This window comes from Talpa europaea, assembly GCF_964194135.1.
Source record: "Talpa europaea genome assembly, chromosome: 13".
NCBI classification, from domain to species: domain Eukaryota; kingdom Metazoa; phylum Chordata; class Mammalia; order Eulipotyphla; family Talpidae; genus Talpa; species Talpa europaea.
Window position 1 is genome coordinate 82,443,492 of NC_140080.1, and position 144,179 is coordinate 82,587,670.

General features: G+C 39.9%; 2 protein-coding genes across 2 annotated transcripts; both read left to right on the forward strand.

The window, feature by feature from the left end:
• Window positions 1-44,928: 44,928 nt before the first annotated feature.
• Window positions 44,929-80,339, forward strand: ME2 (malic enzyme 2; the record flags this gene model as incomplete). The annotated part of the gene is made up of 15 exons (XM_084252899.1): window positions 44,929-45,039; window positions 50,711-50,844; window positions 55,256-55,405; window positions 57,832-57,907; window positions 59,015-59,176; window positions 59,487-59,590; window positions 61,704-61,813; window positions 61,910-62,007; window positions 62,662-62,775; window positions 64,694-64,808; window positions 66,537-66,679; window positions 72,187-72,289; window positions 76,001-76,071; window positions 77,560-77,658; window positions 80,172-80,339. 15 exons carry the CDS (start codon window positions 44,929-44,931, stop codon window positions 80,337-80,339), a joined length of 1,758 nt encoding a protein of 585 aa, XP_084109025.1.
• Window positions 80,340-101,425: 21,086 nt separating this feature from the next.
• On the forward strand, window positions 101,426-108,842 carry ELAC1 (elaC ribonuclease Z 1; the record flags this gene model as incomplete). Its single annotated transcript, XM_084251855.1, has 3 exons — window positions 101,426-101,586; window positions 106,123-106,586; window positions 108,376-108,842. 3 exons carry the CDS (start codon window positions 101,426-101,428, stop codon window positions 108,840-108,842), a joined length of 1,092 nt encoding a protein of 363 aa, XP_084107981.1.
• Between the last annotated feature and the right edge of the window lie 35,337 nt (window positions 108,843-144,179).

A 144,179-nucleotide genomic window follows, 5' to 3' on the forward strand; every position in this document is an offset into this window, starting at 1 on the left:
AAAGCCACCTTTGTATTTTCACTCCTCAAAAGAAATGAAATGGCTGCCTCCCAGCCACACTTTGGGAATGAACGCAGACCTCTCACCCACTCAGCACCCAGTGTCTATGGAAATCTTACTTGGGAGAGCAGACTGCTCGACACCCGGCTGTGCCCTCCAGGAGAACGACCAGTCCTTCCTCAAAGGACTGTGAGAGCTCAGCTGGATGACCCCCAAGGAGCTAGGTAACCTCATGACCCCCAAACACTTATGTCTTTTTTAGAAAAAAAAGATTTATTTATGCATACAAGAACTGGGGTGTAAGCCAGAGATGCAGGGGTGTGTGTGTGTGAAAGGATTCACCAGAGAGAGTGGACCAGGCAGATCTACAGAAATACACTGCTGAGGGGAGCAGCGGGTAAGGCAGGAAGGGTCTACTGTGCCATGTGGGTTGCTCCCTGTCTGGCTGGGGATCGAATTCATGTTGCAGTGGCTAGTGATAGCTTGATAGCACTGTCTTTAACCCCTGTGCCACCAGGGAGGCCCCCAAACACTTATGTCTTAATATAAGAGGAATGGTTATTTTGTCTCAAATCTTTGAATAAAGCTGATGCTGCAGAAAGAAGCACCAGGTTTCTCCCTTGACTTCAACTACCCTCTGGCACAGGGAAGCAGGAGCCTTTTGTGGTCTCAGTCTCTGATGCCCGTGTGAGGAATGGGTCAGAGGTGCTCCAGTTCTGCACACTCCATGAACAGAAAGCTGCTATCCACCAGGTCCTTGTCTGTGACTCCATCTTGTATTAATCAAAATGACTCCATCTTGCACTGACGCCAACCTGGACCATGGCCTGTGATTACCCCATCCTGGGGGGCTAGCCAGTTTCTTCCTTGTTTTTCTCATGTGTATCTACCTGCACTCATAACCTACATGCAGCTCTATTAATCTAGTAGAACAAAACACCCATGACATGTCCCCCAGACACCTGTGTCATTGTCTCACACAGAGATCACTCATAATAAGCCAGGTATAAGAAGACCCTTTGGGGCTGGGGGTTCTTGCCTCAAACTGAAGATCAATACACCAGCTCTTGTGTTGATGACCTCTGTACATTGCCCTGAATAAACAGTGATTAATGAAGGTGCCCACTACTTCAGACTCAAATTGCCTTCTCAGTTTGAGAGAACTTAATTCATTCCACAGTCACACACTTGTCCAAACCACCACCTTGCTGCCCTGCCTTCTATTTTCCTGACTTTATTACTTGACAATCATCTTTAGTACCACAAGGCAAAAATAATTTCAAGGGCTTGCAATAAGTAACCTGAGACTCTCTGAAAATGGCTTGCTACTCCCTTGACCCAGAAAACCCCACAAAATCATGCAAATCAAGAGGATCAGATCTCCACATGCACTTTGAGAACGTCTATGAGACTGTACAGTCAAATGTTTGCATCTGTGCAAACATCTCTGAAAGCTGCCACTTTTCAGGAGCACGTGCCACTCCATCATCACAGTGCTGGGGTGCCCAGCCCAAACTGTGGAGCTAGACACAGATGGGTGACCCCAAAAGAGTGCTGAGTTCTTCCTGCGCATGCTTAAACAGGCAAAGTCGTGCTGAAGTTTAAACAAGTTAAGATGTACGTTCAAGATGTACATCCTCCAGTCATTGAGCACGTCCAGATGAACAGAGCCCCCAAGATGAGCTCAGGACCTGCAGAGCCCAAGGCCAGATGAACCTCCATGTGGAGATGGTCCTTCCTGAGAAGGAGCAGCTCATTCCCAAAACATAAGTGAGGTTGCATAGAAGAAAGAAATACACAGGAGAAACTGGCAAATCAAAAACACATAGCCTGAGAATAAATTCAGCAAATTAGTTTTGAAAAAAGGAAGTTCAAACTTAAATGTCTTTCCTCTGAGACACATCACCAACGCCCCTGATTCTAAAAAATAATTGTAAACTTATATAAACATTTTGCCCAGTGGGTTAAATCTGATAACAATGAATTGTGTTGAACTGCAATTTTTAAAAGAATCAGTTAAATCCAGAAAATGCTCTGTGCCTCTTACCTGAGCTAGGCAGTAGGGAAGGCGGCTCGACTGCCTTCTGCCCTGGAATACATCCTGAGGAGAGGCAGATGTAACTAATCCTGGGAACGCTGCAGTCCTTTAAACCATCTGGCAGCTGATGGTAAACTGCATTTTGTCCTTGAAGATGACACATAGAATAGAATTTTATCAGGAGAGGGAAATACATAATAAGGCCTTTTTAGGCAAGCTCTCCCTGAGCTTCTAGAGATATGTGACAGGCGATGCAATTTTGCAAATTTTGAAGCTTCTCGTGTGAGTTTCCTATTGCTGTAAGGGCCGGGTGAAAGAGCTGCGTGTACTCTATGGTCAAAGAGAATTAGAGCGAAAGACAGCAGCCCCAAAGATATGATTGTATGTCATTTGGTCCCTGTTTTTTTAACATCCCAAAGCCTCCTTATTTGTCATTTTGTCCTCCCCAGCCTAGGGGTGGGGCATGGGGGATCATTCTCATGTTTTGACAAGTAAGGAAACTTGAGCGGCAGCAATCATGGGGAATAGGTCTAAAGTCTCAAAGCTAGCTCAAAGTCTGAACCTGCTGGGTTTCCTCTCCTGCTTTCACCAGTCAGGATCCTTCCATGGATTCTGTCACCTCCGAGGCTACCTCATTCTCTATGAGCTTCCACTTTTCCACCTCTTTGACCTTTTCTCAGCAACTTTCTTCTCCCCTTCTCTCCCTCGCCTTCCTTATCTTGATTAAAATGTCCTTTCTCTTCAACTCACCATAGTTTCAGGACTGCATTTGCTTTTCCTTCCATTTTACATTCACAGTAGACTCCCAAAGAATGACAAGTGTGTGGGCATTTTATGGCAGTGAGAGCAATGTCAGGCTTCATTTGACCAGTGCAATGGTACACCCATGACCCAAATGCTTCACAGAGTGTGCTGCTGTCTTTAAATTTCCAGTCTATTCCTGGGACTTTCGACTCCTTGAGGGACTGGAGAAGATGATAGTAGTTGGGTATTTGTTATACAGCCCACAACAGTGGGCAGTTCACCAACCTCACAACTCCAGCCCCACCCCAACCCCCTCACAGCACCCCTGTGCTTCTCAATATTCTTCATTTAGGTTTCCTAGAAAATAACAAAGGAAGATTATTTTCTCAACTCCTACATGTTCAGGGGTCAACTCTGAATGTTTCAGGCGCTCTGGGCCTGGTGCAGCTTCTCTCTCCTACTTTTCTCTGTTCATTCAAGGACCAGAAAAGAAAGGGAAATAGGTTGCAAGCTAATCACTCAATTTTACGCATGGGAAATTTTCTTCATGACTTTTAATTGTTCCTATTCTCATTCTTTCTTATCACATCAGGTAAATGAAGATTAAGCACAGCTTCAAACAAACACCATGTTAAGTTTTAGAGTTTTTTTTTTTTTTAAAGATTTATTTATTTATATATATAAGAGCTGGAGTACAGGCCAGAGATGCAGGGGGTGACACGATCCACCAGAGACAGAGCGGGGAACAGAACAGGCAGAAAGACTGAAATGCAGTGCTGAGGGGAGCAGCAGGAGAGACAGGAGAGGTCTGCCTCGCCATGTGGGTTTCTCTCTGGCCGGCTGGGATTTGAACTTGTGCTGCAGAGGTGTGAACCACTTCACAGTGCGGTGCTTAACACCTTGCGCCACCAGGGAGGCCCAAGTTTTAGAGTTTAGAAACACCCACTTGCTCTGTCAGAACTGATTATTGGTACAACCATTTTGGAGTGAAAGTTGATAATATCTATCAAAAGTCTGTGTGAATATTTACTCAATCGTTCTGTTAATGGTCGCTTACTTGGGGCCATGGTGATTTTGCACACATTAGAAAAAGGAACCCCTTCTTTAAGATGTTTCATGTCTGCCTCATAGAAAATTAAACCATGGAATGTATTTAAAGTTATGCTATCTACAAAGTGACTGGAGCCCATAAAGGGGGGGCATTTTCTGCAGTGTGCAACCTAGGGCAACTGTATGTATGGCCCAGTTACCTTAAGAATACTTATGAAGGACAATGTCAAGATGTATGTGCAAAGGTGTTTGTTGAAACTTCTTTATAATAGCAAAAAAATTATTGTAAATGTCCATCAACAGGGGACAATTTGAATAAATAGGGTGTCTTTATTCAATGATATACCAGGGGGGCATAATATGGAGAACACAGTTGATGTAGTGATGCCAAAAGATATTCAGGGTATGTTATTAAGTTAAAAAAAGGCACAGAGGAGAATATATTATAATTCAGTATATGTAAAAAATTTTAAAAGAAATATGCCAATGGAGCCAATTTTTTTTTTTTTTCCTGAAAAGACACTCAAGAACTCATTAACAGGAGTCTCCTAGGAGGACAATAATTGGGTGAGGAAGGAAGCTATTAATTCAAATGTATATTTTTTCTGTATTTGAACTTTCTTACCAAAAACAATTATTACTTTCAATTAAAAAAATCAATAGGGATTATCAGAATAGAAAGTTACAACTTCCCCCCCTTACACTTTGAAGCATAAAAAAGAAATCTAAGAAATATCTTTAATTGCTGTGCATGTCTCCCAGCAGCATACATTAAAAAATGAGTGGCAGGACTTTGGTTTTTTAATAGCAATGAAGCTGGGGAGGGGAAGGAGGAAGAAAGATCGGCTTGAAGCAGGAAGGCAGAGCCCTCTCTCTACCTCTGTTCTCTATCCTCGCTTCTAAAAACAAATTCTAAATTCATTTATCTATTAGACAGCTAATATATTTAATCAGAGAACAAAAGTGCCATTAATTTCACTTTCCTATATTGCTTCTGTTCTAGTTGAGTGTGAACTCAGTCTTCCAGAATTGTCCTCATTTTAGGGCCCAGCGACCAGTTAGGAAGCTGCTAATCTGTGCAGACTTCATCTTACAGGGCAGAGTGGGAGAGGAAGAATAAGAGTAACCGTCTTTCTCTCTTTGGTTTTGATCCCTGGAGAAAAGAGAATTCCAGCTTTCTATTAGTTCCTGCAATGTAAACCCCTGTGAGAATAAAAGCAAAGCAGACTTCATTATTGCAAATTTTATGCTAGGAATTCCCTCCCTCTAGTGAATGTTTATTTAGGCTGCACATGCATTATTCCCCTCCAAAAAAAGACGAAAAGAAGGAGTTGTCATTGATGAGCAGAAATGACATTTAATGTAATTAAGTAACATAGCAACCCGAATCATACAATAGAATGACATTTATCTTTCCAAAAAAAAAAAGAACTACTTGTATTTCTTTTAAAAATTCCCTTCAGGGACGGATGTAGGAGGAGAGCACTCTGAGTGTTATAAATTTTACAGAACATTTTCAACTTTTGCAGTTTTGCATTTTGAAACATGCCTTTGTTCCAATGGCAAGGGCACTAGGCCTTGATTTTGATTACAAGTTCACACATTTTGCTTATAAGTCACACACATTCCATTCTTCTAACACATTAGAAAATAGGTTTTAAATACTGAGCTCATTCCAAGCCCAGGTCTTCTCTCCACACATCGATGCAATAAGTACTCTTTCATACCATGCTGAACTTCTATTTGGAGGCTGATTATTTAGAGTCTGTACTTGTTTGCTTACCACCTTTGTTTGGGTTGCCCTGTCTGTGTCATTAAACAAATATTTATTCATTCGATGAACATTTATTGAGTGTCCTCAGTGCCAGGTTCTCTGACCAACACCAGGGCACTGGGGATATAAAGATAATATAGAGATCAAAATACATAGTCCCTGCCTCAAAAAGGTCACAAGCTGGCAGACCATGCACTCCTCCGTCCAATGTCCACTAAGATGTGTGCTCTTAGTGACCAAGGTAAGGCAGGAGAGACACCTGGAACAAAAGTTTAGAAAAACTCTCTCAAGTATGTGCAAATGCAGGTGGGCACCTGAATGTGAGGGTCTCAATAGATTGTGAGTTCCAGGAATCCTGGTCTCCTTGCCCTGCCTTGCTGCAGGAGGCCTTGATGCCCCAGCCAGATAAGACACTGGCAAGCAGCGAAGGTAAAGGGCCTCACACTGTGGGGCTGAAGATTCCTTGTGCCTCACACCGTGGGGCTGAAGATCTAACATTCCTTCATTTTTTGTTCTTGGTCATAAAGAGAGACGAAATTTCCCAAAAAGTACATTAGGCTATAAATTATATGTATTAGCAGACCGCAAGCAATTGGCACAGAAAATTACCTGTTTAGAAATTAGTTATTACACAATTCGGCCCAATTAACAATGGGAGACAATTTATTGTATATATCTGACAAGCAATCCAGCATAACAATTATAGTAAATCCTTCTTTTGTTTTTTTAGAAGTTTCCTTTTTATTTAGAAGTGTCTTAGGAAAGTTTTTAAATGAAGTTAACTGTGTTAAGAAGTTTGTAGGTAGAAAAAGTTCTGGTAGCTGAGTAGCAGCCGGTCTCTGACTGAAGGCCATGTGAATAGAATAGTCTTTTGATGCTTAGGCTTTAGCTGATAGGGATGCACTGGTGGCTATCCACTGTCTTAGATAATTGTCTAGCTGAAAAAATAAGTTTTAGTGTTAGGTCTGGTTTTTTATCTAATAACCTTGAAGGCTACCGTCTAGCTGGGACCCGGAGGAGCCAGTAGTCCATGGGAATAAAATACACTAATTGTTTCTGCTTTACACATGACAATGCATTTTTTTTTCCTGCTTACTGAAAATGAATAAATAAAGACCTGCTGAGTCTCTCGGCAGAAGATCCTTGCACCTCATCCAAGTGTTAGTGTCTCCTCACTACCTCATCCCCTTCCCTTCAGCCCTTAAGTTTCAGCCCCTTACAGGTCGCTGAGGCCGTCTCATCCTTTCAGGAACCCCTGACACGACATTTTGCCGGAGGCTGGTCTCCAGGCAAGTGGCGCCTGGAGCAGGGACTTGAAAGGTAAGATTTCTTTCGGCTAGGATCTGCTCCATAGGGTAGGGCGCATACCCTCCTGGAGAGAAAGCAGGTTTGAGGGGAGCAGTAAGTCAGAACTGTAAGAAGGCTAGTGAGTGTCTTATTACGTGATAAGGCGAGTGAATGTCTTATCCTTGAGAAGCCGTTGGGCCATATTGAGTCTAGGGAAAGAGGACTCTTTATTGATATAAGTATACTTGTTAAGAGAGGCCTTAAAACATCTCATGCGCAATTGGCTAGTTTCCAAAATTTTGTTGTAATGTGTTGTCCTTGGTTTCCAAGGGACGGTACTCTGGATGTAAGATCCTGGGCCAGAGTAGGAGAGAAAATAACAACCTGTTATACTTTCCATGGACCCGAGAAGGTCCCCATAGATGCCTTTTCACTGTGGGGTCTGCTACAGGATATGCTAGATCAAGGGTCTGAATTAGAGAAAATAAATAAAAAACTCAGAAAATTATGGCTGACTGTATCCCTAGAGAACATCAAAGAGGACTCAGCTGACAGCCCCGTATCAACAAAACAATTGCCTGAACAGATAGGTCGTAGGTAAAAGAAAAAATAGCTTGCAGTATTAGAGAAAGTGATCAGGATTCTTGGGATAATGAAATTGTTTTTCAAAAGCCAAAAGTTGATTCTAGATCCAATGCTGACCTCTTTGTAGAGGCATCGGCTCCCAATTATGAGACCATTCCAAAATCCAGCCCAAATTTCCAGCCCGGACTTGGCTAAAATTGTTGAGATAAAAATAAAAACTCAAAAACAAGTAAGAGATAATGTGACATGATCTTAAATGCTTCAATCTTTTCCTGTTAATATTTGGGGAGGAGGTTAGGTTCCCCCCAGTGGAGTTTTGTCATTTGTTTCTTTTAAAATAAATAAATAAATAAGGCATTTTTAAATAAGAGTATTCAAAGTTCATTCACAATTGGTAAAGTGATAAAAAAATGGTTAAATATGAGTGTATGAGACTATATGACTATAATATGACTAAAAGGTTTTTATTAAAATAGTATAAACCCACTGCAGTGGGCTGGTGGGGGCTGCCCTTGGTCTCAACAAGCAGCTGCCTGGACTTTTTCTCCAGTGTTGAGATCACTGGCAGGTCTCTACTGCCTTCCTGCTGTGGGGGACTGAACTTTTCTATTGTCCACCTTAAAAAACTATTTTGGTTCATTCTACAAAAAAAGTTCTATTTCCCTGTGTTTCAATGATTTTAAAGTCTAAATTGTCTTAGGCAAAAACTGTTGAGTTACTTTTGACTTGCTAACAAGCTATACAGAATACTTATTAGTTGAATAAAAGCTTTTAAATTTACTTATTGGACCTATAAGGTTAAGTTTCTTGTTAAAACTAACTAACCTGGTAAAATATAAAGTGATAATACAGACATTTTTAAGCAAAATTCTAAACCTCAGTATCTTCTCACATATTGGTAAAATAACTATGTCTTAAATATATACACATGGCCAAAATTTTAAATGTATATCAAGAGATCTCTGTGTCTCTGCGCTTTGTTTTGATTTTTACCTCCGGAGGACTAATCATAAACAGCGCCTATGTAAGTTCTCATAAAAACAAATTTTGAGATCATGATCCAAAATTTTTGATATACAAAAACTAGTTCAAATTTTATAATTCAAAGCATATATGCATAAAAAGTTATGTTAAATATTAATAATTTACTGTTTAAATGTATCTTTAAAGTATTTTTCTTTTCTTGACTAAAAAAGTGTGTGCGCATGTGTGTGTATATATATATATATATATATATACTTATATATGTAAATTTTTTGTCATATTAACTTTACCAAGTGGAACTAAGCTATACTGTTTTTAAGTCAATTTTAAAAACTACAATGTTTAAAGTAGCATTTTGGGGTGGCGAACACACAAAGCCCCTCCTTGTGTTCTGAATTACTGAAAAGAAACCACTATCATAATATGTTAAAAGTTTTAGTGATGTCTATAGAAAATAAACAATTGAGGGATTGTTAGAGACTGGTGCTGATGTTCCTTGCATAGCAGGGCATAATTAGCCTAACACCTGGCTCACAAAAGCCATGCCCTCTACTTTGGTCGGACTGGGGTCAGCACAAAATGTGGCAAAAAGTTGTCAAATTTTTAATTAAAATAATGGACAGGTGTCCGGGACTTCTCAACCTTATGTTATTCCTTCCCTTTCTATGACATTATTGGGAAGAGCTGTGTTATCGCAAATAAAAACATTAATTTTCAGCCCTAATGATATAGTTACATCACAAATGTTGCAAATGGGCTTTCACCCTGACCAAGGGTGAAGATTCCTTGTGCCTCACACTGTGGGGCTGAATATCTAACATTCCTTCATTTTTTTGTTCTTGGTCATAAAGAGAGATGAAATTTCCCAAAAAGTACATTAGGCTATAAATTATATGTATCAGCAGACTGCAAGCAATTGGCATGGAAAATTACCTGTTTAGAAATTAATTACTACACAATTCGGCCCAATTAACAATGGGAGACAATTTATTGTATATATCTGACAAGCAATCCAGCATAACAATTATAGTAAATCCTTCTTTTGTTTTTTTAGAAGTTTCCTTTTTATTTAGAAGTGTCTTAGGAAAGTTTTTAAATGAAGTTAACTGTGTTAAGAAGTTTGTAGGTAGAAAAAGTTCTGGTAGCTGAGTAGCAGCCGGTCTCTGACTGAAGGCCATGTGAATAAAATAGTCTTTTGATGCTTAGGCTTTAGCTGATAGGGATGCACTGGCGGCTATTCACTGTCTTAGATAATTGTCTAGCTGAAAAAATAAGTTTTAGTTTTAGGTCTGGTTTTTTATCTAATAACCTTGAAGGCTACCGTCTAGCTGGGACCCGGAGGAGCCAGTAGTCCATGGGAATAAAATACACTAATTGTTTCTGCTTTACACATGACAATGCATTTTTTTTTCCTGCTTACTGAAAATGAATAAATAAAGACCTGCTGAGTCTCTCGGCAGAAGATACTTGCACTTCATCCAAGTGTTCGTGTCTCCTCACTACCTCATCCCCTTCCCTTCAGCCCTTAAGTTTCAGCCCCTTACAGGTCGCCGAGGCCGTCTCATCCTTTCAGGAACCCCTGACACGACATTTTGCCGGAGGCTGGTCCCCGGCACTGCCTGGCCCTGAACAGATTGATTTTCCTTGGCATGAAAGCAAGATCATTCAATATTATTTTACATGTGACAAAACAGAGACGTGAATAGAATTACACAGATATTAGGTGACCAACACAGACCCTTAACCTAAGACGGTGGCTTCTAGCTTCCTTAGTGATGGTAGATGTGATAGTCAAGATTCTCCAGAAAAGCACAACAGTGTGTGTGTGTGGGTGTGTGTGTGGGTGTGGGTGGGGGGGGGAGAGAGAGAGAGAGAGAGGGGGGGGGAGAGATTAATTTTTTTTTTTTAAGAAAGTGGTTTATACAATTATAGAGGCTGGCAAATCCAAAATCTCATGGGGTAGCCCAGCAGGTTAGAGCCCCAGGGAAATGTGAAGACCAAAGGCAACCTTCTGGCAGAATTCCTTCTTGCACAGGGAAAGTCAATCTTTACACTATTAAGCTCTTCAACTGATTAGAAAAGGTAACCTGCCTTTCTCAAAGTCCACCTATTTAAAGGTAAAACTTATTGAACAAACAGCTCTACCAAAACATCTAGAATGATGTTTGACCAAATGTCTGGTCACTGTGGCCACGTTGACAGATAAAATGGAAATTAACCATCACAATACGCATGTGTGTTTGAAGACAGTGTTCTTCACTGTTCATTTTTGCAGGTCAACATAAACGTTTCCTCTTTTATCATGATTTGTTTCTGTTCCCCTGCCAAACTCTGCTCCAATTTAGGCCTATCTAAGATCCCTGCAGAAGTGTCTTAATTGACCTCTCCATCTCTTTTTCCAAGCCTCCCAAAATGTAACATGTGCTGGGGTAACCTTTTGTGAATGCCAAGTCCATTCACCACCTTGATGGCCAGGTCCTCACTTCCACCTCTAAGTTGAAAGTACTTACTCTCAGAGTATGCAAGTACATAGCAGGCACCCAACAGTGAGGACCTCAGGCAATTTTGAGCCCCCAGTTTTACCCTACTCTTGGCCTAATCTGGCTGTAAACTGCCTGACATTCCCTCTCCCCTAACTCCCCCAGACAATCTTCTCTTCTCTTCTGCTGTCTTCCCTATTCACAGGCATACTCACTCATCACAGTTCCTTTTATGCTCCGTGTCTTATTTTTCACGCTGACCATGCTATCAGCACCCTCATTGAGCTACTCTTTCCAGGCCTTGTCCAAACCAGACCGAAGTAAAAGATCTGCCAGATCAAATAGCCTGGTGAGTTTCTCCCCTTGAACTCTGCACTCCTAAGATAACCTTTATCACTAACAAATTCATATTCGATTATAAAGGAACTTCGTCGCTCTCTGACCCTGGTTGTGAGCCCATGGAAAACAAGGCCTGTGTTCTGTCTTTATTGGACTTCACTCCATACCTGTGACCTCCACTCTCACCCCCAGCACAGGGTGGTTTGTCTTAGTCCATTCTGGCTGCTCTAACAAATTATCATGACTGGGTAGCTTAGCAACAAAGACTTACTACTTGCAGCTCAGGAAGCTGGGAAACCCAAGATCAAGGTGCAAGCAGATGTGGTGTCTGGTGAGAGCCAGATTCCTGGTTTGCAGCTGGTCACTTTCTCACTGTGTCCTCACATGCCTGACAGTAGAGGGAGGAAGCAAGCTCTCAAATCTCTTCCTGTAAGGGCTTAATCCCAGTTGTGAGGGTTCCACCCGCATGCTGCAATCACCTCCCAAAGGCCCCATCTCCTAATAATTCACATTGGGGATTAAATGTCAACATACAGATTTCAGGGAGAAACAAATATTCAGTCCATAGAGTGGACTTTTAGAAAATGAATCCTCCATTTTCTGAATTTTTCCAATCATCAGCACATTTTTAGTGTTTCTTTTTACTTTAACAGAAGTAAGCATTGGTTTGTGTCTTTCACAACACTTGAATTTAATGTTACAGAAGCAAAATGGGAATCACAATGAGCCAGCTTGCTAAAGCAATACATTTTCTTATTTCCCAGCAGCTCATTAAATGCAAAACAGCTTAAGTAAATGGATATCTTGTTAAGCACCAATTTCACTTGTGTGTGTGAACAGAGGGGGAGGGGGTAAATTGTTTATGACAATAGACTTTCTCCTCATTGTATAAGAAATAGTCACTCAGGGTAACACCACCAGGAAATGACTTCTAATAAATAATTAGATGGGTGACTCTTTTCAGCTTGGGGAACTCTAATAATAGCAGGATATTTTCTTCACTGTTGCTGATAATGTGGCAGGGGACAGCACTAGGTGCAGCCACTGTTGAAGCAGCCTCCCTCTCTGTGACTATGGCACCTACATCATCAGTACAGGCAATTGAAATGCTTTCCCCAGCTTCCCACCTCCTGCCTTCTACACACACACACACACACACACACACACCACAATTTGCCTAAGTGTACAGTTAGGATACTTCTTGAGAGGTTGTCCTGGAGGACTTAGTGGCCTGGGATACTTAGATGATTTTATAATGGCATTTGCTCTATACAAGCCCACAAAAGGAACTGATGCATCACACCAGTCCAGTGTTAACCTCACTCTCAGCAATTGTGAAACTCACCCTGCAATGAACTGAATGGCCAAAGCTTGAATCTGCCCAGTCATTGGGCCCAGAAACAAGCCATTCTTCTTCTTCTCTTCCTTGCTGTTTCCTGGCAAGGACCTGCTGTCTAGGGTGGTTGTCTTCATGGTGTGACTTCACAATACAACTCAGAGTTATAGCAATTTGGCTAAAATATTTTAGACAAGCAAAGTCAAAATACTGAGTCGAAAATCTTATCTTCCAGGAAGATCTTAGAGGAAGTCTTTTGTGATATGTTTTTCCTCATTCCTCTCTTCACACCCAGGCATCATTCTTCTTCTACCTAACATATGTAAAAATTAAAATCAAGTGAGCACCACATGTCAAAACAGAACAGAGGTTTTTTCCAGCCTATGGTGTCTGTACTGCTATAATCAAAATAAGCATTGGCAGCAGGAAAAGTTCCAAAGTTGGAGGACCTAGAGCCCACTCAGGTGAGATGACTCGAAATATAGTGAGGTCCAGGTCAGAAATAAGAGAAACTCACACTCCAGTAAATATGACTCTGGCAAGGTGTGTGAAGACCAAAAGATCAAAATGCAAATGAATAAAACTTTAAAATTAGTTCATTGAGAGTTGGTTGTTTCAAAGGAAATATGAATGAAAAATCATTGATTCTATGTACTTCCAAGTTTTGACACTGGAACTTTCTGAAAGGATGGAGTTCCCCCTTATTTCTCCTCAATAAGTTAACTACTCAGTAATTTTCCCTATTAATAACTTTCCAGCCAATTTGTACCGTTATCATCATACAACATTTACAAAGCACCTATGTTGTCCCTTACCTGGGAATAAAAGGATCGACAAGCAACAATTTTTGTCTACATGGAGTTTATAATATGAAGAGAGATCTACAAGCAGCAATATATGAGGACTAGGATGTCATAAGTGTTGTGGGAGAAAATATAAAGGTGGAGGAGAGAGAGCGACAGGAGAGGTCGGTCTTAATGAGACATAGTCAAAGATCCAGGCATCTGAGCGTTTTCATCGAAGAACTTCTCCAGAACCAGCATTTTCTGGATTGACTGTACTTTCAGGGTACTTGTTTTGATGGGTTTTCCCTTATTTAATAACTGCAAGTATTATGAACTCTTAAATTAGAGACTTTGCTTTTCCAATGGCCGGCTCGCCCATTGTCAGCTGTCATGATGATCTCTAGCTATCATGAAGATAGGCAAAGGGGAAAAGTTGATTTTCTAGTTTCCTTCAGGGTCACTCACTGATTTTGGGCTCCACTGACATACAATTGTACATGAGACTAGGAAGTAAGTAGCTATCAACTTGTGATTGCCAGCCTCTGGATTCACTCCCTCAAAGTTTTAGATAAATGAAGACAAAATTAGAAATTCAGTAATTTCACATTTCAACTAGTGGTCATGATTAAGATTGTGATTAAGAGATTGTGAAATCAATTCAGTGGGATTTAACCAACTTTTGTTTTTTAAAGAAATAGAATAGAAAATATTAGAATGACTTCATCTAGTGAGATAAAATTGTTTGGTGAAGTGTTTGAAGACATGTGTGTGTGTTTAATCACAACAAAAAATGTATGACTTACTATGTCACAGTCAGAAAATTAAGTCACTGAATGAGACTTCAATCCCCATGAAGGGACTTATTAGCCAGTTAGCAAATATTTGCTGAATTGAACTGATTTGTAGGTGTGTTTGTGGATTTACTCAATAAATACACGTTAAGTCTGTCTACACAGCATTGACCACTGTCACCCCTCATCCAATTATACTCTTTTTTAAAAAGATTTTTTTATTTATACAAGCACTGGGTACAGTCAGAAGTGTGGGAGGGTGAGAGAATTCACCAGAGACAGAGCGGGGAACAGAACAGGCAGACTGACGAAATACACTGCTGAAGGGAGCAGCAGGCAAGGCAGGAGAGGTCTGCGTGCCATGTGGGACCCTCACCAGCGGCTGGGGGATCGAACTGACACTGCAGAGGTTGCAGGCAGCTTCTCAGCCCAGTGCTCAACCGCAGCGCCACTGGGGAGGCCCCAATTATACTATTTTGTTTCAACCATCAAAATAAAATAAATATTCCTAAGATTGTTCCAATCTCTCCGTATATCCCATAGCTATCCCAACCATGTGATTTCTCTGCTAGATATTTACTTCTACCCCAGTTTATCAGCATATTGCAGACTTCTATTTAAGACCTACTGATGACCCCTCAGTAGCAGTCACAAAGCGCCCTACTTGGAGTAATGAGCTATCCAAGAGAAATCATTCTCTTGTTTATCCACACACTTACGGTTTAGCTCATAACATAAATGCCAACAGAGGAACATGCTATCAATTGTTTAGAAATGCTTCAACAATATGCCTATCAATTTGCTTTATTTACATTATTTATAAAGGACAATGTGAAGGGTGAAGATTAATTTTGTCATCAGTTATGTGGTCCTTGGGTGGAAAAATAAAATAAAACAAAAAGAGGGGGGATTTCCTTTCTAGTTATGTGTGTCCCTAAGTTGCTGGCTACTTTGGGCTTTTAATTACTTCAAGCACAACCCTCAGCTGCCTGCTTCAAATATCTAAATTTCAAACATTACCACTGAGCAGTCTGAAAACTGCTACCAGGTATACTATTATTATAATAAAATAAGTAAGATTATCCTGGAATGGTGAGATTTCCCTTAAATGAAAGCATTTTAAGAGCCAAGGAGAATGCTATTCAGAGGTCAGACTGGAAGGGTAGGTGCTAGTAAAAGTGAAAGCAGGATCATTTCAAGCAGGCTAATTTTTTTTTTGCAGAACTTAAGTAGAAATTTTTGCGGAACTTAATTACTAGATTTAGGGGCCTGAAATATTGTTTTAATATATTGTTTTTCCTCTCTTTAACTATATTTGAGACACACCAAGAATTACATAGTAAACTAAGAATTACCTGTAGTTCGAAGGCTAAATATAACCCAGTTACCAGGGTCAAATACCTACCAATGAGATACGTTGAGAGCTGTACTCTGGCTTGACTTTGTGATAATGTTAGGGGGAAATGATGTCCTGAGATAATCCCATACAGGCTTTGTGGACCCCACCCCCACTCCAGACTAAAGCCATCAAGACTCTGGGAAAGACAAATAAGTCCTTTTAAGCGCGGGGCTGAGGACCCACAGTCAGGCACCCCGTTTTGTATCGGGATTGCTCTACAACAATAAGAGAATATTCCAGGCCTAAAATCTGGGAGCAGGTGGACCCTATACTTCTACATTCAAAACAGCATGGCAAAACATGTTGTGATAGTCCTGTTGCAGCTCAGGCCCCCCTGCTTGACAGGTCAGTCCAGCTCTTCAGGTCCAAGAATAGAACCAGAATGTGAACCAGCCTTGGTCTAGACAAAGACAAGGATGCCACAAAGGTACCTGCCTCTCCCCCCGGCCAAAACCAGTGCACACCTGGTCTATTCCTGACACAGGAAGTCAAAAAAGATAATCCAAGACATTCACATGCAGATTGTTGTTCTGCCTCTCTATCTAGCATTATGCAGTAATGAAGAAGTCACCATTCATGACATTGGTTGGCTTTCAGATGAACTCACTACAATTTAGAATCCTGATTCATATCAACAAGGAGAAGCAAGAAATACTAGGACCCAAATAGCTTCTTCTACTTCACTTAGGGTGGTTTCCTTCTCCTCCCCTCGCTTTGTTTAATACCATCCTCAATTTCTCAGTCACTTAAAATTCCAAAACTTGGAGCATCATTGACTCACTCTTTTTCTTTTTCTTCCTTGTCCATTGGTTTTGAATGTCTTGGCATTATTTCCTTGAAAAGTTTCATGTCCTTCCTTCTGTTCTCTGCCAGGGCAGGCCTTTTGTCACCACAGGCTGATTATCACAAATCATACTCCAGGCTCTTCTCCATCCCATCCCCTTGGAATGTCTTTGTGAGATATCCCTGAAATGCCATCTTCATGGGGTCATTTCTCAGCTCAGAAACATCAGATGGCAGCCCCCTGGCACCTTCAACATCAATCTCTACTCCACCGGCAGGTTTTCAAAGTCCTTCATCATCGAGAATTTTACTGGACTACAAAATCTTGAAACTAAATGCTCAAATCAATAAATGTGCTGATTTAAGATGCAGAGGAAGGGTGTTTTTGGTTTTTTTTTTTTTTTTGCTTTCGTAATAAAATGTTAGAACTAGGTTTTCCACTAGGTTTTTACCTCTTGGATGGCAAGGCAGGTTTTGCAGGTCTCTTGTTATAAGCAACACAGTTTGTAACATGGGGTAGGCAGAGAGTAAATTCCAGTCAAATGAACACCCAAGCGTGGCTACCATGGAGTAGGTCATATCACCCCGTTGACTGTAGTTATTGGAGCCGAGTAGTTAACAAACATGGTGAATGTTTTGCTTTTGTACAGGTGAGAATGCATTATTATTTTTCTTTTTAAAAGTATCTTTATTGAGGTAACATTGATTTACAATAGTGTATGTGTTTCAGGGGCATAGATTCATACCTCTGCAAATGTATGTTTTCACACTCTGGGGAGTGGGGTCAGGAGAGGGAAGTGAGGGTATTTTGACGAATAGATGTTTTGCCTGAACTTGCAGGCTCCTGAGAGCCTCCCTGAGTGCAGAACAATGAAACACAATTATTTCCCGAGTACTTAAAAACAGTAGCATAGACTCAAGAGGAATTGCTGTCAAAAATGTCTTCAGATTTACTATACACAATTTGAAGTTATGGTAAATATCGTATGTGATTACCTTGTTGATTTTTTTTTTTTTGGTGCTCATATTTGCTTCCACACAAATCAGAAAAACTATAAATAAGGCCACTTGGAAATATAAAAATAAAAGGACAAGTGACTGGATAAGGCACTTGACATTTGTGGGCCTCAGATGCCCCATCTGTAAAAGGAGGACTAGACGATCTGTGTTCCCTTAAGTACTGACATTTTATTACAAAAGCAAAAAAATCCTTCCTCTGCATCTTACATTTATTGATTTGAGCATTTAGTTTCAAGATTTTGTGGCCCAGTAAAATTCCCTTATCTCCTTATCTTCCTAGGTTAGGCGCCTTTTATTAACAAGGAAATAGCTTTCTGTTTTTAGTGCCAACCAAGTTTCGATCTTTACCATCTTGCATTTCAACAAGTCATTCTAACACCATAAATTTAACTTCTGGATAAAAGATAATCCTTGTATTTAATACATTGTTTAAAAATAAACATTTTTTTATTGCTTTCCACCACAAATGAGTGAGAACTTTCTCACAGACTGCTATCTGTTGTCAACCTGACTCATCAATTCTTTCCTTGTTGTTACCCAGCATGTAGGGAGTTTCTACAACTGCAACATAGGACCCAAATAGCTTCTTCTACTTCACTTAGGGTGGTTTCCCTAAGTGAGTACCCACCACTTCATCAGCCAAAACTATTATAAAATCTAAAGCACCAGCACTGGAAGGCATAGTAAATAGACATAAAGGCAATTAGGCCCAACCACCCTCCTGGGAGATGTTTGCATTCTTGCAACTCTACCACCGTGAAACAGTTACCCACACTGACAGCTGACACCTGGACAGTTCTCTGATTCTGATGCTGGGGGTGGAATCATAACAACTGTCTATGCTTATTTACCATCAGTTTCCCTTTTACCAGTCCTGTATCAGTGACTTATGCACTCTGGTATTAAACTGGGAAAAGTGAATATGGTTAAGTATATACACTTAATGTAACAAAAATAAAATGCCCCATTTCCACATGCTTACATAGTCTCCATTTTCAAAGGCTCAGTGCAAATGGCCCTTCCTCCAGGAAGCCTACCTCACCTCTCCAGTCAGGAACAATCTGCCATCTTTTGAACTTCCTCAGTATTGTTAGTTTTGTTTGACCCCATCTATGGCACTTTCCAATTGCTTCTACCTCTGTGTTATAATAAGTAAAATATGTAAAAAATCGTATTCTTTGGTATCAGGAACTATCTTTGGTCATCAGGTGTGGACAGACACATTTAGCAGAGTGTCCTGCAGGAAACGGATTCTCAATAACTTGAGGGAAACACAAAACAAGGGAAGAAAAAAGAAGCCTGTTACATAAAGGACAGATATTCTATCTGGAGAAATACTATAAGGGAGAATTCAAGAGAAAGTGAGAAAGCAAACGTGAAAAATAAGCTGGGTTAAAAGCCAACTGATTAACGAAAGGGATCGTGTTTAAACAAATGAGCAGGTAGATAGGGAGAGGATCGGCTGGGACGTGTTATCTTTCTGGGTGATAATTTGCTCTATAGTCTGACTTCCCTTCCTTGTCACGTGTTGCTTTTCAAGTCCCCTTGATGGGTTTACTTGCTATCCTTAAAGAGTTCAGTTAGGCATATGGTACAACCACAGGCAGACTTGAACTCTGAGAGAGCAAATTAATTCCTTTCCTGAATGTACATGCTCTCTTTCTAACAGTGCAACAGGGACTGACTTGGTTAGAAACTTTTCCACACTGCAAATGGCGGATTCATTCCTACAAATAAATCACTGGAACATCTTGTTCAACCAAATCATTTCTTCTTTACACTTGATCTTAGCCAAAAGGCCGAGAAGCGATTCATTTCTTCTTTAAAGAAACATATGCCTCGGGCCTCCACTGGTGGCGCAGCGGTTGAGAGCTGGGCTGCGAAGCTACCTGCAACCTCTGCAGCGCCGGTTCGATCCCTGGCCGCCAGTGAGAGTCCCACATGGCGCACACCCGCTGTCCTGCCACACCCGCTGCTCCCCTCAGCAGGGTATTTCGTCAGTCTGCCTGTTCTGTTCCCCGCTCTGGATCTGGTGAATTCTCTCACCCTCCCACACTTCTGACTGTACCCAGTGCTTGTATAAATAAATAAATAAATTTAAAAAAAAATTAAAAATAAAATTATTAAAAAAAAAGAAAGAAACATAAATGCCTCTGCTCATTATGCCAGGCTGTGCCTCCCTGACCCAGGACAGCAACTTGGCCTATCAACTTAGCCTGTGTCAGCAGGGGCATTGGGCAGAATCTTCTGTCTCTGATTGGAGAAGTCATATCACCTACATGTTGCCTATTAGATCATCTCTACCTTAGATCTTATTTCATATGATGCTACTTCTTTTCAACCATTAAACATAGTGCAGGTCTGTCCCTCTCCCCCATGACAAGACTGTCTGCATAGAACCAGCACTTCAAACTCAAGGTGTCCAGAATGCAACCCTCTGCTTCACACACCAATGGTGTGTTTCTTCTAGTTTCTCAACCCTTGTTAAATGCATCTACCTCCCAGGCCAGGAAGCCTCATTGATTCTTCTACTACCCAGTCCCTAAGGCTTGCTCTTTCCTGGCCCAATTTAGAAGCCAGGATCTGTTTCCATTTTCATTGCAAACTCCAGAGATGAAGCTAGAGTTCCCTCCTCATTCAAAGGTTGCCACCAAAGTCAGAATAAGTCCAATAAAACAATTACGTTTCCTAGAAAAGGTTTTATAGTCATTTTCATGGTATAAGAAACATTAGTTCATTATGAATAAACAACACATTGTTTATAGAGTCCAAAATGTGGTAGTCTGAGGGGGCTTCCAGCCTGTTTCCAGCGACAAAGCTCACCAAAGTGACCACACCCTTTGTTTCAAGCCTGACCTTCAGCCCAGAGGCATGCACCACTCTCAGAAGAGCTGAGCTGCCATCTATTAAGCAGATGGTTTACAATTCTAAGACTCTCCCATTTCTGGGACTCCACCTGGCCTAGGAATGGTCACTTTCCATTTTCTTAGATTCTTCTTTAAAACCAACTAATCTTAAAACTTTAGAATAACTTCTCCCTCTTCCTTTCAAAACTGCAAAGCTCTATCCTCTGTCCCTTCTTTCCCATTCCTATTGCTATTGCCCTGGCTTAGGCCCTCTTAACAGTTTAACTTGTCTATGCTAATGCTCTGCCTTCCTAACTAGACACCTAACTTCTGCTATCACTCCAGAATGATACTTTTAAAGTACATTTTGACCATGTCACTACTGTCAGCCCCTTTCCCACCTTCCTCCTGCCCCCATTCTTTCAGTAACTCTCCACTGCTTACAAAAGAAGCACATGATTACCTAGTAAGGTCCTCAAGGCTTCCATGTTGGAACGCCCACCTGCCAGTCTAGTTTTACATTATAATTCTCTGAATTCCTAATTTCACATCCACCTCTCTGGAATGCATTTCTACCTATCAAAACCCTACCTATCATCCACAAAAACCTGTACATCAATGTTTATGCCAACTTGCTCATAATTGCCAAAACTTGGAAGCAACCAAGATGTCCTTCAGTTGGTAAATGGGGAAATATCCAGACACCGGAATGGTAATTGGTCCTGAAAAGAAATGAGTTATCCAGCCATGAAAAAATGAAAGTAGTTGATCTGAAAAGGCTACCTACTGTATGAATTCAACTATATGACATTCTGAAAAAGACAAACTACAGAAACCAAAGGGAAAAAAAAGAAATCAATTGATTTCCAGGTGTTAGGGGGAAGGAGGGATGAATAGGCAAAGCACAGAGGATTTTCAGCAAAATCACTCTGTCTGATACCATAATGGTGCACATATTTTATTACATTTGTTCCAACCCATAGAAAGTACATCAAGACCAAGCCTAGCATTATCAATGGACTTGGGGTGATAAGGATGTCAGTGTAGGTTCATTGATTATAACAAATGTACCCCTCTGGTGAGGGGTGTTAACAATGGGGGAGGCTGCAAGTGTGGAGCACAGTACATGGTAAATCTCGGTATCTTTCAAATTTGCTGTGAACCAAAAACTGCTTTAAAAAATAAAGTCTATTCAGGGCTTCCCCTGGTGGCGCAGCAGTTGAGTGCTGGGCCGGTTCGATCCCCGGCCCCTGGGCGAGGGTCCCACATGGTGCGCAGACCTCTCCTGCCGCCCGCTGCTCCCCTCAGCAGTGTACTTCGGTACTTCTGCCTGCTCTGCTCCCCGCTCTGGCTCTGGTGAATTCTCTCACCCTCCCGCGCTTCTGACTGTACCCAGTGCTTGTATAAATAAATAAATAAATCTTTTTTAAAAAAAAAAAGTCTATTCAAAAAAGGACCCCAGATCCTAGCTATCCTTCAAGGCTCAGATAAAATGGCAGCTGCCATACATGCCTTGCTTGATTTCAACAACCTGAAATGCTTCTTACCTCTGAATATGCTCAGGGAATTGCCTTTACCCTGCCCCCACCTCCCAAGCACATCACCTCTTACTTTGTATTACAGTAACTCACGTACATATCCTGCTTCCTCTTAAGCCACAAAGTTCATAAGGTCAAGGAAGGTTATTTTTGAGTTTTATATTCATCTCAAAGCCATGCACATTCCCTTACATAAAATTACTTGATAAATTATTTGTCAGGTCCATGAATACACTAGTGGTGAGTTTAGTCAACAACTTTTATTTATAGGTAAATAGTTTGAACTACCACCTACAACCTTTTTGAATTTGGGTTTGTTTTGCCAGGAAATTATGTTAATCATTTCTCATATAATCATCCTTAGTCCAGAGGTTAATCTATATAGGGATGAACTTTAAGTTCTAGTCCAGATAACCGTGCAGTGCCTACCTGGCCCTTGCCATAAGAACCAACTCTCTGTGATTCAAGGGTGGAAAGAAAACCATATGAGTAAGGAAATCACAGACGAGGTCCCAGCAACCAGGGCAGAGATTATATTTAGAGCACTTCAAGGTTGAGGGAAATGTTTGCACTGAGATTCCTGGGTTGTGTGAGAGGCTGATGCGTCATCCACCAAGACGCTGACTAATCAACAGGGAGATCCGGCCCCCATGTCATGCATGACATTGAAGAAAGGCATTTTGTGGACAGGTGATTGCCCTGCCAGTGAGGTTGTGGAAGTGTGAGCTCTGGCCCACCAGGAGGTCAGGAAGGCTGGATTTAACTGGCCCTCCCCACTGTGGGTGCTGAAGGTATTCATTCACTCACCTGTCTGAGCCTCAATGCCCCTTCAGAGGATGAGGTTGACAGGTAAGGTCCTTTCTAGCTCTAAAGCTGCATTCTGGAGGAATCCTTCCTGCAGTCAGTAGCCATCGGAGTGAGTGCCTCTGTTGCCCCTCTGGGACGTATGTCAGAGCCTGGAATCATATTGAAGGGGGCAAAACCAACACACCTAACAACAACAAAAAAGAACTAAATGGGAAATAGAGTAGGGAAGAAATAAAATCAGGCCAACTTGTGTAGAGTCCATAAAATATGAACTTGATATCGGAGAGGGATAAGGAGCAGGGAAGCGGGCAGAGAACACTGGACTTCAGACTTTTTATAAAACCTTCCTTATCTGTCCAAGCCTCGCAGTCCCCAAGAGCTGGGTGAGATGGAGGGACAGTGAGCAGCTTTATCTGCAGGTGAATGTGTTGAGGACAACCGTACTGTGCTGGCTACAAACCTGATGGGGCTTGGGTTGCAGCCCCCTACTGGCCCATCAGGCTGTTGTACTTTGCACTGGCGTCTTGCTGCTGCTGACTTGGTCCCAGACTCCAAGATGAGAAATAAGAGAAATAAAATGTTCGCCAGATTTCTGACTTGCAGTTGGCTGCTTGTTTCCAAAAACAATATGGTTTTTGAAAGATAAATTTAGGAGTCATGTTTAAGATGGATGAGCACTGAAAGAGGAGGGAGACAGAAGTGGGATCCATTTGGTGAGGGAATACGAAGAGCAGAAACCAGGTCTCATCGTAGGTGGTGAAAGTGTAACAGGGTGGTCCCCAGGAAAGGGGGCGGTTCCCTGCCCCACCCAAGGGAGGGTGGAGCTGAGCAGGAAGAGGAGAAGCTGAAGAAGAAAAGGAAGATCATATGTTATCTACTGAGCATTTATTACACTTCTGTTTATGCACTTGGGGGCATTCATGTGCCCATTTAATTTGCACTTCAGAACAAAGACAAGCTTTATAAGAAGTGATGAGTGAAGCGCTGTGGTTCACGGCTAGGAAATGGCGGAACAGAATTAGAATGCAGCTGTCCTCGTCCCCAGTCCCGTGTGTGTTCTCATCGTGACGTTGTGATTCTGGAAAAGTGGCATTTACAGAAGTGGCACCTTTGGGTCCCTCTCGCATTATCCCCTAAATCATAGAGAAGGCCTTGAGTCCTGCTGGATGCTCTCTCTATCACACCCTATGTAAATGTGCCCATATCCTCTCTCCTCCATTCTGCTTCTTCTCCCACAACAGAATCAGCCCTTCTTTCTGCCCGAGGCCCTTTCTCTTGGCTCCCCCAGGACCCTGATACTTCATAGTGGTCCTCCCAACCACTAGTGAGCTAAAGTTCTTCTCCTGGCTCCTTCAGCTGCTAAGCAAGGACAAGCCTCTCCTCTGTGACCTGCCCTGACCCCGCAGGCCCCTTGTCAAACTTCTCCAAAGAGACTCCTTCTCTGCCTCTTCCACCCACTCTCGCCTGCCCCCAGCCCACTGCAGTCTGACTTTGACGGCCAGTGAGTGCATGAAACTATGTTCCTACAATCTGGAATCCCTCCTAATTGGCAAGCAAGACTTTTATCTGCCTGCAACTCACCACTAAATATACATTTTTAACTTTACTTGTGGAAAAAAAAATAGCTAAAAAATATGGTCTTCACTATGTTGAGTTCAGTAGTGCTCAGAATATTCACAGCTGCCCAGCAGCCATTCAGAACTGAAACTTTGTACTGGCTCTCTGTGTTGGTGAGTTTGACCACTCGAGATACTCTATATGAGTGGAATTAAATAGTATTTGTCTTTTTTTTTTTTTTTTTTTTTGACCCGGAGCTCTGAGGGAGATACCGCAGCTGGTGCTTGGACTGGACAAAGAAACTTGAGGCTGGAGCTATGTCCATCTTCTGTGACTGAGTGACAATGACAGCATATTAGAAGCATGAAGAAAGTCCATCTTGCCGTCTTTCTGCCCACATATCTTTCGTGGCTCTACACAGCCTTTCATGGCTCTCGTTGACAGAAGCCAGCAGAAATCCAGCTGGTGAGAGACTGGGCAGAGCAGTTTGGAAACCCCCGTCCGGGCCTTGCAGCAGCTCAGCCACCACAGTCTACACAGTGACCAGGAGCTGAGGTACAGGTGACCAGCCACTCTATCCTGCAGCCCCCATTCTCACTAACCACACTGTGTAGGGTGGTCTCCATTTCCCAGGGGTAAGCTTCATGGGTCCAACCATTATGATGTGCTAACTCCACATCCAGTGTGCACCCCACTGAACTTCACCTGCATTCCTGGCCTCCACATGCGTTGTATTTCTCTTCAGTTGCCTGCTAGAAATCTCCGTTCCAGAGGCCCATGAGTAAAACAAGCTACAAAGCGAACTTATCATCTTTCTTTCTCTACTTGCTTCTCATGATTTGTGGTCTGTCTTAGCTGCTGGCGTCACCTATGACAAAGAGCTAATCCAGAGCCTGGGGCATCCCCTTACTTCATTGTTTACCAAATATCTCTCCAGCCCTTCCTTTCCCTCCAGCCCCTCTGCTCCATCACTGACCCGTCTCAGTTCAGACCTTCATTCAGTGCTCCCCTCTGGGCATTTTATAACCTCCAGGATGTTCTGTTGGGATTTTTTTCTTGCCCCCTTAAATATTTGATCCCTTCAAAATAAAAAAAAAAAAATGGCTATGTCTCTCCCATGCTGGAAACCACTTTCTATTTTCAGAAACAGCTTCATTAGCTCGCTACCTCCTTCCCTCACCTGCCCCTTCCTCCTCTCCAGCATCAACTCTTGCCCATCCTGTTCCCTGCTCCAGCAACTCTGATCTGCTTGAACTATGCTAGTTCTCATTTCATTCTTCTTTGAAAACCTTTCCTCCTCCATACTCCCTCTGAGTTAACCTTACTTGCCCTTTAAAACTCAGGTCAGATGCCTCCCCCCACCCCCCAAATTTCCCTTAACACTCAGATAAAAGATACTTGAGTCATAAGGTGTGACAAGCAGTGAGGGAATTATCTCCAAGTCCCCAGCTGCCGGTCCCCAGCTGTGCCACTGCCATGAACACAGGTGCAGTCACCTCTGGACTTGCAACGGCCCAGACCTGCCGCTTGACCACACATCACTCGCCTCCCGGTCTCCCAGCCCCTCCCAGCCCCTCTAGACCAATACTCCTCTACCTTCTTGTGAAAGCAGTTCCTCCTATGAGTTTTTCCATCCACATCTAACTACCACCATCCAAACGCCAGGCCCTGTATTCCTTCTCCCATACAGCCTCCAATCTGTCCGCTTAATCCCATCGTTCTTGTTCCCCAAGAGCAAATCTTCCTTAGCTTTCATCTAGAACAATAGCCTCTCTCCTCATTGGCTTCTGCCCCGTCCCAATCTTTTATCCTCCTTTAACCAGACTGATGTTTTCTGAATGGAAATTTGACTTTGTCAGCTATCTGTTCAATACTTGTAGGATGGCTGGCTTGTTTGTTTGTGATAAGAACTAAATGATCTAACTACAAGACCATGCAAACCCTTTCCCCTCTCACCTCACCATCTCAATGGCAAACAACAGTCCTTTGTCAAGTTCTCCTTCCTTGGAGGCAGTTACCCCTACTACTCTTTTCTCACTAGACCTAACCCATTTCTTTTCAACTAGCAGGCCTCAGCTTAAATGTCATTTTATTAGCAAAGCCTTGACTGATTCCTAGGCCAACTTGGCTCTCCTTAATAAACACTCTGGGGCATTTTGGTGAACTTCTTTGTGTTAGAATCATGAAAGATATGACTCATTCAATGTGTTCTCCCCCTTAGTGGACTGTAAGCTCCAGGAAGTCAAGGGCCAGGCTTATTGTGATTACTCTTATCGGCTAAGTGCCTGGCTTGATAACTGGCATAGAGTAGGTCTTTGCTAAAGTTTGTTGAATGAATGTTTTTTTTTTTTTATAAAGGCATGTTTTATTTATTTATTTGTTTGTTTGTTTTTTTTGTTTACACATGTACTGGGTACAGTCAGAAGAGCGGGAGGGTGAGAGAATTCACCAGAGCCAGAGCGGGGAGCAGAGCAGGCAGAAGGACCGAAGCACACTGCTGAGGGGAGCAGTGGGCGGCAGGAGAGGTCTGCGAGCCATGTGGGACCCTCCTCTGGTGGCCGGGGAGCAGCCGGGGATCGAACCGGCGCCGCAGAGGCTGCGGGCAGCTTTGCAACCCAGAGCTCAACCGCTGTGCCACCGGGGAGGCCCTGTTGAATGAATGTTGATTAAGGTTTGTTGAATTCAAATCAATAAATCTTGCCTCTCCCAATCCCAGATGGATTAGGAGCTTCATCTCCATGTACCCATTACACAGTGTAATATCCATTTGGATTAATTTGGTGGCACAACAAGCTGTTCATGTGCCTGCCTCCTACCTCTCTTCATTCTTCAGCCTTCACCTGCCACCCTCTCTACCCCTTGAGATATTTTGAGTATAGAGACAATCAGATATTTCTTTGAGACCAAGTAGGCCCCCAAATACTGTTTTCTGAGCCTTGATGGTGGGTGTGGTGTGGTGACATGCACCTGAAGGGTGTGATTCGACACCTCTAAATCATATACAGTGTTGTAAACCAATGTTACCTCAATTAAAAAAAATATTTACTGGGCCTCCCTGGTGGTGCAAGGGGTTAAACACAGCACTGTATAGCTCTCCTCAGCCTCTGCAGCCAGGGAGCTACCCACGTGGCACGGCAGACCTCTCCTGTCTCGCCTGCTGCTCCCCTCAGTTGCCCACTGCTCCCCTCAGTAGTGTATTTCAGTCAGTCTGCCCGTTCTTTTCCCCACTCTGTCTCTGGTGAATCCTCTCACCCCCCACAACTCTGGCCTGTACCCCGGTTCTTGTATGCATAAACAAATAAATCTTAAAAATAAATATATTTACCGAATAGAATGGTGTCTCATGGGCAGAGGCAGGGAGTGTCAGGGGAGGAAAGAACAGGCTCAAAGATGACTACTCACAGTGGGAGACTAGATTTATGAGTCATCTCAGTAGATTCTGTTTAGGATTGAACCTCAGGACCCACCTTTCATCAGGAGGCAGGAGGAAGCAGACATAACAAAGGAGAGGCAAGAGAGCCAAAGAATATTGTGCAGGGAAGACAAAGGACATGTTTCAAGAAGGAAGAGAAAGTCAGTTGAGTCAAATTTTGCTAAAAGAAAAAGGAAGTTGAGAAAAGTTTTGAATTCTACTAATTCTACCAAAAAATGAGGAAGTTTTACAGTTTTAATAAAGATGTGGAGATGGAAGCCAGATTGCCTGAAATGAAGAAAAGGAGAACGGTGGGCTATTTATCAAAAAGGCTTGGAAACAAGGAGACAAGTCAAGCTCCCCATCTTGGATAGAGTAAAATTATTTCCAGAATGTTCCTCTTCCCCATTTTCTTCTCACTATTCCTTCCTACTAATGGAATGGGTTGAGAGCCATGGGATCTGTAACAGAATAGTTTGATTTCTCTTTACTCACTGTTGGCATATTTTTTAAAAATATTATTCTCACAACTGGCAAGAAATAAAATTCTATTCCTTCTCCAAATGTACACAAGGATTAATGTTGCTTTTCACGTCTATTCAGAGAATATGAATTCAATGTGAATTCAGAGAATGTAATACAAAAATTTAAATAAGCCATTTTCGTTACAAAAGCAGCTAAAGCAGTTTTCTACCAAGAAAAATTTGTTAAATATTTTTTTAAAAAAATCCTCACATTAGACTTCAAAGTAGAGCTACTACTCCAAGAGTAATGATGTCAGGGCCTCCCTGGTGGCACAAGGGGTTAAGTATCATCTCTATCACTGGTCTGAATTTGACCCTTGGCCAGGGAGCTGACCCACATGGTGCAGCAGACCTCTCCTTCCTCACCCACTGCTCCCCTCAGCAGTGTGTTTCAGGAGATCCACCTGTTCTGCTCCCCACTTTGTCTCTGGTGAATCCTCTCACCCCCCGCACCTCTGGCCTACACCCCAGTTTTTGTATGCATTAATAAATAAAAATAAATCTTAAAAGAGTAAGGATGCCAGCAATAAATTACTTCCTTAACATGTCTAACAAGATGTGCCCCTGGCACAAGAGGAGATGAGCAAGTTCTGCATAACAAGGAACAGAAGATGACTAAGAGAAGTTTCCTAAATTATAATTCTTAGAGGCTGAAAAATTTGGCCAGTTCTCAAACTGAAAGCAGATTCTGCAATACTCCTCAGGTAAGCTGGCATTTGTACCATAAAGCAGATTCTGCAGGCTACAGGAAAGCATTCCTGGAACACTGTCCCAAGAAAAACTCAAGAAATTGAAATAGAGTAAAATTTACTGAAAGTCACAAAAGATCTGTTGACAGACAATGTCTCTATATAACTTTGAAACTGGAAGTCTGACCAAAAATAAATTGCTACAGGAAACTATTTTCTGGTATGGCAAGATGAACTCATAAATCACTGGTAGGTAAATTGAGTTTCTTAGCTGAACTTAGATAAAACAAATAACCTGGGACAGTGGGTTCTTAATCACTGGTAATATGTGAACTTGGTCTGAGAAAAATAAAATAAATTTTGTTAAGTCTCTGGAAATTTAACCTTTTCTTCAATTGTGGATGTAGCAACAAACTACTAGGATAAACTGTAGAATTAATCCTAGTAGGATTTACTGCTGATTTTTTAAATCTCACTATATGGTTGCTGTATAAATTACGTATCATTTTCACTCATTACTATTTAGTAGACCCACAAGTAGATTTTTATGTAATGATTTATAGAGTAGAACATGTAATACTGTGCCAGAAATTTGAAGTTTTAAAAATAATTTGATAACTTTATTTTAATGCACTTGGATTCTTCAGTTATTCTATGTATTTTGCTTTTTGCATTCACAAAACTATTCTGAGGAATGTGTAGGTTTTACCAGACTGTCCGTGGTGTCCATTGTACAAAAATAAATCAGACACAAAACTATGAACCACAGATTCTATTTGTACAATTTTATGCTCTTAATTAGTTGGAATCCAGATGTAATTTTTTGCAAGGCTATATTGTTTAGGAATAATAATTTATTCCAAGTTCTTCTGTGCAACTTAATTTTAGTTCAAGTGTAAGGAGGGATATCTGTTCTACTTCCCTTTAAAATAGAATGCTTCTAATTAATTGTGGAAACTGGTGCAGCACCCAAGATGGCCAAGTCCCAAGGTGAACCATCAGAATTGATGGTCCTGTGTCCCCTAGGCATTCCTGAGGTAACCAATAGCCATGGAATGAACATCTGGAAGGATTCCCAGCCCAGGAGAGCAGCTTGATGTGGGAGGTGATTCACTATGGGAAGCATTTCAGAATGCTACAAAGTCAAAGTCAAACGGTGTTATATGGGAAGGCACACCTGGGAGAGTTCATTTGTGAATGGTTAGACTATATCTTGTTGCGGTAAGATATGAAATATTCAACTTCACTATGTCAAAGCTGTTTGTAGAGTTGCGATATCCCTTACAACAGAGAACCTACCATTTACTGCTTAGTAGAAAACAGATAATGAAAACCAATTTATCAATTAAAGTTCGCTTACTCTCTCTAGTAACATATCTACTGTAACTGCTCCTTGGTCAGAAAAATCTTGAAAATTTTATATAAAAATGTCTCTGTACTGCCCCCAAGAGAAAGAATCTTAGCAGTAGCTTTTCATCCCACGTCATCGCCTGAGAACAATGAAGTCTGCAGAGTAAGGACAGGATACAAAGCTTTGCTCAAGACACCAGGAACGCTATTTGGATGGTGAAGGCAAACCTTCCCGGAATGTTTTCCCAGACATTAGCCAGGGACTTTGCATCCATTCTACTTGGTGGAAACATTCAACTTCTGGGTAGTTCATAACTACCCATCTGGTGAATAAACAAAAGGACTGTACTGTTCATGGCTTCCGCATAACATGTCCTCAGTGTGGGAAGGAAAGAACAACTATCTGCCCTGACACAGGAATTTTTTAAAGGAAAAGAAAGTATCATGGGCTCCTTATTACCCCACATCTAGAAATAAAAATCCATTCACCACAGCACAGGGTTGATAGAATCTAGAACTTCAGAGGTCCTCTGTGCCTCTCAAATGCTAATGTGCATGGAACCACCTGGGCCCACTGGATTCTGATGCAGTAGGTCTAGGATGGGGAATCCAGATTTTATTTTTCTTGAGTTCCCAGGTGATGCCAGTGTTGCTGTTCTTCAGTGTTGCTGTCCTCTTTTAAGGGCTTACAGTAAGGACAGTGTCAGGACTAAGATTTAGATTTACCACTAAGTAACACCAAGCAGCCTCTGGATCAGGAAGATTTTAGAAATAGCCTTGGCAAATTGAATCACTTTCATATAAAGCAGGTATTTCCACAATGATGTGATGCTAGAAATATTTGTGTTACTCTTTCCAGATTACCTAGTAAGTCCCAGAGAAAAATTAAGTGTGGTATGATAGTATCCATAAATACTGAAGTGCTATTTTTCCTTAAGGAAATAGAGTTCCTTCCATTAGTAAGTCTATAATATTAAACTTTTTCTTCACAAAAATTTCTACAACTTTCCTTAAAATATTTTGGTAATGGAGACACTGCTTATTATGGTATATTTGCTTTTTTAGTAAGCTTGAAAAATTATATTTATTTTTAATTATATAAAGAATTGTTAGCACTTTGGGGGGAGGTAATTAACCACCATTAGCACTTCATTGTATTTTGGAAATGGGAAAAGATTATTGTTTCTTAATGATAGCACTTACCTACACCCAATGCCTTTATGTCTCACTTCCAGACTAGGTTGACAGGTTTGTTTCTGGGAAGTATCTGCTCAAACACCTCTAGATACACTGTTCACTTTTTTTTATATTTTTAAAGACTTTGTGTATTAATGACCCTAATTTATTGGAGAATGATTCCCGGTGGTACAGTCATTATTAGTGTTTTCTATTCTAAGGGCGTTGGAGCTGTGTAAATCTAAACATGTGATTAGCACCTTCTATTGAGAAAACACACCATGATGTTTGGTTGAAATAAAGGTGCTCAATTTTCATAGTAATTGATGCAAAAGTTTTTCCAGGACCCTTCCTTCGAGAAAGGTGATGGGGAAACTTGGTGTCCATACTGAGATAACTGGCACACATTCAACTTTACACTCCAAAATCAAAGAATTTTACACAGTCAAGTATGGTCAGCTATGCTGGGCAACCTGCCCTTTAAAGCTCCACCCACCTCGCAGGTGAACCAGCCAAATCCAAGACTAAGCCGAAGATAACAACTTCAACCCCCAACTGCACAGGACTCACAAAACCTGAACCACACCAACAGCCCTCTCTAATTATTTAGTGACCCAGCCCCAAACCTATTTCTTCTCCAAGTTTCCTGTTGACTTGGGCCTTGGTCCCTTGTTTTACTTGATTCCCTCCCTTGGAATCCATCCGTCCAAGGAGAGCTAATGTCTTCTTTCTGGGCCTTCATTGTATGTATTGTCTTCCTGAGCGCTTTGGACCAGACTATAACGCCTAGTGAGTTGCAGTCTGGACAGCCACTGAAAGTCTGCTCCCTGCTCCTTAGCGGGTTCAGAGGTGACCATCAGGGAGGAAATTCATAAGGAAGACACAGAGCATTTTCTGAGCATTTACTCAGAAAGAAACAGCAATGGACACTGCAAATGGTTCATCTTTTATATTTAATGGAGTTGATATAAAATTCATGCTGTGAGGTATGTGAAGTACATAGATTTAAGTTTGATGTAGTCTTACGTATGTGCACCACTATGCAGCCATCACTGAGACGAAGATACAGAATGTTCTTCTCTGCTTGCCCCCCCAAAGTGAACCACTTTATTGACTTCTATGGAATTTTTTTCCTTGAATACTAAGTTCCTATAACCCATTTCACAAGGCATTCTTGTGCTGACAGCACCAATAAAATATCATAATGAATGTTTCTCATTCACAATAAATTTAATTTTTCAGTATTATAATGAGTAATATTTAAGTAACAAATTATCTGCTGCGCCATATGGGTTGCTCCCTGGCTGGCCGGGAATTGAACTCGTGCTGCAGTGGCTGCGGATAGCTTCACAGGCTGCATCTTAACCCTTGCGCCACCAGGAAGGCCCCCCACATCAGAAGATTCTTATTTAACTGGTACATGAAGGCAATGATTTCTTATTAAAGCTCCCAAGGAATTCCAATGTGTATTATCTGTTATTGAATATAGCAGGCCAAGGACATGCAAAACCCAATTGGTATTACTATTATCATTACTACTACTACCTCTATTCTAGATTTGACTTAATGGGAGTTATGAGCTAGTCTATAGAAAGATATATAAATTAAGATATTATGAGAAGGGGGCCTCCCCAGTGGTGCAGCGGTTGAGCGCTGGGTTGCGAAGCTGCCCACAGCCTCTGCAGCGCCGTTCTATCCCCGGCTGCTCCCTGTCCACCAGAGGAGGGTCCCACATGGCGCTCAGACCTCTCTTGCTGCCTGCTGCTCCCCTCAACAGTGTACTTCGGTCCTTCTGCCTGCTCTGCTCCCGGCTCTGGCTCTGGTGAATTCTCTCACCCTCCCATGCTTCTGACTGTTCCCAGTGCTTGAATGAATGAATGCATAAATAAATAAATAAATACATCTTGGAAAAAAAAAAAAGATATTATGAGAAGGAACGTTTTTAAAGTAAATGTTAGAAATGTCTTTTAGCCCCCAAAAGCCCTATTTGTGTTGACGCATAAGAGGCTTATTTCACAAAACAGGAAACATGATGGGGAGAGAAACCAAAGCTGAAGGTGGCTCAATATCATGGAGCCAGGTTCTTCTATTCTGCCAATACTGTTAGAGTACAGGCTGCATCCTCTTGCTTGTGATCATCTAATGACCCAGTGGTGGTGCCATGCCTGCAAATATTTCTGGCAAGAAGTGGCATGAAGCAAAAAAGCCAAAAGCACATGCCAGTGGATTCTGTTCTTTCAATAAAGTTTTTCCATAAGACCCACCCAGCAGCTTCCATATATACACTCGAACAGGGTCCTTCTCAACCAGCACTGTACAATTGAAATAAAATGCAAGCCACAGACGGAAGCTAAATATGTCATTTAAATTTTCTAGTAATCACAAAGAAGAGGGAATTACTTTTAATAATTTATTTCCTTTAACCCAAAATATGATTTCAACATGTGATCAATGTTTTAAAAATTGAGAGATTTCACATTCTTTTTTGGCACTGTTTTCAAAGTCAACTTAGACTAACCACATTTCAAGCGAACAACAGCTATACATCGCTGCAGTGAGGACTGGTCTCAGATCCATCACAAAGTGACCAAGGAGAAGTGAATTAGGGTGGACTAACCAAACTACAGTGTCTGTCTCTTAGCCATGAACAGATACTTCATTTACTAGGGAATGAACTGACCTCAATTTAACCAAAATAAGTCCTATCTGCAATAGCTCTTCTAAAATCCTTCAATCTGAGATTATTCAAATGTAGGGTAAACTGTCTTTCAAAGACAACAGAATTTTACCTCTACTAATAAAACATTTAGACAATGGCACTTTTTTGAAGTGTTCCCCTCATTTAGCTGGCTGCATTTTGACAATTTCTGGCTAGTCGGGTTATTTTAGGTCATGCTTATAGTCCCTCTTTTACGTGGCGGTTACTATAGCAGCCATGCCTATCATTTATCATCTAACTACAGTGTTTTCAAACATGCCCCACCCTGCAAGTCTCAGGAATGCCTCCAGATTTTACATACTTGTCAGAGTTTTGGGGAGGACAATTCACTTTTCTCTACTGCTGCTCAAATTTCTTTGACATTTCCATCCCTTTCAGTTTTCTTATCCCATCTGCCTTGGCTCTTTAGCCTTTACACTTTTATTTTAAAATCAGCATTACCACACTTTTAAGAGTACACAAACTCGACTGCAATGAAGAATTTTTGGTGACATTTTCTAAAATTAGAGTGAGGAAATATCCTCCAATATCATAAGCCTGGGTGAGTATTGGTGTATTAGGAAATAGTGTCTGCTGTTTTCAAAATGCCAATTTAGGGCCTCCCTGGCGGCGCAAGGGGTCAAGCACCGCACTATGAAGCAATACTCAGCCTCACGAGTTCGATCCCCAGTCGGCCAAGGAGCAAGCCACACGTTGCAGGAGACTTCTCCTGTCTCGCTCGCTGCTCCCCTCAGCAGTGTATTTCAGTCAGTCTGCCTGTTCTGCTCCCCACTCTGTCTCTGGTGAATCCTCTCACCCCCTGCATCTCTGGCCTGTACCCCAGCTCTCGTATGCATAAATAAATCAATCTTAAAAAGCAAAACAAAATGCCAATTTAGTGTTCCAGTGCTTTTTGTGAGGGAGAACACTGAACATCTATTTCTGGTGATTGTGACAGTAGGGCTAATTAGTAAATTCCTTGTGGGCCAAAAACGGTGCCACCAGGCGTGGAGAGCGGCAAAGAATTTTGCAGAAGACAGAGTTTTGGCACCCCAAAATAGCCCCCACACAAAAAGCGTCCTTAAAGTGCGGAGGCCTGCAATTTCCTGGCTCCTCCGTCTTCTGTTGTCCCGTCTCCAGTCAGCCCCCAAGCGCTCCTCCATCCTCTCCCGGCGTCCACCTGCCGTCCAGGAAGGAGCCGAGCTCCCCGCCCCCGCGAGCCCCGGGGCCGGAGACTGGTACCCGGACACCCCCGGCGGCGCCCGCGCCTGCGCAGAGCCTCTTCTCGCGCGAGCGCGCTGCCACCGCCCGACCACCCCGCCCGCGCCGGGGATGCGAGGTCCGCGGCGGGGCCGCCTCCGCCCCGGGCGCCGCGGGCCCTCTGGACCCCTCCTCCTCCACGCGGCTCCTCTCCCTTTCCGTGGGGGCGCGTCCACGCGGGCGCGGGCCCGGCCTCGAAACCGTCACCCCCAGGACCCGGGCGGACGCCGGGCCCGGCGGGGCAGGAACCCGGGCGCGCGGGCCGCCGAGCCGGGCGGAGCCCCGCCCCCCGGGGCGGCCTCCTGCCTCCGCATTGGCCGCGGCGCCCGTCAGTCTCCGCCCATGGGGCTGCCCGGCCGGCCTGCGGGCGCCTTCTCCTCACTCCGCCGCTCCCTGGCCGCGGCGACCGGTGTCCGGCTGCCCACCCCTGTCCGAGCCTGAGCCGCGCGGGCCCCGCGGAGCCGGGGGAGCGGAGCGCGGGGCCGAGCGGGCGCGGAGCATCGCCGAGGCGGGCGGAAGGGCCGCGGCCTCCGCGCGGGCGACGCCACCTGTCGCGGGGCGAGACGTCGGGTGAGGCTGCGCGCGGCGCGCCGCTGCGGGCGGCCTGGTGGGGGGGCCGGGGGGGCCGGGGGGGCCGGGAGGGGGGCCGGGGCGGGGGCCGGGGCGGGGGCCGGGGAGCCCAGCGCGGCCCCGCGGCCGGCGAGGTGCTCGCTGAGGGAACCGAGTGCGGGGTGAGGAGCGGAGGCTCGCGAGTCGGGGCTCCGGAATGGGGGAGCGGCGTGGTCGCGGCCACCCCGGGCCGCCCGCCTCTTGTTCCCCGGAGCGCGGTTTTGGGGCGTAACTTCCCGGTGGGTCGACACGCCGGCCCGGGGTCGCGCTGCCTCTCGCCCCAGATGAGGCCCTGTGGCCTCCCCAACTAGCATCTCCCCTTGGCTCTCGGCCGCTCCCCTTAACCATCGGCTTGGTGGCTCCATCCCCCTGCATCAAATTAATCTCGCTTTTGGAGGCTTGAGTTCGTGATGGGAGTTAGGCTGTGCATGCATGCGTGTGCGTGTGTGTGTGTGTGTGTGTGTGTGTGTTGTCCTCGCGTTCAAGGAAGTTTGTTGTAAGCTCGAAAGTTCTAAGGTTGGAACGGTTTTGTCCATTCGTGTGACATGGCATCTGTGGACCAGGGTGGTGGGTGTCTCTCTCCAGCGGGTGATAACCATCCCAGCTGGCGGGGGTCACATTTACCGACCTGGCTTTGACGTTCTTTTCTGATTCTGAAGATAATCGTAGAAAATTATGTTGCCTCTGGGTGAGAAGTGTGATCAGAATAACAGATCTAATAGAAGGGCTTCGTTATAAAACGTGATCTGTCATATCTGTTTGACTTCTTGATGCTTGGGGCAGTCACTTAAGTAAAGCATTAAGAGCATTGTTGTTATTTTCGTGTCAGTAGTTATGGGCCTGGCACTGCTCTGTCTACATGATTTGTCTCTGAAGAGCGCTTTGAGGTTGGTACTGTTATCACCTCCAGTTTATAATGAGGAAACTAAGGCTTGGGAAGGTTAAGCAACTTGCCCAAGATCACAGGTTTTATGTGGCAAAGCCTGGATTCAAACGCAAGGAATCTAACTTAAAAGCTTTGAGTCCCCTCTTAACCTTGAATGCGCCTTAAGCATTGCTCATGTTTTTAAACTAATTGCAATTTTGTGCTCTTAAGTTTTGATCTTTAATGTCTACACTTGCTGGAAGTTAAAGTCATTCCCTTCACATACATATACATAAACACCTATACAATATAGAAGTTAAACAAAACATTATATATCAAGAGTTTAATGTTACTGTATACATGGTTTAATGGTTATATATAGGAAAAAAGTTCACCTCCCTCATCTAGTGTTTTTTTTTTTTTAATTTTTTTTTTTTTTTATAGAGGCATGCTTTATTTATTTGTTTGCTGGTTTGTTTGTTTGTTTTGTTTATACATGCACTGGGCACAGTCAGAAGCGCGGGAGGGTGAGAGAATTCACCAGAGCCAGAGCGGGGAGCAGAGCAGGCAGAAGGACCGAAGTACACTGCTGAGGGGAGCAGCGGGCGGCAGGAGAGGTCTGCACGCCATGTGGGACCCTCCTCCGGTGGCCGGGGAGCAGCCGGGGATCGAACCGGCGCCGCAGAGGCCGCGCGCAGTTTCGCAACCCAGCGCCCAACCGCTGCGCCATCGGGGAGGCCCTAGTGTTTTAATAATCAACTTTGAGCACTGATTTGTAATCTGTACTTCACACTTATTCTAAAAGTTGTAAAGATTTAAAACTTAGGCATAGAGGGTGAAGTGCTGGTATACCCTTTACCATATATTAAAAGGAAATAGTGGGCTATGCTTTTGTAGAAGTTCTTCATTCTTTTAAAAATTAAAATGCATTCTTGCTCAATAGCTGTTCCTGGAAAAAAAAAAAAAACTGCTTATATGTTTCATCCCTAAAAGGTATTCATGTATTATAATGCTTTTGTCTTTTAATGTCTGCTATGAAAACTCATCAAAAAATTCATAAAGGAGAAACAGTTAACTTTTCAAAATTTCTTTGTCCATTAGTTCCTGTTAAAATGTTGTTCATGTATAACCTGCATTTAATTTCATGTAAAATATGCTATTCCAGAATACATTAAATTTTATATTTAATTTAATTTATGTTGCTGAATTTTAAGCAAACTTAACAGTCCTATTTGTAGCATAAATGACATTAAAATTTACAGTTGTTTGCTGAGAACCAAAGTTAAATGACAAAATTTAGACTAAGTATCAAATCACTCTACATTTGGTTTAGAAAAGTAAGTTATTTTATTTGAAAGTCATCAGTTTATAACTGCATATTATGCTTTCTTTGATCAATATCTACAAATTTCAAAGGAAATGAAAATTATGGATTCTGTACGTGTTTAGAATGACATTGGAGTTACCTGTACCTGTATGCCATTCAAATTCTTATTCTTGATGTTACTCTCAACCTTGATGTTACATATTTATTCAAAGTTAGAAGCCTCACCTTCCTTTATTTCCTGATTTTACTTCACCCATTCTCACAGTTCTCCTTCCATCATATCTGTTAGAACATGTAGATGCAGAAACTAAGAGGTATTTGGAAGGCACCTTCTGACTACCTGGTCTGTTACTACTAATAAAAAAAAAGGCTTAGGTAACTAACATTTAGAGGGCATTGTGATAAGCACTTTTCCATGAGTTATCTACTTTAAATCTTAAAACAGCCTACTTAGTAGTCCTGTGTTTATCATGCCCATTGGAGTGATGAGAAAACTGCAACTCAGACAGAATGTGACTTCCTCTCTCTTACCCAGGGTCACAGAGCTAGCAGTGGCACAGGCAGGGTTAAAATCTTGCAATCTGATTCCGAAGTTTGCCTTTGCTCACTCTGCTAGACTGCTTGGATCAACCTTCTAGGTTAAGCAGTTAACCTCTTTATGACAATGATAACACTCTGAGGATGTGATACTTTATATATGTATATCATCATCATTATTACACAGGATAGTTTCTCCTCCCCTATTTTATTGATAAGAAAAGTAAGACTTCTGAGTCAGTGGTTCTCAGACTTTTGGACTTTAAGAGCAAGTGAAAAAAAAAGTACATATATGAGAAGGACACTTAGTACCAGACTTTTAATTCTGTCAAGGTTAAGGCCCTTTTAAAACTACTACACCTTCCATCCCCATCCCTTCAGGAAAGAAAGGACATGTTTACTACCCAAAAGGTAGGACCATCATAATTACAGCTCAGAAGCAAAGATAATATATTTATTATTATGAACAACTACTATTAACATTGTCCTAGTTTCTCTCACTTAGTCATGGACAAGTGAAAAACATGCACAAGACAACATCAATTCAGAGACGACTTGGGACTGCCTGCAAGATAAAATTGATTCCAAGCTGGTAATTAGCTGAGTTCAACTGCCTACCCTGATTCAAACTCAAGTCTGTTTGACTGTGAAGCTTTTGCTCCTTACACTCAGTCACAACCTCGCTCTAATTTTGGTCTCTAATTATTGTGGTGACCTTCTCCTCTCTACCCCAGGTAGGGGGCCAAGGCGAGTAGTATCCAGGCAGTGACCTAGCAGTTTCAGTCTCAGTCCACTACTAACTAGGCCGAAGCAGTGTGAATAACTCCACCAGGGAAGAAACCCAGGCATATCTCAGTATTCAGGAAACTCTCAACCTTGATGTTACATATTTATTCAAAGTTAGAAGCCTCACCTTCCTTTGTTTCCTGATTTTACTTCACTCATTCTCACAGTTCTCCTTCCATCATATCCCTATAACATATGGAGTTAGGTGTAGTTTTGTTCCCATTTTATCTTCTTGCCTCCAGCTGTATTAATCCTACCTGTCTGTCTCTTTTAGTCTTTGGTTATAATTTGGGCAGAGATTGGTTTTTCCCTTATACCTACTTCTTAAATGACACTATTAAAATTACTTTTTTTTTTTTTACTCTATCACCTAGTAATAAGGTAATTGAGTAATGTGTCACTACTCTTTAATTCTTTAATAAAATAACACTCATTTGCATGTATGCTCCCATTTGGTCATCACAATTATCTGTGAGGTAGGTTTTGCAGGTAATGATGGGAACTGAGTCGTCAGGCCCTGTTAGGAACCAAAAGTAGGGCACACTGTGTGAGGCTGAGGCCTGGGAAAGCACTGTCCTCTCCATAAAGGGACTGGGAAATCTGTATCCTGCCTGGGGTTGAAACTAGAGTTAAGCCACCCACTGCATAATATATAGGCAGAGTTCTTAGCTTGCAACTCAGTTGAATTTGGGTAAATTCTATTCCTGAACTGGCTTTAGGCTGTAAACACTGTAGATATATAGAGACAAACTTAAAGCTGCCTTCCAGGTTGGTTTCCATTAACATACAACATGTATGGGACCCTCATCAAAGATTGTTCCTGCATAGTTTTTTTTAAATAATGGTATACATAAAAATATGCTATGAAAGTGTCTAAAATTTTATATATAAAGGTATTAGAATAATCTGAAAGGATCTTGAAAGGGTCTTTAAGTATTTAATGAGATAAGAATATTAAATTATGACACTAAACAGGTAAATATGAAAAAAATTAAAATGTAGACATAAAGCAACCACGGTAAAAAAAAAATGACATATCAGAAGTGTCTAAAGAACTATGAGAATTTATGTATTGGAGAAATTGTTTAATTAGGAAAATAAAATTTTACCTTGAAGAATGGAATTTATAAGGGAAAAGGACAGACTACATTGAAGAAGCAAGGAACAACATAACCAAAGGTTCAGGAACTGAAAAATTTGGAACAAGACAGGGAATCTATATTAGAACACTGAACTGCTAACCAAGTGATATTGTACATGTCAGTCTGTCTCTGAGCATTAGTATCCTCATTTAAATTGATGCATTTAAAGTAGGTGATGTCTCAGACTCACTCAAGTGTCACAATTAGATTTGTGATTTGGGAAAATATTTAAGAATATAAGTATACTAGTTAGGATAAAGCACAGTTTATTTTGAGGTTTATGTACTTGGTAATGTGAAATACTCTTCTATTTTAGGTAGAAAGTTCTATAAAGGTTATCAAGGTCATAATTATGTGTTATTAGGTAATTTTGTTGATTAGTGTTTCTGTTGGCAGTAGATCCATTAATTTAAGGGGGAAAAAGTTTCCTTAAGCCCAGCCTAGAGCAAAAAATTGGTTACATTATTTACTTCCAGAGAAGAGAACTAGTTACCTCGAGGGAGGTTGGAAGGAAAACTTTCTGCTATTTCCTTTACTTGGGTATCTTCAGTTTTCAGCATGTGAAAATGAATGATAAGAAACATCACACCCGTGGTACACATGATCCCAATAACCTGTGGTTTTGTTCCTCTGAGGCACTATCAGAATTTGTAAGAATTTGCTGTCTCCCCAGAAGATGGTTGGTTGCCTGGAGTAGTAGAGATCTAGATAGGGAAAGTAATTTTCTTGTGTTTGACTCAAAAGATGGTTTGAGTAGCCTCATCTACTGGTTTCTTACTGTATTTTGAGCTGCCCGGAGATTTTGAGGTTTTCTGTTAATAGAGCATATTTAGAAGTGCTGTCATTTTGGAGCACTTAAATTTATAAAGATTTCCAGCTGCAGGTTTTCCTCAGTCATTTTTTTGTCTTCCTCTTTTCTGCATTCTCTGTCAGTGTATTTTCAATGCCCTCAGTTCTTTTTTCCTGTAACATATGATGAAACCGGCACTAGTGTCTTAGTTTGGTGACCTTGTACAATGCTTTTCTCTTTGTCAAAGATCAGAATATCTTTCTTTCACATCGTTTCACACTCTTCCATTTATTTCCCTATATACATTGAGTAATTAAAACTTAATGCATCCGTGAGTAAAACATTGTAGACATTAGAGACAGACTCCCAGCATTGCATCACATTTAATATTGGGATCACCATTTACACCCTTATTCTTTGGTGACACCCTAAGCCTCATCTAAATGGCCTTGAAACATTAAGTTACATCTTATTTCAGAGGTTGGTGTATGAGAGACAGAAAATAACTTCCACAGCTACCTGTAAAACTACTGATAGTGTTTCAGCATCTAGGAATAAGTAATCATCAATACTTACATCTTTATTTGAAGTCTTCCTTGACTTCTGAATTGAAAGCTCTGTAGAACCAAACCAGATATAATGCTGCCACCCTTCAAATGTGTGTGTGTGAATGTTTTAGACTTGGTGGGCCACATACACATCTGTCATTCACTTTTTTTTATGTTTAATATATTTTATTTTATATAATTCTTACATCATTTTTCATTTTTGCACAATGTATGCATTTTCATTTCGGTTATATTCCCCATACAATTGCACCCCCCTTATTTTGACCCTAATCCCTCCTCTCCTCCCCCCACCCCCTTTGTCATTCACTGGTTTTTTATGTCCATATAAAAAAATGTAAAAACTATTCCTAGTTCAAGGACCTTACAAAAACAGGCCATAGCCTGCTGCCTTTTAGAAAAGCAAGCCCAATTTTGAGTTTGAAACTACACTACCATAAGACAGTATTGTTGCCTATAAAACAATATATTCTTGACACACATTAGTGGCTTGTCTAATGCGCACATTTAAATTGTGGAGGGCATTGCCCCCCTGGAGAAGTCTTGTTGTTTCAACATTAAAAAAAGAAACTTGTTCCAAAAATCAGGAAAATTGAAACTGGGTGAGGGGTTTGTGGAAACTCTTTACTGTCTTGGAACTTTTGTGTAAACCTAAAATTATTAGAAAATAAGAGCTTGTTTTTAAAATCATATCTTAAAAGATAGCCCTTTTCTCCCTTATTTTTTAGTCAAGGTTTTTGTTTTGTTTTAATAAAGAAATACACTTTACCTGTCTATACACTTGAAATGGATGATTTTTTTTTTTTAGATTTATTTATTTATACAAGCACTGGATACAGTCAGAAGCGTGGGAGGGTGAGAGAATTCACCAGAGCCAGAGCGGAGAATAGAACAGGCAGACTGATGGAATACACTGCTGAGGGGAGCAACGGGCTTGGCAGGAGAGGTCTGTCACGCCATGTGGGATCCTCGTCGGGTGGCCGGGGATCGAACCGGCGCTGCAGAGGCTGCAGGCAGCTTCACAGCCCAACGGTCAACCACTGCGCCACCAGGGGAGGCCCGAAATAGATGATATTCTAAGATACGGTTTGGTGACTTAATTTTCTTCTCATTTGAAAAGGCTCCTCCTCTTTGTTCCATGAAAAGGGAAGGGCAGCCAAGAGCCTTTTCTTAGGAACATCTGTAGGTACATAGTTAAAAGTCACACCTTCTAACCCCTAATTTAATGCCATTTCAGTCTTCACTGAGGTCTTATACAATTAGAATGCTACTGGCATTTGTTAGCGTGGTTGATACAACTGTTTCAATTTGTCTCTTTAAAGTTTATTTTGAGGGCCTCCCCGGTGGCACAGCGGTTGAGCGCTGGGTTGCGATGCTGCCCGCGGCCTCTGCGGCGCCAGTTCGATCCCCGGCTGCTCCCCGGCCACCGGAGGAGGGTCCCACATGGCGCGCAGACCCCTCCTGCCGCCCGCTGCTCCCCTCAGCAGTGTACTTCGGTCCTTCTGCCTGCTCTGCTCCCTGCTCTGGCTCTGGTGAATTCTCTCACCCTCCCGCGCTTCTGACTGTACCCAGTGCATGTATAAACAAAAACCAACCAAACAAACAAATAAATAAATAAATAACATGCCTTAAAAAAAATAAATAAATAAAAAATAAAGTTTATTTTGAAATAATTTCAAATGCTTGTTTGCATGCATCATAACTTCTTAACCCTTTAATACATCATTGTGTATTTAAAGGTCAAGACTAGTTCTTACGTATTGTTATCAAATTCAGAAAATTTTAAATTATAAAATGTGTTTATGTGAGGTACACTGTGTCTTCCAGCTTTGTAATGGTACCACTAGTGTCCTTTTAAACATTTATTAATATGCAGTCTACACCTAGATAGGCTTTGCATTTAATTGTCATATGTTTTGTCTTAATTACATTCCAGTATTACCTAACTTTGTCTTTATGACATTGACATTTTTAAAGAGAATTGATCAGTTATTTTGTGATGTTTATTATATAGATTTCTTCGTTTTGTGACCATATTTAGGCACTACATTTATATGGAATATCTAGAATAGGTAAATCCATGAAGATGGAAATCAGATTGGTAATTGCAGGCTCTGGGAGAGGAAGGAAGAGGGGTTAACTGCTTAGTGGGTACAGTGTTTTCTTCTGGGATGATGAAAATGTTTTGGAACTAGATAAGGCTAGCGATTGTATATTATGGATTTTGTAAATCCCTCTGAATTGTTTAAAGTGATTAGTTTATGTTTTGTGAATTTTACCACCATAGAAATTAATATTAAAAATACCAATGTAAATGGTTCCCCATATGTACATCATGAATTTCCAGCTAGTAGAAATTCCATTTAAAAGCATATTGTATCATAATTGCAATGATCTACTATGACTGAAGATATAAATGAGTATTGTAAATTGACTTTTAATGAGAGAATTGTTACATAAAGAAACTTACATTCTAGTCAGTAAATATTTAAGAGTTCTCCATTTTGAAAATTTTCTGTATGGTGGTGATGGACAAAAAAACATGTTTTCTAGCCAGTTTTCAAGATGTTTCAAATATTAAATAACAAGCTTTCTAGAAACAAAGAAATTTAGTACATTAAATTTAAACATTGCATATAGTATATTAAAATTTTAAGTCATGAATAATAATCTGACTAGTTCTCTTCCTTTGAATGTGTATATTCAAGTCTACTTGTTACTTACTTTTCCTCCTTTAAACTCCCAATCTCATTTAAGTGGAACTCACTTGGTTGTTTACTAGATGTTAACTTCTTAACCTCTCAATTTCATTCTCTCTTAAGTGGGAGACAACTTTAAAGTGTTGTCAGGAAAAGTACGTCTTTGCCTTCACTTTATTGTTATCTTTGACAACCATTAGCAATCTATAGAACCATAAATGCATTTTGAAAAAGCTTTGTCATGTGTGCAAAGTTAAGCTTCTTTTGAAAACTGTTAAATGATATACATGGAGTTCTATCACAAGTGTCTTATCAGTGTTTTATTTGGTTTGTTTTTTCCCAGGAAAAAGAAAAGATGTTGTCCAGGTTAAGAATAGCTGCTTCCCCATGCACGCAGGCATGCCGCCGTCACTTGACCACAAAAGAGAAAGGCAAGCCACTTATGTTGAACCCCAGAACAAACAAGGTGCGTAATACGTGTACTCCGTACATTTTCTCTCTTCCTGGTAGAGATTTATTTGTATGTTTTAGACTGGTAAAGCATGAAATTGTTGGCATTTTGTATATTCCAAAATTTTTCAGAAGTATTGGCTTTTTCTGCATGAACCTTTCACTTTCCTCCATGTGACAAGGATCATGAATGCATTATACCTACCAACTTCACCCTTCACTTCTACCACTAGAAGAGGATTGACTTTATTCCCTAGTTCTAGAGCCACCCTGCCCCCCCCCCCAAAAAAAAAAAAGCAGAATAGCAGTCTTACCAGGACTCTTGCCAAGATTTGGGATATTTAGATTTACCCAGCTCAAATAACTACTCATCCTGGACCCATCAGTTGGGCCTTTGCAATATGGGGTCAGAATTATAAAATAAAATCCTCTCTCCCCCTAGCGTTTTTGGACACAATCATTACACACAAGTAATTTTGCTCATTATTTGTACTATTGCTTTAAAGGAAAGAGACCTCTGACTCTTTTTATACTCTTAGGTGCAGAAATGACGGGCAGTATTGAAATCTAGTCATTCCTTATCCAAGCTGGGTTCAGTGAGCAAGTCCCTCTCTATTTTTTAGTGGCAATAATAAATAGTAATTAAACATAATTCTATAAAGAGATTTTTTTTTGAAAGATTTATTTATTTATTTGTTTATTTGTTTATACAAGCACTGGGTACAGTCAGAAGCGTGGGAGGGTGAGAGAATTCACCAGAGCCAGAGCGGGGAGCAGAACAGGCAGACTGACGAAATACACTGCTGAGTGGAGCAACGGGTGCAGCAGGAGAGGTCTGTGCGCCATGTGGGACCCTTGCTGGCCGGCTGAGTATCGAACCGGTGCTGCAGGGGCTGGGGGCAGCTTCGCAGCCCAGTGCTCAACCGCTGTGCCACCAGGGGAGGTCCTATAAAGAGATATTTTTATGAGAATTTTGTATATAGATATATTGGTCTTATATAAAATGTACCTTTTGGGAAAGATGCATTCAAATTAGATGTGATTGATTTCAAAGCACTTATAAATTGTTTCCCAAATGGGAAATAATTATATGCTAGGATATGTTTTTAGGGGTTTCAGGCCTACTAAGGGGTATTTGATCATGGGTCACACAGGCCTCCTTTTCTTTGCTTATTTGTTAACTGGCACAGAATGAGAAGCAGTTTAGTGAACAGTTAGTGAATTAAACAAGGCTCAACAAGGGATATTCTAGCCCTTTCTTACTTTTGCCTCCCCTCCCCAAATCTTGCTTGCTCTTCAAGTTGTAACTCAGTTAAAATCCAGTTTTCCCAGAATCTTTTCACACCACTGTGGGCTGGAATAATCATTCCTTTCTCTAAAACCTTGTCTTCCCATTCCTCTGGCAGATAATCAATAGACATTGCTTTGTGGTTCTTTTCGTGTCTTAAGCTGTCATTGTAATAATGGTTAGCATTTATGTTTTTATGAATTTATATATCTTTACTTTATTTCAGGTTCCTTTTGGGCAGGGACCATTTAAAGATTCTTTGTATCTTTTACAGTGCTATGGGTATAATAGACATTTGATAGATGTTGGGTTTGTTTTATTTTTTTCCTTATAAAAGCCATTTAAACCCTACTTTCAGGCAGGTTATAAGAAATTTATAAAGTACAGTAAGTGGCAAATGAATTTTAAGGAGCATAGTCTAAAATGTATTACAGTAGCAAATGTCTAGAAAAAAACCTAAGTGCCTAATGGCAGAGGATTAAATAAAGATGTGGTGTATATACACCATGGAACACTACTCACCTAGGGGAAGAAAAATGATGAAATCTTACCATTTGTAACAACATGGATGGAACTGGAGGAGGTTTTGCTGAGTGAAATAAGTCAGAAGGACAAAGCCACATACCAGATGATTTCACTCATATGGAATTTAAAGAAACAACAAAGGTCTAGACAAAACTAAACCAAATAAACCATAGAATTCTGACTGTAAAATTGAGACTGCCAGAGGTGGAGTGTGGGGTGAGGAGCAAAAAGGAAGAGGGGGGACCAGTGAATCACAGTAGAGGATTATGGATGTTTTGATGATAGGTGTGGTGTGTAGCACCATACCTGAAGAGGTTAAACCTATATTTCTGAATCACGTACGGTGTTGTAAATGACTATTACCTCAATAAAAAAATACAATAAAATATTTGGTTGAAACTCTAATGAGTTTATGTAAATCCCTTTATGCTTCTCTGACATACAGATTATATCTTTGTATATGACCATCAACACAGATTTCTAATTCTCACTTTAAGAAGTTACCTTTTAAATCAGGTAGAAGAAAAAAAAAGATCTCCAAACAAAAAATACATTTATACTGCCTTGTATTTATCTGTGTCATCTTACCCATGTTTTATTTCTTTGTATAGATTTGAGGTACTCTCCAGTGTCTTTTCATATCAGCCTAAGGGGGACGCCCTTCGGCGTTTCTTGTAGGACAGGACTCCTAACAATGACTTCTCTGTTTTTGTTTATCTGGGAATGTCTGATTTTTCCTTCTTTTTTGGAGGATACTTTTATAGGATTTAGAAATTCTTGGTTGGCAGGTTTATTTTTTTTCTTTTGGCACATTCAATCTGTTATTCTGCTACCTTCTGTCCTCCATGGTTTCTTATAAGAAATTTGTTCTTAATCTTTTTGAGGCTTCTCTGTACATGATTAGTCACTTCTCTCTGCTTTCCAATTTCTCCTTTAGCCTGGCTTTTACCAGATTGGATATGATATATCTCTTTCAGTTTAGCCTTGTTGGAGTTTTTGAACCCCCTGGATATGTGTATTTTTTCTTAACAAATTAACAAGTCGTTATTTTTTCAAATTCTTTTTTTCCTTTCCTCTCTTTGTCTGGGACTTTGTGCATATATTGGCACTCTTAATCGTGTCCCATAGATTTCTGTGACTCGATCCCTATTGTTTTTTCTTTTTGGTTTCTCAGATTGGTTAATATCAATTGACCTATCTTTTAAGTTTGCTGATTCTTCCAACTGCTCAAATATGTTGTGCCCTATAATGAATTTTTTATTTCAGTTTATTGTACTTTATATAATCCCAGAATTTCTATTTGGTTCCTTCTTATAATTTGTCTCTCTGTTGATAATCTCCAGTTAGTGGGATACCACAGCCATACTTCCCTCTAGTTCTTTAGACATGGTGTTCTTTGAATATATTTGAAATAATTTAAAGTCTTTGTCTAGTAAGTACAATGTTTGGGCTTCCTCAGAAACCATTTCCATTAACTATCCTTTGTTCCTGGGTATGAACCAGACATTTTTTGCATGCCTCGTACTTTTTTGTTTAAAAACCAGACAGCCATTTACTCATTTCTCCCAGGATTTGTTGTGTTGCTGTTGTTTATTTAGCAACTGAATTAATTCCTAAACTAATTCTTTAAACTCTTTATTCTTGTTGTAAATGCTCACTGAAGGCTCTGCTTTTTTAGCTTAGTGGTCAGCTAGTGGTTAGACAGAGACTTAACTACCTAGAGCCAGTAAGTTCTCCCATTCTTTGCCAAGGGGCATTATATATGTTTGGGGGCTCACCTTCAATATTCAGCCAGGCATTTCACCACTGTGCAACAGCCTTCACTTCCTGCTTACACAGAGCTTCAAGGTTAGCCAGATGTAGGAGATTAGGGCCTTCTCAGGTCTTTCCTGAACATGTCTACAGCTTATGTGTGTGACCTAGATCTCAGGAATATACCCAAGTTTTTCAAAATCTTTCCATGGATATCTTAGTGCCTCACCTATTTCTTTTCAGCTTTTGGTTAGCCTAATCTTTGTCTCAGCTGTTACTCATAGCCTTAGGGAGCTGCCATGTTAAGTTAATTGCCTCTGATTATTTTTAGCAAGCTCTTCTGGAGGAAAGACCTGTTTACATGGGGTGAGTTCCTAGTAAGGTCAAATAATGACAATTCCCAGGGCATAGGGCTTTAGAAGAATCCCTCATGGGGATTCTTCAGTGGCTGCCAGACTCAATGGTTTTTCACAGGATTATTTCACAATGATTGTTCTTTTTAATGCTGTTGTGAAGCTGGGAAGGGGAGAATAAGCATGAGTTCAGTTGAAATGCCACAAAGCTTGCTGTTCTTACTGAAATTCAGCTGTTTTTCTTTAATAAATGCTCCCTGATTTCTGAAACTTTTTGCTTAATTTCCAGAATTCTGAAAAAAAAAAAAAAGAGACGATTCTATTCTAATCAGTGTGCTTGTTGCTTTTATAGAGGAAAAGATTTTTGGAAGTCTTTATTCTGATATTTTCACTGATGTGTCACCATGGTATAAAGGATTTAACCCATATCTGAATACAAGAAATTGAAAAAATATTTTTCTTAAGACACAGTGGGGCCTCCCTGGTGGTGCCATGGTTGAGCGCTGGGTTGTGAAGCTGCCCGCAGCCTCTGCAGCACAAGTTTGATCCCCAGCCTCTGGGCGAGGGTCCCACATGGTGCGCAGACCTCTCCTGCCGTGCCCGCTGCTCCCCTCAGCAGTGTACTTGGTCAGTCTGCCTGTTCTGCTCCCCGCTCTGGCTCTGGTGAATTCTCTCACCCTCCCGTGCTTCTGACTGTACCCAGTGCTTATATAAATAAATAAATAAATCTTAAAAAAAAAAAAAAAAGACACAGGCTATTTTTTTTAATTTGCAATATTTTATTTACCTTACCATCTATTGCTTAGACATGCTATGTATTTTCATATTTTTAAATAATTTTTTTGTGGTAACATTATGTAAGTTTCAAGTGTGCAGCATTATATTCAATATGTAACATGTCACACACATCGTGATCATCACCAGCATCTAGTTCCCATCCATTACCAGGCAGTTGACCCTGTTTGGCCATTTCACCTGATCTCTTAGCCTCTTTCCCTTCTGGTAACCACCTGTCTGTCCTCTGTATCAAAATGCTTGTTTTTGTTTTGCTTATTCCTTTGTTTTATGTCTTTATGTCCCACATATAAGTGAAATCACACCATGTTTTGGCCTACTCTACCTGACCTTGTTTAATTTTTTTCTTAAGTGTCTTTGTTTTCTTTCCCCTTCATCTAGTCAGCCTCACTCCTTGCTAGCAGGGGTAGCCTCTGTTACCATTTTGGTTTATGTTCCTTCAAACGATATTCTGTTGATTTCATTTCTAATATATACGTGTATGATTTGTACTCTGTAGGGTTTTATAAAATAACAGTTAACAGTGAAATGTTTTTTGATTTGCAACTTTATATTAACTTTTGGGGAGACCTTCCTAATACAAGCTTAGAGATGTATGTAGGTTCCTTAACTATTCCATTGGTGACTTTTTAGTAAGTTTATAGCCAAGAAAACTAGAAACAGTGTGTCAACTAATCTCTTTATGTATGAATATTTCTCTAGGATAGCTGTGTAGAAGTAGGATTGCTTTATTGAGTTGTTGCTCAAAAAGCCTACACCAAGCTACATTCCAAACAGTGTTATTTATGAGTAACTCTTACCATACATATCCTCACCAATACTAGATATGATCAATCCTATAAATTTTTGATAGTCTAGACAAAAATGTTATGTTAATTTTTTAATTGGCATTTAAATTACATCTTGTAGTACAGCATGAATGCCACCTCACTAAGTAACAGTTTTTTATTTCTCCTTTTGTTTTGTTTTTTTAGGGAATGGCATTTACATTACAGGAACGACAAATGCTTGGTCTTCAAGGACTTCTACCTCCCAAAATAGAGACACAAGATATTCAAGCCTTACGATTCCATAGAAATGTGAAAAAATTGAATGGCCCTTTGGAAAAGTAAGAGTTGACTAGATGTTTAGTTTTTTTTTTTTTTTTTTAAGATTTATTTATTTATTTATACAAGCACTGGGTACAGTCAGAAGCGCGGGAGAGTGAGAGAATTCACCAGAGCCAGAGCAAGGAACAGAACAGGCAAAAGGACAGAAGTACACTGCTGAGGGGAGCAGCGGGCGGCAGGAGAAGTCTTTGTGCCATGTGGGACCCTCGCCCGGTGACTGAGGATCGAACCTGTGCTGCAGAGGCTGCGGACAGCTTCGCAACCCAGCGCTCAACCGCTGCGCCACCGGGGAGGCCCTGGATGTTTAGTTTTTACTAGTGCTCCAATCAGAAAATTTGGGCACATTGTGATTATTATGGTATGAAAAAAATACAGTATCATAATGGAGTTTATGCTTTAGTTAGTTAATTTATTTTTATGCTTATGCTTCCTTCACTTTAGTCAACACTTCACTTGGCTCACTATTAAAAACTTAGCAAAATTTGACTGTTTATCCTTAAAATTACAGAGCATTTCAGCTTTGAATTGAATGCTTGAAGCAAAGGCTGACAACTAATTTGCAGTCATTCTGTTGAGCAACTATTATTGATCATCTACTTTGTGTGTGCTACCTATATTAGCCACTGAAGATATAAAATTGGTAATGGATTTAATGTCTACCTATCTAATCTGGAACTGAAACTGTAACTGAAACTATGCCAGGCAAGCTAGAATGTATGGCCCCCCATTAACACTGCCTTCTAGGAGCTCATCAACAGATAGTTATATATTATGACTGTCACTGTACCACTCTGTACCACCCAATGCAGAACAGCGAGGAAAAGGTATATGCAGAGCATATTCTGAAGGCATGAAGAGGGACACCTATCTCAACTTGGGGAATCAATTAAAACTTCTGGGAGGAGGTGCTGACTGAGCTAAATTTCAAACAGTATGTTGTAAGTAGCAGGCAAAATGAGAAAGAAGGGCAAGGGATGCTGGATAAAGAGATCAGTTTTAATACAGGATTAAAATTCCCTAAGGTTTGTTAGGTATAGGAGATTGTTATTAGGGATTGGTGACAGTAATATCTTTGATGGGGCAAAAGGGAGAATACAATAGATTGAGAAATAAATGGGAGGGGAGGAAATGTAAACACTGTAAGTTCAGGTAAGAGGTGAGAGAACAGTGAGTAAAGCAGAACAGGGGGGTAAGAGGGTGTATTTCAGGCTAGAAGGTGAAAACACTTATAGTTGTGAGGCATGAGCTTAGGACATGAGTAATTGATAGACCAAGATCCTAGAGAGGAAGAAAGTGTAGAGTCAAGTGCAGTGGTAGAAAAGCTGGACTTGAACAAGAGAAAAGAACGGCTTACTTTCTCAGCTAATATACTTAGGCCTAAATTATGTAGGTTATGGAGCAGAGATGGAAAGACCTCATCATACCTGCTGTGATGTAGAATATGAATACTATGGCTAAGATTCACAAGGGTCAGGTTTGAATAGAATTGGTGAAGAGAGTGATATGTTTGAAAAAGCCACTTAACCAGGAGGTGAAACTGAGCAGGACCTGTTAAAGGGATGAGAGTAAGCCCTAAAGGCCTAGAGTCCTGTCATGCTGTATTAAGGCCATCTCTGCCCAACCATGTTACTTTTCAACGGAAAAGGTGAAATGTAACATTGATTCAACTTTGAAATTTGCTGGAGTTACAAAGATGCTACATTAAGTCCTTCAGTTAGTAAGCATTCAGGGCCTTCTGTGTCAGGCAGTATTCAAATCTCTGGAACTGCAAAAGTGAACAAGTCCAGCCCTTGCTACAGTTCACAGGTGGAAAAGGCAGACTGGGGAAGGGTAGTGCAGTGGTGAAGATATTAGGAGGGTTCTTAAATGGTAACAATGAGAAGTTTATTCAGAGCCAGAGACTTGATCCTGGGATCCAGAGTAGAGAAAAAAAGAGGAGCCAGAAGGGAGCCAACAAAGTGGAAGAAAATGAAGCCATCAAGGAGTGAAAGATCCCTCTAGACCTATCAAGCAAGGGCACTATGGAGCTCACCAAAGAGTGGTGGGTTGTGATCAGAGCATGACATGAACGTGAAAGTGCTATCACGGAGCCCAGGGATTTGCACAACTTCCTGCTGTCACAGGCCTGATGGTTTGTCTGTTCTTCTCTAAACATTGCTGCTTGTTTCACAAAGCTGTTCTGCCTTATAGCCCAGTTGTTAGTTTTCTTCCCAATATTAAGAAGAAATCACCCTCCATTCATTTATTTATTTATTTATTTAAGGTTTATTTATTTATTTATACAAGCACTGGGTACAGTCAGAAGCGCAGGAGGGTGAGAGAATTCACTAGAGCCAGAGTGGGGAACAGAACAGGCAGACAGACGAAATACACTGCTGAGGGGAGCAGCGGGCGGCAGGAGAGGTCTGTGCGTCATGCGGGACCATCCTCCGGTGGCCTGGGAGCAGCCAGGGATTGAACCAGCGCTGCAGAGGCTGCGGGCAGCTTCATAGCCCAGCGCTCAACCACTGCGCCACCAGGGGAGGCCCACCTTCCTTTTATTTATTTATTAAAGATTTACTTATTCATACAAGAACTTGGGTGCAGGCCCGAGGCGAGGGAGGGTGAGAGAATTCACCAGAGACAGATCGGGGATCAGAACAGACAAACAGACCGAAATATACTGCTGAGGGGAGCTAGTGGGTGAGACAGGAGAGGTCTGCCATGCCATGTGGGTTTCTCCCTGGCCAGCCAGGAATCGAACCAGTGCTGCTAAAGCTGCGGACAGCACCACAGGGCTGAGCTCAACCCGCTGCGCCACTGGGGAGGCCCAAAATCACCTTCCTCTTAATTTCTCCCTATTAATATTATTTTCTGGCCATAGTAGCTATATAAAAAATATTATTCCTCTTATGAATGAAATTATATTTATTCACAAAATATTTACATTCCAGCTAGAGTCCATTTTTTTTTTTTTTTTTTTGCTAGTTCCTGGAAATATAGAAGTATATAAGGCCATAGTCCTTACCTGTGATACCCTCTAGGCTGGAGGGGAGACAAAAAGTGAAGAAGTAGAGTGAGAGTGACAAAAGAGGGAGTAGGGTGTTATGGGATCTGGAAACAGGAAAATCTGATGTGTAGATGTATGTGTGGTAGGGGAGGGCAATAGTCAGAAATGGACCCCCAGAGAGTGGGTACCATCTGGGCTACATTCAGGGAGTGCATGAGTGTTAGACTGGCAGAATAGAGACTGTTCCAGGCAGAGGGTGCATCGTGGGCAGGGATGCCAAAGTAAGAGAATTCAAGTAAGTTCAGTATGAAAGAGATGAAACTAGAAAGTAGGCTGAGGTCTTATTAGCTATTTTAAGAACTTAACCTCATTTTACTGGGATTTGGAAACCATTTAAAGAGAATAGAAATGATCGGAGTTTAAGTTTTTAAATTAATTGAACAGTTTAGCAAAATTGTGTGTATAAAGGCTGGACAGTTCTTGAGGTAATCCATGTGAGCAATGGTGGTGGCTTGGACTGAGTGCAGGTAGAGGGAAGAACTATCAATATATGTTTGAAAGATATTTAGCAGGTAGATTCTGAAGGACTTGGTGATTTTTATTTAATTTTTTTATTAGAATAGCCTTTATTCTTAGACCAATACAAGAAGTATAAAACAATCAACTATTTGTGAGCATTAAAGCAAAAAATCTAAATATTAATAACTAAATCCAACAATTAATTTCTAAAATGTCTTCAAGGACTTGGTGATTTCAGATTGGTGTTAGAAGTAGGTAGGAGAGGAAGAAATCGGAAACAGATCAGTGATTCCCATTTGGTCAGATGATGATAACAGGAAGAGAAACAAGCTTGGGGAAAGCTGAGTCAGTTTTAGACATTTAATTCAAGTGATTACTGGTTTTTCAAGCCAGCATTTCCCTGTTTTACAAACTTCATTCTTTAAAAGCCATTATGCATATATTTATTTGAATTGATCATTTGTGCCCTGGATAGTTCTTAGTCTACCTGCAAGCTTAAGGATAGATCCCTTGAGTTCATACCTTGAGTGACTGACTCATAGTAATTTCTAAGTACTTAATTTTATCTTACTTATTTAAATGTCTGTCTTCATGAACATCAGTTCCTTAAGAGTAGACCCTCGTGGGCCCTGGTACAGAGCCTGACTCACAGTAAGGGCTCAGCTAGTATTCTAGCTGTTGTTCTGTTGTTCTTTTCATCTTCATCATCATCTATTAGACAAGTAAATTTTAATTTTTTTTTGAGTTTTTAGTCCTGAGTGTTAAATAGTGATAATTTAAGGTCTTGTTTTTCTGGAGCGGGGAGTTCTCAACTGTAGATGGTTAGCTATAACTGTTCAAAGGCCAAAATTTCAGGTGTAATGCTGCCTGATATAGACATTATGTACTGTGCTTAATTCCAGGTACATCTATATAATGGGAGTACAAGAACGAAATGAGAAATTGTTTTATAGAATTCTACAAGATGATATCGAAAGTTTAATGCCCATTGTGTATACGCCAACAGTTGGGCTTGCTTGCTCCCAGTATGGCCACATCTTTAGAAGACCTAGGTAAGTCTTATTTTTAAAAATACATTTGTAAGTGATTATTATGTAAGAAAAATACCACACCATAGCACTGACTCCATTTCTTTTTATGTGTTGTCGTCTTAATCTCATTTCCCATCTCACAAAAGCCTAATTTGGACAAAAAGCAATCAATAAAAATGCAGTATGTTCATATCTTTTATTTTTTAGAAATAGCATTATTCATTCCTTTCTTTATGTTATTATGACTAGTAGAGTTATGATGCATTTTTTACCACAAAAAAAAAAAAAAATAGGTGCTCTTAATTCTGGTGGCAGATTCTCCAGAATTATCGTTGACATTTTTGGCAGTCTGGCCAAGTTTAAGAGATTGAAGAGATTGATTCTCATTTTTGGTCAGGTTTGATTTTTGTTATTTATTCCTTTTTATGAACTTGCACAAATTTTAATTTACAATAGGTCTAACCCCTCCAAATATTTTAAGTGGAAAGAGTCCTGGAGTGGGCATTGACTCAAGTCCTTGCATAAGTGACTTTATCCCTCTGAGTCTGTTTTATAATTGTAGAATTGGGTGCCAGTCCCTCTCACAGTGTGCTGAGGTCAGATGAGGAAACTGATGTGATGGTTCTTTGTAAATTTATAACCATTTTATAAAGGCTGTTTTCACTTTTGCATTTTCTTATTCCTCTAATCTATTATCATTTTATTCAATCACTACATCTTTCTCATGCCCTGCTTACATATTTTCATAAATGTAGGAATTTGGATAATGTATGATAGCTTTTATCTTTAATCTCCCCTCAGAGTCTAGTGACTTTCAAACTTTCATGTGCATACAAAACACCTGTGGGACTTATTTAAAATGTTAATCCCTGTCCTTCCCATTCCCAAGAATCTGATGGAAAAAAGACAGGTCTGGAGATCAAGATTTTAATGAACACTATTAGTGTTAGTGTTGCAGGTATTCCCTGGAAGATACTTCCAATACCGTTTTATCCTATGTGTAGCCGTCAATTAATGCATCTAAAACATTTCTGTGGGGCCTCCCTGGTGGCACAGGGGTTAAAGACACAGCACTATCAAGCTTTCAGCAGCCCCTGCAACATGAGTTCAATCCCCAGCCAGGGAGAAACCCACATGGCACAGCAGACCTCTCCTGTCTCACCTGCTGCTCCCCTCAGCAGTGTATTTCAGTAGATCCCTCTGTTCTGCTCCCCACTCTGTCTCTGGTGAATTCTCTCACCCCCTGCACCTCTGGCCTACACCACAGTTCTTGTATGCATAAATAAATAAATCTTAAAACCTAAAAAAAAATAAAATATTTCTATGATATAACCCAGCTGTTCAGCTCTTCTGTAATTTCTCTTTCAATTAGAACTGTGGTTTTCAGTCTAAATTAAAGGACAGAGGGAAATAAAACATACTCATGTCTGGGTATATAGCCCATATTGATGCTGATTCACTTAGCCCAAAGCTGGACTCAGGTGCTGGTGTTTCATGGAAGCTCCCACTGTCGTTCTGATGTGCACCCCGATTTGAGAACTGCTGAAGAGCATGACTTTTGGGTGAGGGCACATACTGTGTATCATTCATGCAGTATGCTCTAGTAGCATTTTGTTTGCTTTGTTTTTTTGCATAGAAGACAGTCTTTAAATCTTGGGTGATTAATTGATCTAAACTATAGGTCTGTTAAATCAGAATCTCTGGGAATGGGACCGTGGCATTTTAAAAAAATTAGTCAGATGATTCTGTTAGGCACTGATTGTTGAGAAACTGTTTAAACTGATTTGAGCTAGGATGGTACTGCCAAAGTTTCGATACCAATGAGAAATTGAATGAATCTTGAAGCCATTGGGAACCTGTTGGCTCTTTCCCTGACCTATTTTCTAAAATCTATGATTGTCCCTTCCTCTTCCTCTCCTGCCTTCTTTCCTTTGAAATCTGGATCTATTATCTCAATTGGCTAGCAATACAATGTGTTCCAAATAACTTTTGTTTTTTTTTCCTAATGCATCAAGGGTTTCATATTTTGTGTGAAATTACTAAAGATTTCTTCTTTCCCTGCTCCTTCAGATTTCAAATTTTCAGTCTCACCGAATTTAAACAGCAGTTTACTTAACCTTATACTGTCCTGCATTAGTGGTTTACCTTTGTATCACTTTTTACTGAAGGTGTATTGAGTTTATTTGAACAGGAGATGTGGGTACATTTGTCTTAGGTAAAATGATCATATCATTTAGTAACCTTTGTTCAGCTACTATGTCACAAATGCACCTACTGTTTGAGGTACTTGAAATGTTTGAAAAATAAACCAGTATCACTTAGCTAAATCTGCTTGGAAATTATACTGTGTCGTGATGTTTTATTAAAATATCAAAATATTCCAATTGTGAAGAAAACTTAGAAAAAAAATTGTTGTGAAATGCAAAGGTGTTTTTGTTCTGTTGCAGGGGATTATTTATTTCAATCTCAGACAGAGGTCATGTTAGATCAATTGTGGATAACTGGCCAGAAAATCATGTTAAGGTACTAATAGCACAACCTTCCTTTTCACAATGTTTTTTCTTTCCTTGTAAGTTACCTCTAAACTACCAAGCGTAGTTTATTATTATTATTATTATTGTTACTCTGATTAATTTTGCACATACAGATTTAATGCTCTGAGGAGATCACGGGAGTAATTACAAAATGGGTTTACTGGTACAGAGTTTGACTCTGGGGAAGAAATTGGAGCAAGTACAGAAGGTGAACCTGCTTACTGTCCACTACCTCTCAGAGGTGTCTCCTGACTTCTGTGTTATTCCTTTTCTACTTCAGTTAATGTTATTCTAGGCAGAAAAAATACATTAAGATGCCATAACAACTTTTATTCTGGTGGGTGGTAGAGAGGATTCGTTATGCCTTTTTTCTTATGAATATGAGCTAGATTAGATCCTTAAGCAAACTTAGCAGATAAAAACCTTGGTAATCTGGCTGTCTTTCATAAAATTACATGTAATGACTTACTTAAAATCTTCTGATAGGGTTTAGTGTTTATTATAGGCAGTAATCTCACTCGCCTTTATTATGTATGTCTTCTTCACCAAAATAATCTTTGATGACTACTCATTTAGTTACAATAAACTGAAAAAAATTGATGAAATAATTAAGCTCTCAGTGTCATCTTAAAACCTGGTAGGTAGGTATATTTTTTTATACTAGATCTTTTTTTCTTTCACCATTGCTAAGGGTTTTCTTGTTTCCCTTAGGTTATCATGTTGGATTAGCATGTTCTTTATTCCTAAAGTCTTGTTTTTCTTGTGGTAATCTCATAAACAGAAGTTCATTCACCTCTCCCCTGTTTAGTCTTTCTGAGGATATTTAAGTTGATCCTGTAGTCAGAAGCATTTTATCCTAAACACCAAAGACATCAGGAAATAAAATCTAGTTAATTCTCTTTTTTTTAAACATTCTAGATTCTAGAAAGAATTTTAAGAGTGCTTGTTTGGTTTACTTAGGAAATTAGTCAAGAAGTAATTTTATTTTTTAAAGTGAGAGTGAAAATACATGAAGAAAATCCTTTCTAAAAATGTTTTCTTCTCTGGTGTTCCATTTTTGACAACTTCTAATTTATATATTTTTTTTGTGATTAAGGCTGTTGTGGTGACTGATGGAGAGAGAATTCTGGGTCTTGGAGATCTGGGTGTCTATGGAATGGGAATTCCAGTAGGAAAACTTTGTTTGTACACAGCTTGTGCAGGAATACGACCTGATAGATGCCTGCCTGTTTGTATTGATGTAGGAACTGATAATCCAGTGAGTAAAATTGTTTACCCCCTTTCATCCTCTCCCATATTGAAACACACACACACACATTTTTATTAATCCACTTTTGAAGATAATATGAGGGAAAAATTTATTATGTTGTCTTTGTCTTAAACGCCAAACTCCAATTTTAATATTTATACAAATAATAGTAAATTAAGCCTACTAAAAGTTTCTTGATAAGTACAGTGAGCTTAAAATTCTCTTAATAATTTTTTAATTTTTCCTTTTTTGTTTCATAGTTATGTTTAAACTGGTTATATAAAAATACTTAATTTTTTACATTTGCTCTATTTTATAGGCACTCTTGAAAGATCCATTTTACATGGGCTTATATCAGAAAAGAGATCGCTCACAACGTTATGATGATCTAATTGATGAGTTTATGAAAGCCATTACTGACAGGTATTTAACAAAAATTTGAGACCATGAAGGCATCTTTAAAATAAAAGAGGAGCCACCATTATGTTTTGTTTTCCTTTATCTCATGTGAAGATAGGTAGGGGGAGATGAAATACTTGAGAATGTGGGTTCTTTCCTGCTTGATTAGATATACTTACCCATGGTGATCCCCTGCATACTGTACCTTGCTTTCCTGAGTTACCTGGTATCTCAAGGGGAGTTAGCACCCATCACTCCTGTCGGGCACTCACTGTCCAGTTTTTTTCAGCCATTGACATTCAGGCTCACTCCCACCATTCCAGTCAAAGTCTTGTGCAACTTTCATGTTTTCTCTTGACTTTTCGTCTTTGTCCCTTTTTCTTATTTTTTTGCCATTTTCAGTGATTCTTCTTACCCTTTTATATTAAATGGGGATGAGTATATAGTTCTCTTTTGAGTCATGTAAGCTTTGACCTTTATACATGTGCTCCTAAGTCCATGAAAACCCAGTTACATGGTTCCAGCTGTCTCTGAGGTTTACATTTCTAGTAACTGGAATCTTCTATCTAAACATTCCATTGCTACTTCATATTCATGTCCAAGACAACTCCTTTTCTTCCCAAACAGCCTGTGTTCAATATATCCAACCTCTAATGATGGCAGTAACATTCAGCCTGTTGCCAAGCCTTTCATCTTGCTACTAACTTTGACCCTCTGCCCCTGTGCAGTCACTCCTTAAATCAAGTTGCTACTATCACTTAATTACCTCAGAAATATATCTCCTTTTTTCCATTGTCACAACCTTTCTACAGATGCTCATCTCTCTTCTGGATCCTTCTAAACCTTCTTCCAATTTCTCTTCCTTCTAGTTCATCTCCACCTTACTACTAGATTAATTTTTTAAAAATATGCACTTCATTGTGTCATTCTTTTCCTTCACATCTTTCAGTGTTTTCCTATTGCCATAACATAAAGTTCAAACTACCTTTATCATCTAGGTCTGTCCTCCCTTTTAAATTACTGATGACATAGAAGATACTAAAAATTTGTTCCTTTTCAGAATCAATGTTTATGTAAAACAGGACCTTTCATCTTCCCAGAAATTGCCATCTCCCCACCTTCTCTTCACTTTCCTGCCATGGACAGTCAAATAGTTACCTTAGTTATCTAGGTTGCCTTGGCATTTATTTTAACACCTTTTTCTTCTTTCCCATTTTTCCTTGTTATCAAGGTCTGTTTGTTCATTCTCATGACTCTTAATTATTCCTTTCACTTCCTGTGGCTTTTACTTCAGATCTTTTTGTCCTCATATCATAGTAGCCTCCAAACTCCCTATCTTTCTCATCTCTCCCCACATCAGCATGTGCTACACATCACTGGCCTGCTTATCCTCCCTAAAGGGAGTTTTATGTGAATTCTTCCTTCTCTGAAGCTTTCTACATCAGATGCAAAATAGAGTCTCCATCCCTTGGTTTGAATTAATTCCCTATTCTTCCTTACTGAATCCAGTGTACCTTAACCAATATCTCCCTTGTCCTTTCTTATAAACCCTAAAATATATAGACATACTATTGAAAATGCAGGTTCAACAAAATAATGTCTTGCTTTTCTTTGACTACCTCATTATTTTTTGTTCCCTTTTTGGGCCCAATAAAGCCCCACCTCCTTTTTAAGCCTTCCCTTTTATCCCAGCTCACTTTTCTGACTGCTAATGAACTCATTTTATTTTTTACTCTCTTATTTAATATATACTTTCTTGTGTGGCTGCCTTAGCTGCTAATGTAATGAGAATATCCATATCTAATATATACTTTTTGATATCTATAGACTAATCCTCTACCTTCAAGGAAGTTGTTTAGTGCTTTTATGTATTGGGCACCCTCATGGGTACTTGGAAATAGTTTATAGAGATTGATAGTCTGTCAGCCTATCATAGTACTGCATACATTTTAAATACCCCATAAATTTTTTTGAGTAGTAATAGATATCTACATTTTGAGTCCAATCTTTTAGTCTCTGAAATTGCCAGATAGCTTTAAATGAACTAATAGATACAGTAAAGGCTATCAGGAATGTCAGGAAAACTGTTTAATAGCAGTATTTTCAATGTAATCATTATGGGTTTTACTATTTTTAGATATGGACAGAACACCCTTATTCAGTTTGAAGATTTTGGAAATCATAATGCATTCAGGTTCTTAAGAAAATATCGAGAAAAATATTGTACCTTCAATGATGATATTCAAGGTAAAGCAATGAGAAAACTTTAGGTTTTTTTTATTATTACTTTGTAAGCATTTTTAATGAGCCTATTTTTTATTTTTAAAAATATTTTTCTTATAGGGACAGCTGCAGTAGCTCTAGCAGGACTTCTTGCAGCACAAAAGGTTATTGGTAAACCGATATCAGAACATAAAATCTTATTTCTTGGAGCAGGAGAGGTAAGTTTTTGTAAGCTTTATAGAATTTAAAATCAACACTCCTTTAGATTTGAAAAATGTGGTAGAATGTTGATATAGTAAAGAACATGACTTATGAATTTATTAAGATAGAGGATATGAATTCAAAGTCTCTCTTATAAAGTAAGTATTTAAAAATGTTTAGGGAGAGGGCCTCCCCGGTGGCGCAGCAGTAGAGCGCTGGGTTGCGAAGCTGCCCGCGGCCTCTGCGGTGCCGGTTCAATCCCCGGCTGCTCCCCGGCCACCGGAGGAGGGTCCCACATGTACACTCCCCTCAGCAGTGTACTTCGGTCCTTCTGCCTGTTCTGCTCCCCACTCTGGCTCTGGTGAATTCTCTCACCCTCCCGCGCTTCTGACTGTACCCAGTGCATGTATAAACAAAAAACAAACAAGCAAACAAATAAAGAAAGAAAAACATGCCTCTATTAAAAAAAAAAAAATAAAAATCTTTAAAAAAAAAAATAAAAAAAATAAAAATGTTTAGGGAGAAAAACACAAAGAATCAAGTTTTATAGGATTTTTTTTTTCAAGGAAGAATAAACCAAATATTCCTCATAACATAATCATCTATATAAAGTAAATCATACATTGTATCATACAGTTGTCTTCATTTTTAAAATACATTTTGTTGAACAGGCTGCTCTTGGAATTGCAAATCTTATAGTTATGGCAATGGTAGAAAATGGTGTGTCAGAAGAAGAAGCACAAAAGAAAATTTGGATGGTTGACAAGTTTGGTTTATTATTTAAGGTAAGATATTTTAAACTGGTGGAAGCAAAAGAATGTTAGGAGATTTTTTTGTTTAATTTAAAAAATATTGTCAGTTGATCTGTCTTCTAATTCAGCTGACTTCTCAGATTTTACAGTTGGGGACAAAATCGTCAGTCTCTAACTTGTAATACTCAAACATAATCTCTTTGTTGGCACCAGCATCATTCTTTCTAGCTTTGTTTTCTGACTCTTAAGAGATCAAGTAACTATGCAAATAAGTCATACTCAACCCTACTAAAACAGGTTTTTAATTAAATATATATATTTAATTAATTTGGAGCTGCTTTCTGTGATGTTGGTTTCAAATATAGTTGGTGATTCTTCATCAGATTAGTAGCAACACAGGCCTAGAATGAACATTGTATTGGTCAGCATAATCCCTATCCATCTGCAAGTTTAGAAAAGTAGATAAAGTTTAAGTTCCTAGTTCCATTTTTTCCTGATGACGCAAAGCACAGCCTTCCTTTTTGAGAGTTGGAGAGTTTCCCACCAAACCCCCATATTGGAGAGCTGTCATCCTCCTGAGGCAAGCATAAGAAGCCTCTGTCCTGAGAAACTGCTATCATTGAGGCTGTGTGTTTAAATCCTTCTGTTAACTTCCCTGTCAACTGATGCAGGTATACTGCTTGTTCTCAGCCTCTGCTAGTTCTTTTGGAGTCGATTCCGGAGTTTTAATGGAAAAAGTCACCTTTGCAGGGTATTCTTTTGCTGAAATAAGGATATAGATTTCTCAGCCTGGTTGAGTTTTGTATGCATTATTTTTTGCCTGCTTTCCATTGTTGAAAGCTGCCTTTGTGACAATACTAAGGATTTATTTTATATAGCTTCAATTTGGGATTAGGGGAGGAAAATCTTTCTTGTTTAACCATCTTAAAAACAGATGTCCCGGGCTTCCCTGGTGGTACAGCGGTTGAGCGCTGGGTTGTGAAGCTGCCCGCAGCCTCTGCAGCACCGATTTGATCCCCGGCTGCTCTCTGGCCACCAGAGGAGGGTCCCACATGGCGCGTAGACCTCTCCTGCTGCCCGCTGCTCCCCTCAGCAGTGTACTTCGGTCCTTCTGCCTGCTCTGCTCCCTGCTCTGGCTCTGGTGAATTCTCTCACCCTCCCGCGCTTCTGATTATACCCAGTGCTTGTATAAATAAATAAATCTTTAAAAAAAAAAAAAAAGAGCATACACTTCCTTCCATATCTGTTTGAATTTGCCAGGGAATTATTTAAAAAAACAAAAAACAAACAAAAAAAAAAAACCCAGCTGTCCCTGTTCCTCTTACTTCTGAACTCCTTATAGTACCAGTTCATGGTGTCTATCTGTAGTTCTGAAATCCTAAAAGCACTGAAATCCTGGTTTGGTTTTGTTTTCCTGAAATTCATTTGATAACAGACCTGATTAATCTTAATTTATCTGGTTGCAAAATCAGGTGTTTGTAGTCTCAAATTGGTACTTAAGTTTTAACAAGTAACTTTTGAACTTGGTGTAATTGTAAGTTTTGCTCAGTTGTGGGGTATTTATTGGGAGGTTATTTATTATGTTTGTTATATTACTACTGTACATTTTTAAAACATGAAAAAAAATCTGAATTTCAAAATACATTTAACCCCCAGATGAGAGAATATAGACCTTTGTGCCATATTGGATTTAGGAGCATTTCACAGAGTAAATGAGTTCTTGAGCAGCATTATAAAGTGTCTGTTTTTGATTGGGATTTCAATTATGTTTTATGTATGGGTTTATGGATACTGTGAAAATAGAATTAGGGCATATGAGTTGAAGAAAAAAGTAAATTAAAATGAAAAGACAGTCTCATCACAGAAACAGTATGTAATTCATAATGATATCTTTTCAATTAATCCTAAATAAGCATTTACTTAAAAATACTGTATTTACCTAAAAATTCAGGGGCGGAAGGCTAAAATTGACAGTCATCAGGAAGCATTTGCTCACCCAGCCCCAGAGAACATACCTGATACTTTTGAAGATGCAGTAAATACACTTAAGCCCTCAGTTATAATTGGTAAGTGAAATTGTTGGCAAATCTTTCTGTTATTTCACCATATGATTCCAGTCATATCTACCATGTAGGATTAAAAAAAGTGAAATGACAGTTTTTAACTGTCTTTCAACATTATAGGATGTTTTATGTGATAACTTTTTGGTTTTAATATACAGAGTTCAGTTAATGCTTGTTGCCATGTTCCAACAGGGCATTAAGTTCACAACAGAAAATGAAACCGTCTTTAAAAGCAGTCATTTCCTATATAGCTGTAAGAGTCAAGTTCACAGTTATTCATGCAATTTTACCAGTTTCATGTAGGAGCCCTTTTTAATGTTAAATAGTAATAAACAGTAAGTTTTTTTCACTGATTGCAGTTCATGATTTTTTAGAGCTGGAAGAACTCTACAGATCATCTAGTCCATTTCTCCTAAAACTCAACATGGAAACCTAAGAATCTGTTCATTGATTCCATCCCTGGAGGGCCAAGGAAACAAAAAGAAAAACTTAAAATTCTTTTAGAACTAACAGAATCCTAAGAATTTGTCCATGTATCTCCACATGGAGAACACTGAGTATAGATTACTTAAATTCCTTTTCCACTTAAGAAAAGCAAACAGGTATGTTAGCAACTTGTCCAAGACTTGTGAATATTTCATATAGCCAGGAATGACAGAGCAAGTACTAAACTCTGGTTCCATGTCAGTATTTTTGTTCATTACATTATCAGTTTGTAAAACAAAATTTATAAGTAGTTACTTTGACTATTGAGTATGAGTCTTACTGGATGAAGTGAGTACTGAGCTGAGGCATCACTTGGCCACCCCCAAATTCTTAGGATCACTTAAGTATTCTTCCTTTATCTGTGCTTTTATAGCACTACATACTTATCACTTGTTACAGGTTTTCTGATTTTCTGTTTACTTTGTTTCTCTCTCAGTTGTAAACTGTTTGCATAATACTCAATTTTTACATTCTGAAGACCTAGTGCAGTATCAGAGACATTGGAGGAGCTTAAAAAACAATCATTAAACTGAACTGTATCAAGAAAGTAGATTGCTTTAGTCAAGGTGATTTTTTTATTCCTTCTGAATTCTTATTTTATAACCAGTAGCTCAGAGTTTAAAAGTATCACATTTGAGACACAAGTTTTTATTATTGTTAGTTGTAAAATATATATAACATGGAACTTGGCATCATAACCATTTTTAAGCATACAGTTAGGTAGTACTAGGTGCATTCATGCTGTTGCACAATTTCCAGAACCCTTTGCATCTTACAAGACTAAACCTTTGTTTAGTATAGCAACTCCCAACCTCTGGCAATCACCATTCTTCTTGGTGTCTCTCTGTCTACTCTAGAGACTTCATATAAGTGGAATCATATAGTATTTGTGTCTTCGTTGTTTGACTTATCTCACTTATTATTATGTCCTCATGGTTCATCCACATTGTAGCAAGTTTTTTTTTTTTTAATTAGACAATGATGGATGATAATGTTATACTTCTTCAGTAATTTCCCACAATTTGCTACATATGAGGCAGACAATAACTGGTTAAGTAAAAAGTTGTGTTTTTGTTCTTTCGTATTTGAGATTGTATTCCCATAGTGTTGTCTCAGTAATGCAAAATTGTTGTATTTGTTATCTATGTGTGCTTTTGTTACATTAAACCTCTTGTAGAAATGCTGGTGGCATGAACTACTTTATTTTGCCTGTAATAAAGTTGGTTTTTTCCCTCTTATTTATAGGAGTTGCAGGAGCTGGGCCACTTTTCACCTCTGGTGTACTTAAAGCTATGGCTGATATCAATGAAAGGCCTATAATATTTGCATTAAGTAATCCTACAGCGAAGGCTGAATGCACAGCTGAGGAAGCATATACACTTACAGAGGTATTAATAATTGTATGAATTATTTACTCTCTATAAGCTTATTATTTATACATACTTGTGTAATTCTTTTTGTGGTTACTATAGAAATTACAAGGTTCATCATGGGTCGTCATATTCTGATATAAATTATTGCTTATATCATTTCTGGAAAACAATCACTTTATAACTCCATCTTAACACCTTTAATGCTTTTTGTGCTATTGCTGTGCATTTTAATTCTCTAAATATTTTTTTAATTTAATTTTTTTTATTAATTTTTTTTACATCATTGTTCATTTTTTAACACTATTTGCTTCCCCCCACCCCCTCTGGTGTAGTCCCCATAGAGTTTCCTTCACCAATGCACCCGTGCACCATCACCTCGGTCCCCTCTGCTCCTCCCTCCCCCCCCCATCCCTCTCCCTTTTACCCTGCAGGATGTCTCTGATTTATAATTGTCTATTTTTGCTTTGTTGTGTTTTGCACTGTTATTATTTATTACACTGATGTCTTATTGGGTTCCCCTATATTCCTGCTATAAGTGAAACCATCCGATATTTTTCTTTTTCCTTCTGGCTTCTTTCACTGAACATAATTCTTTCTAGCTCCATCCACATTGCTGCGAATGACATGAGTTTATCTTTTTTGATTGCTGAATAATATTCCATTGTGTATATATACCACATCTTGATCCAGTCATCTATTTTTGGGCATTTGGGTTGTTTTCAGGTTTTACCTATTGTAAATAGTACTGCAGTAAACATAGGGGTACAGGTGGTCTTTTGAATCAATGTTTTTGTGTCCTTTGGGTAGATCCCTGAGAGTGAAATTGCCAGGTCATTAACTCCATTTTTAGTAGACTGAGGACCCTCCAGAGAGCTTTCCACAGTGGTGGACCAGTTTGCACTCCCACCAGCAATGTAAGAGACTTCTTTTTTCACCACATCCTTGCCAACATTTGTTGTTGCTGTTTTTTTTGATATGTGTTATTTTTACTGGTGTAAAATGGTATCTCAATGTGGTTTTGATTTGCATTTCTCTGATTATAAGGGATGTTGAACGTTTTTTCTTAGGCCTGTTGGCCATTTACATTTCCTCTTTGGAGAAATGTCTTTAAGTTCTTTGGCCCATTTCCTGGCTGGATTGTTTATTTTGTTTTTGTTGAGTTGTGTGAGTTCTTTGTATGTCTTTGTGATCAGTCCCTTATCAGTTGAATCGGAGTGCAAAGATTTTTTTCCCAATCAGTGGGGTGTCTCTCTGTTTTGGTTTATGTCTCTTTTACTGTACAGAAACTTTTCAGTTTGATGTAATCCCAGGTGTTTATCTTTTTCTTGACTATCTTTGCTTTGGGTGATGAATCTTTAAAGATGTTATTGCGATGTATGTCTTGTGTTTTATCTGTATTTTCTTCTATACATTTTATGGTTCCGTCTTATGTCTGGTTCCCTTATCCATTTTGAGTTGATTTTTGTGCATGGTGAGAGGTAGTGGTCTAGTTTCATTTTTTTGCATGTGGTGGTCCAGTTTTCCCAGCTCCATTTATTGAACAAACTGTCTGTGTTCTATTGCATATTCTTTGCTCCTTTGTCAAAGATCAGTTGTCCATATAAGTGTGGTTTTATTTCTGGGCTCTCTGTTCAGTTCCATTGGTCTGCATGTCTGTTTATGTTCCAATACCAAACTGTTTTAATTATTATGGCTTTGTAGTATAGCTTGAAGTTTGGAAATGTGATACCACCTTTCTCCTTTGTTTTCATCAGCAGGGCTTTGGCTATTCGTGGTTTTTTGGGGTTCCATATGAATTTCATCAGTATTTGTTCTATTTCTTCGAAGAATGTCATTGAGGTTTATATTGGAATAGAGTTGAATCTGTATATTGCTTTTGGTAGGATGGACATTTTAATAATGTTAATTCTTCCAATCCATGAGCAGGGGATGTCTTTCCATTTCTTTGTGTCTTCTTCTATTTCTTTTAACAGTGTTTTATAGTTTTCTTTGTATAGGTCTTTCACCTCTTTTGTTAGGTTTATTCCCAAGTGTTTGATTTTTTTTTGTCTCAATTATAAAAGGGATGGTTTTCTCGATTTCTTCTTCTTCAGATTGATTGTACATAGGAAGGCTACTGATTTTTGTGTGTTGATTTTGTGTCCTGCTACTTTACTGAGCTGGTTGATTATTTCAGGTAGTTTTTCTGTGGAGTTTTTGGGGTTCTCTTTGTATATTATCATATCATCTGCAAATAGTTTTACTTCTTCTTTCCCTATCTGGATTCCTTGTATGTCTTTCTCTTGTCTTATTGCCCTGGCTAGGACCTCCAGTATTATATTGAAGAGCAGTGGTGAGAGAGGACATCCTTGTCTTGTTCCTGATCTTAAAGGAAAGGCCTTCAGCTTTTTACCCTTGAAAATAATATTGGCAGTGGGTTTGTCATATATGGCTTTTATCATGTTAGGTATGTTCCTTCTATCCCAAGAATTTCAAGGGCCTTCATCATAAATGGTTGTTGGACTTTGTCGAATGCTTTCTTGGCATCTATTGATATGATCATATGGTTTTTATTTTTCTTTTTGTTGATGTGTTGGATTACACTGATTGATTTTCGTATGTTGAACCATCCTTGTGCCCCTGGGATGAATCCCACTTGTTCGTGGTATATTATCCCTTTGATGCATTGTTGAATTCTGTTGGCAAAGATTTTGTTGAGGAGTTTTGCATCAGTGTTCATTAGGGAGATTGGCCTGTAATTTTCTTTTTTTGTTCAGTCTTTGTTTGTTTTTGATATTAGTGTAATGTTGGCTTTGTAGAACGTATTTGGTAGTATTCCTTTTTCAATTTTTTGAAAGAGTTTGTGTAGGATAGGCACTAATACATTGCTGAATGTTTGGTGGAATTCATTTGTGAAGCCATCTGGACCTGGGCTTTTGTTTTTGGGGAGTGCTTTGATTACTGCCTCAATTTCGCTGCTTGTAATTGGTCTGTTTAGTTCTCTTTCTTCTTTGTCCAGCTTTGGATGATTAATTCTTTAAATATTTTAAACCCCTGAAGATATTACTGTTGTTTTAAAGAAAAAGTTATTCATTTAGATTTACCTACATTTTAATATTTTCTGTTGCCATTTGGTCCTTTATGCATGTCTATGCTTCTATCTGGGATCATTTTTCTTATAGAAAAGTTGTTTTTTATGTATGGGTCTGATGGATGATTTCGATAATTTCTTATCTTGACTTCATTTGGAAGGAGGTGTTCACTGTTCATAGAAGTGAAACTTGAGACTTTATCTTACCACTTTGAAGATATCATTGTATTGCTTTATGATTTCTGTTTTCTGTTTGATACATCATTGTGTCTTGGGTTTTAAGCTGTTTTACTACAATGAACCAGGTGTGATTTTCTTTGAATTTATTCTACCTGGACTGTTGATGTTCCTTTTTTTGTCTGTTTAGGTCTCATTTTCTCTTCCTCTTTTGTGAGACTCCAGTTACATGAATGTCAGATTTTTAACCATATCTTATATATATCATATACTGTTTTTATATGTATGTATATATATATCTGTATACATACACATACACACCATTCCATTTGTTCTGTATTTCAACCAGTGATTTTCTTTGGATTTACCTTCCAGTTTGCATATCCTCTTTTTAGATGTGCTAATCAGTTGTTGAGGATCTAAATTTATTTTTGTGTAGAATTTTTGTTTCATTCCTTTTGTTATATTTATTTTGTGCTTAATTTAAAATCAGTATTATAGAAATAATTTATTTGTAAATACTGTTTTCTTGCTCTCACATTTCATGAAACAGTTTTTACCCTCTTCATATGTTTCTTCACCATCAATGTTTGTCTTAATGAGAGTAATTTTTTGTCTAAAACAAATTTTTATGTTTTCTTCCAAATTGTTTAAGATTTAGCTCTTTTGAATTCTCTGACATTGCTACTGGGTTATTGCTATTACAGCTGTTAATCAGGATGCTATCCATGGGAGGTCTAATCTGTTTCCATAGTTTACCCTTTCTCCTCATGTGCACCCCACTGGGTATGAATCACAAGCCCTGGGGAATCTATCAGCTCCTCTTATCTTAGTGGTCTCTGAACTATCATTTTTCTCTCTGTGTCATCATGAGATTCCTGACAGCTTTGCTGTGAACAGACTCTCAGCCACAAAGTTTGTTTTTGAAATTGGCAGTCACCTTTGTGGAGAAAGCTTCAAGTGCTGGCATGCTTTCTTTTTTTTTTTGAATCTTGAATATCTCCTACTTTCAAAGTCCACTATCTTGGTAGCACTCCTGTTTCCTTAAAAAGTACCTTCAATATTTTCCATTGAGTTTTTCTTTTTTTATTGTTACCTGAGGGGGATTTAATATGAAACAGTCTAGAAGACTAGATTCTGAGTGAGCAGAACTCTCTTAGGACTTTACCAATTTAGTACTCGTGCTCTAGATATATTTAGCATTCTTTAGTCTCACTGTTAAAACTTTTATTTTGGCACATATTCTCTCAATTTCTTTTGCTTCTATATCTCCACTTTGTTAGTCAAAATTAATTTTGTTCCAACAGTTTTAATAACTACTGAAAATATATTCAGTGTGTCTTGGGCACACTGGAAATTTTGTATTTCCAAAATACAAAAATAATAAATGTTTTGGGCAATGGTGGTATATCACTACATGACTGCTCACACTAGTTTGATACAGTATATTTCATTAGTTTTAAGATGCTAATTTTTTTAATTTGCATGCCTTTAAATTGTATTATCTCTGAAGAAAGATAATAAAACATTGTCTATAGTTAGATTTTACATAAATTCTTTCTCAGTGTTGCATAAAATAATGGCATGTTTGTGTATTTGCAATTACCTCTTAAATTTTAAATCTTTAGTTTTTAGTGGAGAGATGCCTTGGTGTTAATCTAATACTCTGTTGGTTAGTGAGTCACAGAGAAAAAGTACCTTTGTTTTCATGTTTAATGTTTAGGTGCTCAATGAATAAAGATTGCATTTGAGAATGAGAATATAGTTATTGAAATCTGGCCACATTCAAGTTATAAGTTGATTATGGGGGGCTGGTTGATGAGGGTGAAGATGGCTTGGAAAATATGAACTGCTCTAGAATCTTGCTGTTCTAGAGGAGAATTCCCAAATAACTCTCCTTATTTACTGATACCATGAGGACATAACAGAGTTCCCACAAAGAGCTCTGTTGGATAATCTGCTATTAAAGTTAATGTTGGTACAAAAATAATCTATTAAAATATGTATGCTAGTATTTATTTAAAAAATGTAAAATTTTTTAAAGGATATAGAAGTGTCTTGTTTTTTCAAAATTTACTAGTGAACATTTCCCTCCTTTACTTGAATGTATGCTATGCTTAAAACAGACCTCAAATAAGAGTTTTAATACAAGGATTAGTAAATCATGCCTGTTTGCAATAATATACTGGTTACTTTTACTACGGCATTTAATTTTGAATTCACGTCAATTTTCTAGTCCTCGTAACAAGATTGAGGTTATTTAATCTTTTAACAGGGAAGGTGTTTATTTGCCAGTGGCAGTCCATTTGGGCCAGTGAAACTCAGTGATGGGCAACTCTTCACACCAGGGCAAGGAAACAATGTATATATTTTCCCAGGTAAATGACACCATTATTTATGTTATAGAGTAAAAATCATTTACTTCAAAATAATTTCATAATATTATTTAGCATTTAAGATAAAAATGAGCAGCAGTGTTTAGGTAATGAATGTACAGTAAAACTCAAACAATTCAGCAAACCCAGCATGCTCTGTTTTCCATGAAAATTTATTTGTCCATTTGTTACTTAAACTTACTTTTGTTATAGGAGTAATGTATTGTGTTACTCATAAAAATGCAAAGGCATTAGAATGATATAAAATTATTTAACCTCTTTAGCTCCTCTTGCTATCTCTGTATCTATTATTAAGTAGTGACTCTCAGTTGTCTGCTTTGAAATTTTTGTGGTGGTTATGACTGACATTTTATCTGTTTTTTTTTTTTTTTTAATTTAAGCATGACCATAATACTGGTATCACACCAAAAGGGACTGGTGGTAATAATTGCATAATGTCACATTGCATCAGTTCTTTCAGTTCAGCAATTTTTGTCATGTCCAATACCTTTTCCTGATCCTAGAATCACTGTTTTTAATAGCAGCTTTTTAAAAAAAGTGTTGCAGTTCTTTCACATTTCTCCTGAGAGTTACCAAGATTCCTTTAAATATTGCTTCCTTTGTACTGTTCATTTTCCATAAATGTCTATTGATCCTTAATTGTTCATTCATTTTAAGGAGAGACTGTTGAGTAAGGTAGAGATTTGGCATGAGTTCCTTTGTACTTTGCAATTCTCTTCATGGGCTCGCCCTGAGTAACTGGCAGCTAGCTCTAGTTAGGATAATAAAGAGAAGGTAGTGCAGGTAGGCTAGCATCAGGCACGTATGTTGTAACTGCTGTCAGAGCAAAACTGATAGACCCATGAATATCCCCGTGCTTTATGGACTTTCCTTCATTTTCCCCCTGTGGTTGTGTTTGTCTCAACTGTCAGAATTCTGACCTGTTTGTCTCTTGAGACCTAACATGTATAATAAAAACTCCCCCATCACTGATGACTCTTTTCAGAAACTGATAATGTTCAAAATCAACATATTCTATCCAATAATATTTCTTTTTTTTTTTTTATAGAGGCATGTTTTTATTTATTTATTTATTTATTTGTTCGTTTGTTTTGTTTATACATGCACTGCGTACAGTCAGAAGTACGGGAGGGTGAGAGAATTCACCAGAGCCAGAGCAGGGAGCAGAGCAGGCAGAAGGACCAAAGTACACTGCTGAGGGGAGCAGCGGGCGGCAGGAGAGGTCTGCGCGCCATGTGGGACCCTCCTCCGGTGGCCGGGGAGCAGCCAGGGATCGAACCGGCGCTGCAGAGGCTGCGGGCAGCTTCGGAACCCAGCGCTCAACCGCTGCGCCACCGGGGAGGCCCTCCAATAATATTTCTGTAGCATAGGATATGGAAAGAAATATTTTTCTGCTGATTTTACCTGTCATTTTTTATATCATATGTAACTAAGGAATTCGGCAGTTGATTACTTTTATACAACACTTCAAATTCCTAACTGTATTAATAAATTGTTAGCCCTATAAAAATAACTTGGTAGTAGAAGTAAAAAAGGATCTTAAAAACAGTAAATTGACCAAACATTTGCTGTTAAAGCAATCAAAAACAAGTATCTGGTAATATTTGAATTACGTAGTCCAGCAACAAGTAGATGAAATAACCACCAAAAAGCTTTGAAAGGGCCAAAAGGGGGCCTCCCTGGTGGCGCAAGGGGTTAAGCACCGCACTTTGAAGCAATCTGCAGCCTCTGCAGCATGAGTTCAATCCCCAGCTGGCCAGGGAGCAACCCACATGGCACAGAAGACCTCCTGTCTCACCCGCTGCTCCCCTCAGCAGTGTATTTCAATCAGTTTGCTGTTCTGCTCCCCACTCTGTCTCTGGTGAATCCTCTCTCACACACACACCCATATCTCTGGCCTATACCCCAGCTCTTGTATGCATAAATAAGTAAATCTTTTTTAAAAAGGGGGGCCAAAAGGCTATCTTAAGATACTAACTGTAATAAAATATTGACGATTTTTGTGTTAAGACTAGGGAAAGAACTAGAGCTCAGAGAGCTAAACCAACAGTTGTGGCCAGTTTAGCTCTAGATGAGTTAGTTCTCTGATTAGGAACATGAATCACAGGGGGAGGTTAGGGTTGGAGACTGGCCCCTGCCAAGGGTAGAAGTCTAGTGAACTGCCTCCCATCCTGGGCTGAAACCCTGAAGGACTGACCTTGGAACATGAGTACCACATGGGTGATCTAGAAAATCTCAACCCTTTGTTCTGGACTACCAGTGCCCACAAGTACCTAGGGAAGCAAACAAAATCTCTGTGAATGATAACACTGTCCCAGACATCAAATTATTTTTACAAAAAAATGTTCTAATACTGACATAGTTAAAAAGTAAAAAAGATAATGAGACATGTAAAGTGACAGGGCAACACAAGGTAAAAGTTGCAAAAACAAGAAGGAACTCAAGATATCAGACAAGTGCTGTGAAATGGAAGTGTGTATTATGTTTATAGAGATAAAAATCAAGCTTTAAAAAGTCAGCCAAGTACCACTAAATTCTAAAATTGAAAAATACAATAAATTAAGAACTCAGTGAATGAGGCTTACCACAGATTAGACCAATGGGAATTAACAAACTGGAAGATAGTGAGAAGAAATAAATAGAGGGAAAAAAAGAGGACAATGTAGAAAAACAAATTAGATAGGCTTTTAGTTGAAGTCCCAGAAGAAAATGAAAGTAAGAGTGAAGCAGCCCTGTGACTGAGAATTTCTGATACCAGTACACGATATGCAGAAAGCTCAGTGTAACTGATGTGGGATAAATAAAAAAAACTGCAGAGCCTCCCTGATGGCCTAGGGATTAAGTCTCAGCACTATCACTGCTGTGGCCTAAGTTCGATCCCTGGCCAGGGAGCTGACCCACATATGGTACAGCAGACCTTTCCTGTCTTGCCTGCTGCTCCCCTCAACATTTGAGTATATATGCCTGTTCTGTTCCCCATTCTGTCTATGGTGAATCCTCTCACCACCCCCCATTCCCCCCCAACACCTCTGTTCGTTTTACACCTCATTTCTTCTATGCAAAAAAAAGAAAAAAGAAAAAGATTAAAAAGAAAAAGAAACCCACATCTAATATCATTATTACAAAGCTTCAGAAAATAACAACAAAGAGAAGACTATGAATATGTTCAAAATAAAAAGATTTCCTCCAAAGGAGTAACTGCCAGATTGGCAAATGATTCAACAGCAACAAGATACCAGAAGGTATGGGATGATATATTTAAGTCACTCATGCAGAATATTTGTTCATTACACAGCTCAGTTATCCTTCATGGAGTAAGGTAAAATGAAGAAATTTTCAGAAAAACAGAAACACCCCAGGATTCACTACCTGCAGCCTATAAGAAAGGAAAAGCAATTCTAAAGTGTGTTCCTTAGGCAGAAGAAAAATAATCTCAGGTTCAAGCTCAGAGACATAGGAAGGAATGATGAGGAAAGGAAGTCGTGAATATGAGTTAGACAAAACAAATGTATTGAGAAAAGTCATTTGATTTTAGCTAAGAATTCTTTTATCTTGATTGCTTTGGGGGGAAGGGCTCTTTGGGTTGTGGTGAGTTACCATTAATTTGCTTTAAATCTGGGAATTATTTCATCATTTACTTTTCATCATTTGAAAAGTAACATTACTAAATCAACTATTTAAAATGTTTTCTAGGCGTGGCTCTAGCTGTTATTCTCTGTAACACCCGGCATATTAGCGACCATGTTTTCTTAGAAGCTGCAAAGGTAAATGTTTTAAATATTGTTTGGTTTCTTTAGAGATGAATTATAAAGATTAGTGGATCTTAATTAAAAGCAGACATAGAGAGAATAAGAGAAGAGAATGGGAAAACTATTATATTTTTGATTGGCCCATATCCTTTTGCCTAAAAATAATTTTTTATCCTGAGTTTTCAGATGTTGATTGTCTGATATGAGTCCTTTCATATTTGTGGGTTTTTTTTTTTGTTTTTTTTTTTTAAAGATTTATTTTTATTTATTTTATTTATTTATACAAGCACTGGGTACAGTCAGAAGCGCGGGAGGGTGAGAGAATTCACCAGAGCCAGAGTGGGAAGCAGAGCAGGCAGACTGACGAAGTACACTGCCGAGGGAAGCAGCGGGCGGCAGGAGAGGTCTGTGCGCCATGTGGGACCCTCCTCCGGTGGCCAGGGTGCAGCAGGGGATCAAACCGGCGCCACAGAGGCTGCAGGCGGCTTTGCAACCCAGCGCTCAACTGCTGCGCCACCCGGAAGGCCCTTTGTGGGTTTTTTTTAAGATTTATTTCCATGTAGAAGAATTGAGGTATAGGCCAGAGGTGTGGGGGTGAGATGATTCACCAGAGACAGAGTAAGGCGGATCTACTGAAATACACTGCAAGGGGAGCAGTGGGTGAAACAGGAGAGGCCTGCTGTGCATGTGGGTTAGCTCCCTGGCCAGGGATAGAACACAGGCCATCACAGTGGGCCTTCTCAATGGTAGCACTAAGCCTTAACCCCTTACATACCCTGGAGGCTCAGAGTACTTTCATATTTGAAACACATATACTGTACCTGTAGTACATATTTCTGAAGGGTAATGTGACAGCATAGATAAAATTATAACTCCTTATATTTTTTAATGGACAAGTACTGTTTTGTTTTTTTTTAATGAGGACCTATTGAAGCTCCAGATTTTGCAATATGAATTTTGAAGAAATCACATTAATATACTTGACATGGCAGAGCAGACCTCCTGTTTCACCTGCTGCTCCCCTCAGCAGTGTATTTTAGTGAATCTACCTGTTCTGCTTCATACTCTGTCTCTGGTAAATCCTCTCACTGCCCCCCATGCTTCTGACCTGCACCCCAGTTCTTATAAGCATAAATAAATCTTTTTAAAAAAATAAATCACATTAATACACACTTGAATGTCTACTTTCATAGGAGCTATTGTAGTTAGGCCAAGCCTGTATATATTAGGTAAAATATATATCAATAAGTTTTTATATCTGGTTATTTCTTTATTGTTTGATGGTGAACAGTTTTACTTTCTGCAGTGGCTTAAATATGTTCCTGCTAGAAATAAGACTTATGTTACCTATATTATTCTCTGCTGTCCTAAACCTTTTTCTGTTTTATTAGCTCCTTATTGTAATGTGTAAACTTAAACAAAACTCCTTATTGTAGTGTGTAAACTTAAACAAAATTGTGACAAAACTTAAACGAAAGTATAAAAAGCTTTTTTTCTCTTCAGGCACTCACAAATCAGTTGACGGATAAAGAGCTAGCTCAAGGAAGACTTTACCCACCACTTGCTGATATTCAGGAAGTTTCTATTAACATTGCCATTAAAGTAAGTTAATAATTTATACCTCTCTTTATAATTTTAGTGAGGTTTTCTTATACAAGTAATACAAGTTTACTAGACGTTAAGTTTGAAACATTTAAGAAATGCGAAGAAGAAATTTTAGATCATGCATTCTCTTTTTTTATTTAAATTTTATTTTTATATTCCCCATACAATTACAACCCCCTTATTTTGACCCCAATCTCTCCTTTCCCCGCACCCACCCTCCATAGAGTGTCTCTGGTTCATAGTTGTTTGTTGATTTTGATATTTTCTTTCTTATAGTTATTCTTTTTCCTGGTCCCTTATTTAAGTTTTCTAGATTCCTGCTATGAGTGAGACCATCCGGTATTTTTCTTTTTCCTTCTGGCTTATTTCGCTGAGCATGATCCCTTCCAGCGCTATCCATGTTGCTGCAAATTGCATGTGTTTATCTTTTTTGAATGCTGAGTAATATTCCATGGTGTATATGTACCACATCTTCTTGATCCAGTCATCTATTTTTGGGCATTTGGGCTGTTTCCATGGCTTAGCACTACTGTAAACAGTGCTGCTATAAACACAGGTGTGCAGGTGCTCTTTGGAATTGATGTTTCTGTGTCCTTTGGGTAAATACCTAGGAGTGGAATTGCTGGATCATATGGAAGCTCTATGTTTAGTAGGTAAAGAAATCTCCACATAGCTCTCCATAGTGGTTGGACCAGTTTGCACTCCCACCAGCAGTGCAGGAGAGTTCCTTTTTCTCCACATCCTCGCCAACATTTGTTGTTGCTAGTTTTTTTTTAGTATGTGCCATTCTCACTGGTGTAAGGTGGTATCTCATGGTAGTTTTGATCTGCATTTCCCTGATGACAAGTGATGTTGAACATTTTTTCATATGTCTGTTGGCCATTTGCATTTCCTCTTCAGAGAAGTTTCTTTTTAGCTCTTCTGCTCATTTTTTGACTGGATTATTTTCTTTGTTGTTGTTGAGTCTCATCAGCTCTTTGTAGATTTTTGTGATCAATCCTTTATCATTAGTGTTGTGTGCAAAAATTTTCTCCCAGTCGGTGGGGTTTCTCTTTGTTTTGGTTATTGTTGTCTCTTTTGCTGTGCAGAAGCTCTTTAATTTGATGTAGTCCCAGCTGTTTGTCTTTGCCTTAACTATCACTGCTTTGGGTGATGTGTCTGTAAAGATGTCTTTGATGTGCATATCATGGAGTGTTTCGCCTATTTTTCCTTCTATGTATTTTATGGTTTCAGGTCTTATGTCTAGTTCTTTAATCCATTATGAGTTGGTTTTTGTGCATGGTGTTAGGTAGTAGTCAAGCTTCATTCTTTTTGCAAGATCATGCATATTCTTAGTACCAGAATATAACCCACATTATTTTGTGTTTGTTGCCTTCTTGTCTTTTTTCTTTCCTAGCACATATGTATATACTTAGGCACCTGTGCCTATTTTTATAATTGGGTTCTCCCTGCACTTTTTCACATTTATGATATAGTATAAGCCTTTGAGGTTCAAATCAGTGATTCTCATGTGTGATCACTAATGCCGAATGGGAGTCTTTTTGTATTTATATCCTAGTTTGTTTAACCATTTCTCTACTTTGGGCATTTGAACATTTTCCTTTTTGTTAGAAATAATATAGTAGTGAAAATCCTTAGAAAAACTTTTATGTGCACTTGTGATTTTTTTCCCTTAAGATAAATTCCTCATCATAAGAACAAAAGGTATTAATTTGTTAAGGTTCCTGTTACATATTATCAAATATCTTGTCAGGAAAAAAGTGTTGATTTACATTGTACCTGTGGATCTGAGGGTATCTTTTTTCCCTCACTTTTGGCAATACTTAGAATTATTTTTAAATCTTGCATATTTAATAGGTAAAAATTGTATGTTGTTTTTATTACAGCATGTGTTATTAATGAGATTGAAGAATTTTGTTTATTAATTTATTGTATTTCTTCCATAAACTGCCTGTTCACGACCTTTGCTTGTTTTTATATTTATCTTTCTACTTCTTAACATTGAATTCTAAGGGCTCTTTATATACTTAGGGTAGTGATCTGTTTGCTGTGTTTGTATTTTCCCATTTGTTATTTATTTTAATTTGTGAAATTGTTTGACATGCCATTAAAAGATGTTAAGGGAATTATCTGTTTATTGAATGGAGTGTCTCCTCACCTTCTGTGAATGTCATTGCCTCTCCCACTCCTAAATCATACAAATATCTACCTTCGTTGTTTTCCAAAAACAAAGCATTGTAATCCCTCTGCACTTTATTTTAGTGTATGATGTGCAAAGAGGTAACTTTAAAATGCATCAAACTTATGGTGAGATTGCAGGTGATTTTTAAAAATTTTTTCTACTTTCCATAGTTTCCAAATGTTTTAAAATTAGCACAAGTACTCTTTATTTTTTTAATTTGGGAAAAAAATAACGTCCTTCTAAATTCCACATTTCTGTGTTTTAATAGTATTTTTCCTTTCAAATAAGTAACTCAGAGCCTGCATAGTAATCTTATTTTGTTTTCCAGGTTGCAGAATACTTGTATGCTAATAAAATGGCTTTCCGATACCCAGAACCTGAGGACAAGGCCAAATTCATCAGAGAAAGAATATGGCGAAGTGAATATGATTCACTGCTGCCAGATGTATATGAATGGCCAGAATCTGCATCCAGCCCTCCACAGATAACAGAATAGAAGCACTCCCACTGAAAAATACCTTCCATGCTTCAGGGAACCCTTTTTTTCAGGCACAAAGAGATAATGTTCTGAAATGTATGTTTTCTTTGTTGTATTCTCATCGACCACTTTGCTTGACTTAATTTTTGCCATTAATCTACATGTCTTTAGGGGGTGAATGTGTTGTTATTGACCACCAGTACCCTGCAATCAAATAACGATAATGCTTTAATTCTGATTTATAGCTCATACCACAGCAAAGAAGTGTTTAAAATGTATTTGTGAGTATCTTCATTTATGCTCTTGTTCATGCCTGCCAAAGTATTAGCTATTTACTATTTTAAGTAGTACTCTTAAGTCACCCATCATTTTTAGGGCTACTAAAATGGAAATTTACTTCCTGTTGATATGTATACAGGATTTTAAGAAGCCAGATTTAACCAAATTCTAAAGACAAATTATCGATATCTTAAAATGCTTTTTTATATCTGCTTCATTTTACCTTCATGCTCTGAAATTCCTTTACAATAGTTGAATCTAGAGAAGTGTAAAAAAATCTACCCTATTTATTTTCAGGAACTAAATTGAAACTTAATTATAACATTGTAAGAGAGAAATTGGAACTACTGCTGCCTTTAGACGAAATAGTCTCGTTTTCAATGGTGTATAAAAATCATAGTGTAACTATTTAATAAAGGTAATATCTTAAATTTAAGTGCTTCAATTATGCTATTTTATTACCCAAATGGAAAATTAGGTTTGCTTAGTATGAACAGCGCATTTCCATTTTCATTATTTGTAGATGATCCTAAGGGAAGGGGGTATGGAATGCATAATGCATAAATTAAATTATGACTGGCATCATGTGACTTAACAAATTAGTGATGTGTTTCTCATCTAAATGAGTAATATTTAACTGGAAAGGCTATACCCCTATTTAATAGGGGTGTTTTTTTATTACTTGAGATGATTTTGGAATGTTCCTGTAATTCATTTCTTTGAATATTATTAGTCGTGGCATCTCTTTCTTCATGGAAGATGAATGTAACTTTTTTAAACCACCAGCTACTTGCTAAGTAGGGTTAAATAAGCAAGGTGTCCAGACCAGGAAATCCCATTTTGACCCCAGTAAGAATGGGTAATTGGTTATGAGACCAGTTTTCTTACGTGACTGACAATACTAGAGAGTTTAAAGGAAAATACAAAAGCATTATGAAAAATGGTAACATTGCTATATATTTGCCTAACATGATTGCTTTGAGGGAACAAAACTTTGAAATGTTCATTCTAGAATATTTACTATAAAAAATTATTCATAGCTACATGTCAGCATGCACACTGTTTGACAACTTTTGCCAAAGTCCATATGTTAGATGTGATACTCTGTAGAGGAAAAAAGGAACACTCCATTCATAGTTATTCTTCTTTACTTTCACCTTCATTGAGAGCTCAATTCTTAATAATTTTTGATACAATTCAGTACTTTAAGAATGCTTTAAATGGCATTGCCATTTGGAATATAGAAAAGTCAGTTAATGCATTTGACAGATGAGTAAAGTCAGAAGTCTGCTAGATAAGTCTGTTTTGTAAAATAAGCAACTGGATCACAACTTGTTATACTGAGTTAAAGATGAACATTTTCTTTTTCATATTACCTTTGTCAAAACAAAACCACCATCAAAAATTCTCTGAAATATTGACTTTAGTTAGTAAATCTAATAATTGCAAGTTTGCTTTTTTTGCATAGTGCTTTTTAAAGGCAGGAACATACACTGAGTTTTAAAGTAATTTTACTGAGATGTTTGCTTATTAAATGTGTCCAGGACAATCCTCATGGAAATTAAAAATATTTTAGGGGAAAAGGCCAAATGGCATATACCCTACTTATTTTAATAAAACAAAAATCTTACATTTATTTTTTAAGCATCTATTATTGTGTTATTTACCAACAGTATTTTAACAAGTAACAACTATTGAATGCGAATTAAAAAATAGTTTAATAGTCAAGCCAGGAATGCAGGCAGGAATTAACAGCATCATGGAAGAGGGGTAGCAGCATAATGCCATCAAATTGGAAAAGAAACTGAAACATTTGGGCCTTCATGGAAACTTTTACCTAACAAGAAGTTAATTATTTTGAAAAACATTATTTTGAATAGAGAAAAATTTCTGTAATTAGTCTGTCAGACGTGATTTGGTAGGAAAAAGGATACAAGTCTTTCTCATCTGGCACCACCGCCTGTATTATGAAACAAATTGCAAACTAGCAAGGAGAGGTTTATTAACTCTAATGGGAAGTTTTAAAGACTGCTTCTTACCAGGAAGTTGCCTCAAAATCACCATAAAGCTGCTTTAAAGTGCAGGTGCCTGTCTCCCCTCCTTGCAGGCCCCCTGAAAGGTATATTTTCTGCAGATCCCTCCTTGATTCGCATGCATACCCTTCCCTGCCTGCCCAATCTCTGCCTTTAGCAGAATTCTCAATCGTCTAGAAAGCTAATTGATTGCTCTTGCTGATGCAGTGGGTCTGGACTGTGGCCCAAAAGTCTCATCTCTGACAAGCTGCCAGATGCTGGTACAGAGAGTGTCCTGAGTGGCACTGCTTCTGGGTATGGAGTGTGGTGTGCAATTTATGTTCAGTGCACATGCAGAATATGCTTTATATGCAAAAGGTAAATTAGGTTTTTACACGGACTTGGTTTCATCTTTTTTCTAAGGTATTATTGACAATTTCAGAGATAGAACCTGATTTGATATTTGTATATATTAGTAACGATCACCACACTAAGTCAAGTTCATGACCGTACAGTTACAATGTTTCATTTGTTATGTGTAGTTTTATAGGATGTTTATAAGAACAAAAACTAATACAGAACTTTTAAACATTTTTCTAAAGCTACATTAACTAGAATATTGTTCAATTCTAGATTTTTAATGTACTTATTATCAAGTAAAACCTAGCAACCATTTTTCATTTATAAAAGATTAGCTATCAAATGGATATTTCTTTCTTCCCTGTTATTGTTGTCTTATATGACTGACCCTATCCTTTGTTCTTTCTTTAAATTATCTGTCTCTGCAGATAAGATTCTGCTTTGCAAAGGAATTGCTTATATATTCATACCAAAGCATAATAATTGTTAAGGGATGTGGAACATTAGTTACTGCCGTCAGATAACTGAGAACCCCAAAGGGGATGGTGGGTAGAAAGCATTGCCTTAGAGAAAATGCTTCGTCCAAATGCTCCTGTAGCTTTTTTCCCAAGTCCATTCAGTAACCCTGGATGATAACATACTCTTGGGTTCTGTTGATTTCACCAAAATGGAATCCACTCTTAAGCATACATAATACTTGAAAACATTGATAAAAATCTCAATGCTCTTTACTGGGATTCCATTTAGAGAGACAGTTTTAAAGGATGAAATAGCACCAATATCATATTTCCACCTAAAATAAGATCACACGGTTCAGAGGCAGGCACCTTGCTGTCTTTGTAGAAAATAGTGCAGGTTCATCATCTAAAACTTTGGCTCCTGACTGAGTTGTGATTTGGTCTTTCATGTGCATCTGAAAGTTAAAATGATCTAAATCCTCTACAGACAAGCTAAATCATGTAACAGACTTAGCATTTAAGAGATTTAAGATTAAGATATTAAGATATTTAAGCTACTTCTAAAACTGTAGGAAACTTCCATCTCCCCCCGCACCTCCTAACTGTGAAATCAAGGTAAGATATTTTCATGTGAGGAAAGATAAGTCTCTGTTTCGTTTTGTTTCCAATTTTAATAAATTCAGTTGGGCCTAATTAGGACATGATTCTTAGCGCTAAATCCTTACTAGGAGTTATTCATAAAGTAGTGATTAGATTTAAAAAACAATTGACATTTTTATTTATTTGACAAAATTGTGCTGTTCCAAGAAAAAAGTCGGGGTCTGATAATGCTTATGTGATCACAGTAGGTGAATAGAACATACAAATGAAGTCAAATTATTTTGGATGATTTGTATCTTTCTGTTACCAATTTTTTTTTTTTGCCAATAAAATGTTTGTCATAAAGGCTATTTCATCTTGGTTTTTTTTCCTAAATAAAAACTTAATTTGCCACTACATTCAGCACAATTTTTAAAATTTTAAGACTAAGGGGAAATTTGTTTTCATTTTGCTCTTCAGTTTTCATTATGCTCTTTTGTGGTCTAGAAAAGTCACTTTCCCTTACTTTCCTCAATTTAAGTGTATAATCTAGCAAATTGTTGATTCATATATAGTCATTGAATTATCACCAACACTTTAGCTATGTATGGTTACCAAGTCATGATAAACTAAACTTTATGAGCACTGCCTACTCTGTGCCAGGTATTGTTCTAAGCATCAGCATACTTAAGCCTCAAACAGGCAGAGAGGTGATGGGACTTGCCAAAGTCCTCAGCTGGTGAGTGGCAGCTGGTGAGTGGCTGGGGCTCTTCACTGCAGTCCCTCAGCCTCTGTGATAGATGATTTCATCTGGATCTTAGACACCTTACCTTCATGAATTATGAAAATTCTTCACCGTTCTTACAAGATTGTCTTAAGCCCCTTTTAATTGCATTTTACCAGTTCATCTGGTTTGTACTTTGTTCCCATTCGTGATCTAGTATTTTAAGTGTTGGATATAAAGATAAAAGATTTGGTTTTGCATTTGATAAATTACACCAAAGATTCCTTGTAGTCAGCTCACTAACATCTTTTGTTAATTTCCACAGAACCACCAACTGTTATCACTGTGCAAATCAGTTTTGTTAGTGGTTATATATTTTGTGAATCTGCTAACGTTGATGAATTTAAATTGTAAGATAGATATTTTAATGGTATCCGTTGTATTATATGCACATGTAACTTCCATAAAAAGGTGAGAACAGTTAGAAAGTAGTAATATAAAATTGTATGTGGTGTAGGGAATATCTATTTTAGTTAAATATTTTCAAAGTAAAATTTCTGCCCAATGTTTTATTATACTTTGCCTGATAACCTTAAAAATTAACTGAAACTAAAACTGTTATTTTTACTATTGATATTTTTGTGTGCCCTTTGATAACATCCCCAGCATTCGTTATTGACTTCAAGGAAGCCACGTTTCAAATGTCATGCTTAAACTCTCTCACCTTTGTGTTTAAGATGAGATGAATAATCATGTGGCAGTTGCTCGTGTGACAACTAGTGTACGGGGACAGTTGTGTAGAGCCCATTGTGCCAGATTATTACTGATGGTTTCAGCAATCAGTCTAAAATCTTCATGATGATTGGGTTTTTTTTCTTTTGTGATATTTTAATTGTGATGAGATGTGTGTATTTTCTTAGTAAAATTCTATTCATAAAAAGTGCGTTGTGACCTTGTTTTTAAAGATTACTGTATATAGATACTTTTAAACTTAGTATTATCTTAAACCTTAACACACAGACACCCCAGAATAGCTGATCCATTGTGACTATATTGTAAAACTTAAATTTTCATGTGAAGCATGAAATCATGCTCCTCTTTTCCTTTTAGTCAGCTTCTTACTCTTTCTGTCCTTATTTAATCATAATGGGATGGAATTAATGAATTCCAATAATGGAATTATTTCTCGCTTCTTCCCCTCACCCCATATGTACTCCAAGACCCTAATGTTATAATATTAAGTTGATTTTGTGGTATAGGGGAAGAAATGACCTAACAGCTAATACCTAGTGAGTACTGCCTTCAGGCTACACAGACATTGAATTACAACTAACACCTCAGGCACGTTATGTATGGTAAGGACCTGCTATTCTTTTAAACTTCACAGTGACCTGATAAGGTGAAACTATTAATATTTCCTCCATTTTACAGATGTAGAATTAGTCATAGAGTCACTTAAGCCAATGAAATGACAAAGTGAGGCTTTAAACCTCTCATGTTACAACTTGACAAAACCAGTTTAAACCATACACCGCCTAGGCTGAGCAGACACCCTGAACAGCAGAATGTGGCAGCAGCAAATCGCAGTTGTGTGGTCTCAGTCGCAATCAGCAACTTCGAGAAACCATCAAGTTCCTGTCACTTCCCCATCCAGTGACTGATTCCTTCCCTGCTGTCAGATCACTGACGTCCTGCCCCATCCTCACTCTTAGGGGGATAGCCTTGCTTCCTACTTAACAGAAATAGGACAATCATTTCCTCAGCTACCTTGGAAAAGTGAGAAGCAGCAGCCCGACATCCAGGAGCTGGCCTGGTCTGAGCCGGCCCTACTCTCACCAGGGACTCCCAGCAACCTGGGTGGTCTCCATCTGGACTAAACCATGTGACAACATTGACATCAGAAAAGGCCACTCTGACCATGATGGATCCAGAGGGAAAGAAGGCCATTCCATCTTGTCTGCACACGGACAACACACGGACATGGTCCAAGCCTTGGAATGACCGAACCCCTTCTCTTCCCACTCCTACCCCCCAAATCCTGCTTAGTGTGCTTGACTAGTCATTTAGCCTCACTCTAGTCTACTCCCTTTAGATGTTATTTATCAAGATAACCAAACTTAGAATTGTCTCCATTTTCTGACAGCACCCCGTGTAGAGCAAACCCTAACTTCTGTGGATCCTCTGCAAATTCACACAACCAAAACCCAAATGCTGCAATTGGTGCTTTCCAATGTCTCTTACAAAAATATCTCACAGTTCCCTATGGTGTGTTTACCCTCCTGCAAGTAAGAAATTCAACTTGGTCACAGCTCCTGTTGGTCTTTGTCAGGAGGGCGGAGATAGCCTGCACCTGTACCCATGCAGAAGAGTCAACCAGGGCCACCCCCAACCCAACAGGCGCAGGTGGATTCTCCACCCTCTCATGAGCATCTCATGAGCATCAATTCTCCCTTCTCTGTTTCATCCATTTCCTCCCATGAATAATCTCAGAAGCCATGAAACCCCTAAAGTAAGATGCAGAATTGTGCTTATGTCTTGAGCAGGGAGAAGGCCCATCATCTTTATTAAATGGACTTTCTCTAAGCAAAAAAGATGAAGAACAACTAGCTCAGACCATTTTAAACTAGTCCATCGGGTTTTGGAAGAGGAGGCAAGCTGAAATACAAGTTCCAACTTTCACCAAGGCTTAAATAGGTAGACAAAGATCTTTCATTACCTGCTAAAGCAAATAATACTCATATGTCAGCATCAGTGACTCCACACCCCGTCCCCAAGTACCTACCCCACTGCTTAAATCCTGAACAATATGCATGTCAAATACCATCTAGTTTGTATTTAAACTGATTAGAAGGCAACTTTAAAAACAAGTTTTTTTCTCAACTGGTCTGATAATTAAGACACTGCAGACAGAGCAACCAGGAGAAAAACCTCTCAGATCTCTGACTTCTGCGGGTGTAATTGACTAGCAATGACAACTGCTGCAGTCGGAATCCACACCCATCCCTGCAGGGGCCATGATTGCGGCAGGCTGCCCTCAGCGATGACTTCACACACCAAGGGCACTCAGACACTCTGATAGGTGACTTCAGTTTTGTCTTGCCATGCTCAGAAGAACCATGTTCAATCTAAGATGTCTTCTTCATCCTTTCTTCCTCCCAGTCTCCTTCCCTAGAAATCAGACCTGCTTCATGGTCCGAAGGCGCCCAAGCCCGCCCAGCTCCCTCCCCATGTTCACAGGCATTTTTCCCTGTAAATCACTGGCATGTTTAGTCCTGTCTTGGTGCCTGCCTCTTGCAGGATCCATATCAATGCAGCAGGTGATTTGGAGTGTACGTTGGTCAGTTAGAAACACTGAAATTTTTACAGCCATTGGTATGATAATTAGACTGTCTGGGTTTTCTGATGCTGTTTCTTTTCTAGATACGATTTCCCAAACTTCAGACCATGTTGTAAACTATCCAAAGTCAAGCTGGACACCTACTCCCAAAGCAGACACTTTCAGAGCAATAACAGTAGCAAAGAGATCTGAGGCTGACGGAGGTGGGTTACTCCTCTGTGAGTAATCAACTACCAACTACCAGGCTTTAATGAAAACGACGCTCAGACCAAATTCTGCCATGCAAGCAGACATTTGATTGGCAGCTCTTCATTAGACAGCAGACATATAATAATTCATGTCATGTAATGTACATTTGATGACAGCTTTGCTTTCTGTCCTTTCAGGTCCTGTGGCCACACCCTACACAGGAAAGTTTCACTCTACGTGAGCAACATTCCAGAGGCAGGATTAGGTATCATGAAGTCAGAAATGGCTTTGGACACAATACACAGGGAACCCACCCTCAGGTACCATCCCAGGGGTAAGATTTATAGTCTCATTGGATTCTTTAATCTGTTTGTCCACAGGTGGGGACGATCTCTCTGTTATTCAGCCAATTTCCTCTATATACATATCTCTAACATAATGCAATTTAAGGACAAAAGTCCATTTTTAACATTCCTCATGCTAATTAACAAGTCACTGGAGTCACCAATAAAATCCACTTTTGAAAGTGATATACTAATGAACAAGGCATGGTTTTTTTTATCAAAATGATAAAAATAGAAAGTCTTGAAGTAACTGCTACCATAATGCAGTCCTTCCTGACATACCATGATCACCCCAGGACTCCCCATGACACATCACCTGACCACCCCTACAATTAAAGCTTAAATTAATTGACAAGTACTTGGTATCACATGAATATAACAAAATATTAAAAACCAACGACAGCCATTGGAGCAGATCATCTATCTCAATTTGATTTAGAAAATGGTCACCGTGGAGTTGAAAGATTAGTGTTCAAAAATGCTTTCAAGAAAGGTAAGGAAATAGTTCATTTGAGTGAAATCCAAGTGCTAGGATTATGAAAGGAAATATAATGTAGAATGAATTGAGAAAAAACCTTTTCTGGATGAAAAAATTCTGCTTGGTCAGTTAAATTTGAGGTACAGGGCCTTCCTGGTGGCGCAGGGGGTTAAGCACAGCACTGTGAAGCAATCCACAGCCTCTGCACCTCAAGTTCGATCCCAGGCAGCTAGGGTGCAGCCCACATGGTGCAGCAGACCTCTCCTGTCTTGCCTGCTGCTCCCCTCAGCAGTGTATTTTGGTCAGTCTGCCTGTTCTGTTCCCCACTCTGTCTCTGGTGAGTCCTCATCCCCTGCATCTCTGGCCTGTACCCCAGTTCTTTTATGCATAAATAAATAAATCTTTAAAAAAAACTGAGGTGCAGATTAGACATATTTTGGATGACACTCAGCATCCAATCCTACTCTGGAGACATTTCCCACTCTGTAGAATGTTGCCAGAGATAGAATGTGCCACCTTCTGCTATGAAAGTCAAAGCAGTAAGGGCAGAGCCTCCTTTCCCTCCCTCCAGGCAGCAAGAGGTAGCTAATGTTGGGAAGTCAACGGTGGTGCCCACATGAAGCACGGAGGCAAGACTGTGGCTGTTGCTTCCGCTACTTGCATTAGTTCTTGTTTTCATCATTGATAAACTCTCTGGTCTCCTTTCAATCGGCTTTAATAAGCCAAAATTTATTTCTAAGACTACAATCAATAATTCTGACTGACATCTAATTAAGATGTCGACTTTTTTTTTTTTAAAGATTTCTTTATTTATGCATACAAGAACTGGGGTACAGGCCAGAGGTGAGAGGGGTGAGAGGATTGACCAGAGACAGAGTGGGGAGCAGAACAGGCGGGTTGACTGAAATATACTGCTAAGGGGAGCAGTGGGCAAGTCAGGAGAAGTCTGCAGGTGGGTCACCTCCTTGGTCGGGATCCAGCTTGTGTTGCGGTGGCTACAGGTAGCTGCGTCTTAACCCCTTGTGCCACCAGGGAAGCCCCAAGATGTCAACTATTTATAAATGCATATGCATCAGCCCATCCAACTCAACTATAAGCAAATCGAAAGCTGGGGTTATGTCTTTTGCTTATTTTGTATAATCTCAAAATCACTTTCTCACCCAGTTCAGGTTTAAGCAGCATTTGATCTCACATAACCAAATGATGAACAAAAAAAATTCTGAATATAATTTGAATCGAAGGGAACAAAGTCATGGAGTCTGCCATGTTAGCATGTTGTTCATTCTGAAACTTGCTATTGCTTTTTTTTTTTTTATAGAGGCATTTATTTATTTATTTGTTTGTTTGTTTGTTTCATTTATGCATGCACTGGGTACAGTCAGAAGCACGGGAGGGTGAGAGAATTCACCGGAGTCAGAGCAGGGAGCAGAGCAGGCAGAAGGACCGAAGTACACTGCTGAGGGGAGCAGCGGGCAGCAGGAGAGGTCTGCACACCATGTGGGACCCTCCTCCTGTGGCCGGGGAGCAGCCGGGGGTCGAACTGGCGCCACAGAGGCCGCAGGCAGCTTCGCAACCCTGCGCTCAACCGCTGCGCCACTGGGGAGGCCCTGCTATTGCTTTTTATTAACTGGTAATCAGAGGCACTATCCTTCCCCCCTTATTGCAGGTCAGTTACACTTGTTAAGGAGGTCCCAGGGAGGCCCACCTATCTATGTGTCGAGAAAACCATCAATACCTTACATGTAGGTTACCTCTAAGCAGAAAGCTAGAAAGAAAAAAGAAAACAGCTTTCTTCTTTGTGTATAAATGATATAATTAGATGTGCTAGGTATCACTTTGGGATGACTCACACTGGAATAACACTTTACAAAATATTTTCAACAAACACCATTTAGTCCTAACAAAAAAATTGAGACAAGAAGGGCAATTATTATCCTCATTTTACTAATGGAAAAACAGAGGCTTGGAAAATTTAAATGACCTGGTCAAGGTCACCCAAGTACAAATGGATGAAATCAAGACTCCAATAGTCCTTTGACTCAAAACTTCATGTTGTTAAACAGTGTAAATAAACAAATTACAAATTGGAAAAATATTTGCAGTGTATCTTAGAGAGTTATTCTCCTTATTAATTTCTATTTCTTTAATATATTTCTATATTTAAATTTATTTAAATTTGAATGTCTATATTTAATATTTTCTATATTCCTATTAATATACAAAGCATCTAAAATGAGAAAAAAGGCCACCCACACAATAAAAAATGGAACAAAAGATATGGACAACAAGTTCACAGCAAAAAAAAAGGCAAATGACTTTGAAATTTATGTAAATTAAAATATCTGGCAACATTCAGGCAGGGAATACATTTGTTTGTCAGTTGCAACTACTGGAAGGCTACAGATATAAGAATTTCACAAAAAATACAAAAGCATTCCATGAGAATCAACAGGCTATAGGGATTTTACAATCAAGAGAAATGTGCATTTTATTATTATTTTTGTATACTATGGGCTATACTTCCTTTATATCAGTTAAATAAATGAAAAAATTATTTATTAAATAAGCATACATGTATTTTTGCCAGAGGCTGGCCATCAAATATTTCTCAGTATATCGCTGAGTATATCCAAATACAAAAGGAATTACAGTTAAATCTAAAAATATATTTGCTACTCAGTAATGGGTCTAAAAATGTCAATGGGTCAGAACCTCTCTCACCAATTCTGGGTCCCATGTACCATGCTGTCAGCAACTAAGATTTTTGAAATAAAAGTGATAAGATTTTTGACTTATTAAAATGATATAAAATCCTTAATGAAATAAATTTTACTTTACAGAAATCCAGCCAGTAGTGCAAAAGAAACAGTAGTTACAACATCACCGTTGTGCAACTCCTAGAGAAACAATGAATCCAGAGAAGAATTAAGAATATACATATTACAAACAGGGATGCTTTAGGTTAATGGAAATTTTGTAATGGGTGGATGAGGATGACAAACTGAATCCACTGGTCAATCTTAACAGCATCAAAAAATGCACAGCCAGGTATTAGAAAGTACACTACAACCTATGAAATATTCTTGCTCTCCATAGCCAAGGAATCCTAACTTACTCAAGTATCTAGTATCTAACTACTAGTTTACAGTAAATATTAGAGCTAGAGAAACAAATTAAATGACACCACAAGGAAGCAATTGGCAAATTCCAGAACTTTACAAATTCTACAGGACAAACGACCTGTTTTCTTTAACAACAACAACAACCAAAAAGTGTGTGGAAATAAAACAGGAAGATAAATTCCTAATGATTAAAAAAGACTTAAGGAGCAAATCAACCAAATACAGTGTGTGAACATTATTTGCATCCTGATTTGTACAAACAAACTATAAGAAGGTGTTTTTTGAGGAATCCTGAGAAAGCCAAATATGGACTGGATATTGAAATATGTTATTATTGTTTATTCTTCTATATTTGATAATGGCATTGTGGTAAGACTTTTTAAATGATCAATATCAAAAAATTAAAATGTATTCATAATGCAACAAAGAAACAAATCTTAATGGTTACTCCTGATAAATAAAGACAAACTTGATATATTAAAAAATTATTGCTAACTTTTTCAAGTGAAACAGTAGTTAAGTGTTTAAAGAGACATTGTTTTCTTTTCATTTTTTTAGTTTTCTGATTGAAGAAATCAGTTTCAAAAATTATGAAGGGACCAGGAAAATTTGAAAAATGTGAACAGTGACTGCATATATGAAAATGTTAAGGAATTATTGTCTTCACCATTATTTTATGGTTGCATATTTTTTAGTACTTATCTTTCATATTTGTATACTGAACTGAACTACCCACCATACCACGTTATGGGTATATGCAAAATGAGAGTTTTAAAAAGAAAGAATCCTTAAATACTTATATAAGTATGAATAAAAAGAAATTGTGCCTTGAATTTGATTTGAAATAACCCAGGGTTTTGTTGTTGCTTTTTGGAGAGAATAAGATTATAAGTGAAACAAGATGAACCAGATGTTGCTAACAACTGAAGGTGAGTGATAATTATACACAAAGGATCATGAAACATGTTCTCAACTTTTGCATAAATTTAAAAATTCTCATAAGGGAAAAAATTTTATATGAACAGAAAGTTATATCCACACTTCTTTAAAGATGTAACTGCCTCTGAGAAAAGAAGTTATAGGAAACTCTCTGATGGGTGGGGAAGAACAAGCCATGAAATTCTGGAGGGGATGGGTCTTTCTGACTGCAACAGCATTGTTAATTTAGCCCCTGAACCACCACAGGTTCTTGTCCCAGGAAGCGGTCAAAAGGAATTTGCAGACATTTTAGATAAATAAGCAGAGAGAAACAAACTTCGTTTAAGAAAATTAAAAAAATTTTATTTAAAGGAAGAAAGTAAGGACTCCCAAGTACAGGGCAAGGAAGCCATTGTGGGCCTGTGTCTAGGGGTATTAAAACATTTTCTCCCCCTCTATTCTAAAATCTCATCACATTGTTTTGTGATTGGCTCTTTGTCCCAGTGGCTATACTCCTCCAGGCAGATGTGCCCATTTTCCCAGCCCTCTTTTTTTTTAGTTTCTCTTTTTCTTCCTGTCCAAGGTCTCCTAAAATTTACTGTTCCAATTAACCTCAAATTTCTCTATTCCTATCTTAGAAGCCCTCTCTTAACTCTCCCAAAGTCCCTGACGGCACTGTCCCTGACACTGCCTAATTAACCCTAACTTGCCTGAGACTCATTTGGAGGGTATAATGGGGGTTGGGGGGCAGAGAAGGGAGGATTCCTGTAAGGGCAGGAATGGACCAGTGCAGGTTTTCTGATCCCATGCAGACCGGGTAAAGGAGGAGTCAGAGTCCTCAGTGGCTTTTTGCAGGCTTTTATTGGGGTTTACCAGGTACACAGAAGGCAGGGGTGCTGGGGGGCCAGAAGGCTGGCAGGCCTCCCAGCCCTCAGCAAGTCTTCACTCTATCTGGGCTCTCCGGCGTTCTCTCTGCTTCTGCTGCTGCTTTCTCAGCTTCTCTTTTGACTTCTGCTGGCATCCCCGTGATGCTGCCCTTAAAAAAAGCCCAGTCTTAGCCCAGGTGAATCCAATCTACCTATGCCCACACCCTATTCCAGGTGCCCGCCATCAGGCATGCATTCAGGACCGCAAGGATCCATCATCTATCCTGATGGTGGGAGGGCAGAAAAGCCTGACATTTTTTCCTTACCCTACAATTCCTTTGCTTAGCTGTGCCCCAGATCTAGCTGTAGGTCAGTATGTGTCTTCATAAGCAGGCAAATGTCAGGATAAATACAGTTCAAGTTCTAGTGTTTAATACTTTGCCAAATCAGACTCCGCTTGACCAAATCCACTGTATTTTTCTAAGTCTAAGTCTCAACTATCCTACAAGACCCAGCCCAACTCCTGCAGTTCTTGCTTTATCTCAGGGCTAGTGATTCCCCCCGCTTCCCATGTTCTTATCATTCACCTTGCCTTCCCAATTGCTCCCTCCTCTGTTATCTGATCCATTTTTTTCTGCTCCTTAAAACCAGAAACCATAACATATTTTAAAAATTCTCTTAGCATCAAAAATAATACGAACCACAGAGTTGGAGATCAATTAATATTTCAATAAATAAAGACTTCGCAGAGGCCCCAAAGTAGAGTATTTCATGCTATATTGAACAAAGGGGTGGAGCTGGGTGGCATGGGAAGCGTTCTTCGTTGGTTCTCCTGGTGCTTGCGAACCACCCTCCTACCCACAGCTCATCAATCCCTGTTGCGAGGCTGCAGGATACTTGACCACCTCAAGAGAAAATCAGGGCACCTGGCACTGCATAGGAGCTTGAAATTCTTTTTTTTTTCCCAAGTTGCAATTTATTTTTTAAGATTTATTTATACAAGAGCTGGGGTACAGGCCAGAGGCGCGGGAGGGTAAGAGGATTCACCAGAGTGGGGAACAGAACAGACTGACTGAAACACACTGCTGAGGGGAGCAGCGGGCGAGCCAGGAGAGGTCTGCCGCGCCATGTGGGTAGCTTCCTGGCCTGCCGGGACTTGAACCCGCGCTGCAGCGGCTGCGGACAGCTTCACAGCGCTGCCCTGCGGTTGCAATTTAAACAGAATGAATCCTCTCCCTCGGGTTAGTGACAACCACGTGCATCTTCTGCAGGCAGCTGCGGGCCTGGGCTCCGGGTCCGGTGGGCCTCGCGGTGCCCTGAGCGTGGACCTAGGGGGCTCGAAGCCCAAGCCCTAAATGGAAAGTGGGTCTGGGAAGACACTCCTGCTGTACAGCAGCAGCGATGCGGACGCTGATGAAAGGCACAGGGCACAGCATCCTTTTCCCCTTAAGACACCGCAAGGTTGAACAGGTCAAAGCCTCCTCCAGAAAGACTAGAAAGGACACAAATCTGTGCAAGAGCCAAGCATCCCTCTCCCTGGAAAGCAGCGCAAGGAAAACAAGAAACAGAGCCGTAAACGCGGGCCCTCCGGGCGTTCCGCGCCTCGCGGGGTCCCGTCCCCCAGTGCCCCAGCGAGGCGGCGCGGGCGGTGGACGGGAAGGTGCGGGCGGCCGGGAGGTGGCTCCGCGGGCCACCGAGCGCGGCCTCCGGGCGTCCTAGAGCGGCCACGCGCGGCCACGCCGGCGGCTCACTTCCGCCCGCGCCCGGCGCCGCCCGCAGACGGCTGGGCCTCGGCGCCGGCCTGCGCCTCGCTCGGCTCCTGCCGCGGGCTCGGGGAGTGGGTGAGTGGGGCCGGGCGCGCCGGCGGGGGCGGGCCGGGCTGGCCGCCGCGGCCTGAGTCGCGCGGGCGGGCGCCGGGGACCCAGGCCCGGACGGCGAGCGGGAGCGAGGACGCGCGAGTCCCAGGCCCGGCGCCGGCCGCGGCCCCCCCGCCCTTCGGGAGACCCGCGCGGCCTGGCGGGAGCGGGGCTCGCCGCGGCCCGGAGACCCGGAGACCCGGAGACCCGGAGACCCGGCCCTCGGGGAGCTGCCTGACCGCGCCCCGGCCCCCCCCGGGCTGCAGTCAGCCCTGAAATGGAGGGTGCTCGCAGCTGCGCCTCCTGCCCCGCAGGGTGCTCGCAGGGGCTGCTCGGCCCCGCAGCCTCAGTCCTCGGGAACCCCCCAGTGCAGGCCCCGGGCTTGCCAGGGAGTTGGGGTGCCCGGCCAGGACCGAGAACCGCCGGCCCGGGGTGTCAGTGATGCGCTGCGATCCTGTGCTGTGCTGTGTTCTCCACCGAAATGTGCACTTTGACCAGGGCGGAGCACAGCCCTAGGAAAGCCAGCAGAGGTCTTTGCCCAAGAAGAGGGACGACCGAATCTGGTGTGGTCATTTTTAATTCCTAGTGTCTACAGCGGTGCATGGCATCCGACTTGCGCCATTGGTTTCATAAATTAACTCGGGATGGCTTCCTGACCCCGTGAAGGGTTTTGATTATTCGGCTTCTTTTTAAACATAAAATAGGGTCGTGTGCTGAGTTCCCAACTCATGAGCAGTCTGTTTCATCTGTTACCCCCACCAGCACTGCATTGTTTTAGAGCAAATCTGAAATGTGCCATTTCATCCCTTGAATACTTTTTTTATGTTTGTAAAACACAAGATGAAGCCATTACCGATGTAATAAGCTTTTCATCTATCCAGGCATTGTTTACATTTCCCCAGTTGTCTTTTTCAGATTCCAAACAAGCCACACATTACATTTGGTTGACCTCTCTTTTTTAAATCTCCTTTAACCTCCTTATCTCTTCCAACTTTATTTTTTCCCCCTTGTTATACTTGTTCAAGACACCAAGTCATTTGTTCTGTAAGTTTCTGGCAATACTGGATTTTACTCTTTTCATCCCTGTGGTGTCTTTTAATAAACTAGTATTTAGATTATAGCCTTTTCTTTTCCAAATTAGTTTCTACTTTTGGGCAAAAAAAAAAAAAAAAAAAAAAAATCTCCCAGGACTTCATGTTGCATCACATTGGGAGATAGATAAGATCTTGTCTCCGTGGTGTTAAGATTGATCAGTAGACCTTTCATAGATTGCACAGCAGGAAAGCAAAATAATTGACCTGGGAATTGCAGAAGGATGCCAGCTAATAACTGCAGATGGAATGAAAGACTATCACCTTCTGGCAACCCTTAATGAAGTAATGGATCCTGGCAATGATCATTAGCAACTGTTAACATCAGAAAAAGAGAGACAGCCAGGCAGCATGTACTTCCTGATAGAAGTATCCAATACCACTTACCAAGTATTCTTGGATCAATACTTAACAAGTATTCTCTGGTAGTGGGTGGAGGACATAGATGAAAACAGATGGGCCTTGAGTTGATAATTGTTGCAGCTTGGTGATGGGTATGTGACAATGTGTTGCACCAGTCTCAACTTTTGTATGGTTTGAAATTTTTTTTTTCTTTTTAAGATTGACTAGTTAACTAGTAAATTCTGGTCAGCCTGATCCATCCATTAGCCTTTCACTAAGTGGTTCTCATGTTAGAGTCACAGGGGAAGAATTTTTTCTTTATATAAAACACATGTCTCACTTGCAGAACTTCCTGTTTAATTCTTCTGGGAAGGAGCCCAATAATTTTTTAAAAACTCTCCAGGTGACTCTAATGTGTTTCAGGGTTATGTACCCCTCACCCAGACCCATTATTTGTTAGGGATTGCAAAGTGGTCATATTCTACTATTCCTTCTGTATTTATTAGCTAATTAAAAAAAAAAACAACTTTCCACATTCTCACTGCTCTTATAAACTTCAATTGAATAGGAAGACCTCTGCAAACTAAACTGCTTATCAAAAGAAGGCTTGATCTTGAAAGTGAAAATGTGTAGTAACACACAGGACACTAGCAATAAGCTCAAGGCTTGTGCTTGGGTGGAGAGGTAGCCATCTTAGGTATGTATGAGACGTGTGAGGCCATGGGGACAGGGGACAAACATCCAAATGGAAAAGAAGAGCTGGGTGATTGTGTCATTAGAAAAGCATGCTGAGCCTTATGACACTTAAAAAATAAATTTACTGTAAAATCGATAAATGCTGCTCATTGCAACCAAAAGCAAGCCAAGTGTTTAAAAGTTCATAGTTCCCCTACCATCACCGTTTTAATCACCTCTGAGATAAACCACTTTGAACAGTATGGTGTGTGTCCTTTCTACTGGCCTTTCTCTATCTTACGTATATGTAGGGGTTTACAGTATTGCTAGAAAAATGAGATTTATGCCATAGTGATGGATAACTTTTCTCATTATCATCCCTCCAGGACAAGAATCTTAGCTGCAGACAATAAACATTCAGCTATTTCCCTATTGACATATTTTCATATTGTTTCCATATTTAGCCACAATAGAAGTACCATGATAAACATTGTAACATAGATCCTTTATTTCCTAGATTCCCAAAGATGGGTTTGCTGGGATGAAGTTTCCTCTAACTACCTTAGACATTGGCTACTTTTCTTGCTTATTGGCTGTTTGAATTTCTTCTCTAAATTTTCTGTATTTTTCCACTGCTTATTGGTCTATCAGATTTTTTCCTTTGCTTTTTCTGGTGCACCTGCATGAACTTTTTCTTAGAGGCATTGACTATCATATAGTACAAACAGTTCACTCCACTTTGTTTTGGTTCTTTGACTTTGAGTTTTTGATATGTATAAGTTTGTAGAAGAAAAACTGTAGAAGAAAAAATGTCTTTTTATAATTCCTGGGTTCCCTATCTTGCCAATAAGGACTTTCCCATCCCCAGTTATATATATTCTCCTAATTTTTTAATATATTTGATTGGATCTTTTACAATTAAATTTCTAGCATTTACAGAATAAATTTTTATGTATAATGCATAGTGAGAATGCTTTACTTTTTTTCTACACGAGTAGCCAGTTATGTCAGTGTTGTTCATTAAATAAGCCACTCTTATTTTTTTTAAAGATTTATTTATTTATTTATTTATTTATTTATTTATTTATTTATTTATTTATTTATACAAGTACTGGGTACAGTCAGAAGCGCGGGAGGGTGAGAGAATTCACCAGAGCCAGAGCGGGGAGCAGAGCAGGCAGAAGACCGAAGTACACTGCTGAGGGGAGCAGCGGGCGGCAGGAGAGGTCTGCGCGCCATGCGGGACCCTCCTCTGGTGGCTGGGGAGCAGCCGGGGATCGAACCGGCGCCACGGAGGCTTTGGGCAGCTTTGCAACCCAGCGCTCAACTGCTGCGCCACCGGGGAGGCCCATAAGCCATGCTTTTTATACTTTTGTTATATCTTTGTTTCTATATATACTTGGGTTTATTGCTGGGCTGTTCATTCTCCACATCTATTTTTGTGCCAGTATTGTTCTCTTTTAATTATATCTGATTATTATAGTATTAATACCTAGAAATACAAATCACTACTCACTACTTTGCATACTTTTCTTGTCCATTCTCAGACATTTTTTCCCGCCATGTGATCTTTGGATTTTTTTGTTTCAAGATAAATCCTATTAGAAATCTGATAGCATTTGCAGTAGATACACCTATATTATGTAAAAAGTAACATTTCTGTGGTAGAGACTCTTCCTCTCAGGGAACATAATGTGTCTCCCCATTTATTTGGGTCTTTCAGGGTCTATTTCCTGTCAAATTTACTTCTAGTTATTTTTTAAGGTGATTTTTCTTTTTTTGCTTTTGTGAATGAAATCCCCCCCTATTTCTATTTTTATTTGGTTATGCTTGAATTGAGAAGTTATTGATGGCTTTGTGTGTTTATCCACCTGTCTAGTTTTCATATTTTAGCAGTTGTTGTTAAAATTACTTATATGTTTGTTTTTCCTCCCTGCCATCAATGTGGGTAATTTGTAACTGGTTATAAGTTTAAGTTCATTCTAATTCTATTTGCTGCACATCTCCTATGACAGAAGTTTTCAGAGATGGCAGGTACCCAGAAATAGTGAAAGGATAAGGAGAGATGCCAGGAGTTGGCAGAAATCTACACATCCAATAGGTTATTGCTGATAACTTTTTTTTTTTTAAATAATTAATTTTCACCTTTTTTTTTTTTTTTTTAAATAGAGGCATGCTTTATTTGTTTGCTGGTTTGTTTGTTTGTTTTGTTTATACATGCATTGGGTACAGTCAGAAGCGCGGGAGGGTGAGAGAATCCACCAGAGCCAGAGCGGGGAGCAGAGCAGGCAGAAGGACCGAAGTACACTGCTGAGGGGAGCAGCGGGCGGCAGGAAAGGTCTGCGCGCCATGCGGGACCCTCCTCCGGTGGCCGGGGAGCAGCCGGGGATCGAACCTGCGCCACAGAGGCCGCAGGCAGCTTCGCAACCCAGTGCTCAACCGCTGCGCCACCGGGGAGGCCCGCTGATAACTTATAATAGCAGAAACCCAAGTCCTAACCATTCACGCCCCTTGCCATTTTGAGGAGCTAGACATCCACTCAGCATTAACTTGCGGTATCAGCACTACTGTAAAGTGTTTTAGAGCATTGGTATTATTTATGGTCACTAAGGGAAAGGGCAGCTCACCTTGAGCCCCAGAGATGTCATTTAGCAGCATAATTACATCCCATCTCTTTTGTTGTTGTTGAAGTTTTTTTTATATATATATTTTTTACATCATTTTTCGTTTTTGCACAGTGTATGCATTTTCATCTTGGTTATATTCCCCATACAATTCCCACCCCCTTTATTTTGACACTAATCCCTCCTCTCCTCCTCCCTCCTCCCCAGTGTGTCTCTGGTTTACAGTTGCTTGTTACAGCCCATCTCTTGCCCAGAACCTCAGCTAGAAATTTTTCATTTATTAGAATTTTTTTAATTAATAAAAAGTACAGAGACTACTCAACCCCCACTTTCCCCTGTTATTAACATCTCACATTAGTTATTAACTAAAGTTTACATTAGGGCTCGTGCACCCTTTGTGTTTTACATTCTAGGCATTTTGACCAATGTATAATGAATTATGTCTGTCCTTACTGTAGCATACAGAATGGTTTCACTGCCCCCAAAATCCTGTGTTCCACCGATTCGTCCTTTGCCCCTTCACCCCAAACCTGGCAACCACTGATCTTTGCCTTTTTCGGAAAGTCATAGGTTGGAATTCAACTATAGTTTTTAATTTACTGGGTTTGGCTGTTTGTTTTTTTTGTATGTGAGCAATCATAGAAGGTTTGATGACTTGTGGTTTTAACTGATTAAGAATTAGTAGAATCTTATTTTGGATTCCTGTGGAAAATTATTGATAACAGGAATCCAGACTGTTCTGAATAACTAAAGACATAAATGGCAGTAAATCTCACAGCAACCTGTTTTTGGTGATTTTGAACAGTGATGGGTAATAATCTCTGGTGATCTTTCCATTGCAGGGTGGAAGATGTCAATGGATGTGACATTTCTGGGGACTGGCGCAGCATACCCATCCCCAACCCGGGGGGCCTCTGCTCTGGTCCTTCGGTGTGAGGGCGAGTGCTGGCTCTTTGACTGTGGAGAGGGGACTCAGACACAGCTTATGAAAAGCCAACTTAAAGCAGGTCAGTTTACATTCAACTGCCTCATTAAGACTCTCTAGTGCAGCTTCATTTTCTTGGTTTGCCTTGGGCCTTTGCTCAGGTGTCTTGCACTTTAATGCAGAGCCTTGGCAAGACTTGGAACACCCTCAGTCAAATGGCCATGCCCACTGGACTTCATTTATCTATTTACTTTTCACTCTTGTAAATGTTGATAGTAAGGAGTTCTGTTGCCGTAGGGGTGGTGGATGGAGCCGGGTGTATCGGCTTGCCAGATGGACACTGCCCAAGCAAAAGCATGCACACATGCTTACTTCCACCAGAAGGCGTTTGTATCATGAGAGGATACAGAGAGCAGCAGATGCTGGAAGAGGGAGACAGCCCTTCCTACTGGCGGTTATCAGAGTGAACATCTCAGAAAAAGTGACCTGTGGTTTGTGGAAGGAGGAGAAGGAATTCTCTGGTCTGGGGTGAAGGGCATTCCAGCCAGAGGACATGAGCAGCAAAGGCCCCAGCACCAGAGAGACTGAGGAGAATAGTGGTGAAAAACCTTAATGCAAATCTTTTACAGCTTGAGGTAGCAGCATGACAAAAAGAGAAACTATTGAGTATGGATTCTAGAAATTTGAGTTAGGGCTGTCTACTTTGTATTGAACACCTGTTATTAGTTATCTAAAGCTATATAATAGATTACAAATATTGTGATATTTTCATTTTTTTCTCTCATAGTTTATCTTATAGTTCATAGTTCAGGATGTTCGGGGCTGGCTTACCTGGTTTTCCCACTTCAGGGTCTTACTAGTATGCAATCCCGTTATTAGCATCAGAGGTTCAACTTGAGAAGAATCTGCTTCAGAGCTCACTCAGGATGTTGGCAAATCCTACAGTTGTTGGATTGAGGCCTCCCATGGTGCCTAGTCACATGTGTTTCTGCTTAGTGATAGTTTCCTTACTGCCAGAGAGGGAAAAAGAGACTCACTGGTAAGTCAGCTAGCAAGCAGGAGTGTTAGAACATAACATAATTACACTGGCCCCTGCTGCCCTATTATACTGGTTAGAAGCAGGTCAGAGTCCTACCCAAGCTCAGGGGAGAGAGTTACAGAAGAATGTGAATACGAGAGGCAGTGACTGTGGATACCACCTTGAGTCTTATCTACCACAGTACATTTCTCTACTATATCTTATAGCTATTTTACATATGTAAGTAAACAGTTTGTAAAACTAAGCCTGGCCTAAAAGAAAAAAAACAACAAAACAAGTAAGGTAAAATCTAAGGGAACCTTTAGCTTACTAAATTTATATTGATATAAACAAAAAATTCCTGGCCTCAGAACGGAGGATGAGATGATGATCCTGGAACCTGGTGACACTGTCACACTTCAAACTCCCCCAGTGTCAACTTCAGTACACCTTGGAGTCTCTCAGCCTAGTGTGACCTACCATTATTTGATTCATTGAGACCTTTTCATTTTGTGTTACCTTCCGGGGTAATAATATGTTTTGTTTTCATAAGGAAATACTTTTTGATTATCCAAAATATACTTCTTTCAAGTTTCCATGGACCTAATATGCAAGCATCTGATTAACAAGTATAAATTTGCCGTGTTCATTTCTTCAAAAAAATTTTTTTAAAGATTTATTTATTTTTTTGCACAGAGGAACTGAGGTGTAGGCCAGAGGTGTGGGGGTGAAAGGATTCACCAGAGACAGAATTGGGATCAGAACAGTTAAATTTACTGAAATACACTGCCAAGGGGAGCAGCAGGTGAGATAGGAGAGGCCTGCTGAGGTGCCAGATGTGGGTCAGCTTCCTGGCTGGGGATAAAACTCAGGCCGTAGTGGTGATAGCACTGAGCCTTAACCTACAGGCCACCAGGGAGGCCCCATTTCTTCAAATTTTGAAGATGATCTTTAGTCTTCTCAAGTCTTTTTTTCTGTGAAAAAATTACTTAAAATGTATCACTTAAAATATATTACTTAAAATATAATTTAAAAAATGATTATAAAATGTATACAAGCTGGGCCTCCCCTGGTGGCACAGGCGATTGAGCGCAGTGAGTGAAGCTGTCTGCAGCCTCTGCAGCGCCGGTTTGATCCCTGCTGGCCAGCGAGGGTCCCACATGGTGCACCAGACCTTTCCTGTCTCGCCCGCTATGCCCCTCAGCAGTGTATTTCGTCAGTCTGCCTGTCCTGTTCCCCACCTCTGTCTCTGGTGAATCCTCTCACCCACCCACGCATCTGGCCTGTACCCTGGTTCTTATATAAATAAATAAATAAATCTTAAAAAACAAATAAAAAAACTTAAAAAAATTTATACAAGGTCTCTGTAAAAATTTAAATAAAGCAGAAAATATAAGAAAAGCCTAAAAAAGCCTAAATATCCTGCCTCATACGTAAATTTTCTGTATGGTAAGGGTGTGTGTGTAGCATAAATGGAATCACACTATACTTAGTGTAACCTTTTTTTCTGACTGCACAATATACATGAGCAATATATTACAGACCTTTTCCTATGACTATAAACAGAACTGCATCATTGTTTACAGGATACTTGATTTTCCACTCTTGTCAAGTGAATGAGAACGCATGCATTTTTCTTTCTTCATTCCATACCGTCCTCTTACCTTTGATGACAGTGGCTGTCATTCCTTTTCATTCTGAAATCAAGTTTCTTGAAAAATGAAATGTCTGTTTCCCCGAAGCTGTGATAACTGTGGAAGCAAGTTTTTACCTACTCAATTTGTCTCACTTCTTTGAGCTCACAGGTTGTTTTGATGTTAGGTTTTGGCTTTGTTTTGTAGTAGAAAGGGAGGAGGCTCAGAAAGACTGATTTGGCAGTTTTGAGGTCAACAGGAGATGTGCTCTGCAACCACCTTGTAGTTTTTTTATCTGCAGTGGCCTTGAGTCACTCTCGGGGGTGCCGGCCGTGGCAGCCCAGACAAAAGGAAGAAGGAAATAAAGGATTCTAGGAATTTTTAAAAAATGTTAAAAAAACAAGTATCAAAAAGAGAAAACAAAAAAGCACATATTGGGCCTCCCAGGTGGCGCAGCGGTAGAGCGCTGGGTTGCGAAGCTGCCCGCGGCCTCTGTGGCGCCGGTTCGATCCCCGGCTGCTCCCCGGCCACCGGAGGAGGGTCCCACATGGCGCGCAGACCTCTCCTGCCGCCCACTGCTCCCCTCAGCAGTGTACTTCGGTCCTTCTGCCTGCTCTGCTCCCTACTCTGGCTCTGGTGAATTCTTTCACCCTTCCGTGCTTCTGACTGTACCCAGTGCATGTATAAACAAAACAAACAAACAAACAAATAAATAAGTAAAAAAACATGCCTCTATTAAAAAAAAAATAAAAAATAAAAGCACATATTGAAGAAACTTCTATAGTGCCTTCTGGGAATCTCAAGGTCTAATATCAGTCTCTTTCCTATCGTTTTCTGCTACAGGGACAAAGGTTTTGTGTAGGACAAAGGTTTAGTTGTAGGACAAAGGAAGACTCCCTTGGAGAACACTTTTGCCTTGATGTCATAGGATAAATCATATTATAATAAACTACTTGTTCTTTTATGGTATCATTAAATGCTTCCTGTTCTTTCATGGTATCAGATGTTTGAAATAGGTGGCCCATGACCTAGTATTGAAAGCCTCTGTTACACTAAAAGTGTGTTCATTGTGATTGTTACTTTAAAAACGCCTTATGGTACATCTTAGAAAAAGCTGATGTGGCTTCCTGCCACATATCATCAGTAAATTCCGTTTACCGTTGGCTAAATCAAGTTACAAGCTAAACCAGTATGTGCTGAATACTCTGGCGTGTTAGTCCAGACTGAAAGGAAGAGATGGGCTTGGGTAATATTACCCATCATCAGAGGGATCCACCCTCTGATCTGCATCCTGGCGCCTAGCGCTCACCTCAGCCCTCTCAGTTCTTGACCTCCTTCCCCCCCTACCTCCCTTTCCTGCCCTATTCTCATTTCTCTTTTTCTCCTCTCTTTCCTCTCCCTCACGCATCCCTCTTTCTTCACCTCCTCTCCCTTCAAATTTCCCCAGACATGCAGCCTCTGACTTGGCTAGTTAATCTCTGTTCAGAGTAGAGAGTCCTTAAAAGGCAGTTTTAGGTTCAGGCACAGGTCCAATCTGTTGGAGTCAGGGAACTTTGGTTTTGTTGGAATTTCTTATTTGCTATTCTCAGAAGGAGCAGTAGGGGGCAGTGTAGGAGCCAGATGCTTTTGACATTTGAGGGGTCTCCAGTTACCTAAGTGAATTATTTTGGTATGCTTTGTGTGTGTGTGTAAGAGGATCTGTAGGAAAATATTCTCAAAACTGTAACAAGGTAATTTGAAGCTGTTTTATGAAAAAGGTTGTGTCTTTTTAAAACTAGTAAAATAAAGCCTGTCTTTCAGGAATCATGTAGAAAAATGTAAAGAAATAAGCTTAGGATAATAAGTAGAACTCCTAAATGCTTTAAACTGCTTTCTATGTAAACTATTGCATAATGTTTTAGGTACCTCTGTGTGGGCTTTTCTTTCTGAAAAATTCCCAATTTTATTTCTCTGCCTCAATCAAAAGGGAGAATTACCAAGATCTTCATCACACATCTTCATGGAGACCATTTCTTTGGCCTCCCTGGCCTCCTCTGCACAATTAGCCTGCAGAGTGGCTCCACAGTCACCAAACAGCCTATCGAAATCTTTGGCCCTGCAGGGCTTCGGGACTTTATCTGGCGAACCATGGAACTCTCTCACACAGAGCTGGTCTTCCCTTACGTGGTCCACGAGCTGGTGCCCACAGCAGATCAGTGTCCTCCAGAAGAACTAAAAGAATGCGCACATGTGAATAGAGCGGACAGCTCTCCCAAAGAGGGACAAGGAAGAACCATCCTATTAGACTCAGAAGAAAACTCCTACCTTCTGGTTGATGATGAACAGTTCATTGTAAAAGCATTTCGCCTCTTTCACCGGATTCCCTCCTTTGGGTTTTCAGTCGTCGAAAAGAAACGCCCAGGCAAACTCAATGCACAGAAACTGAAAGACCTTGGTAAGTGGGTTTTTTCCCCTTCTTCCCAATCTAGCTGTTGTTATCATAATAATTTTCCTGCCTCCCGTGTTTAAAAGTGACATTCTCTTCACTAATTTGCTTTGCCCAAAGTTTGCCTAGGAAAGGAACTTCTTAGGAGCAAAAGATGGTCTTCAGAGTAAAATCCAGTTGTATATTTGAATCCTTCTCCATCTCCCTGCATGCACATTCTTAGTCTGTATTTTTGGGTGGGTTTTTTTTTCTTCCTTTTGAAGTATGTTTTCATTAATACCTTTTGACTGAGAATTTTTGCCATAATTCTTCATCTTGCAACTGCTACTATTTCCTTTAGGGTTTTCCTTCTCTATCGAGGTTGCCTACTTGTTCAACCTTGATTTATTTGGTGTTCAGAACACTGTGCCAGTTTTACATGCCTGGTTAATCACACTTGGAAGTAAGCACAAGAAGATGGGCTGGGGGCCCACCCAAGGCTATATACCTCCTCTGTGCCAGGCCGTTGTACGTAAGGGGTCTTTAGTATCTCTCTAGTCGCTGCCCAGATCCATTGTACCTCCAGCATCACCACCTTGCTTGGCATGGTGTCGTGGCAGGATGGCCACAGAACAGGTTTTCTCTGATCCTATGCAGATGGGGTAAAGGAGAGTCCTGGAGCCCTTGGTGGGTTTCTCAGGTTTTTATTGAACTTTTACATGTACAGCAGCAACCAGGTACACTGCAGCCAGGGGTGCCATGGGGCCGGGAGTAAGTAAGGCCTCCAAGCCCCCGGCAGGACTCCAACCCCTGGCAAGTCTTCACCCTGGGCTTCTTTTTCCCCTTCTCTCTCCTGCCTCTGCTTCTCTTGGCCAGCATCTCACTAGGGAGCCATGGCCCAGAAGTAAATAATACATCTTACAACAATGTAACAATTGCAGGTACCCATCAGGCAGGGCAATCCTAATGGTGGGAGGCCAGAAAAGCCTGAAAACCATTTACCCTACCCATGGCTGTGGCAGAGCCTGTAAAAAGCACATGGTATTCTTTGCATGTGTGTTTCTCTGTGGAGTCTCTTTTTTGCTGCTTCAATGAATACGAAATGCTAAATAATGAGGGAAAGTGACTTAAGCCAGTTTTTTTTAATTATTGAAAAACTTGTGGAAATACTGTTACATTTGGAAACTTAAACACAATCTGTGTTGGAATTAGTGCTCACACCATATTGTCCAGGTATTTGCAAGTGTTGTCCAAAGTGGTGATCAGGCATTATTCTAGATTTACATGCAATTTAAGCCAGTTTGGTAAAAATGGAACTGTCCCCATCTACTAGGAAGATTGATTATGTATAATTACCTGAGATTCTTCATGATCTTGTGATCCAGACAATCCCTTCCAACAGTTTTTTACTGTTTATAGGTAACTAGTCATTATTTAAAGACTCTTTAATTTTACATAAAGATGAGCTTGTTAAATAAAGCAGCTCAGAAAAGTGTTTCCATGCACAGCAGAGAGTCAAGACTGTTATCTTGACTATAATAAAGTCTTAGTGAGATATAGGAGACATAGCATTTAAATCCCATCTGATAAGTGTACTTGTGTAATGTAGTGCTAGGGTATTGCTAATATTAATAGCCAACAATGGACTTTTAAAAATGTATAAATATTCTAGTTTTCCACAAGTAGTAAAATATTTATAACAATTCTGAAAAGAATTGACTGCCTTTTCCATTTGCTATTTGCTGTACTATTAAAACAGACTCTCTGAAAGTCATAAATTCCATCCACATGATGTGGTGTTATCTGCCTCCATCATTAGGTGTTCCGCCAGGTCCTGCCTATGGGAAGCTGAAAAATGGAATTTCTGTTGTTCTGGAAAATGGAGTTACAATTTCTCCCCAAGATGTCTTAAAAAAGCCTATTGTTGGAAGGAAAATCTGCATTTTGGGGGACTGTTCCGGGATTGTGGGTGATGGAGGAGTGAAGCTGTGCTCTGAAGCAGACCTGTTGATCCATGAAGCGACCTTGGATGACACCCAGATGGACAAAGCCAAGGAGCACGGCCACAGCACGCCACAGATGGCTGCAGCGTTTGCAAAGTTGTGCCAAGCAAAGAGGCTGGTTCTGACTCACTTCAGTCAGAGGTACAAACCAATTGCCTTGGCCAAAGAAGGAGAAACAGATGGGACTGTAGAACTGAAAAGGCAAGCTGAATCGGTGTTAGATCTGCAGGAAGTAACTCTAGCAGAAGATTTTATGGTGATTGGCATCCCAATCAAGAAATGAAACCAGAATTCATGACTGTGTACTGATCTATCGGTGAATATGTTTCTGAACCAACAGTCCAGTTTGTTGTTATTTTGGATCTAAAATTATTTGGGGCCTAATAATTCTAAATGGGATGGAGCTGCACTGTTGAAGTGGCTCATTAGTGAGAGGGAGCAAGCTTTTTGATAATAAATCATATTTAAAAAAACCCAACATCCTTCTTAAAATTCAAATTTGACAAAATGATAGCTTATTCAGGTTTACTTCTTGATTTGTGGCTGCTGCTTCAGATATAAGCCAATACCCGATGAGATTCTGGACTTAGCTTCTGCCCGGTATTGTTGCTGTTCTTGGCAAAGTACACAGGGCTTGGCCCTCTTGGCTAAAAGTGGTATTTTGGCAGTTTGTGTTGAATCTGTTCATGTTATTAACAGGATGGGGAGAAATGTAATGAGACATCAGACATGCAGGATTGAAACTGGCATGTTAAATCTTGAATTTTTGCTGGAATATTGAATGCAAGGTTGAGCTAGGTATTTTATCTTTTAATATTTTATTGAACTTTATGGTTTACTTTAAATCTGTCACTATCAGCTGCTGCCACTCCCCTAGAGTAAGTTTTGGAATTGTGGGTATGTTTTCTTGTCACTGTGATGGGGGTTGGGAGCATGCTGGTCTTTAGTCAGCAGGGGCCAGGGATGCTAGATCCTACAAGGTCTGGGTCCTTCCTGTAAAATGAAGAGTTGTCTCATCCCAAGGTGCACAGTCCAGGTCTGTTGAGAAACACAGCAAATTAAAAGTTAATTGCCCAATGTGAGTTTACTTTTATAAAAATTAGTGACATAATGAGTTCAACTACTAGATAAGTCAAATTCCACAAATCCTAAAGAACTAGTTAAGTGAATATATTGGAATTGGAATGTCATATCAAGTATGTTATTTGACAGAAATGACCCATGAGCTGGAGCTTGTGAATCTACAGGCGTAAAGAAATATCTGTTAAACTGAGCTCTAGTTTACATGTCCCTATTAATAATTCTTTGAGTACACTTATTAAATGTTCCTTCTCAAATACCTGTTCCTTCTCAGCTGCCTTTCACTTCCATTCTGTCTGCCATGGGGTATCTCTGACTCATTTGCCCCATGATATTCCTCAAAATGCATTGCATGGAACTAGTTCAAGTTCTGATTCCTTCCAGAGGGTTTCCTAATCAAGGCAATTTGGGAACCCCTGAATACTGTGTGTTCCTCTGGGAACATTCTAGTGCCGTCAACACTATAAACAGTGCTGATTGAATGGTCATAACTCAGCTCTTGGTGCCAGAAAGACCTTTCAGAGCCCTATTCTGTACTTTATGATGGTACCTGTGTGGTCGGGAACAGATTACTTACTCTCTCTGAGCTTCAGCTTGCTCATCTCTAAAATGGACTGTTGTGAAGATGAGATGTGACAATACCTGCAAGGAGCAAGTTCATTGCTTAAAGGCATTGAGAAGCCCTACAGCACAGAGGCCTTTGACTCCCTTTCTTGGTCCTATTTATTAATATCTGAAGAACTTATAGAGTTTTATAGGACACATATTTAGAAACATCGTTGTGGTGTATACTATTAAATTCCTTTGGATTCTGAGACTTTTCTGGTAAATAATTTTAATACCTAGATGATTCTAGAGTCTAGCAGTGGTCAAGATGGCTCCTGTCACTCAAGATATCAGTTGTTCTGAAGCCATTCTAGAATGGTCTGATGCTGCCTGCTGTGTTCTAGGATCTTGGTCCCCAAAGTACCAAAGTTTAACCAGACCTAGCATATGTATTTTGATTTCAATTCAATCAGACAATGATTAAATATCTATTTTATGCCCAAACTGTATAAGAGACTGGTAAGTATTAGTACTTATGCATGTTAAGGATAAAGACTTCATCTTAATCACCTCTACATTTTTGGAAATGCCCCCATAGTAAGCGCTCAGAATGTTAATGGAACAAAATGAGCCTTTGATATTGTGAAACTTTAGGACCTAAAGTTTAAGATCTAAAGAATTTAAACTACCTAGTTGGTGGTGCTCCATTCACTGAGTGCCAACTAAAGTGCCATCCTTTATTGTGTTGGGATATGTAAATAAATATAAGACAAAATTCCAGGCACAAGCACAGTCTGAGTGGTAGAGAACAATAAGTAAATACACAGTTGCTTTGAATGCTACTTTAATTGTATAGCATGGTACAAAGTTTTCCTTTCCCTGAGCATTGCTGGTAGCTGACTTGAGCTGTGCCCTTAGATTCAGGCTCTATTAATATATGTGGACTAAGCCCTTAGAGACGATGGGAATGTGGGAACAAATTGATACGTTGGATCAAGTGTGCTGTATCGGTCCTTGGTGACATTCTTTCTTGGACTCGCTTCTGACCTAGAATTTGTTCTTAATGGCAGGACACTCTAAGAATTTGTAGAGCTAAAATTAAGAATGAAGCTTATATTGGACTTCCCAGAGCTTATAATCTGCTCGTGGTTGTATGAATCAGAGGAGATTAGAATATGTGTTACTTGATTACTGAATTCTCTTTTTGCCAAGGAATATCTTGGAACACTAAGAAATGATATTCCTTAGCACATCTCAAAATGATTGTATTTTTTACCGGCACAAGTTATTAAGGTAATGAATTCCATAGCTGCACTTGTTATCTAGTATCTTCTTTGTCCTAAACTGATTCATTTGTCAGGCATCCAAAGATACCTACTTATTTTAAATAAAATATTAGGACTTTCCACTTCTCAAAAAGGTGTTTAGACTTGCTCAAATAGACCCTAAATCATCCTCTGTTTTCTAATATTTATGCTTTATTAATATACTTTCAAATGAAATTTTAATCATAAAATTAGTGTGTGCTTCTTAGAGAATTTTCTTTAAAGATTCAAGACAATTAGAGCTACTGATCCAGTGGCCCTCTATTTTGAAGTGTGAGTCAGTAATGCTCAAGGTAGTGCGTAAGTGGACAAGAGTGCTTATGGAGACAGATGTCCGGGCTCTGCTTCCAAGGACTCTGAGTCTGTCTCCAGTGGAACCCAAGGATTTGCATCTTAACACGTTATCAAGGCTATTCAGAAGTATGAGTGCTGGATCACGCTGGGAGTTCGTTCATGTACCTAAAACAATGGGATGTGTATAGATATATATGTTTAAACATGTCTAATGTCAGTGTATATTGTACTCAAGCAGACATGCCTATTTTTACATAGAGGTTGACCTCCTCAACTGTTTTTCTCATTCATTTTTCCATGGCATTAAATGTTCTTCATGTATTTTAATGATCTTCTTATTACTTCATTCTAGGAGGTGATAATATTTAACCATTTTCCTACTTTCAGGGGCATTTTCAATTATTGTGAATAATACTATGATGAATAATCATGGATGTTAAACTTTGTATTTGAGTCTATTTCCTTAGGATTGATTTATCTGAAAGTCAAATATCTGATTTTTTTTTTTTACACTTGACTGGAATTGCCCACGTGTTTTCTAGCTCACACTCTGCAGCAGGAGGTAGGCCCCTTCTGCTGCCCCATCCAGCCAAAGACCTTTCTAACACTTTACTTTCAAGGCACTTCTTTTGCAAAGATTATTTTTGCCTCCTACTGCAAATAATTCTATTATGTCTTTTAATTTGCATAGATAATTAAACTGTGATTTCCCTGAATTCTCCCAGACCAGCTTTAAAACCTGGCAGTTTTTTTCTTTTAATGGGGTAAAAATCCGTACTGTTTCAAGTATGCTCATGACAGATATGCAGCGAAGGTTCTTTTGTCTTCACAAAGGCATAATTTATAGTGAAATGTACTGGTTCTGTCCTTATTGATTGATGGATTTTTCGGGTACTGAATGAGTCAGAGCATTTTTTTTTATATATATGGGAAGGATAAAGAAGAAACGCTGGCAGTTCTTTGAATGTTCACTCTTTGTAGGATAAGAATAAAGTTTAAGGGGGTGGGATGGGATGTGAGGCAAAAATCAAGAAATACCTGCTTTCCAAAGTAGAAAGTAATATTTAAAACTGAAAAATAATAGTGCTTTAGGCATATTGTGTTTGGAAAAAAAGTGGAAGCCGTAGGGAGTGAACACCAGGGAGAGTTACCAGTGGAGGAGGGGACCCTAGTGGAAGGGGCGAAGAGAAAGGAGAGGGATGGCCGGGGGATTCTGCTTGGAACCCTCATCTGCTGGACATACTTGATATTTTTAACGGTGTGTTTTTCTTCTTAGTTAAAAACTGAAAGCAGGTGAGCACCTGTTCTGGACCATCCTGTCCATTGCTGTCTGCACGTGGGCACTCCAGGCAGATGACAATTCCTCTCATGGCTTCTTAACTTTCCCCTCTGTTCTCCATACAGCAAGGTGATTTTTTACAAAATGCACATTTTTTTCAAAATGCACTACTTGAACATTTTTTTTCAAGATTTATTTATTTATTTATAAAGAACTGGGGTACGGGCCAGATGTGCGGGAGGGTGAGAGCATTCACCAGAGACAGAGTGGGGAACAGAACAGGCAGACTGACAAATTACACTGCTGAGGGGAGCAGCGGGCGAGACAGGAGAGGTCTGTCGTGCCATGTGGGACCCTCGCTGCCTGGCCGGGATCAAGGGGGCACTGCAGAGGCCACAGACAGCTTCACAGCACTGCGCTCAACTGCCTGCGCCACCAGGGGAGGCCCTACTTGAACATTTTTAATGACCATGCCTAACCCACCTTTCCAACCTAATCTTACTCCACAATGCCACTCATTTTGGGGACCCAGCCACATGGGCCTTCTTTTCATCCTTTGTCAGGTTTCCATTGCAGCAGCCATTGCTCCCTTGGCCTGGAATGTGCTTTCTCCTTTCCTCTGCTGAACCAGATCACAACTCTGGAGTTACATCCTCATGATGCCTTCCTAAATATTCCCAACAGGTCACTCCTGTGCTTGTTACTTCATGTTTTCACTTGCTTGTGTGAGCATGTGATCGTTGCTTCTCATTTCTTCTAGCACTGTAAGCTGCATAATAGCAGAGCTGGGCCTGCTTTTATTTCCCTTTGTACCTGGCTCCTAGCTCAGTGCCTGAAACATACCAGACACTTGATAAATAGTGGTAACTGGCTTAATTTTCCTTGCCATCTTGCTATTATGCTAAGAGCCCTTCTTCTTCTAAGGATTGTTCTGATTAATATTATAAACAAACAAAAATCCCCACCCTTGATTATAAACTAAAACTAAGGGAGGAAAAAGAAAACGGTTGCCTGTGAATTTAATGAGGCAAATTCTTAGACATGCAGACAGATACCCAGAGTCAGGTAAAGGACAGGGAAAAGGGTTTCTCTGCCTAAGAAATCAGGACATTGGCTTTTGTTAAGGTCAGAACAAACTTAATAAAAAATAAGGGGAGAAGGCCAAGCCCATGCAGGAGTCTGGAGTCCCATGCAAGGTGGGGAAATAGTGGGAAAATCTTAAGTACACCAATAGTGGATATTTTTTATTGTTGCTTTATTGCTTGGAAATAAATCCCCCCAATGCCCCCAAACTTTCTTTGAAGTATGCTAGACACAGAGGATTTGGGGATCCCTCCTCTAACCTGCATACCACCAAATGAGACCAAGTTCCAAGAGAACAAATTCTGTGACAGGGTTGTCCTAGATAGAAAGAGGGCAGGAAGGCGGAAAAGTGAGACAACCTGAGACTAATACAGTTGACAAGAGCTGGAATCAGAGGTGACAAGGAATTTTCAGAAAGTTGTAAATAGAGCATTGACCTTTACATTATTCGCTGAGTGGAGAGGTAGGAAAAGGGTGGAGCTACTTCATGTATATCTTAAAGGACGTGGTAACTCTAGTTGACATCTGGACACAGGTATTTCTGCATCCTCAGCAGACATAGACGAAGGTTTAAAACGCTGTCATATGCAGAATAATAAGGAAGTTGAGGAGAGTGCCTAAGTTTATCCAAAGTAAAAAATATTTCCACTCCTAAATAAAGGTGGCAGAGAAACACTGTTGCTCAGATGTCAGCATGCTAATTATATACTCAGCAGACATGGCAGGTACAAAGATTAAATTCACCCACGAAAAAGAAGTAAAAGGGGAAAGGCGAGGGATCAAGTTTCCCAGCTGTATAAATCCCACTGTAACTGCCAGAAACTGTTCAGGCAGCCTCTGGGAGAATTAAGCAACATTTAGTTCACTGTCACCAAGGGAAGCCAAGGTTATTTTGTCTAGGTTATTCTCTACATTGCTGTGGCTGCCAATGATCACAGGCTTATCCCAATGAGACCATATCTCTCTCAAACATCCTGGACTGCAGCTGACCTTGTAGAAGTACCCATGTCTGAGTCAGCACCTCAGATGCTGATCCTAACTTGCTTACAGAGGGCTTTGCCATTGAATACATCTTCACATAGTTAGTAGATACTGCAACGTGATTGATTTCCTCCTCCACATGCCTGTCTAAGAGGCCTACTTACTGCAGTACTCTTCAAACTAGGGTATTTGTGCCACCAGGAATATGCCATGACTTTTCTAACAGTAAATAGGCATACTTTCATATAACATATCCTTTTATATAAAATATTTCCTAAAATTGATATTCTAGACAACTAGTTTAGGCAATGTGTCTGTACAATGCTCCAGGGTGAAATTTTGGGGGTACCAAAGTAAGGGATAGTTGAAATATTGCTGGGGATTGAAATATTTGGTAACATTGTTTTACAAGTTAGGTAGTTTCCAATTTGTTACTTTGAAAAAAATTAAATCCAGAATCTAATCTGTGCAATGACAGGTTTTTAGAAGTTTTGAGATATAACTCACATACCATAAAATTCAATTTGGTTTTGGTCTTTTTTTACATTTGTTTGAACTTTGCCCTATTCTTAGTCAAGAAGGAGAGGTTCAGGACATGGGAATAAACTGCTTACAGTGAGAAGTCATAGAGGACTATACCCCAAAACTCTTTTTTTGGAACCAGAAAGAGCTTATCTTTGGCCACCTTCACACGGACACTCACTGCATCTAGGTACACAGCCACTCCTTCATTCAGCTAGAGAGGTGGTTCCCAGCCACAGGACCCAGATTCCATTAGATTTCACTTTATGGGTAATAAAGGACTGATCTTCCCTGAATAGTTCAGATGTGAGGGGAAGTTTTGACTGAGCCATTAGGTGAGAAAGACATAGGCATTGATAGTAGTTTGAATTCTATCCCTCTTGGGTCTTCTAGGCAGATCTCAGAGAGATATAATTCTCCTAAATGTAATAAAGTATCCTGCAGGTAAAGGTTTACAATAAAGTGACCCAACATGCAAAAAATAAAAATTCATTTGTCTTCATATATTCACAGAGCTGTGTGACCATCACTGCTGTCAATTTTAGAACATTTTCATTATCTCCATAACCCTTTGGCAATCATGCCCACTTTCTTCCCAAATTCCCTAATCCTAAATTGTAATCTACCACTCATTTACTCTCTAACCACTAATCTACTTTCTGATTGTATAGATTTACCTATTCTAGATATTTTAGATAAACTGAATTGCACAATATGTGGTCCTTTGGGACTGCCTCCTTTCATTTTGCATAGTATTTTTGAGATCTATCCATGTTATAACTTATATCAGTACTTCATCCCTTTGTATGGCAAAATAGTATTCCCATGTGTGGACACCACATTTGTTGCCATTCAACAGTTGGCCCAAAGATATATTAAAAATAGGTTTTATTATAGACCTATAATAGCAATGAAAAGGAGATCTCCCTACAGATCTCACAAATATTAAAAAGTTAAAGAAGATATTATAAATAACTTTTATTTTGAATAAAATTACTAAATTCCCTTCCTTTAGAAAACATCATTTTCCAGAATGGACATGAGAAGAAGTACTGGACTGTTCAGACTTCGTATTTATTAAAGAAGTTGAGTTTGTGATTAAAAGCCTTCTGATAAAAATATCTTCAAGCCCACATGGTTTTGCTAGTGATTCATTCTAAACAATTAAGGAATACACTTTCCTTTCACAAATACTTCCAAAAAAAACAATTAAAAAAAAAAAAGAGGGAACACTTCCCAACCTTATGAGGTCAGCATAACCTTGATGCCAAAACTTAAGTACATTAAAAGAAAGGAAAATTACAGGCAAATCCCTTTCCTAAAAACCCTAAAGAGAATAATTGGCTAATTGAATTCAGTGACATATAAAAAGAATAAGACATCTTGATAGGGGGAGTTTGCTCTAGGAATGGAAGGCTTGTTTAATATTTGAAAATCAATATTACCACATTAACAAAATAAATGGGAGAAAAGTGTAAGATGATCTCTATAGATACAAACTTTTTTTTGATAACATTTAATACTCATTTTGTGACAAGAACTCTTAGCATACTAAGAGTAGGATGGAAAGCCCTTAAATAATATCTGCAAAAAATACAGTATTACCCTTAGTAATAAAATATTGAAAGCTTTCCCCCTTGGATGAGAAACAGACAACGATGCTCACTTCATACCATTTCTATACGTTACTGCTTTGAAGGTCTTGGCCACAACAAGGCAAGAAAAATGAATGAAATGTTTAAAAACTGGAAGGAAGAAATAAAACTGTCACTGCTAGCAGATATGATAATGTACATAGGAAATCCAAAAGAATAAGCAGAAAAACCTGTTAGATTAGTAAGTAAATTAGGAAGACACTGATATTAATCAATATAAAGAAAATTTGCTTCTATATTCTAACAACAGACTAAAATTTTTTAAATAACAATTTATGGGATCATCAGAAAACTAGGAATTAATCTAATGAAAGGTATGCAAAACCTCTCCGCTGAAAACCACAAACCATTATTGAGATATGGTAAAGAAGACTCAAGGATACAGAAAAGTTACATTTCATGTTAATGAATTGAAGATTCACTACAGCAATTTATCTGTGGTTTCAAAGCAATGCTAATTGAAAACTCTGAAGGTTTATGTAGATACAAGGAAATTGAGAAGCTATTTTAAAGTTTATGCAGTCATGCAAAGGACCAAGAATCACCAGGAGAGCCTTAAAACAGAACAAACTAGAAGATTTACACTACTAGATATCAACACTAATAGGAAAACTGCAATCATTAAACTACAATATGATATTGTTGCAAGGAGGGCAAATAAATAGAGTATAACAGTCTAGGAAGAAGCCCACACACATATATAACTTTATTTATGACAAATGTGAAATTCCTATGCAATGGGAAAAGGACAGTCTTTTCAATAAATGGAGGGCCAAACAGACATCCATAATGAAAAATAATTATTTTGGCTCCTATCTTAAAAAATACACAAAAATAAATTTCAGATGGATTTTATATGTAAATGTGAAGATAACATAGAATAGCTCCTTAACTTGGGGTAGGCAAAGATTTCTTATACAGAATAAACGGACAAGCTATAAGGGAAAGACTGTTAAATTATGTATTGAAATTAGGAACTTTTTTACATAAAAGATAGTGCCAAGTGTAAAAAGGCAAACCACAGAGTGGTAGAACGTCTATGTAATACCTGTAGCTGATAAAGGGTTTGGATCCAGAATTTAACAGTAGCTATCTATTGCTATTTAAAAAATTGCCCCAAAACATTATGATTTATGATCTCAGTCTTGGTAGGTAAGGGTTCTGGATACAGCTTAGCTAGGTACTTCTGATTCTCATAAGGTTGAAGTCAGGATGCCAGCTGGGGTTGTGGATTCATCTGATGTTTCAACTGAGGGGTCTATGTCAAGTTTTCGTATCGTTGCCAGACTTTGGACCCTTGCCACAGAGACCTCTGTCCTGGGCTGCCTCAATGACATGGCAGCTGGTTTATAACAGAGCAAGCAAATTGTGAGAAAGTGAGCACCCAAAACAGGAGTCACAGTCTTTCTGTATCTTACCCTTGAATGTGACATCCCATTGATTTTTCTACTTTCTATTCAAAGCAAATCAATAAATCCAGCTCATAATCAAGGGAAAGAGGTTATACAAGGAATAAATACCGGGAGGCAGGGGTCCTTGGGGATCCTATTCTCTTTATCCTGCTTTACTTCTCTCCCAAAATGTGTATCCCTTGCTGACTTAGTATACATTTACATTCATTTGTTGATTCTCTGTGCCCCTCTTTGAGAATGGAAAATTCAGGAGAACGGGGACTTTGTTTTGTTTCCGATAGGTGTCCCCAGCGTCTGGGCCAGTGCCTGGACCCTATTACACTCACAAAATAGTTGTAGAATGAATATCAATGGAATTTTGGAGAAATCTTGTCATTTTTCAACATGGGTCAATTTACTTGACACCTCCAATCAGTATCCTCAATCACCATTACTTAGGACCTTGTGGATGTGTGGTGGCTATTGTTTTTGACTACCTGGCATGCTTATGCATCATCCCCTCTCTCACTCCCACATTTAGCTTCTGCTCAGAGGCTCACTTCCCAGACTCCAGGTACAAGCACACATTAAGCTTGGCCAGTGCAAGTGCTCCAGTGACTGGTTAGAGTGAGCCCGTGACCTAAACTCTGCCAATTCATGCTTCCCTTATGATCATTCTCATTGGAGATGGCGAGGAGGCAGTGCCTGGACTGTTGTGTGACATAGGTCAGCCTGAAGGCTGTGAATTTAGGGTGCTAGGGCAGAGGAAGAGATGGGTTGAAAGAAAGGGAGTACCAGCATAATAGAGCCTCAGATCCAGCCTCCAGAGTTCTGCTGCTTCTATAGCTCTTGTTCTTCCTCTTCCTCCAACCCAGGGCTCCTCCAGCATCCTTCCGACTCATCTCTTTCTGCTGTAACAAATGCCAGTTGGGCTTCTGTCACTTGCAATTAAATCTCCTCGCAGACACTGGCTGGTTGCTGAGGATGCAAAGATGATTTGGACACTATCCTTGATTTTAAGGAGCTTATAGTCTGCAGGAAAAGACAAAGAGGAAAAAATACTTGCAAGGCAGTAATGAACTAATGTAATGGGCCTGGGACTGGTCAGAATTCAATGTTCTGATATATCATTCACAGTATTAGTGAGTTTCTTTAAGTTCTTCTGAGGATTTTATAGTCACAGTACCCAAAATAACATTGCCCTTGATAAAATCAATAAACACGAACTGTGCACCTACTATGTGTAGGCCTTTGTGTTCAACACTACAATACAGACCTATAGAGCATTCTCGGAGGGGTAGATTTACTTAAAAAATAATAAATATATGGCACATATGAAATGAAGTCAAAGGACAGTCTGTTTCTTCCTGTTTGTATCTTACTAGAAGAGCAGTTTAGTGTGGTGGCTGAGAGCATGGGCTTTAGAATCTCAGCTCTGTCACTAACCAGGTGGCCTTGGGTCGTTACTTAATCTCTGTGAGATTCAGTGCCCTCTTCTGTAAACTGGATAATGGAACACTAACAATCTCACAGGGTTGTTGTGAAGATTAAATGAATTGGTATGAGTGATATGAGTAAAACACTTAGAACAGTGTGTGATGCATAGTAAATCCTCGATAAATGCTAGTACAAAATACCATGTCTAGATTCTGTAGATTATAAATTCCCCCATTAACAGGAGATCTTGATTTCTCTGTAGCTTAGCTGACATGTAGAGACCACTCTAGGTTTTCACTTGCTTGGCTTGGCTGTATTAATTTATTAGCAGATGCAGGCATTGTCTTACTTGCTGGTTTCTCCATCTGCTCTAAATTTAGTACTAAATAAAGACAGTTGTGGGGGTGGAGGAGGTTTTAGCAATCTCTGGTTCAAATCCATTTGGTTTTTTGTTTTGTTTGAAAGCTGTAATCTAGAAAGAGCTTGGAAGCATCTGCTGAAGACCATTTTTAGGCATGTTTTGCAGAAATTCGTAGCGTTTATTTACATTGTTATGTGTCAACCATTTGCATATAGTAACTGATGTTCCAAATATGATGCTACTCTATATGTGAGCATGAATAATTTCTAACTCATTATAATGTATAGCTATTAAATAAATTGATTTATGAGAATAAATTTACCTTTTCAATCTTGATAAGTAGACCAGCCACAACCCCAGAGTCCCAGGTTTGAATAAAGATATATGAATAGGGTATCATGGTTATACCTTACATTTGTGCAAGGCATACTAGTATCTTACATTTGTATACTTTGCTTAATGCTTATAACCACTGAAGTAGGTAGATAAGGAGTATCATGAGTTCTATTTTATAGATGAAGAAATTAGAATCAAATGCTAACTGATTTGCTTAATTACTCTAAATGGTAGTAATTGGCAGAGTCATATATTCAGGTTTCAGACTACTTAGCCAGTGCCCTCTCCACTCCATTAGAGAAGAGGAAAATTAGGAATTCCTATATTCTTCCACCAAGGCCCTGAGGGTACTTGCCAATGATGGTCTATGTGTGAGCTCTCAGCAATGGCCAGGACTACTTTGGTCAATCCCACTTTGTAAATACTCTTGGCCCAAACTCCTGGTCATGGTGAATCATACCAGGGAAATATTGTAGATAATAGTATTTAACTGCACTTATATCTAGAACTGAGAAACTTTGGAATAGAAAGATCACAAACAACTATTGATGAAATAACTTGAATAATGGGAGGGAGAATTTTCTAGTTAACACTCAACTTCTTTGCTCCTCACTTCAATCTAAAGATGCCTCTAAAATTCCACATAATGTGGAAGCAGAAGGTATTTTGTAAATTGAATTTTAAACAAAAACAATCATTTCTTATAGAGTTTTCAGAGTTTGTTTTCACTGGAAGAGAGCAACCATCCCAGAATTTCTTGAAGGATGGAGAAGGATTAAAAAGTAGGTCTCACTCATATCAGGAATCTAGAGAACTTAAATAAGGGACCAAGAAAATGAATAACTATAAGAAAGTGAAAATCAAAATCAACAAAAAACTATGAACCAGAGACAGTTTTGGGGGAGTGGGGGGCGGGAGGGGAGGGATTGGGGTCAGAATGGGGGGGTTGTAAATGTATGGGGAATAAAAAATAAAATTATTTAAAAAAAAAAGTAGAAGCTTGAACTGGAACTTTTAGTTGTTGAGGACTGACTCTATGGCTGAGACATAAAACATTTACAAATACATATATGTTTATACAGGAGTTAACATGAATGGTAGAGAGAGAATTACTAAAATCTCTATGTAATATGTATATAAATTCTGTCCAGACAAGTGTAAACTGACATAGACAAGTATAAAGCATTTGGTGCTGGACATAGAAATAGGTGAGGAGAAAGTCAGACAATGTAAAGGACTCATTCCACATATCACCTCAGTATGATAGTTAGGAGTTACTGAAAACCAGTTGAATGAGCTTGAACAATAATAGAACTGGTTGATTTCCCTTAAGTCAAAAGAACAGGAAGGATGCCAATAGCATATGCAACTGGAACCAGATTTCAAAGGATATCAGGCTTTCCCCCCTTCTCCTTCAGACTTGTAACTCTGTCCCACTCTGTTTATTCTCCTCTTTTCCGCTGTTGATGGACTTCCTTCATGCAGTGTGAGAAGATAGCTACTCGCAATGGCAGGCTGATGCCCCATGCTTACATAATAATCCTGCCCCCCCAAAACAACTTGGCTTCCATGTGTAAATGCCCAGAGAATTGTGATAGGCCAATGTGATTCCTATGTTCAGCTATGGACCAGTCTCAATCTCTGGGGCAAATGTGTGCCAGGATTGGTCACTCCTGGGTGACCACATTCAAAGTCAAAGCAGATGGAGTCTGTTAACAGAAAAGTAATGTTGACTGGGCTATCACAGTCCATGACAGTGATAGTTCCCAAATCTATCTGAAGACAAAAATCTCCTAGACACTTATTAAAAAAAAAAAAACAAGATTTCTGGGCTCTCCACTTAAACCTACGGAATCAGAATTTAAGGGGGAAAGGATGGTGATTTGTATGTTTAACAAACACATCAAGTGTATTAGTGTCCCATTGCTGCTATAACAAATTACTAACAACTTGGGCCTCCCCGGTGGCGCAGCGGTTGAGCGCGGGGCTGCGAAGCTACCCACAGCCTCTGCAGCGCAGGTTCAATCCCCGGCTGCTCCCCGGCCAAGGGAGGCGGGTCCCACATGGCGCGCAGACCTCTCCTGCCGCCCGCTGCTCCCCTCAGCAGTGTACTTCGGTCCTTCTGCCTGTTCTGCATCCTGCTCTGACTCTGGTGAATTCTCTCACCCTCCCGCTCTTCTGACTGTACCCTGTGCTTGTGTAAATAAATAAAAATAAATCTTTAAAAAAAAATTACTAACAACTTGACATGAATTTGTTATAGTTCTAGGAAACAGAAGTCCAAAGTCACTTTCACTGGGCTGATGACAGGACTGATTTCTTCTTGAAACTGTCAGGGAAGGGCCTTCCTGGTGGTGTAAGGGGTTAAGCACCGCACTATGAAGCAATCTGCAGCCTCTGCAGCATGAGTTCAATCCCCAGGCAGCCAGGGAGCAAACCACATGGCACAGCAGACCTCTCTCTCCTGTCTCGCCTGCTGCTCCCCTCAGCAGTGTATTTCGGTCAATCTGCCTGTTCTGTTTCCCACTCTGTCTCTGGTGAGTCCTCTCACCCTCCGCACCTCTGGCGTGTACCCCAGCACTTGTGTGCATAAATAAATAAATCTTTGAGAAAAAAGGAGAAACTGTAAGGGAAGAATTCATTTATTTGCCCTTTCCAGCTACCAGTGGCTGCCTGTATTCCTTGTGTTATGACTCCTTCCTCCACCTTCAAAGTGCATCACTCCAATCTCTGCTTCCAATATCACATAATTTTCTCATCTAACTCTGACTTCTCCTGTGTCCCTCTCATGACCACCGTGATTACATCAGGCCCACGCAGAAAGTCCAGTATCCCTTCCTTAACATCTACAATTTGATCAGTTGGTGTATAAGCCAGAGGTGCAGTGGGAGTGAGAGGAGTCCCCAGAGACAGAGTGGGGAGCAGAACAGGCAGATCTGCTACAATACAGCGGGTGAGTCAGAAGAGGTGTGCTGCGCCATGTGGGTCAACTCCCTGGCTAGGGATTGAACTTGTGCTGCAGTGGCTGCTGATAGCTTCATAGTGCTAAGACTTAACCCCTTGTGCCACCAGGAAGGCCCTTGAACCATTTTAGTATATAATATTTACAAGTTCCACCTACTGGGTCATGGACATATTCAACCATTAGTCAGCCTCCCACACCGGGTAATTCTTAACAGGCAATTTTGAGAAACACCATTCAGAATGAATGGTAAGTTCTCTCTAGAATTGCAACATAAATATTCCAAACTCTGAATATTATTTTACCCATTTATAGATGCCCAAAGTGGATGGCCCTACCACTATGTTTTTGTAGATATCAACAATTGAGTCCATTGTATTGTTGTGTGATATACTAACACAACCTGTTAATATATTCACATACTAACACTAACCTGTTAATATGTTAGTATAACATTTGGGTTATTTCCAGTATTTGATTTTTCTGAATGAACATTTGTGTACAAGTCTTGGTGAAGACATCTGTTTTCACTTTCAGGGGGTTCTCAAAATGATTGTACCATTTAACACTCCTACTAGTATTCCAGGTGCTCCACATTCTTGCCAACATTTGTACAGCCAATCTCTTCTAGAAGGCACAAAAAAGTTATGGTTTTAATTTGCATGTCACCAAATGACTGTTGCTATTGAACCTCTTTTTACATGTGTGTTCAGCCATTTCTATGTCTTCTTCAGGCATTTCTTTTTCTTTTTACTATTTCACTCCATCATGTATTTGTGATTTTATTTTATTTATTTAATTTTTTTTTTGGAGATCCCACTAATAATGCAAATGCCCTTGAAACAGCAGTGGCAGCTTCATCCCTGGTGGTTTCTGCTAAGTGGGGCCTGAGAAAGGAGAGATGATGGTAGAAGAGATTGGGGAAGCAAGGGTGGGGCAGGAGGGGGCGGTTAATGCGCAGGGCAGTGTGAGATGGAGCAAGGAAATACTGCAAATCAGAAAAAGTCATGACAAGAGCAGTTGTAATTTGATAGAAATGAAAGCCTTCCCCACCGCCTCTGGCTTTCCTCCCATCTTAGTTGCTCTGTAGAAGTTTTATTATTTGTAACTACAAAGGAGTAATAATTACTATAACCTAACAAGTCACTGTGCTCCCTAACCACTTGGTCAGATATCAACTCTGACAATCCTGGGTAGTGCTGTAAGACTTCTTTGGATTTTTATCTTCCGAATTTCTATCTGGTATAAAAATTAGTTAATGTCACTTTCCTCACTATTTAAGATTTCTTAGGTGGCTGAAATGAGGTCACACATGCAAAAATGCTTATTAACCAATTGTTTAGGGACCCCAAGGGTGTAAAATGTAGTTGCTCTTTAATTGTTAACCTGGAAGTGATTGATAACAGGGATAGCACTGGTAACTCGTCAGCTGTGAAACAGTATTCCATTTCTAGATCCCTTTTGCCAATGTCTCTATTTCCATGTGAGAAAGTCTGAGAGTCACTTGGAAATAAGTTTGCCAAGAAAGGGATTTGATGAAAGGACTAGGATTGACTGATTGCTGGATATAATCCATTTGATTCACAAAACCCGATTTTTCTTTTGAGGATAAGTTCAGGAGTGGAGCTGATTGGTTTTAGGGCTACTGTTTCGTGAAACAATGCTGACTGCTGTCCTAAGTGGCTGCCAGGTTATATTTCCATCAACAGAGTGCATCTTAGCCATCCTCCCACCCTGGGGCACTGCCAGCAGTTAATGGTGTCTGATTTTCTTTCCTCCAATCTGCGAGGTGTAAAATGGCATTTAGTTTTAGTTTACATTTCACTGATTACTAATGACGTTAAACATCTCTTCATAGACTTAGCAGTCATCCAGGTTTCTCCTTACGTGAATTGCCTCATCATATCCTATGCTCATTTTGTTTTGCTAGATTTCCTGTCTTAGTTAACTTGAAGCTTTTGAATATTACAAACTTTTGTGTTGATTTTGAATGTTACAAATAAATTTTCCCATTTATTACCTGTTAATTCTGTTTATGATGGCCTCCATAGGACAGAAATACTGACTTTATGACTTTTTCGCCCCTTAAAACTTGCACACTTTGGGTCTTTTCAAAAAAAAATTCCCACCCACACACAACAATATTATCCTACATTTCCTTCTAATGGCTTCATAATTTTGCTTTTCAAATTTAGGGTTTTCATGTGCTTCAAGTTTTTTTTTTTTCCCTATGTTGTAAGAGTCAACTTAATTTCTCCCCTTAGAATGAAACAATTTTCTTGACCATTTACTAAATACTTCATCCACTTCCCACTGATGAGTGATATCTTTCTATTCCAAGTTCACCATTTTAACAAGGGCTTGCTTCTGACCTCCTTTGTTTCACTGCTCTGCTGTTTTTTATTTATTTATTTATTTATTTATTTATTTATTTTTAAGATTTATTTATTTATACAAGCACTGGGTACAGTCAGAAGCGTGGGAGGGTGAGAGAATTCACCAGAGCCAGAGCGGGAAACAGAACAGGCAGACCAACAAAGCACACTGCTGAGGGGAGCAGCGGGGAGCAGGAGAGGTCTGTAGCGCCATGTTGGACCCCCACCAGCTTCGAACCGGCGCTGCAGAGGCTAAGGCTAGCTTTGCAGCCCAGCACTCAACCCGCTGCGCCACCAGGGAGGCCCTCTGCTGTTTTTTATGCTAGTGGCATATTCTGATTTTTCTAGGCTTGCAACATGTCTTATCATTGTAGGGTGTATTCCCCCATCTTGTTCTCCTTTTGAGAATTGTCTTAACTATTTGTGGATGTATTATTCCATATACGTTTTAGAATCAAATTATCTCTAACTATGCTTTTGAGGCAATTACATTTAACTTATAAATTAATATTAGGAGAATTGTTATTTTTATAATATTCAGCTCTTTTACAAATGAACATGGAATGTTCTCATTTATTCAGGCTTTCTTTTATGCCTCTTAATAGAGTTTTAGATTTTTATCCAGATAGTTTCTGTGCCTTCTATGATAAGTTAATTTGTTTACATTTTATAGTTTAATGATTACCATAAGTGGTATCTTATTTACTGGGCTTTAATGGTGTAGAGGACTACTATTAATTTTTGTGTGTTGCCCTTCTTTATGGCAATGTTTCTGAACTTGTAGTAGATCTAATGATGTGCTCATTCTCTTGGGTTTTCATGTAAATGCCAATAAGAAGTTTATCTCTTCCCCTTCAATCCTTCATCTCTTTCCTTCTCAGGGTATGACACTGGTTGGTCCTCTGTTAAGTAGCAGAGGTAGTGGCAAGTCTCTTGGTTTTGCTTCTGAATTCGAAGAGATCACACCTAAGAGTTCACCTGAATCTCTGACTTCTAGAACCTTTTTTTAAAGATCCACCTGAGGGCCTCCTCGGTGGCGCAGTGGTTGAGCGCTGGGTTGCGAAGATGCTCATGGCCTCTATGGCGCCGGTTCGATCCCCGGCTGCTCCCCGGCCACCAGGGAGGGTCTGCCGCCCGCTGCTCCCCTCAGCAGTGTCCTTCAGTCCTTCTGCCTGCTCTGCTCCCCGCTCTGGCTCTGGTGAATTCTCTCACCCTCCTGCGCTTCTGACTGTACCCAGTGCATGTATAAACAAACAAACAAACAAATAAATAAATAAAACATGCCTCTATAAAAAAAAATAAAAAAAAAAAGAAATAAAGATCCACCTGATTAGGATAGTCGCCCTTTTGATTAACGTAAAACCAACTGATTAGGAAATTTAATTATATCTGCAAAATCCCTTCATATCCCCTTACCACATAATGTGACCCTAACCACAAGAGTGACATCTCATCAAATTCACAGGTTCAGCCCACACTCAAGGGCAGGAGATTGACTCAATGGATTTGACACAATGGGAATCATCTTAGAATCCTGCCTACCATACACTTTTAACTCGTATTAGGACCTGTAACCTCATCTATCTGACATCTTATCTCTTTTTTGTCACTTCAAAAAAATCTCACTTCTCAATAATACCAAGACAATTACTTATTTGCTTTATCCTGCAAAAACACTAACAGTTTCAGAATAATAATACCATGACTCCGCCACCAATGTGATTATAAAAAGAGTTTTAAAGATTTTATATGAAAGTATGTGTATGCATTGCAGTTCCTTTGTCCTTAGGGTATGTCCCAGAGGGATGTAAATTCAAATAATTTGTTCTAAGCTACTTGGAATAGTCTCTCTGTGTGTCACTTACCTGATAGGGAGATAGGTTCATTTATTTCATTTTCTTTCCACTTTTTAGGCATTGCTTTTTAATTTTTGCTCCATAATTATGTTACTTATATCATTTTACAGTAAAATCCCCAGAACAAGGCATATTTAGAGAATTCTGGTTCCTCTATTCTTGCCTCTTACCTCTTTATAAGTAGCTTTTCAAAGTTTATGATTTAGTTTCCCTTTTTTTTTTAAAGAGGCATGTATATTTATTTATTTGTTTGTTTGTTTTTTGTTTATTTGTTTGTTTATACATGCACTGGGTACAGTCAGAAGTGCAGGAGGGTGAGAAAATTCACCAGAGCCAGAGCAGGGAGCAGAGCAGGCAGAAGGACCCAAGTACACTGCTGAGGGGAGCAGCAGGCGGCAGGAGAGGTCTGCGCGCCATGTGGGACCCTCCTCCGGTGGCTGGGGAGCAGCCGGGGATCGAACCGGAGCGGCAGAGGCCGCGGGCAGCTTTGCAACCCAGCGCTCAACCGCTGCGCCACTGGGGAGGCCCCCATTGTTTTTTAATATAAGCAAACATGGTAGTATCTGATGGGGTAAGGGGATCTCATTTCTATTTCAAAAATTTTAATCGTTGTATTTGAAATTTGTTTCTTGTGTGTCATTAGGTGTTTTATATTTTTCTATGTGTTACTTTCATCTAGGTTTTCAACTGTACTGGCATAGAGTAGTTCATAAATGTTTTAAAATGCCTATTTTAATCTAAAAAATATTTCCTGGGCCTCCCTGGTGGCTCAGGGGTTAAGACGCAACCTATGGGGCAATCCGCAGCCACTGCCAGCCAGAGAGAAACCCACATGGCAGGACAGACCTCTCCTGTCTCGCCCACTGCTCCCCTCAGCAGTGTATTTCAGTCAGTCTGCCTGTTCTGTTCCCTGCTCTGTCTCTGGTGAATCCTCTCACCCCCTACATCTCTGGCCTGTACCCCAATTCTTGTATAAAAATGTATAAAATTTTTTTATTTTAAAAAAATAAAAAATATTTCCTCTCTTTTATTTTGTGTTGTGTGTATCTGCCTATCTTCCTTTTACTTGCCAGTGGTTGGTCAATTTCAGCAGTCTTCTCAACACTCATCTTTGATTTTGTTATTCATATTTATTGCTTTCTTCCCTCTCCCCCCACCTCCCACCACCTCATGTCAATGATTTTTACCCTAATCTTGATTATTTCTTGCCAGTTTATTTCTTCAGAGTTTTTGCACTTAGCTCATTTTGTTTGGATATTTTTCATCTGTGAACACATGACATACATGTGTCAAGTACTACCTTATATACATTCTGACACATGGCGCTTTCATTGTCTCTTAATTTCCCTTATAATGTCTCTTTCCTAGTATTTAATAGTTGTGTGGTTTGTTTGTTTTTACATTCCTAGACCTTTAGGAATTTTCAGCTATTCTGTTGTAGATTTCCAAGTTTTCTGTATTGTGGTCAGAGAATAAGCTAAATGATACTGATGCTTTGGAATTTATTGAGGCACACGACTAGGGCATGATTGAGCTTTGTGACTGTTAAAGCCATCCTTGAAAAGTGTTTATATTCTTACTTGTATTCTTTATTTGTTGGGTATAAAGCTCTCAAACTGAGCATTCTAATTGAGTCATTCAAATATATTTTATCTTTACTAAAAAAACTGATTTCAGTTTCTCCATAATATTACAGTTGTTGATTTTTCTGTGAGTTTATATATATATTTTTAGAGATTTATTCATTTATGCATACAAGAGCTGGGGTACAGGCCAGAGATGAAGGGGGTGAGAGGATCCACCAGAGACAGAGCGGGGAACAGAACAGGCAGACTGACTGAAACACACTGCTGAGGAGAGCAGCGGGCGAGACAGGAGAGGTCTGCTGTGCCATGTGGGTTGCTCCTTGGCCGGGGATCAAACTTGTGCTGTAGAGGCTTCAGATTACTTCATAGTGCTGTGCTTAACCCCTTGTGCCACCAGGGAGGCCAATATTTTGACGTTATATTGTTAAGTACAGATCATTTATAATCTCTATAATTTTCAGATCTTTACACCAACTTTTCCTAGATTTTTTATACAGTTATCCTGTATATATAAAGTCCTTTTTATTCCTTAGGGTGTTTCCCACCATAAGGCTTATTTTGTGTATATTTAAATTGCTGCTCTGGTTTTGTTCTATTTGATTAGTATCTTTTAATATTCAAATAGTGATTGACTGGCTCTTTCCCCGGAAGTGTTGTTCAATAGCATGGCAGGGGGCAGATACCCACGAACCTCTATCCACACCTCAGGTTGCAGTAGGTGGTCTCAGCTATCTGATCCTGTCACTACAGCTTGCTCATTTTCTTGTCCCCACAACGAAGTCCTATTTCGATCTTGTTCATTATGTTATTATGGCCCCACCTTGTAGCACAGCCCGTGGTAGGCACTTGGTAACTTCCTCAGCAGATGGATGTGCTTTTTTTTTAAAGATTTATTTATTTTTATACAAGTGCTAGGGTACAGACCAGAGGCATGGGAGGGTGAGAGGATTCACCAGAGACAGAGCAGGGAGCAGAACGGGCAGACGACAGAAACACACTGCTGAGGGCAGCAGCGGGCACAACAGGAGAGGTCTGCCACACCGTGTGGGATTCTCGCCAGCCGGCGGGGATCGAACCGGCACTGCAGAGGCTGTGGACAGCTTCATAGTGCAGCGCTCAACCTGCTGGGCCACCAGGGAGGCTCAAATGTATGTGCTTAAAGAGCATGTGGTCAGGAAGATGACACCTTTTTAATAATAGTTATCATCTGGAGTGCTTACGCCACACTAAGTCCCTGCCACACATGTCACCTGATCTTATCTCTTACCCTGCCCCAGCTGTACTCCTCTCACTCCTGCATGTGCACACTCTGAGCTCATTTTTCTTCAGTTTTGCTTCAGGGGCTTAACACTAACGGTCTCCAAGTTTTTGCTAAGCTCACTCTTGCTAATTCTACTTCTCTTGATATTCTCACCACATCTGCAGTTACTTCCTCCACTGGCCTGGACTCTTCAAGCCATTTATGAGGGTTGGAATGACCTGCTTCCCAGCTCCTGTTAATGGTGATTATTTTGACCCCTTCCATGAATCACAATGTTCTTAATGGCATCTAGAATGGTGACTCCTTTCCTGGAGGTTTTTAATTGACTTTGCCCAGATCCATCAGCAGAATCACTGTATATGGCAGCTATAGCCTTACAAATGATATTTCTTAAATAAATAATAAAACTTAGAAGTCAAAATCACTCCTTGATCCACTGCAGAATGGATGTTGTGTTGGCAGGTTTGAAGGCAACATTAGTCTCCTGGTACACCTCCACCAGTGCTCTTGGATAATCAGGTACATTGTCCATGCAATATTTTGGAAAGGTTTTTTTTCCCCAAACAGTGGGTCTTAACAGTGGGATTAAAATATTCAGTAAACCATGTTGTCAAGAGAGATGTTGTTCCATTTATAGAGTACAAGCAGAGTAGATTTATCGTAATTCTCAAGGGTCCTAAGATTTTTGAAATGGTAAAAGAAAATAGGCTTCAACTTAAAGTCACCAGCTGCAGTAGTCCATAACAAGGCTCAGCCTGTCCTTTGAAACTTTGCGGCCAGGCATTGACTTCTCCTCTCTAGCTGTAGAGATTCTAGATGGCATCTTCTCCCAATATAAGCTATTTCATTTACACTGAAAATCTGTTGCATTGTATAGCCACTTTTATCAATGATTTTAGACCTTCTGGATAATTTACTGCAGCTTCTACATCAGTGCTTGCTGCTTCACCTTGCACTTTTATGTTCTGGAAAAAGCTTCTTTCCTTAAGCCTCATGAGCCAACCTCTGCTAGCACGAAACTTTTCGTCTCTACCTTCCTTTCCTCTCCCAGCTTTCTTAGAATTGAAGAGAGCTAGGACCTTGGTCTGAATTAGGCTTTGGCTGAAGGGAATGTTGTGGCTGGTTTGATCTTCTACCCAGACCACTCAAATTGTCTCCATTATCAACAATAAATCTATTTCTCAGCAATAAATCCGTTTCACTTGCCTATAAATGGTGAGCTCACTGGAGTAGCACTTGCCATTTCCGTTAAGAATTTTTCCTTTGTAAAATAATCCAGTCAAAACATGGGCAGAAGAGCTAAAAAGAAACTTCTCCAGAGAGGAAATGCAAATGGCCAACAGGCATATGAAAAAATGTTCAACATCACTTGTAATCAGGGAAATGCAAATCAAAACTACAATGAGATGCCATCTCACAGCGGTGAGAATAACTAGCAACAACAAACGTTGGAGAGGTTGTGGAGAAAAAGGAATTCTCTTGCACTGCTGGTGGGAGTACAAACTGGTCCAACCACTATGGAGAGGAGTGTGGTGATTCCTCAACCTGCTAAAGATAGAGCTTCCATATGATCCAGCAATTCCACTCCTAGGTATTTACCCAAAGGACACAGAAACATCAATTCCAAAGAACACCTGCACCCCTATGTTTATAGCAGCACTGTTTACAATAGCTAAGCTTTGAAACAGCCCAAATGCCCAAAAATAGATGACTGGATCAAGAAGATGTGGTACATATACACCATGGAATATTACTCAGCATTCAAAAAAGATAAACACATGCAGTTTACAGCAACATGGATGGAGCTAGAAGGGATCATGCTCAGTGAAATAAGTCAGAAAGAAAAAGAAAAATACCGGATGGTCTCATGCATAGCAGGAATTTAGAAAACCTAAATAAGGGACTAGGAAAAAGACTAATTAATACAAAGTAAAAATCAACATCAACAAACAACTATAAACCAGAGACACACTACTTGGGAGGGGGAGGGAGGAAGGATTAGGGTCAAAATAAGGGGGGGGGGTGTGCAATTGTATGGGGAATATAACCAAAATGAAAATGCATACATTGTGCAAAAATGAAAAATGATGTAATAATTATATAAAATAAAATATATTAAAAAAAGAATTTTTCCTTTGTATTCACAACCTGGCTAACTGTTTGGTACAAGAGGTCTGGTTTTCAGCCTTAGTTTTCAATATGCCTTCCTCACTAAGTTCAATCATTTTTAGCTTTTGAGTTAAAGTGAGAGATGCTCAACTCTCCCTTCTACCTGAATACTTAAGAGGCCTTTACAGGAATATTCATTGGCCTAATCTCAATATTGTTATGTCTCTGGGAGTAGAGAAGACCAAAGAGAGGGAGAGCAGTTGGGGGAACAGCAATTGATAGAACTGTCATAATACCTACATTTATCAATTAAGTTCTCACCTACTGAGGCATGATTGTGGCACCCCTAAACAATTATGACAGTAACATCAAAGATCACAGACCACAGGTTACCTGTATGGGGAGCACATGCTACTGGAAAAATGATACCACCACACTTGCCCTATTCAGGGTTGCCACTAGCTTCAGTCTGTACAAAACACAGTATCTATGAAGTGCATAAAGGGAAGCAGAATAGAAATGAGACACACCTCATTCCCCTCAGGGAAAGAATTTTTAAACAATCGTGAGGAGACCTACTTTTATAGATGAAGTTACTTAAACCAAGAAGGATTTGGTAAGTAGCCCAGATGGCGAGAGGATTTGAACACTCATCCGTGTGCTCCAGAGCCCCTCTATCATCTCCAACTTTTTGCAACTGCCTCCTAATAAATTCCAGTGTGAGACACAAGATGGGTAAACAAGGGCCAGAGGACGACCTGTGGCTTCCTGGATAAGATCAATGAGATGGAGTCTCTGGTAAGAGAAGGGCTGGACCTCACAGATGAGGGCCACTTGGAAAGATGGGGGCGGGGTGGGGCGCACATCTTGAGCCTGGGCCTGGGATTGTGTACTGTGGCCTTTTCCCTGGCTCAAGAATCTGTTCCTTTGCCCCTGGGGGAACAACGTGAGAATGGAGAGCAGGCTGCAGGGGAGGATGGCTGTAAGCCTGCATTCCTGGGAACTTTGGGTCAAACCCTCTAACAAAGAACCCTTTCCAAAAAGCCTTTGTGGACTGTGGTTAGGACCAGGAGTCAGGATCCGCATTGTAACGAGTCAGGGTAGTCGCAGGCAAGTTCAGACTAGCTCTGTGTGCTGAGGAAGGACCTCCAGGCTAGAGAGGAGCTTCTAAGCCAGGGCATCTTTCCGAGGGAGGATGGTCTTCTCAGCACTAGCAGTTGAGGTGGGAATCAGCCTCTTGGAGGAGGAGAGAGGGAAAAGGCTACTGCCTTCAGGGGCCTCCAGGCTGTTGAGTTCTCATTTCCTTTCTGATAAAAGATGTGAGCCTGGATGCCCAAGTGGGGACCCTGGCTTCCCTCCCCCACTGGGATCAGAGTGCAGCAGGAGCTCTGAAATAGGAAGGGCGCCTGAAGGGCAGGAAGGATGGGGACAGTTAAAAGGCAGCAGCTTGGTGCAGCCTATTAGAAGTGCCAGGGAAGTGAAAGTCACTGAGGGGCAGGAAAGGGGAAGAAGCAAAAGCAGAGAGGCAGTGGCAGTCACTGGGAGAAAGGGTGAGAAAAACCTCAGAGGGACATGAGTTCTGGAAGCCTCAGAGAGGCAAGGGTGCTGCTGGCTGCCTTTCCCTGCAGGCTGGGAGGGGAGGTTGGGAGAGGGAGTGGGGGCGGGGGCGGTGGTGGTGGTGGTGGTGGGGTTGGTGCTGAAAGGCTGAGTCTTGGAACCAGTCAACGTTCTCCTTCACTCCTTCCTGAGGAGCAAGCATGAGGTGTGCACTACAGAGCCTCCTCCACAAAACCTCATTCATCCTTTAAAAGGTGGCACTTGATTATCTCTGAGGCTTTCAAAGTAAATCAATGGTCATTTTGATCCAAAGTAAAGTTAGTTATTTCCTCAAGTTTATCTCCTTAGAAAAACACTTTTAAAAATAAGAAGATTTTGGGCCTCCCCTGGTGGCGCAGCGGTTGAGCGCTGGGCTGTGAAGCTGTCCCGCAGCCTCTGCAGCGCCAGTTCAATCCCCAGCCACGGGCGAGAGTCCCACATGGCCCGCAGACCCCTCCTGCCGCCCGCTGCTCCCCTCAGCAGTGTACTTCGTCAGTCTGCCTGTTCTGCTCCCCACTCTGGCTCAGATGAATTCTCTCACCCTCCCGTGCTTCTGACTGTACCCAGTGCTTGTATAAATAAATAAATAAATCTTTAAAAAAAATAAGAAAAGATTTTGGCAATATTAAGGTTAGATATTTTCTCTCAGACTTGAAAGCTAAAAACCCATCTCACAAATACTCATTTTAAGATTTTTTTTTTTTTTACTAAAATGATGCCACAGCACAAATATAAACTCTTCTTTAAAAAAAGGTTTTGTTTTTGCTTGGGATGAAATCATTCTCAGCACTCCCTGCCTGTAAGATTGTATCTTGTGCCTGTGACCCTGAGACTGTTAGATGCCAAGTTTACTTTTCAGACTAAAAACTGTGTTGGAGTCTCCTAAGTAAACTGTAGCTGTTTCAGTGACTGTTAGCACCATTCAATTCCTCTGTCTAAAGGATGCCGGCCAGGTGGCCCTCTTCTGCCTGGCTACAGGTAACAGCTGTCTGGCTCACAGGACAATGCACACTGGGGAGACAGCACAGGGTTCAGATTCCACCTCTCCTGCTAAAGGAGCTTCATCAAATGGACAAGTAACTTGCAGATTTAAAAAAAAAAAATCAGTCTTACAGAAACTTGCAAAAATAGTCCAAATAAGTTCTGAATAAATACCCTTTACCCAGACTCACCAATTCTTTACATTTTGCCACATGTGCTTTGCCATTTTCTTGATGTATATATTATAGTTATTTCCAAACGATCAGAGCCTTAGTTGCATAATAGATATGCCTTTCCCCTTAACACTTCAGTGTGCACATCCTGCGAAAAAGGACTTTCTCTCTTTCACCACACCTCCAGAGCAGATCAGGGGGAGGTGAGCGAGGCCTTGAGAGTGAGTGAAACTCAGAAAGTCACCTTACGTTCTGTACCCTGGCAGCTGTGCTTGCTGAGCACTACTGCTGGAGGTTGTCAAACTGCAGTTTAATAACTGCAGTTATCAAAATCTGGAAATCTAATACTAACTCAATGCTATTATCTAATCTATAGTCCACATACCAATTTTGCGAATTATCCCAATAATTATATATATTTTCCATGCCCAATTCAGGATCATGCATCCCCTATAATTGGCAAGTCTATTGAGACAAATTCCTTCAGTCTGGAACAATATGTCAGTCTTTCATGACACTGACATTTTTGAAAAACAGAACAGTTATTTTGTAGAATTTCTCTCACCATGGGGGCAAGTTATTTTTAATTCTCCACCTATAGATTGAGAATAGTTCCTGCTTCATGTTGTTCATGTTCCTGCTTCATCAAATAAGTTAAGACACCTCTCAGGTTTGACATATGGTAGGTGTAGGTGAATTAAACAAGCAACAAATACAGATTAGTCTTGCATTAGTACTTGTGCTTTACATGCATTATATCATGTGGTACTCCCCACAGCTCTGTGACAGGAACTCTATTTTTTTTTTATCCCATTTCACAATTTCACAGATGAAAAAATGGAGACTTTAAACAATGTGTCCAAGGTCTCATAGGGTGTAAGGAATGAAACGGGGCAGACTAAATCAGTCTGCCTCCAAAGATAATTCACTTAGTAACCACACCACTGATGTTTACCTAAACTTTAACATAAAATTCACCATTTTAACTATTTTATTGGATCATTTAATACAATTATATATTGCAAAATGATTTTTGCAATAATGTTAGCTGACCCCGCCATCACCTCAGATAATTACAATAATTTTTGTGAGGTGAGAACAGTTCAGCAATTTTCAAATGTATGACACTCTATCGTCATCATGCTGTAGGTCAGGCCCCAGCACTTAGTCATCTTATAAAAGTGGGAATGTGTACCCTATGAACAACATCTCCCATTTCCCCCAAACCTCAGCCTTTAGCAGCAACCATTCTATTCTCTGACTATGAGTTTTAGCCATTTAAAAGTATATAATTCAGTGTCTTTTAGTATGCTGACAATGTGGTACAGCCATCAGCACTATCTAAATTCCAGAACATTTCCATCACACCCAAGAGACTCCATATCTACCAATTGCCTCTTCCTGTCCCCCAACAACCTTTAGCCTATTTATCTCCTTTCTGTCTTTATGGATTGATATATAGTAGACAATGAAATAGTACCGAATAATAAAAAGGAACCAAATATGGATGCTTAAAAAAGCATTTCTGGATTTCAAAAATATGCTGAGTGGAGGAATCCAGATTTAAAAAAAAATTGTATACTGTAAGAATTCCATTTGTATGAAATTCTAGAAAAAGAAAAACCTTGGCATCAGGGAGCAAGTCAGTGTTTTCCTGGAATTAGGAGTACAGGAGTGGGGGTTGACCACAGGGGCACAGGGAACACTAGGAGTGATGGGAGTGCTGTAAAATCTGATATTGGTTGTGGTTACATGACATATACTTTGCCCAAATTCCTCAAAATCCTGAACCTTTAAAAATTTATACATGTAAATTAGACCTCAATATAATTGTATATAAAAAGGCAAACCAAATATCCCTGTCCCCTAATGAGTTCAACTCATCAGATGTCTTCCTTCATAGTCTGGCCCCACCTCTGTCTTCCCGGGCTCACCTCCTGCCGCTCTCCTCTGTGCTTTCACTCAACTAACATACTCTGATACTTGCTGTGTGGAAGTGCCTAGGACTAGGTGCTCTGAGAAAATAAGGAAAAAGAAACTGTCTACAGGAAACTCACCTGGGAAGAGAAAGAATAGGCACCCAAACTTGACAAAGATCCTGCATGATCACCCAGCCTTTTTTTTAGTAAATATTTATTTATGTATGCATACAAGAGCTGGGGCACAGGCCAGAGGCTGGGGTGTGGAGGGGGGTGTGGGTTTGAGACCATTCACCAGAGACAGAGCGGGGAACAGAACAGGCATATTGACCAAAGTACACTGCTGAGGGGAGCAGTGGGTGAGTCAGGAGAGGTCTGCTGTGCCATGTGGGTTGCTCCCTGGCTGGCCCGGAATCGAACTCGTGCTGCAGTGGCTGCGGACAGCTTCATAGATTGCGTCTTAACCCTTGCACCACCAGGGAGACTGATCACCCAGTCTTAAAGGAGAGAAAAAGGTATTTATATTCCAGTCATTTTGAACGTCAAGTTGGAATCAAATTTCAATTTAATCTTTCCCTATAGATACAGTGAAAATTTTACCCTATTTTACAGTTGTGACAGTCACCTATTGCTAAGCATCTGAGTTATTTCCAAAGGTCTCATTTGATAAGCAATGCGGTAAGGGGTAACTTCTTCTAAGTGATGTTTTATGTTTTGTTTTGTTTTGTATGTGGCAAACATATCTGTAGATACATATTGAAAAATTTTAACACTTCCACAAACACACCAAACCACTTTCATGTCCCAAGGCTATTTTCTCTGCCTTGAAAGACCCTATTCCTTTTATATTGACAAGCTCCTACTTGATCTCAAGATCCAGTTCAAATGCATTTACTTATGATGTCTTCTGAACCCCCTCATGCAAGATTAGGTTGCTACTTCTGGTTTCTTTCTCATATCATCAGAAATGTCTATTAACACTCACTCTTCCCTGATGAGACTGGGAGCTATTCAAGGGTATGTGCTACTGTATATTTATCTCTGAATCCCTTAGGACTTGGACCTGAGAGATATTGCATGAACTATTCTTTGTGGGAGTGGTTTAGGGCTGACCAATTTGCAAAGGACTGCTCTTGCCCGCACTTTCAGCTGCCTGCCAACGTCTGTTAATACTTAGACCACCACCAAAGGTGGGTTGAAATTTCCCTTCCCTTCCTACTAATTCCTCTCACCTACCTCTGTTACCGCCCTCCTTTGAGACTCTATCCACAGCTGCCCTTGTGGCCCTCGCTGAATCCAACATGGATAAAAGTTATTACAGTTTTTTGAAAACAAACAGATCGTTGGTTATACCAGTCTTCACTTTCCTCAACTCTTCAGTCCCCCCTAAAACAAAAAGAACAAATCACTTCATAGTCAAGTGTACATCAGTCACCCTCAAACATAACTTCTTATGTTTTAAACAGAATGAGATGACTGATTTTACTATAAGTGTCTTTGGATTGTGAGAGACACAGTGTTTGGGTTAATCAATAATAAGTGATTTTCAAGGGCAACTTGGATTTTTTTTTTGAAAGATTTATTTATTTATTTATTTATACATGTGAGAAGCGCGGGAGGGTGAGAGAACTTACCAGAGCCAGAGCGGGGAGCAGAACAGGCAGACTGACGAAGTACACTGCTGAGGGGAGCAGCGGGCGGCAGGAGAGGTCTGTGCACCATGTGGGACCCTCCCCGGTGCCTGGGCATCAAACTAGCGCTGCAGAGGCTGTGGGCACCTTCACACCCCAGCGCTCAACCGTTGCACCACGGGGGAGGCCCGGATTATTTTTCTTAAAACACTGAGTTAACTCTAAAGTGTTATGATGCTAATGGATGCTTGGAGTTATTAACTGCTAGGTCATTTTCACGTTAATATTTCATTAAATTCTTTTCTAGGTGTGCAGAGCTGGAGGTAAGAGCTCTCTGTCTTCCTGGAGGTGAAGGGCTGAAAGCTCTGTATTCTCATGCTTGGGAAGCTCTAATTCATAGGTGGTAGAGACATCAAAGAAAACAAAAGGAAAAGAAAGCTTTCAAGCTTTTGCCTGCTCAGATCAGAGAAGGGTAAGGGAACTGAGATATTTCACCTAGAGAAATCTCAGGAAAGGTGGTGCTTTGGGGTTGTGGTTTTCAAAATTTCTTGCTTGCTCACCTACTAAAGGAAATTTGAGAAATGATGCTTCTCTTTGTACTTTTAAAGGTCATATCTAAAATGTTTCATCTTAAGGTTAAATAGTGGCAAAGTTTGTTATTTCTGGCATACTATACGTATTGGAATTTTAAAATAAGATTGTTACATCATTCTTTAAGTGTATCCAAGGGAATCTAAATATCATAATGCGACTAGCATCCATTTAAAAATACATGAACAAGCTTTTTTTTTTTTTTAAAGATTTATTTATTTATACAAGAACCGGGGTACAGGCCAGATGTGCAGGAGGTGAGAGGATTCACCAGAGACAGAGCAGGGAGCAGGAGAACAGGCAGATGACGGAAACACACTGCTGAGGGGAACAGTGGGCGCGGCAGGAGAGGTCTGCTGCACCGAGTGGGATTCTCGCTGGCCAGCCTGGATTGAACCTGCGCTGTAGAGGCTGTGGACAGCTTCACAGTGAGGCGCTCAACTGCCTGTGTCACCAGGGAGGCCCAACAAGCTTTTTTTTAAAAGTAATTTTATAGCACTCTTTTTATCTTTTTTTTAAAAATAAACTTGGAACATTTTAAGATAATATTTTAGCTTGGAAAGTGTATTTCATTGATCAGTCTTTCATATTTCCATACAAAATATTTTCAAAAGCTTTCACTGAGTCTCTAAGTTTAAAAAATATTATCTTGATTGTATTATTAGTACAATGCCTAATTGATCTAACAACATACAATATTGCAGATTTTGATAAACTACTAAAAGTAATGTTGGGATTTTTTTTTTGCAGAATGAAATAGGGTTTAGAGTCTACTCTTCCTAGTTTTCATTTTTATGGATAGAAGCATGAGACATGTTATTCATGCATTCAACAAATCCTTATTGAACAGCTCTATGTGTCAGTAGCTACTCTAGGCACTTGGAACACATTAATAAACACCTTGGATAAATCTCTGCTCTCGTGGAGCTTACATTCTAGTGGAGTTGATAGATAATAAGCAATAAATGTAACACATAAGTAAATTATACAAAATGTTATATGAGCTATAGGAAACTAGAACAAGGTAAGGAAGTTGGGGTATAGAGTAAGGGCTCAGAATGGTTGCAATTTTTACAAAGTGTGTGTGTGGGGGGCTCACTGAGATGATATTTGACTAAAGTAAGTGAGGAAATTAGTGATGCAGGTATCTGGGGGCAATGTGAAATAGGCAGAGGGAATAGCCAGTACAAAGTCCTAACTTAAGAACAAAAGTGTCATAGCTACAATAAAGTCCAGGAGGAGAATAGCAGGAGATGAGATTAGAGAGGTAATGGTCAGGTTTGGGATGGTGGTGCAGAACTTATAGAACTTTGTAGACTACTGTATATAGCCTTCAAGGACAAGTATATAGCCTTCAAGGACAATGAAGAGTTACTGCAGAGATTTAAGCAAAGGAGTGACGTGATCTGATTTATGTTTAGAATGATCACTCTAGCTATTATATTGAGAATAAATTATAAGGAGAGCATGAGAGCAGGGAGAACTTTTAAAGGATGAATGGTGAGATGATGGTGGCTCTGACCACATGGTAGTAGGGAAGAAGGCAGGAGATTCTTTGGATTAAATGTGGGAGGTAGAAAAAAGAGGGGAACCCGGCATGATTTGGGTTTTCAGTCTGAGCAACTTGAAGGAAACACTTATAAGCAACTGAGATTGAAAAGTTGGTAGGTTGAATAGGTTTGAAGCAGAATACTTATTCAGGTTGTAGCATGTTAAATTTGTGAATGCAGTAGACTGCTGAGTATCAGAATCTGGAGTTCAGAGAAGACATCTGAGCTGAAGATATAAATTTGGGAGTTGTCATCATATATGATGATATCATAAACATTGAAAGTCAGGAGACTTGGTGAGATCATCAATGAAAGGAACAAGAAATCCAAGGAGTCAGCCTCGTCCTATTGCAAGATTATGAGATCTGGGAGAAGAAATAGAATCAACAAAGAACAGAGACAGGGATGGAGGGATCAGCGATGAAAGAGGAAAACCAAGAGGCTGTGGCTAAAAAGGAACAGTGAATCAGAGATTAGTTGTGTCAGTTGTCCCAGATGGATCATTTAAGATGAGAACTGAAAATAGATCATCAGACTTAGGCAAAGCGAAGGCGATTGCTGACCTTTGATAGAGTAATAAGGATGCATGGAGTGAGTTTAAGAGAGGTTGGGAGACCCTCTTGGGTGAAAACCTGAAATATGCCACATATGTAATCTCACGTGTTCTATTATAGATGTATGTAGTCTTAATATACACACGGTATTTGACATGTTTTGACACTTATGTAAATTGTATCATATGGCACATATTCTACTGCTAAAAATGGGAGAACAGCTAGAGACCAAAGGATAGAAAAGTTTTTTAGAAGTTTTGTTGCAAAGGAAGCAAGAAATGGGACAGTAGCTGTCAGTGGAAGTGGGTCAAAGAGAAGAGTCTCTATGAAATAATAGCTGCTTATAAAATTGTAGGAATGACCCAGTAGAGAGGGAGCATTGATAACAGAGAGAAGGGGGTAATTGGTGGAGTGATGGTGGTGATCTTGATTGGGAAAGGTGAGATTGGGGCTTATTGCCTCAGCAGGACTGGCTTTCGCTAGAAGCATGGAAAATTCATCTATGTGAATTGGAAAGATGGTTACAAATGTTGGTATGTAGCTATAGGTATGGAGCTAGTGGGAGTCTGCGGAAGTTTTCTCAGTGAGACAGGATACAAGGTTATTAAAAGAGGATGAAGAGGCTAGTGAGGGAGATGGATGTTAGAGGACAGAGAAGGTATGGCATTTAGGAGAGCGGAGGAGGTAAGTAAGATTTTTCCGCAACACAAAGGGCCCATGTAAGGTTCATGGTGATGAAATTAAAGTGAACTTGTCGGTATAATTGTGTTTTTTCCCTCGCTACCTTCAGATGCTGGGTGCTGGCATGGAGTAGGTGGCCATCTGGCTTGAATCGCATTGTAGTTTTACCCAGTAAGTATAACAAAAGAGAAGTGTAAGAGGTTGAGGAGTGAATGTAAATAAAGACTGTCCATGGTTAAACTGGGTAAGGATGGGAGAGAGCAGACTTGTGGGTTGAAGAATTGTTGGAGATAGAGCACTCGCAGGGAAATAAGTGGTGTTCAGTGTGAGATGTTTGTACTTTTGGTTATGAAGTTGCAGGATTTGACAAGGACCCACAATTATACCCATGGGAGTGAATGGTTGAGTTAGGATAGGACAAGACCCTTTGAGGTGATGTCAAGAGAGTTCAGGGTGCTGGAAAGATCATCTGAGTACATATTATAACCACTTGGGATCAAGACAAAAGTTGTACTGGAGAGACTGACAGGAGCAAATGGTGACGGGGGGAATGAAGGGCAAAGAGGGTAACAATGAGGGGTAACAAAATTTAAAGCTGCAAGTTAATTGGGAGGAGAGAGGGGAATGCTCTTGACACAGTGTTAAGGAGCAAGGATACTACCTCACCCCCAGGCACAATCTAAGAGGTTAGTGGTTGAGAGGGGCAATGGGAATACCAGGAGAAAGTCAGGTTTCCCTCATGCAAGAAATTGAAGGGAACATGAAGAGAAGTTCAGAGGAGGTTGAGATTATAGAGATTGTCATTTGCATAAATAGATGGTATGAGCCCATATGATTCTTGCCTGGTGTTCATGCCATTATGTGGTTTCCTTCCCTACAGTAGGGGTGGTTCTTGTGTTTTTTTTTTCTAGCCAATAGTGTATGGCTAATGTGAAAGGATGTATGTGATTTATGTGTAAATGATTATGTTACATAAGATTATAACCAATGTTTTCCTGGCTCCTCCTTGCTGGCTTTGAAAAGGCAAACTGCCATATTGTGAGTTTCCCTATGGAGAAGGCCACAGGTCAGGAACTGAGAGGGCCGCCAGTGGACAGCTAGCAAGGGACAAAGGCATTTTTTAGTCTACAGGAAACTGAATGATGCCTACAGCCACAGGAGCTCGGAAGCAGATCCTTTCCCAGTCAAGTCTCACGTTGCCATCTTGCTGAGGACCCAGATAAGCCATGGCTAGACTCCTGACCCGTTGAAACTGTGAGCCAGTAAGTTACTTCAAACTGCTAAATTGTGGTAACATTTTATATCACAGTAGCTAACAAATACAGATGGCAATGGAAGTTTAGTTACAGCAAAGTTTTCAATTCTTTCAGCTCCTTCTTAAGTATATTACCTAAGAATCACAGATCGAACTATTATCAAATCACCTCCCTAGCTTTTCCCTCAATTTTGTTGATAGCAAAAAACTAGAAACCACTTGACTTGCAAAAGAATTTATGACCCATTCA